The sequence below is a fragment of the Dendrobium catenatum genome, unplaced genomic scaffold, assembly GCF_001605985.2.
Source record: "Dendrobium catenatum unplaced genomic scaffold, ASM160598v2 fragScaff_scaffold_1209, whole genome shotgun sequence".
Classification (NCBI taxonomy): domain Eukaryota; kingdom Viridiplantae; phylum Streptophyta; class Magnoliopsida; order Asparagales; family Orchidaceae; genus Dendrobium; species Dendrobium catenatum.
This window is the reverse complement of record NW_021319671.1, coordinates 144,985-289,163: the sequence shown is the minus strand read 5'-3', so window position 1 is coordinate 289,163 and position 144,179 is coordinate 144,985. Positions and strand designations below refer to the sequence as shown.

General features: G+C 34.2%; 4 protein-coding genes across 11 annotated transcripts in view; 3 read left to right on the top strand and 1 right to left on the bottom strand.

The window, feature by feature from the left end:
* The first annotated feature begins 30,589 nt into the window (after positions 1-30,589).
* Positions 30,590-32,164, top strand: LOC110101550. Its single transcript, XM_020829484.2, has one exon. The coding sequence runs from the start codon at positions 30,730-30,732 to the stop codon at positions 31,909-31,911; it is 1,182 nt and encodes a 393-aa protein (XP_020685143.1). The 5' UTR covers positions 30,590-30,729; the 3' UTR covers positions 31,912-32,164.
* Positions 32,165-45,262: 13,098 nt separating this feature from the next.
* LOC110101569 (J domain-containing protein spf31) lies at positions 45,263-95,294 on the bottom strand. Its single transcript, XM_020829526.2, has 9 exons — positions 95,131-95,294; positions 83,581-83,671; positions 83,400-83,460; positions 70,719-70,796; positions 70,503-70,576; positions 61,400-61,513; positions 61,194-61,301; positions 45,622-45,660; positions 45,263-45,542 (listed from the first exon to the last, which is right to left on the bottom strand). Exons 1-9 carry the CDS (start codon positions 95,214-95,216, stop codon positions 45,456-45,458), a joined length of 738 nt encoding a protein of 245 aa, XP_020685185.1. The 5' UTR covers positions 95,217-95,294; the 3' UTR covers positions 45,263-45,455.
* Positions 95,295-102,395: 7,101 nt separating this feature from the next.
* Positions 102,396-121,998, top strand: LOC110101560. Of its 6 annotated transcripts, none has more exons than XM_020829503.2 (5): positions 102,396-102,596; positions 103,479-103,581; positions 114,819-114,969; positions 120,341-120,441; positions 121,314-121,998. In XM_020829503.2, exons 3-5 carry the CDS (start codon positions 114,872-114,874, stop codon positions 121,790-121,792), a joined length of 678 nt encoding a protein of 225 aa, XP_020685162.1. In that variant the 5' UTR covers positions 102,396-102,596; positions 103,479-103,581; positions 114,819-114,871; the 3' UTR covers positions 121,793-121,998. The 6 variants fall into 6 exon arrangements, with proteins under 6 accessions (XP_020685162.1, XP_020685160.1, XP_028554861.1 ...); XM_020829501.2 differs by lacking the exon at positions 103,479-103,581 and adding an exon at positions 102,696-102,816; XM_028699028.1 differs by lacking the exon at positions 103,479-103,581 and adding an exon at positions 102,696-102,863.
* A 6,610-nt stretch (positions 121,999-128,608) lies between these two features.
* LOC110101567 (phospholipid-transporting ATPase 2) overlaps positions 128,609-144,179 on the top strand; it is an 82,632-nt gene continuing 67,061 nt past the window's right edge. For 2 of the 3 annotated variants that reach the window (XM_028699027.1, XM_028699026.1), the window contains exons 1-3: positions 128,609-128,880; positions 130,550-130,745; positions 140,982-141,195. In XM_028699027.1, coding sequence (XP_028554860.1) covers positions 130,606-130,745; positions 140,982-141,195 — 354 coding nt within the window. In that variant the 5' untranslated portion in view covers positions 128,609-128,880; positions 130,550-130,605. Of the gene's footprint in view, positions 128,881-129,209; positions 129,408-130,549; positions 130,746-140,981; positions 141,196-144,179 lie in introns of those variants that run through there. The other variant, XM_020829521.2, reaches the window with a different exon arrangement.

Below are 144,179 nucleotides of genomic sequence, written 5' to 3'. Positions count from 1 at the left end.
GATAAATAATTAGCTATTTTAAAATAATTAGGAGGATTAAATATAATTTCAAATGGAAATAATTACTATATAACATAATAATTAATTAGTATTAGAATATTTAAATGATTAGTGAGATAATTAATAATTAAATGTAATTAAATAATGCTTTAAATTAATTAAACCATTAGTAGGAGTATTAACAAAATAATTAGTTATTTTAAAATTTTAACTAATTGATTAGATAATTATTAATATAATTAGATATCAAATACTTATTAAATTAACATATAGAAAATAAATTTAATAAATAATACTATCATCATGGACTGAGAAATTCATGACAGTAGAATGATAGGATTTACTTCTTAGCAATGCACGAAAATTCAGCACACAAATAGATAATGATAAATTAAAACCAAGATTTTTACATGAAAATCCTAAAAAGGGGGGAAACTTACAAGGCCCAACCTACTTGAAACGATTCTACTGGTGTTTAAATAGATTACAAAGGTTATCATGTCTTTTAACTCAGGGATAGTGAGAATATAATATACTGGAGAATATGTCAAACTTCATACAAGTGTTCTTGATCTTGATTAAATTATAGGTCTTAGAAAATTTGGTGGCAATAGTTAGGAAAATGTTTAACAGAGATATGACAATGATTGGAGATCAGGTGATAATCAGCAGATGGATGGTAGTCTGATAATGTTTGGAGATCCAGAGGTAGTCAATGGTCAGGCGAAAGTCGAGCGATGATTGTTGATTGGGAAGAGTTCTGACATAGACCAATAAAACAACCAAAAGCTCGATGACGATCGATAATCTGGAAGAAATTCGGTTTTGTCCAACGAAAGGGCGAAAGTCTGACGATGGTTAGTGGTTGGGAAAAGATATGGTAGTGTCCAACGAAGGTGCGGAAGTTCAGCGTAAGTCGGTGGTCAAGAAAATATCGGTGGTGTCCAACAAACTGGCAAAAGTTCGGCGAAAGGCGCCAGTCAGGAAGAGATTCGGCGGTGTCCAATGAATGGGCAGAAGTCCAACGATGATCGGTGGTTGGGAAGAGATCCGGTAGTGTCCAACAAATGGGCAAAAGCTCGGTCACAGTCGGTGGTCGAGAAGATATACTGTAGCAATGGTGCTAATTGGAGAATGCAAGTGAGCTCTCTAGCTTTCACTTCTCTTGTTCCCCCTTCATGTGAAGAATGAGGGTATATTTATAATTTTTTTGAAGTGACTTGCCAAATAAAAATGGATAACATCAAGGGTAAATTTGGAGCATTTCATCAGACGTCTCATATTAATTCCCTTAATCACAAGGCATTTGTTTAGCATTTAAGTATATTAATGGTTTCAAAATTAAGTAATCTTAGGCTAGTTGGATTCGTTTCATTGAGCTGCTCAATTCGACTATAAGCAAGTTATATTCGAATATCATTTGGTCATCCAATTAATGCTCTAAAGCTTCTAAGCAAGTTTGGGTCATTTGATTTGAGTTCATTTGGTCTTGGATTGGAGTATTGGACTAAATTTAATGTTATTATGTTCATCTTCACGAGATGTTCAATTTGACTATAAGCTTACTGAAAATAGAAATTTGATTTATCCCAAATTTAATATTGTAAGTTTTTTATTCATATTTGCATCAAGATTTGTGCCTGGTTAAGATAATTTTATTGTACATATCAACTATAATTAGTAATTAAATTATTAAATGACTAAGCTAATTTCTAATTAAATTATTTATCATTATAATTTGTCATATAATTAAAATTAATAAGCAACTTGTACTTAACATGCAGTTCAATTCATAACACATTAAATTTATTTTTTAATGAACCAAATGCCTTAAATCTTGGATTATGTTGCCAAACAATTTCATAGTATTTAACAATATTTAATTACTATTTTGCCAATCAATTTTAAGGATTTAACATTCCTATGATTTATCAGGATTTACTAAATCATACTAAAGTTGAATCCTACTTTTGCCGGATAGCCCCAAAAAGATCGGAAGAAGAAGCAACCCTCATGAATATATATATATGGCAAATATGTAACTACATAACTTCCCTCTTAGGGCATGTTTATAGGGTTTAAATAAAATTCGGTTCGTCATGGACTATCATAAATATGGTCAACCCTTTTTTTTTTTTTCTTTTGGGAGGTTGACGACTATAGGGCTGCCAAAATGGGTATTCAAGTTAGGTTTCGGTCTAAGTTAAAGTAAAGTAAATATATTGTATTTCATTCTAGTTCATTTTTTAGGTAAAGCGTTCTCTCCCAATTTGGGCAAGAACGCTTTACACCACTTGATCCTTACTTGACTGTCATCGTCGATGTCGTCACTGCCGCACGACAGTCTCCAACTTCATAGGCCATTTAATTCAATTTAAAGATCATTTATAATTTTTTTAGGTCGTCCCCCTCAAAATCTTATTCGTATACAATAAAACAATTTTTTGCATAGGCCATTTAATTCATTTTTTCCAATTTTTTATTTTCTAAGGAAAATAAATTAATCTATATCATTTAAAAAAGATAATTTTTAAATTGATATAAACTTATAAGCTATTTGGGATCAATTCAAATTTTAGCTATATGGAATTTATGAAAACTAATCTTCATTTTAGCTATATTTTTACATTTTCTAAATACTTCCTCTCATCCGTCCTCATGCCTTCCCCTACATCCTAAGCATCCTTTAAGAGTATCCATCACTCAAACCAAACATCAAAATTATTCCATAATTTCGCATATTTCTCTCGGCCAGGCAAACCAAGACTAAGACTTAGGCTTCGTTTGAGAAGACTTTCTGATTGCTTCTTAAAGCAGCTTCCTAGTACAAAAATTTTAATTTTTGTACTAGGAAGCTGCTTTAAGAAGCATAAAGAAAGCCGTCCCAAACAAAGCCTTAGTCTTGTCCCCTATCTTTTGACACCGATCTAAACTCCACAAAACATAACAATCTACTTCAAATCGTAAGTACACATCTTGAGCTAATATTCCATAAGCATTTTTAGTAATTTACCTCACCTTAAATCTATTCTTCGAAGTAATATTCTAAATTAGCCCAAACCAGCCTAACATGGATTAATCTTGGCATTCCAACCGCTATATTTCTTATCGTTAAGTGTAGAGTTTAACTTACTAAATGTTTTGGATAAGATTTGATCTTGATTTTTAAGATTTTCAAGATTGATATCTATCATATTAATATTCATTCACACTTGATAACTCGACTCATACTTGATTTTCTAATATTATTGCTACTTACAAGGGGAGTTGTTTGGTTTAGCTTCTTCAAAAGCCAAGAAGTGTTTCTAATTTAAGTTATGTCAAAGAAGATCTTTGTTATAACAAAGGATAACTCTCATTTGGACTCATATAGTGGAGTGAGACAAGAGTAGTTGATGCAATAACAACATCTCCTTCTCCACATCTAGCCCTCATTAATCTTCACATTAGGTGGTTATATCGTCTCCTTGTTAGGCAAAGTAGTATTTTTGTCCATATCTCCAATTTCGTGTGAAGTATAATTCATTTGTTATTAGTTAATGAAAGCAATCAATTGTACTTAATAGTTACTTATCAAGAACATATTCTCTTAGACTTTTAATCAAAATAGTTCAAAGAACCATCATGTTCGATGAGTTTTTCTTTTGGAAAGTTAAACGTCAAAACAAAAAATTGATGTTAGTGTGGTTAAGGTTTTGTTTGGGACGACTTTCTTACTGTTTTCTAAAGCAATTTTTTAGTACAAAATTTTTATACTAAAAAGTTGCTTTAGAAAACAAAAAGAAAGCTGTCCCAAACGAACGTAAATAGCAAGTTCTTGCCAATAAATTTCATATTATTTACCAAACTCTATTGTATGAGGTTGCTTAATTTGTCAACATGATATTCTTTATTCAGAGGTTCAGTGTGACTGTTGGATTGTTTCAGTCGATTCATTCGGGACCGGTCCAATCGGTCCATAGCGGAAGTCTTCGCCTCCTGTACGTGACGATCAAGCCGCCCAGTTCAAAGAAATTTTTTAGGAAGATTTTAGAAGAAATTTATGAGAGAAACTTGAATATAGTGACTGTTTTGAGATTTCGTTTTGAATTGTATGCATTAAATAGTTCGTTTTCCTAGAATTATGACATATTGAATTTGGATAAAATTTGATATCTCTTAGTTTCTTTGGGCTCTAGTGGCGTCTAGAGATTTGGGAGGGATATATCCTCCTCTCGAATAGATGATCAATTGTATATTGGTATTTTCCGTCCCTATCTTTGATTATTGCAATAAAAATTACTATTTTCTGATTTTTGTTGAGTTTGGAAGAGTTTTCTTGCTGTTTTTTCGAAACTGATAGGAATTACTGTAAATTTTCAAGTGTTTCCTATCAGTGACATCCTTCTATAGTTTTTTGAAATCTTGGAGGTCTTGTAGCCCATATTAAGCTAACGAAAGAAGAAAAAAGATTAATAAATCATTCATATTGCATACTACTGCGAACAAAAAAAAAATGTAAGACAATAAAGAATGAAGAGTATAACGAGAACTTTGATTGGTGTTCTTTCTTCAAGAAGATCAATGAGGAGCAGTTGCTAGCTCGACAGTATTTTGATTATTTGAAGAGTACTGCTACGACACCCAGAATAAAATCCAGAAGAGGGCTCAATTGGGCAGAAATGCATTTCTTTTTTTTTGGAAATTATTTTTATGTTCTGATAAGCTAAACTTTTTATAAGCATTTCACCAGTAACTCTAGTAGATCTGAGGACAAAGTTTTAAGAAAACTAAGGAACACATACATTTTTGAACAAAGAAGACAAGCAGAATCAAATATCAGAAAAATAATTCTGCAATGAAAATTGAAGCCTGTAAGGGGCCTCAGTATGTTTCCCGGCTATCCATATTTTTTAAGATTTTGGTGGTCTATTTATTTTTATTAATTTTTGCTTGGTTTTGTCAAATTATTTGCTAAAACTCAAGAGAAAATTTCTAAAATTTAGAAAGAAATCTAGTTTTTAGCTGAAACTCTTGAAGCCTGAATGAAAATTAGCTCTAATTCTTGAGCCATCATCAAAATTTTATAACTGAAGTTTCATCAGTTTCTAATTAAGTGGATTCTAATGAGATAAGATAATCATCTATACCTTAAAGATTAAATTTGACCTTATATGCCTCATAATACACAAAATTGACCAAATATATGCACTATAAATTCATTTAAGGAAATATGCCCAATTAAAAGTTTATTGGATGGAATTACCCAAAGTGAGGGATAGCATATTATATTCTCATATTGTTTATTGGACTAGTAAGTTATTTAAAATTGATTTAAATTCAAATTGATTATAATTTGTTCAAACTTGGGTCAAATCATCATTCGAATCATTGTAGTTCATCTTTCTTTCCATACAAAGCTCACTGGTGGAAGGCATTGACAGGATTGACGGCATATGAAGAAGAAGAGTTGTTCGTAACAAGAGCTAGTTGGGGGCAAACATCAACGAGCCCATTAGTATGTAAAGAAGTGGAGGAGTTTACGACGGTGGCTCATTGCATCAATGGGATCAATTGATAGATGAAGGAGAAGAGTTCATGACAAGAGCTCTCTATGCGAAAGTATTGACATGACCATTAGCATGTGAACAAAGAGTGGAGTTTATGATTGGAAATCCCTGGGGTATTCAACCTAATTCTTGTCGTGTGAAGAAAACTGGGCATTCATGAAGGGGGCATATTAGGGTAGACACCAACAATATCAACAGTGTGTGAAGGGGAAGATGAGTTCGTGTTGTGAGTTTGTTGAGGGCAAGCAGTAATGGGATTGTGATAGGAAATACTTGTCGATCTCAAGCATTTATATCAATAGAGACAAAATCAGCAAACAAACTCACAAAATCTGAGAAAAATTAACACAAAATAGTAGTTTTCTTGCAAGAATCAAACTGACGGTAAGAAGAATCAAAGTAAGATACAATTGATCCTCAATTCGAAAGGATGATTGATCTCTCCCAATATCTAGGTGATGAATCTAAAGCCCAAGACATCAAGAAGAAAAGCCCAATAGAACTCAATAATCAAAACATTAATCTCCCCTTCATACTTAAGGTATACAATTACAATAAAAAGGAAAAAGATCTAATAGCCCTTGTTGCCCCCTCCTTTGGCTCCAAAATTTGAATTTGAACTCTAGTGGACCCCACCCAATCCCTCTATCTCCTTCTTGCTGCCGCCCCTTCTCCAGTGCAAGTAAACCGGCCCCATCGAGGTCGGCTGGACCGGTCTAACATATTGATGATGTTAGAAGGTGATCTTTACTTGCTATGACTATCTTTGGCGAGAACAATGAACCACGAACGTATATGCTCTGGTTTGAACCAATATTTGAACTTTGGTTGGAATCAAATTTGAGCCAATTCTAATAGTTTCTTAGATTTTCGACTTCAGCTAGGAGTATGTAGATACAATAATTATCCTTCATTTAAAAAATGTTAAACATACTTCTCAAAAAATAAATAAATAATATACAGTGAGAATGTTTGGCCAATTTCCTATATTTTGAAGTATATAAAATCATTATTTTAAATTTTAATAACATTTAGCAATAAAATAATTAAAACTAAAATCAAAGTCGAGTGTCAAAATAGACAGAAATATCTAAATTGAATACTAAAATCAACCAAATTATTGAAACTGAAACTATTTCTATTGGATTGAAGTTGAAACCAAGTTTTAAAACATCACCCCAGTCAATAATTTACAAGAGAAATAAATAGACAATCTAATTCCCATAGATTTTCTATGCATTTCCATGAGGAGCCCTAAATCCTTGGTTATGACCATTAAAGTCAAAGCACTTTGTTCCTTAAGGTCAGTCACATACATAGGGGGAACATAGGGTCATTCACATTGAGAATCAATTGCATGGAGATCCAAACATGAAGTTTCATCCAAAGGGACAGACTATAAAAGTGGCATTGCACCCCACTAAGTGGAGAAATTATTTTGTGCGGACGCCGAACGCAACTTTGCGTCCGGATGTCAATCAGGTGCAGCCACATCAACGGTATCAAGCCGCGGTACCGAGCAATATCGAGCCGTGGTACCGAGCGAGGGGGTGATATGACGCACTCTGGTTGGTCTCGGAATAGCATTCGGCGTCCGCACTTAATAATTTTTCAAGTAAGTGACTTGAAATCATGGAACATATATATATAACAACATGGAAGAAGCTTGAAGAGAGTTTAATCTTTATCATTTAAAAAAGATAATTTTTAAATTGATATAAACTTATAAGCTATTTGGGATCAATTCAAGTTTTAGCTATATTGAATTTATGAAACTTTTTATCCCTCTCAATATTTCTTTTTTGAACCAACCTCTCTCATCGGACAACTTTTTTTTAGCTATATTTAATAACATTTAACAATAAAAGAATTAAAACTAAAATCAATGTCAAGTGTCAAAATAGACAAAAATATCTAAATTGAATACTAAAATCAACCAAATTATTGAAACTGAAACTATTTCTATTGGATTGAAGTTGAAACCAAGTTTTAAACATCACCCCAGTCAATAATTTACAAGAGAAATAAATAGACAATCTAATTCCCATAGATTTTCTATGCATTTCCATGAGGAGCCCTAAATCCTTGGTTATGACCATTAAAGTCAAAGCACTTTGTTCCTTAAGGTCAGTCACATACATAGGGGGAACATAGGGTCATTCACATTGAGAATCAATTGCATGGAGATCCAAACATGAAGTTTCATCCAAAGGGACAGACTATAAAAGTGGCATTGCACCCCACTAAGTGGAGAAATTATTTTGTGCGGACGCCGAACGCAACTTTGCGTCCGGATGTCAATCAGGTGCAGCCACATCAACGGTATCAAGCCGCGGTACCGAGCAATATCGAGCCGTGGTACCGAGCGAGGGGGTGATATGACGCACTCTGGTTGGTCTCGGAATAGCATTCGGCGTCCGCACTTAATAATTTTTCAAGTAAGTGACTTGAAATCATGGAACATATATATATAACAACATGGAAGAAGCTTGAAGAGAGCCATAAGGATGTTACAATCATCTTGGAAGCATCATCAGGTAACAAAAAGCTGATCAAATAAAAAAATGCCAATGCTAACTCTATTGGAGAACACAGAGCTTAAGCAAATGAGCATATTCTATCACATAAGAAGAGAGCATCAGAAGGGCCACTTATCAGAAATCAGAGAAAGAAAGTTAGGTGCTTATGAAGCAAACTTGTCTAATAGTAATTTTACAGTAAGTAATAAAGCATAATTTTTATTTTTAGAGTATTCTAATATAAGATGTGTTTAAAACTGTTGAATTTATTTTGAGATTAGTGTTGTGCATGAACGGTTTATATTGCACTAATCTTAAAACAAATTAGTGATTAATTTTAAAATCCATCCTATTACAATGTATATCATACTATTATGATTTGTTTTCTTCATAATGCAATGTTAACTATCAAAGAGATTAAGTCCAATTTGGCATTGATGGATTATTAACAATACCTCAAAGAAGTTCTCTGGTAGAGCAACAAGACAATTAAGAAAAAAGGTTTTCAATGCATCCAGCCACTGACAAGTCAAATGGTTGGAGAACAATTTGTTGTAGCAGCTTTTGTGTGATCATCAAGTTAAGAGACAAATCTTGTTCTAAGAAGAAGATCAAAAAAAACTTCTTGCAATGAAGAAGAGTCATCATGAGCTAAATCTTGTTCAAAGAAGGCCAAGGTCCATGGCTAGTGCACCGCTTAGGTTTTGTTTGGGTCGGCTTTCTTATTGCTTTCGAGTATAAAAATAAAATTTATTGAACTAGAAATTTTTGTACTAGAAAGCTGCTTTAGAAAACATTAAGAAAGCCGCACCAAACGAGATTAATTATTCTGTGCGGACGTCAAACGCCATCCAGAGGTCAACCAGAATGTGCCACGTCACTTTTTTGCTCAGTACTGGTGCTCACTATCAGGTGATGTGGCGCATTCTGGTTGGCCTCCGGACCGTCAGGTGTTTGCATAGAATAATTTATGCCCAAACGAAGCCTTAGTTAACTACTATGTTATACGGTTTGACATATCATTTAAGAGAAGTTAATCAGCCCGATGTGAATTGTCGAGCCAATGTGACTCGATAGGTGACTGGTTCAATTTGGTTTCTTATGAGGTTTAACCAAATTTTAATGAGTATAATATTTCATTTTAATCAATTAGATTTTACTTAATTCTTTAGTTAACTTTGGCAATTATATGTTCTTGCTAAAACTGATGAATCCACATGAAACGTGCTTAAATTTGAAGGACCTAAATTATATTTATTTATTTAATATTTTTTTTAACTTATTTATTCATTTAATTTTTTTTTTTTTAAAGTAGAAAACTAATGAGGCCCCATCCCTTGACATGGAGTAGCACAATAACCCCAACTAATGAAAGGCAAAATTCATGCTGTGAGTGGGAGCACTTCCAACTCCACAATTACATTTACAAAGAATTTAATATAAAGGAAGTGCATATTGACTCCATTCTATCTTCTCTTTCTTAGGTAGAACTTAAATCATATTACATCATTATTCTTAGCCCTTAAGTATATATTAAAATTTTGTTTAGAACAACTTTTTGATTTTTTCTGTGATATTAAGATCTTGTTTGGGATAGTTTTCTTACTGCTTTGTTCTTCAGACGACAATCACAGTGTCTATTTAACCATTGTTTTTTCATTGCTTTTGATTTTTTTTTTAGTTTGGTGGTAGGAAGTTGCTTTCGATATATAGCAGCATTCAAAAAAGTTAATTTCTCCATAACAGTTTTATAATCACATTTACAAAAAGCTACAACTGCTCAGAACGAACCCTACAAATAAATAGTAAAAAATAATGTGTGTTTGAAGACAACTTTCTCATGGCTATTTCAATTTTTTGTCTTTAAAAAGCTGTTTTCAAAAAGTATTTTTAAAGCTGCGTTTGAGAAAGGAGCTTTTAAAAGCAAAAAAAAGAAAAGCTTACTAAACCCTAAACAAAAAATAAGAATCCACAATCTTAGGCTTCGTTTGGGACGGCTTTTTTATTGCTTTCTAAAACGGAGTTTTAGTACAAAAATAAAAAATTTTGTACTAAAACCCCGTTTTAGAAAGCACTAAAAAAGCCGTCCCAAACGAAGCCTTAATTTTAAGAATTTATTTATCCTTTATTAAGCTTAGCATGGAAGCTTCTTTGAATTAATGTGGTATGAGTTGGGTCCATAGTTATCTCCATTGATTGCTAGTAGCCTAGTAGGGTTGGCCAATTCATGTGTTGGGTCAGATCAATCATGCTTTTCAAGATTGGGTCCAATAAAAAATTATAGATTTGTAATTAGTTATAATGATTTGTTTAAGAGTTTAATATATTCTCATAATAGTGATTTAATTATTTTATATTATCTTGGAAGAATTATCATTTTTTTATAATTTAAAATTTAATGCTATACTCTTCAAATATACTAAAAAATTATGATTTTCATACTTTTAAACATTATTAAAATTAAATACCTAATGTAGTTTCAAGAATACTTTAGCTTATCTTATCATACAATCGGATGCATGAAAATTTCATTAATGTATAGTTTAGAGTCTCTCTAAAAGATTGGATATTTCATATTCTTCATAATATTTTGAATGTTTGATAATTAACTTTTGTGGGAAAAAAAAGCCTATAAAATTAAATAATTTAAACATAATTTTAATGTCATTGATTAACATTTTCTTTAAAAAAAAATCCCATAAAAGTAATCAAACTCTAACAAGAAATAACTTTCATGCAACACATGCAAATCAAGTTGTAATTTTGAATTTAAAAATCATAAAAAATGATCAAAGTTAAAACAAAATTAAAATAATAATGATCATTATCACCTTAATTAATTAGTAATCATAAGGAAGAGTAAAACTCCAACCTCATATATATAACAATAAAAATATTAAAATTTATATATTGCATTATCTAAATTCTTATTAAGTACTCGATCACAATGAAGCATTAATGTTCTTAATCATGCTCTCCAATGCTAATTATTTATTCAATAAATAAAACTATTTTTGGTAGAAAACTCAAATGAGCATAATGGATTCACTTTATTTAGTAAATAGAATGTTAATGGAAACATTTCCTACTTTAAGGCATTCATTGTGCATAAAATATTAATATTATAGATCTTATATATATTTGCTTTAGTTCAAGCTTGCTCAAGCTTTTATAGAATCCAACAGGCCAAAAGATGAGTAGCCAAGTGAAGACAAAGAAACACTAATGATGTGTGCTTTGCTCCCCATTTTTGGTCAAGTGCTTCAAAAACCTATAGAGAGATTTTGTCTTCTAAGTTCAAATTCTATCCAAAGTGAGTAGGATCCAATTTCATGTTCTTATTTTATTTTATTTTATTATTATTTGTTTCTTTTTGAAAGAGGACCAAATGATTTATGCCTTCATTTTTTTTTCTTTAAATGTTGAGAATTAAAGGTAAATGAAATTTTTTAAAAATATTGATTATTGATTTTATAAATCAAACCAAAATTAATTTACAAATTAGCCTAAGTTTGGTTTAGGTGGTTCTATTCTTTAATGTTAAGTTGGTTTTTGGAAATTTATTTTTGATAGAATATTTATATTTTCAAATGATTTGAAATCAAATGAATGGTAGAAGTGTATTTAAAAAAAATATATTGTTTGATTATTGTTAAATAATTATGTTTTTTTATCAATAATTAAATTATTTTAAAAATTATTAAAAATCGGTTCACACGCAATTCTTATATTATTTAACACAAGCAATAATAATCTTGATTTTAGCTATTATAAGTGGCACTTCTAAAAAATAAATGGAGATAAAAAATAATATTTTTTAGGAGGTGAAAAATCTCTCTCTCTCTCTCTCTCTCTCTCTCTCTCTCTCTCTCTCTTTCTCTCATTGACACTTTCATCTCTAATTTAGTTTAATCCATAAGATTGCTTCATACTGACTTGTCGTTCTTCTTCCATTTTTTTTTGTTTTAGGCTTTGTTTGAAACAATTTTTTTATTATTTTCTAAAGCAGTCTTTTAGCGTAAAAATCTCTTGGACTAGAAATTTTTATGCTAGAAATTTGTTTTAGAAAGCTACAAAAAAATAATCCCAAAAAAAACCTTAATATTTTTCTTGTGTACAACTAGTTAATAAAACATGCAATAAATTCATTTTCTGGTTTATAAATTTAAACAAAATGCTATTCTTTTTCATAAATGGTTCAACAAATTTATCCTTTTAATGAATGACTCAATAAGTTAAAATAAATTAGCTAAACCTTAGTTTAATTTATGAGTTAAAATAATATTCCTCTTGTCTAAAACCGATTAAATAAGTTAATTAATTAATGTTTTGCTAATAAACAAACTTCAAGTGAAAGGATTCACTTTGGAAACTAATTAAGATATATAAAAATCATATTTTGCATAAATAAATACTAAATAAATTAAATTACAATACTAACTTCAGATGTATTTTTATAATAATTTTAATCTTATGGTGTGAAATGAGAAATTGCTTTGAAAGAAAATAATAATAAATAAATATAAAGAAGCAAGGAATCAATGAACTGGATTGAACTACTTTGTTGGGAATCTATTTGGTAAGCATAATGAAAATTTAATTAAATATTTAAGGTCCTAATTAAATTAATCATAATAATTAATTACTTCTTTAAGTATGGTCAACCTTATGTAATTTGATGTAATCCAATAATTTATAATAAATGAAAAGCAACATTGCATGTGGCCTCTGCATATGGTGGGGTTGGATAAATAAATGTTCTATGAATTTCAAGAGAGCAAAAAAATAGAAATGCAAGATAATTTAGGCTTCGATTGGGATAGCTTTTTACTGCTTTATAAATTAGCTTTTTAATATATTTTTTTAATTTTTAACTAGAAAACTGTTTTAGAAAACACTAATAAGAAAACTGTTTCAAATAAAGCCTTAGTTTGTATTTATTAATTAAGATAAGATAATTTTGAAAAATATTATTAGAAATTAAATAATTTTCAAAACCTTCTTAAGAAAATATTTGTTGTTTATATTTTTGAAAATTTTGTCTTGTGCTTATGAAGGAGAGTTGATGAGGAAATCCTTAAAACTAAATTATTCAAGTTGAGGATAAGTTTTCTTTAATTTTTAAGTTGGCACAATAATTTTAATTATTTATTAAAGTATACCTTTAATATCTTATAATTTTTAATTGAGAGTTTTATAAATTAGACAAAAAAATATATATTAAATTTTATTTAATTAAAATAGAATAAAGAAAGTTATGCAATTACAAAATAAATAAGATAATGATATTCAATAGAACTGTACAGTCAAAGCACATTTCTGACAAAAATTACGATTCACACTACTCAATCCACGCGTCAAATTTGTATTCGTCCCCCTGCACCGGGTCAGGTTTGTCCGCAATTGGTTGGGAGCGACTGATTACCAGACGTACGGAATATCGTTGCGGACCCGACGAATTTTACCGGCAACCGGTCGATATCAAAATAATTCTTAGATCTTCAATGACGGCAGTGACACTCGACAATATCAGGTGTATTTCTTTGAACTAATCATGCAATGTGGGACTAAAAATTTACAGTAATTCGCCCGAGACTCCTTCGAAGCTAAGCAAGCAAACAAGCCCACCGAAGAAGCACGATGGGACGCCCAAATCCTCCGGAGAGATTTATTCAGCAAAGAGGATATAAATATTAAATGCTGGTTTTTGCCCTTTTTTTTCCCTATAAAAATTAGCTGGCTTGTAGTTGACATTTGTACGAAAGTCAACTTTTAAAATCTTTACATGTAAATGGAATAAAATAATATTTAGAGTTAAAACAAAAATATCAAATTACATGTTTGATACCGCATCACAAAAATTATCTTGATCGAGCACGAATCTCGAGGCAAAAGCTAGTTGGAAACTTCAAAAATTAATTTTGGGAGCACCCAATCTCCGATTTCAGCAAGCTTATAGTCAAACTGAGCGTCTCGGAAATACGAAACAATGTTTATATTTTTTTTACACAATTTTGATTAGGAGTTAAGGATCAAAATTGTCTACTAACTCTCTAAGAAGTTTTAAAATAATATCTTACAATTTAAATGTATAATTTTAATCAATTGACTTCTTTTATTTAACAGGAATTTAAAAGATTCAATGAAACCACTAATAAGACAGACCACTGACTGACAGCCATACTTTTGTCAAATCATCAACTGATGCCATATTTCCGTCCTACCACCCCACATCGGTCCTGCACCTAATTGTCGTTTGTAATCTGGTCACCCTAAAGGACGATTCAAACAACTGTAACCTACTCAAACACTAATGGAATTATTTCAATTGGGAGTGGTCTCATGATTTTCCCTTTTCAAGATTTTCCACGTAAAAAAATCTTATGTTCTTTGTGTTGTGTGATGAATATCCGTACAACGCTGAGACATAAAATTCTAACTCAACTTCCACGTATATTCTAGTCCGTAACAAGAATTTTAGAGAAAATAATATAATATTTATTATTATTATTCAAAGTCACTGAAGGCTAAGCTAAAGCACTTTATCTCGTCAATTATCTTAAATATAAATTCTATAAAATTAAGATTTCTCTTGGAATTGCTTCCTTACTACTTAAAATAATTTTTCATATAAACATTACTAAAAAATCATTTTTAAAAACTTGCCCCAATCTAAATAAAATCACAAGTACCACGTTTTCTCTCTCGGCAAATTATTGCGTCCGGTGTCCGGATTCGTTCGGACACCAATCCGGGTACGCCACGTCAGCAAAATATATCGGGCCCCGATGTATTTGGGTGACGTGGCACATCTGGATTGGTTGCCCGGACGTCAGGTGACCGGAGGCAATAATTCTCCCTCTCTCTCTCTCTCTCTCATTGTCAACGTTAGCTTTTTCTTTCTCCTTAGGCCTCCGGGGATGGCCCACCACTACATCAGAAGCACAGAGTAGTAAGCAGCGACCCATAATTTTGCCTTCAGTTACCATGATTCAATAAAATTAGAAAAAAATAAATACAAAAGCGATGAAAGCGGGCCGGCCCACGGCCGCAATAAAGCATTTCCTGGCCCATTGATTTCATCTTTTTCTTAATAATAAACTAATTATTTTCAATAAATATCGTAGATTCGACCCCATCTCCCCGCTAGTGGTAAAAAACCGTAAGAACCATCGGATTAGATGCCTTGGAGAATAAACGGTTGAAATTCTGCCACGATGCCACCCAAGCTCCGCGGTTCGTCGGAAAGCCGGCGAATGTGACGTCCTCGCCTCACGTTTCTCCACGTGGGGAGTTTCTGTTCGTTTAATAGGAGCGCTAGGTAGCTGTCCGCTGTGGGGCTAAAACAGTTCGCAGTGATGATGACTAATAGATTCATTCCACGTGCTCTTGCCGTAGCCAAGAGTGACAGCCGGGCGGTATAATTACCGTCTTAATCGAGTAAAAAGATATGAAAGGAATCACCTTTCCATTTGCTTCTTTTAGGGAATTCCTTTATGTATGTATATAATTACACAAAAAGATATATTTATTATATGGACATCGATTTTTAAGCCAATTTCAATTTATTTAATAAATTTTATTATTATTACAGCTGCCTTAATTAAAATTTTAATTTTAATACTCAACTTTTGAAAAAAAAAAAAAAGAAACACGTTACCGATATAATCATTACTCTCATAGAAAAATAAAAGAAGAAGCCACTGAATGAGAATAATATATAATTTTTTAAAAGTTAAATAGTTATATTATAACAATAATACAAATATAATTAATTAGTTAAATAGTTATATATATATATATATAGAGAGAGAGAGGGGAAAAAAATCCTTAAAAGGAGCCCACACGTTAATTAAACATGAAAATTATAGGTCCTTAATGAACCAAAAACTCTATAAAAATATAACATTTGAAATAAAACCCATGAGTCAATGGTTCTACCTATTACAAAAAATAAGAAAAGACAAAAACACAAGAAAAACAAATAGAGGAGATCAATTGGCTCAAAAAAGAAACAAAAATAATCACAACAAGAAGAAGAGCCTCACGAACTAGTACAAGTCACCTGCAAGAAAAAAAAGACACAAGAAAGAAACAACAAAGCAAAGCAAGATACAAAACATCATTAGCCAAACATCACAACCAGCAACCTGAAAGCCACTACAGGACCACACCCAAAGCCAACAATACTAAGACGAAAATCCAAATGAGAACAAGGACAACAAACAACGCCCTATCAAGCAAGCCAAACAAAAACAAAAAAAAACCACCAATGCCAAACCAACCATCAACTAAACCTTACGACACAACCACCAATCGAACCAACACTAAACCAAAGCCATGTTAAAGTCCCCATAGGACTACACAAAACCCCAACAACACAATGACAGGAACAATCACAACCAACAAGACCCCAACCACACAGCCAATCGAAACCCAAACACTACCCAACCCCAACCAACAAACCAAAAATCCATAGCTTTACCTCCACCCAATCCAAGCCTCAACCAAAAGCCACCTCAACAAGCCAAATTGACAACCTGAGCCCCCACAATCAGAAAAGCACACAAACCACTATCATAAAGACACCCAAGAGCAGGCCAACAGAAGAAAAAAACCAAAACAAAATTATTTCTTTTTCGATTTTCTCCTATGACATTTTCCACCACCATGAGATAAAACTTTTTCAAAAATACCCACATTCAAACTATACAAATCTTAAAACTCATCCACAAGCTCATCTGTATCATCCTCAGCACCCCCACAAGCCAAAGATAAGGATTAATCCATCCAATAGGAATACAATTGTCTATCAATTTGAAAGCCAATTGAGATATCAATGCATCATTAGAAATAAGGGAAACAAGAACATCTTTTAATGGCACATTCTAATTCGGTCCCACAGCATTGGGAGATAAAGTCGGTTCCAAAGCTACCAAAGTTGAATCATTAGAAGCAATAACAAAAGCACTAGATGTGTCATTCCCAACCATCATGTTAACATCACAAAATCCCATGTTCTCCGCATCCAAATTAACATGACAAGGACTAGCCAATGTTTCATTATCAACCTTCTCAGCAACAATATGTGAAGATACAAGTTTAAGATCACCATTAGCCACCTCCTAATTGAAACCTTCACAAGCCTCATGGCCGAAACTCGCCAACTCCACTAAAGGAGAAATACATTGAGTATCATCATTGTTAATAATAGGAGCAAGTAGAGCAATACCGACCATATTATTCATAAAGCCCAAATTTTTCGAACCAGGAATAAAAACTGATACAACCACATAGATATCATGAACCAATGAATCAGACTCCATCGAATGACACACATCACTAGAAATAAAAAGACCATTTTCCAAATGACCCACAACAGCATCATCACCATTTCCATTTAAAGCTGAATCAACACAACCATTAACTTGCACATGATCAGCCACACCATTAGAATTCCTTTCAGCCACATTAACCTAGAGGGGGTTAAAGGTTGAAGGATTAAGAAGATAGGGGTATAAATGCTATAGTCAAATATAGAGTGCCCCAACGATTTTCAATGAGAACAATAAGATGGAAAATCCTCCATAACTACATATTGGATATAACCCATGTTATCAGGACCAACCCACTCCCTATCAGAAAAGTGTTTAGTAACATCTAACTCAACTAGAATACAAGCAATCGAGGGTCGAGTGCTGCTAGAAGTGGCATTATCAATTTTAAGAGGCTGGCCAAACAATAAACCAAGACCATGAAGGATTTAGGGACTAAAGTGGTGAGGTCTAATCATGTTGGGAAATGAAACTCAAATCGAAATGATGGGGGACTCAACTTCAATATCAAATATAGGAGATCATTTGAATACTTTCATAAAGCAATTGTTCACTAAGTAAGAACGATGAGAAAAAACTCTATAATAATCCAAGTCATTAACAAGCTTAATCAACACATGCTTCAGATTGAGAATAGTAACCGACAAGTCGTCGTTAAGCTATAGATTGAAGAAGAATTTTTGGATAATATCAAGAGAGAGTATACGAGAAGGAAATTTGCTAACCAAAGAGAACTCGATGAGGGCAGCAAGTGCAGTGATTTCCTCTTTCAAAATCCACAACGACGACAACCCACGGTGAGAAGAGATGGTGGCAACAATCAGGCGATGAAGGTTCAAAGGAGGTCGTTGGGCGACGAAGGCCTAATGGTGGTAATATGGCATTGAAGGTCCAACGAAAGTGGCCATGCTGTGAAGGGATGATCATGGCGATGAAGGTATGACCGTGTGATTATATAGGACAAAGGTTCAATGACGATGGTGTAGTTGGAGCTTCAAGATTCTTAAATCCATAAAGCTTTTATATATTTAGCCAAAAGACCTCTTTATCTAGTGAGAGGTTATATATTTTGAGAGAATCATGCCTTATAAATATAGAGAAATTTGGAACACTCCATATGTCGGTTCATAGTAATTGCCTTGATCATATAATGTTTGTTTAGTATTTAAGTTCCTTAATGTTATCATAATTAATCGATCTTGGGTTTGTTGGATTTGTCTCAAGGATAACATTAATTTGACTATAAAAATGCAATATTTAAAGTTCATTCGATCCATCAATTAATATTCTAAAATGTCTAACTATGCTTCAAGCCTTTGATCTAGGTTTATTGAAATTTGAATCAAAATCATTTTTGGAGTACTGATTGGGTTTGCCTCTTGGAGCAGATTAGTTTGAGTATGAGTTCATTGAAATCAAAGTCTAGATAGTCCAACATTCAATTATACAATCTTCCAATTCTAGTGTGCATCAAGATTCATGCCCGTTAAAATTGAGTTTTTATGACCAATAAATTAGCGAGCAGAATAAGAGCAAGTTGCACTATCATTCTTCTAAATCAATTAATCAATTAATAAGAAAACTATTGATCAAGCTTATGTTTATTAAAATTTTAAATATTATATAATATTTAACACTTTTTTTGCAACTTCACTCATTTTTGAATTTATATATAATTTTTAACACTTAAATTAACATTTTAGCCTATCATTCACATCTATATACACAAAGAAAATATATATTTCCCTTAAAAACAAATTGGTGTTATATATTTAAATATTAAACTTTTGATGTTGGATATATAATTACATAAGAATCATGTGATATATAAATCCCGCTAAATATTTTTAGGAGCGAAATATATAACAAAAGAAAATTAAAATGCATCATATTCAGGCTCATCAAATTTATCAGACGAATAATTAAAGGACTATGTCTGTCCGTCAAAACTCATCGAATCTCATCGGAAGTTTGTGTCGATTAATTAGAAATCTAATCAAATCATTCTGATTTCAATGACAACCTCGACTTGAACAAAATATCGACCAAGCATTAAAAAAATTCTTGCTTAGCTCGACCTTGACTCGCTATCAACCTTACAAATCATGGAGAATCAAACAAGAAGTATTAGCAAAGCAAATTCCCAGAACAAGAGATGTACATAAATTGACAGTGATGGTAGTGTATATCATGTGGATAAATTGTGAGGGCAGAGAACAGATATGGGTGGTTTGCGTAAGGGTGAAGCAATTTCTTGGTTTGGTATACATAGGGAAAGGAATGATAGAGAAGAAGGTGATATTGACATTGCTTAGCCATGCCAAGCAAGCTGATCTAAGAGCATTAGAGAGAGAAAGAGGAGATAGAAAGAGAAAATTATCTTGAAAATTTTTTTTAGTGCTTAAAACACAAAAGAATGATACACGAAAGATCCGATTCGGATATCTTAATAATAATTTTTAAAATTTTTATCAACTAAATTAGTTGTTAACTAGGTCGGGAATATCATTAAATGAGAATTGCGAAAGAAATTTATTAGTGGATAGGCCATTAACATGCAATAATATTAAGGACAATGCAAGGACGAGACTTGCAAAAGCAAAGGCATAAGCAAAGGAAGAGAGGGAGGAAAAGCGATAGAGAGAGAAAGGAAGGGAACCCAATGCCCTTTGCCTCCCCCCCTTGGCCCATTGCTTATTGAGGTAAAGTTACTTTAACCCTAATGCTTTTAATATCAATAAACTAATTGATTAAGTGGGTAGTCTCTAATCTAATTGGAGGGGGCACCATTACTTGTTTTGTCTTTTGAATGTGTGGATTAGACACATGTAGAAAGGCTCTTATACATAAAGCAAGAGTAGGGGAGCCTAAGGCCATGAATTAGTATGAAAGGAATTTAATTGCAATTTCAAATCTTGGCTAAGTGTATAGGGTTTCTTAGCTCAACCACTTTGTTTGGTTGCACCAAAAAGAGGCCGTCTTCGACCGTGGGATCTATACAAGTTACACTTTGTTTAACATATATATGTGTCGTGAAAAATACGAGCAAAAAAGAAATTATGCTAAATGAAACTTAGTTTAATGATTTTAGATTTGTGTTGTTTGATATGAAATAAAGCGGGAATTATTTATAGATTGGCCACCATACCCTTTGTCACAAATGATATTTCTAATCGTTATATGTTGGTCACAATATGTAACCGCGCTATGTATTGGTTTCATCATTTTGTAACAACATGTCATGCACTCTCTAAGTGGTTGTCACAAGAACCACCATATATTCAATAAAAAAAAAAGTACAAAAACTAATATATATATATGGTTTTTTAAAGAGAACATATTGTCGAAAAAATCTTATATATTTACATGCTTTCAGCTGGTAGTGTAGCGTATTTGTATACTTGATGATAGTATGGTTTCTAAACATTTGTGATCATATATGAGTTTAGTGATCCTCTGTGGTGCTAGATTTTGACTCAAATTGTTATGCCTCCATCCTCATCTGTATTTACGTGTGCATAAATTTTTTGAGAAATAATAAGATGATAAATGATTTCCTTTTAAAGCTGCCATGATTACCCTAACAAGCAACAAACTTTTGTGCCTTAAGTTCCTTTGTTTGTGAAATATTAGCAATAATATTTGGCTTAAGGACAAGTTATAATCTTTAGATGCATATTGAATCATATATACAATCCACGCACACACTCACACACACACACACACACACATATATAGGGTTGTCAATTCGGGTCAACGGGTCGGGTTCGGGTCGAACTCGAAACTGACCTAATGCTATATGACACGACCAGAACCCGACCGACCCGACACGAAATAGGCTGCAGAGTGCGGAGGTAGGCGCGCTGCGCATGTGGGGACTGCATCCTCGTGCCACGTGGGCGTCCCGCGTTCGCGTGGATCTCGCGCAGTCATGCGTGGGACTCACAGACTACAGAGGCGCGCATGCTCGCATGGCCGCATGGGGACTGGCGAATTGCAGGCGGAGGTGCCGAGGCCGCGCCTGGGGCTGGGGACTGTTGAGGCGCGCCGCGTGGCTAGGGCGGAGGGATCTGGTTCCGTTGGGAGTCCGAAGGTGGGCTCGTGTTGGAGTGCCGTAAGCAGGTTAGGGCCGAACCGCGGAACCGCAGAAGCGAGAAGCTGGCTAGGCTAAGCTAACGGACCCGGGTCAACTTCGGGTTGATTTCGGGTTGCCGGGTCAACCCGACCCGTTTTTACAAATGGGTCAAATATCCGAACCCGACCAGTTTGCTAGCCGGGTCGACTCGAACCAGAATTTTTCCTGGTCAGGTTTCGTGTCGGGTAAAAAAATTGACTTATATATATTTATATATAAACAATAAATTCATAGAATTTATAATCGCTCCCCGGTTGAGAAATTATTGTGCGGACACCGAATTGTCCGGAGACCAACCAGAACGCACCACATCACTTGGTACACAGCGATACCGACCAAAAGAGTGATGTGGTGTGTTCTGAATGGTCTCCGGGCATCATTCAGTGTCTCCACAGAATAATTTTTCCTGTTCTAGCCCTTGTTCAATTGGGTGTGATTTGACAATTTTTTTAATTTTCACAGTCCAATAATTCTTTAATCTTCATAATTCATCAAACCAAAATTATTTCATCTCGACTATAAATTTGATTGAATCAAAGTCTAATAGGCTACTCCAACAAGTTTTAAAATTTCAAATTTTAATTTAAGTGATTTTTAGATTTGAGATATTGGATAAAGAAATGTACTTGATTAAATAATATAAATATTTATGAAAGGTTAATATAATATTATTGTAAAGAATTTCATCATTTTATTTATTAAAAATAAATTAATTAAACTTTACATATATAGCCTAATTTGAATAGTATAGCACATTATATTATTCATTCTAACATATCACAATAAGTTGTTTATCAAACAAACTTTTACTCCCAACATTTCTATAATAATTTCAAAATTATTTTATTAAATAACAATCATCTATCATACTTTACAACAATAGTATATAGCACATCACACTTCATCAGTGCATTATTAGATGATTAGATGATGGGAAACACCAAGGCCATTTGTATATATATATATATATAGGGGCGGAATTGGCCTCTCTTTTGAGGGGAGGGGCAAAATAAGATTTTTTTTTTTGTAGTTTATTAAATGAATTCAAGCTTTCATCATGGATGTTTATTTTATAAATATTAATGAATGATTTGAATGATTATTCCCTTCTACTATATAGATATATAATGATTGGGGTTATTGCAAACAACCAATATCCTATTTTCCTCTCTGCTCCTGAGCAAGCATCAAGCAATTTTGAGGTTCATAAAAATGAATCAAAGGTTATCAAAACTTTGCTTTCAAATTTCTATTGATATGTGGCTGAAATAAGGTCTGTAAAAATAATGATGACATCAAAAATCAAAGAGAATCATAATTTGTACAAATAATTTCTCATTCAATTTTCATCGAACTACATTATCAAAAGATATTTTTCTTCTTAATATACGTCAACTCTTCTATTTTTTATTAACATTATAATATAGTTGAATTTATAATTTGGTATAATACAAGATACATTAATACATGTAAATTACCTTGTCTAACCTATTAAAACACCACGCCATAAATAAAAAAGCTTCAGCCAAGAATGCGATAAATTATGACTTCTGTAGAGTAAAAAATTATAATTTTATTTTGTAATAAATTCAAAACATAAAATTGATAGATAAAAAAGCTGAGCAAGTAACAAGAACACCTATTTTGTGATAAATTAGATGCTTCCATCACTTCAAAGGAAATCTAATAAATTTTTAATATTCCATCATAATATAAATAATATCATTAAATACAAACAAAAAATTTCTCTTTTTCTCAGGGTGGTTTGTGTGATTATATTATTTCGTTATATAAATAAAAATAAAAAAAATAAATAATATATATAATGATTATAGCTGTTCATGGATGTAAAGCTTGGCCACTTATTCTTTGGCAACTTGTCCTGAGGATAATTCCTGAATGTTACCGCATTAGAATATCAATAGCTAAAAAGTTCAAGCTGCCCCTTATTTTTGAATGATTTCTTTCCAATGAGAATTAGTTCCAAAGCATGCTGTTTGTTTTGCAATTTGATATTAAAATATTCATATTTTTGCATAAATTCTACGTGTTCTTGCCAGAATTGATGATGTTGATGATTGCCATTCAGAGTCAGTGCACGCAAAAATGATTGATAGAAACGTAAAGATCCCTTCTCTTTAGCCATATTAGCCTCTCATGGTAGGATAATTAAATATAATAATTATATGGGACGTCATAATCATTATTTAAGTATATATTTTTGATTATATAAATCATTAAGTAGTCGATATATTTGAATTATTGAAATTTAATTATTTTTATGAAATCCTATCGACCAATAAGATCGAGATAATTTACTCAATCGTTTATGGACCGTTTGATAGAAAGAACTGCTGATCCTCTCTCTATCTCTCATCATGAGAGTTAGTTTGTTTCATAGAGAATTAACTCATGAAAGAAGAAAGTGAAAGAGAAAAAGGAGAGAAACCGTACTTCGGAATTCAACATGAATCAAGATATATTTTCTTTCGATTAAAAGCTAGTGAAATTCATCTTAATTATTTTTATGAAATCGTATTGACCAATAAGAGATAATTTAATCAATCGTTTATGGACCGTTTGATAGAAATAACTATTGATCCTCTCTCTATCTCTCATCATGAGAGTTAGTTTGTTTCATAGAGAATTAACTCATGAAAGAAGAAAGTGAAAGAGAAAAAGGAGAGAAACCGTACTTCGGAATTCAACATGAATCAAGATATATTTTCTTTCGATTAAAAGCTAGTGAAATTCATCTAGTGGATTTAAGACTTATGTAATTCATGCTTTTCGTTTCGATTTCTTTTACATAATTTATGATAAGAGTTCTTGTAAGAATTAGAGAACTCATAATGCATGTTGCGAGTTCTTGTAAAAAATAGAGAACTTAATCTTAAGGAAAGTTCTTATAAAAATTTGAGAACTTGAATCTTACATGTGATTAAGTTCTAGTAAGAAATTTAAGAACTCTTTAATCTTTCATCTCATGCATGCATCAAATAAATGTCTTCTTTACACTGTAATAGCTAGCTACTATATATGCTTGCTGTAGCTTAAGATATGATTAATATTTATTATATATTTGTCCTGAATGCGTAGCTTCTGGAGAAATATGTGTTGTTTTGTCAGTATATTCCTGCACAAGCCTCAAACCAATTTTCTTTCAACAGCACAGCAGCATCTGCATGCTCTCCACTAGTTTTCTTTACAGAAGCCATTGCTTTCCATTACTTTGCCAAGCTCTAGCTGCTCCAGTCTCTGAAGGGATTCGATCATCTTAGCCGTTGATAGGCAAATCGAATCAGTAGTGTGAGCCGTACGATCGATTTGCATCTCATCTATGGATGTCTATTTAATACAAACTCTGTAGCAGTAGGTGTTTTAATGTAGAAATGAGTTAACTTCTCTGGTTATTCTACCTTTTATGTCTGCTTCTACTGTATGAAGTATGTTAGTAGTAATTACTAGCTGTAATTCTCAGTAAGGGAAAGGGTATTTAGTTACAATATTCTTCATCTATCCTTTCATGAGTGCGAAGTGGTGTGCATAATCGGCCTTCAGTTACACCAAAAGTTTGAGAGAAAGTTTCCTCATGAAAGTTCAAGGCCTCCAGGCAAATTATTACGTCCGATCACCAGATTTAGAAATAGGTTTGAACATCCACTAAAAAATTGCCAAGTGGACTGCGCTTTGACTCAAAAAAGCGCAGTCAAAAGCGCAGGTAAAGTGCAGGTATATCGCAGGTAAACTGCAGGTAAAGCGCAGTCAAAAAAGCGCAATCAAAACGCACTTAAAACGCATTCAAAGTGCAGTCAAAGCGCACAGTCAAAGTGCAGTCCACGTGGTAAGTTTTTATTGGATATCCGAACCTAATAATTTGCCATCAAGGCGCTCCTCTTATGCGTCTGATTTTGCTTTTGACTGATTTTGGTCATTCTTGCTTTCTTCAAGGATCCTATCTTTTTGCTAATTAAGTGCAGACCCTTCTCATCACCTTGACATTTTTGGGAAAACCAATGTCTCTCTAAAATATATTGAATTCTAAGGGCAGCTTTTATAAATTAGTTTTCTAATACAAAAAATTTAATTTTTATACTAACTAATTAGAAAATTAATGTAATAAGTACCAAAAAAGCCGTACCAAATGAAGTCTTAAAAACTCTACCCATTGATGATTTTTAATTCATTTCCATATTCCTTAATCAATTATTTTAGGAGTTTTTATATGAATTCTTATCTTCTTTTACTACATCCAAGAAACTCTTGAAGACCTCCTAAATATTAATTATTCTATGACAAACAAAGTGAAGGATAATGCTTAAGAAAGTACATGCCTAAAATCAATACACCCTTTCAAGATTTCAATTGAGAAACTAATTCAAAAAACAATCAATCCATAAACATAGAAAAGTTCTTGTGAGATTATGAATTGCCAACAAAAAAGCTTTTTGTTCCTCTTCAGAAGAGGAAGATCGAAGAGAATAGTACCGACTATTACTTAATACCTCCTCATACTAGAATAGTAGAAGGCCAATTTCTATATCAACAGAGACAATTGAGTTCATGAAGTACCACTTCACATTTACTCTTGAACTCATAGGTAAATTGTAAGTAAATATGCGATATAAGATTAATAATATGATGGTTTACAAAATATGTGGTCTTAGCATAAAGTTTGCTCGTTTTAACTATTTCCAAGTGAACCAAACCAAGCCTACAAGTCTCGTACAAAAATTAATAAGCACTTATTGCTTGTTGCGCATAGTTGATAAAAGAGAAGCGAAAGAAAAAAGAATACGTAGATAGAACAGATAACAATAATTGAGTTCCATTAGCAAGCTCTATGTTTTCTAACGTATGGCTCATTTGTTTGGAACAATTATTAGGTCCTCCGACCGGACGTAGAGCTACGTCCGGTCAGAGCTAAAATTGCGCCAAAAACGAGAAATACCGAGCAATACCAAACAATAACGAGGAATACCATCATGTGAAGACCCAATACCGAGTTATACCGAGCTATACCGAGCAATACCGAGTTTTTCCTAGAAAAAAACTCAGTATTTTTTTGTATAACTTGGTATTGCTCGGTATAGCTCGGTATAACTTGGTATTGGTCTTCACAGAGCGATATTCCTCGTTATTACCAAATAATACCTAGCAATATCGAACAAATACCGAGTTTTTCTACGGAATTTTAGCGCCGTTCCATTTGTTTGCCCGTTTTTACTATTTTTTTCGTCTAGCAATGGTAAAGCATAAAAAATTTATTTTTTTGATAAAACTATTTTTCTTAAACACGTTCTAAATACCGTTGCTTTTGTACCATTTTCAAAAACTTTCTGACATTAATTTCTACGTTATAAAACTCCTAATGAATTTCCTAAGTTGCATTATCACTTAAGTTTTTTTTTTTTTCTTAAAACATAAACTTAATCCTAATTCACTAATTAGATGCCTCCTAATAAATTTATCACCCAACAAATTATAATTTTTTTCTTCTCAGAAAACTTATAAGAATTTACTTTTCAATAAATTTAATGATTATATTATCTTCTCAATATATTTTTTTGTATCTATCATTTATGTGATTATGTCACTAACACGACACAGAAGAACCAAAAAATAAACGCTGTGGAGGATTTCTATCAAAAAGAGATAAAGCATAGCAACCATTAAATTATTAGTGCTAGCTGTATTCAAATGATATGAATTAAATGCGCTTTTGACACGTGGCACCATCTCCAGCACTTCAAACCCTCCATTTGGATTTCGTACCTGAAATTCACATCAGCAGACGGAAAGGGTATATTTGTAATTATCAGTTTCTTCTAACGCCGGCTGGCCTGTTAATAAACCGGTGCCGGACACATCGGAGCCATTCGTAGCGGATCAGTTCAACCTCAATCTTCTAATTAATGTTGCAAAACCCGATTATTGCACTCGTGCCCATCCGTACAATAACGGAATTGCAAATTTGTCCGTTGGGCGCAGCTCTAATTTTTTTTTTTTGGGGTGTCGTTGTCGCCGTAGAAATTTCAGTTTTATTGGTTTTTAAGATATTTACATACATATATTTATATATCTAAGAGCTAAAATTTTATCTTTATTTATATACATTTATTTAATTTTACGATGATGGTATTAGATTTGTAAATGTTTAAGAATTTGATGACTTACATATAAATTTTCCTATTATTTATATTATTTTAACTATTTTTTCAATTTTAAATTTTAATACTTTTTATGAATTTTAAAATTGTGAATATAAAAGTAATGATATACTCTCCAAATAAATTAACACAAAATAATTTTTCATTATTTTTATTTTTTTCAATTGATGATATAGATGCTTTTATTTATACCAAAATAAAAAGTAATTCATGCTTTTTTTATGAAAGATGTGTGAAATATATAATTTATTTTAATTATAAATTAATTTGAAAAATAAAGCACAATTAAAGAAGAGAATTAGCTCTATATATATTTGATTTTTTTGTTATGAAAATAGATATCAAATAAATGAGTACTATAATATAAACTATAATTTTTTATTAATTTTTCTCAAAGTAAATTAAACATTTATGGAGCTTGTAATGATTATAATATCATAAATAAAGTTTTTTCAATTATAAACATTTTTTAAAATTTTATTGCCTAATTTTGTAGCTGATAAGCCATAATAGTTTCAAAGTAATTCCAATCAAAACTCAAAATCATTCATATCAAGCTTTATAAAAAACATGCATGATTGTTAAAAAAAGCTCATTTTTCAATGGAAAACAGTGTAACAGCACTACCATTTACCTAAAGCAAATTTCTTGTCATAATCACAAAGCTCAATAAATTCTCTATCATTAATCAAGTAATTAAAAAAATAAACCCATATTTTTAAATTATTTAATATTAATTTCCAAATTAATTACGTTAATTACAAGAAATAATTAAGAAACATTTTTAAACTTGAAAAATATTAATTAAATTTTCTTTTCTATCAAAATAATTAAATAATCATAATCCCATAATATTTTAATTTTAACAAGATATTTTTTCTGACTATGATTGACTGTTAAATATTTTTTTTCTGACTATGATTGACTGTTAAACATGAGAAAATTACCACTTTATAATTTTCCAAAAAAAAAAGAAATAGGACAAAGTAAAAATTAGAAATAATTAAAAATAATTATCTACTAATTCAATAGCATACGAATATATTAAAAAAAAATCTTCAATCGGCAATATTAGATATTGTTTTCTACAGGCACACGTTAATCCAATATTATCATGAATATATATATGGAGCAAGTAAAAGCACGATATAGTATTCTTTACTTCAATAAATGATTTATATTATTTTTAAAAAATAGATAAATATCGGAAATCTAAATAAGGAACATCGCATAATTTGAAGAAAATAAAAAATAAAATAAAATATATTTTTATTTTAAAAATATGTGATGAGGATAATTTATCTTTGCCCGCTCAGTACTCGGAGAAATACAATTGGCTTCAGAATTTAGGAGACTGTAATTAGTTTGGTCGTTTCAACACGCATTCAAGCTTTGTCACTACAATTAATCTTAATCAGATAATTAAAGTTAATGATAAAATTAATGAATAATCCAGCAGAGAAGAGAAAAAGAGTTTACATTAAAACAAGCTGGCAATATAATTCGATAGAGAGAGAGGGGGTGCAAATTTTTCATATTAATAGACTAATATTTAAAAAAATAATAAAATGGGGACATAATTTAGAGCAAAATTTTATATTTCATTATGATAGGTAAATTGAAAATCATTATAATCTTATTAATCTATTTTGTATTTGTTGATAATAATAGATTACATTTTTATTCATAATAAAATCAAATACATCTTTTTAAATGGAAGAAACAAGACATTCGTCGTTGAGCCAATCATCACCCATTCACAATTGATGTTTGATAAATTTCATTGTAGAAAAATATTCTCTCCACTGTAGCGGTAGTAGCTACCAACTTGTAATGTTAATGATGAAGTAATAAGTCTGTAAACGTAAACGAGAAGAGGAGAACTAGCAAGATTGCTCACCTCAATCCAAAAATAGCAAGCCCTGAAGGTAGTGACCAAAACCCTAACACCGGATCGCTATTGGATTCTCTGAGACAACAAATTTGAGCGGATACCTGAGAAAGGATCAATTTTAGAGAGGCAAAATTACTAAATATCCCTTAGTCTAATAAGGATTTTATATTTTTTAGAGAATTGCCCCCCTATCAATATCGTGATTTCGCCCCTTATAAAGATTAATGGTTGTCTAATATGTTGGAGGCAAAACACCGAGGATTTAAGGATGATTAAAGTTATTAATGGATCAAAATTTAACTAATTATTTTTAGGGTGTTTAAAAGGATATATTAAAAATATTTATGAGCCGAAATTTTCAATAAAATATTGGTTGATTGGGTGTTTAGATTCATTGTTTGATTTAGCATTTTTATTATTGTTAAGAAAGTTTCAAAATATTTTTTTTAAAAATAAAATTTTAAATAGTTTATGAGATATTTCGATGAGTTTTGTTGGTTTTGACGACTTAAAAGGGTTGTCGATTTGGACGGTTTCAAATACAGATCGTCAAAACTGGTTGAGGTCAAAAACTTTAGATTAATCCTTTTCGTTTGTTAAGAAGTGATTTTGAAAAAACTATTTCAAACATTTTTTATTAAAAAATGAAATTTATTTTGTAATAGATGAATATTAATTATAATTTTGAAAACAAATAGAATATATTCATATCAAAATAAATTTGATAAAATAATGATCATAATGAATTTTAAAATATCGGATCAGCTTTAAAATGGGTGATCTTATAAGAAAATTTAAAGCTTATTTTCATATTATATTTAATTAAAAATCTCTATTTAATTTGTTAAAATTTAATTAAGATTTAATTAGTGTCTGTAATTTTGCACTTAAAAATCGGAGAAGTGCGCGGAGGTAAATGGGAAACCTGAAGCTGGAAAGCAAATGGAGGGCCCTGGGCGGCAAAAGGTTCGAGCCTCTACCCTCCTACAAATACCTCGCCACTCCGTCTTCTTCTTCTCATAAGCCCTTCGAAAACTTCACAAGCAAAACGAAATTCCCTGCCTCTCTCGCCTCTTCCTCCTTCCCTTTACTCAACAGTCAGAAAATCACCAAAGGCGCTTCCTTTAATGGCGGATATCACCATAGCTCTTCCTCAACCAGCCCTGCGCAACAATTTCACCTCCGGCTGCCAATTCCGGCCTCCGTTGATGCCGGAACCCAACATTTGGTTGCCGGAAGTGGCCATACATGCGCTGGAAGAAGAAAAGGAAATAATCGATATCTGGAACTTAATCCAAAATGAAAAACAGAGCACCAAAGCTCCACCCCCACCTTACATCCACCCACTCGCCCGCCGCTCTTCTAGCCTCATGAGCCAAAAAAGCTTAGAGATTTGCACTGAAAGCCTCGGATCAGAGACTGGGTCCGATGGATTCTCCTCCGGCGACGAATTTGACTTCTTCTCCTTCACCTCCTCCAAAACAGAGGAAGATACAGAGGAAGAAATTGACGAAGAAAGAGGGGAGGAAACAGAGGAAGTGAAACAGGGGAAGAAGGAACTCGCTAGTGTGAATTACCACTGCTCCATCGGCAGGCGAACTCCGGCGAGGTCATTCCCCCCACCTCTCCCCTCCATCTCCTGCCGCGATGGCCTCTGCCTCAAGATGCGCCCTCACCGCCGCGACGGCCGCCTTGTCGTCGAAGCCGTCCCCGTCCCCTCCCAAACCTACCTCCATGCCGAACGCCAAGGCGGCCGCCTCCTTTTATCCTTCATCAACTCCTCCTCTCACTCAAACCAAACTCCCTCCATTGCTCTCCCACAGAACGAAGTGGAAGAACAACAAGAAGAAGCAGAGGATGCAGAAGAAGAAGAAGTAGTGGAGGAAGAAGTGGAAGTCGTGGACAGGGGAACGATCGTGGAAGTCAAAGTCAGTGGCTTGGCAGCAGTCAAAGTCCACCGCTCCTCCCTCGTTATCAACAAATTCGTCGTCGGCTCCCCTCTCACCGCCGCCGACGTTAAAGTCAGCGCAGCAACTACAACGGCGGCCGCGGCGGCGGTGGCGGCATCGTCTATAAGCAAGCCGACTTCCACGTCAGAGGGATTCCACTATAACTATCTCCATCACCATCAGGACACCCCGTGGGGCCCGCAATCGCTGGCGGCGGCGGCGGCAACGGACGCGAAGCTTCTGTTTACTTCGAGGAGACTGAGCAGGGAAGAATTATTGCACGACATGCGGAGGTGTAGCGAACTCCGGCGGCCGCTGTTCATCTTCGAGCAGCCCCATTGCATTGCGACGTCATCTTGAGAACTTGGCTTGAATCTCTCTAATGGATTTGAATCGACTCCATCCATCCGTTCATCTTATCTTCATTGGTGATCACCACCACCGGTGTTAATGACTTTGTTAAGCTGTTAAGTGTATTGCTGGGAAGTATTAGTGTGGTATTAATTAGCGATTAGCATGCTGATTATTATTATTATTGTTATTATTGTCATTATTAAGGTTCTCTTTGCATAGAGAGCCGATGAGTACATAATAGACGACTGATATCTATCTATTTTTTTTTGTTTTATTTTTTATAAATATTTAAAATATATAAAAAATTATATATCATATAAATACTTGATGAGATCAAACAGCTAATTAACAAAAATTTAAATAAAAAAAAAACAAAGAAATTTCATATTTAATCCAAAAATTCAACAGTAAATTATTTATCCTTTCATTCAATTATTTTGAGGCCACTTTTATTTAAAACTAAAATTACTCTTAAAATATTTTATATATTTTAATAATTTAAAATATTAATTATAAATTAAAAAAATTTCAAACTTTGTGGAAAATTATTTTAATGCATTTCTGATTATTTGTGATTTTTCAAAAATTATTTGAATTCTATTTTAATATTATTTTATATTTATAAAAATTCAAGATTTATGTTTTAATATGTAATTCATATTCATTTATCAACTCCAACATAATTTGTCCCATTTTGTGGCTAAGGAAAAGTATCTTAGTGGGTTTGACAAAAGTAATGAACAAATCGTTCATCTAGAATCACATCGCTACTATCATTAACGAGTTGATTCGAATTGACTCAGCCTTGCGTTAGTCCGACTTATGTTATTTGGGACAGTTTTCTTTCTGTTTTTAATATAACTTTTTTTTTTAATAAAAAAATTTGGGTACCGATATCAATAAGAAAATTTGTTCAAAATAAAACCTTAGTGTCATTTGATTCAATTTGAAGGTGAGCCAAATCTCGTTAAAATTTTGCTACAATTGATCACAACTCGATCAAAGCAGAGCTCATCAATTTTGATCCGAGGTTCTTAGTAATTGATTATAGTTTTGTTTAGGACGACTTTCTTAATGCTTCTTAAAGCAGCTTTTTCTGCAAAAAATTAAATATTTATATTAGAAAGATGCTTTAAAAAGCTGTAAAAAAATCATCTCAAACAAAACCTATAATGACGTATTGATACGGGGTTTAGTAGCTATTAAATCTACTCATGATCTTTATTAGTATTTTCATCAATTCATTATTTTTTTTTAAATAATAATATTAAAATATTTTAATATAAATTTAATTATGATAAATTTAAAATAATTGAATATTATTTTAATTTAAAATAAATTTAATAATTTATATGCGGTGATAAATTTTTTTTTAAAGATAATTTTATTCTAATTCTTGGGTGAAGAGCAAAGAATTTTCCAATTGGCATCAAATGGATTATGCGACTTATCTTAATTTCTTTCCTCGTAAGGATGACTACGGACCGACATGTCAAGTCGCACAGAATAACGCATAGGATTTGTTACTGTGCGGTCAGATGACGTCATCCTTATATTATCTTGGTTTTTCCACCTTGGTAACGACATCAAATTGACACCACCAATCGTCAAAAGACACGTGGAATTTGTCCTTCTAAATGATCATTAGTGTAATTACTGTTTACCGATGTAACTAATTAACAATTATTTAAGTTGAGTTAGATTCGCTTGCAAGAAGGTGCAGAAGGGATAATTGTTAATTAATTATTATTAATCCAAACTTACCCTAAAAAAAATCATTATTAAAGAGAGCGACATTTTTTAATTTTTTTTTTAAATTTTACAATATATAATTTATTTATTTTTAATTAAAAATATTATGATGGAGTTGAAGCTTCTATGACATGATTCAAGATATGAGAGGAATGTTTTAAATTCTCAAAAAATCTCTAAGGGAAGAAAATGATTCATCTATAGATTTGTTGAGTAAAAAAATATTATTATTTATAAATTAATTTTAACCTTTTTATATTTTTTTGAAAATATTTTTATTTCTTTATTTTTTATATTTGATGTGTATTATAAAGAACATTATTTTTAAAATTTATAGAATATGACTCACTAATTGCATTATTAAGCTATTAACACATTCTTAAATGAATGAAACTATGTAAAATTAGGTAGAAAAATCAATCTAAATTAAACCCTATATTAAACACAAAATAGGTGAAATAAAAAAAAGGTTTTATTTGTGACAGCTTTTTTACTACTTCTAATTAAAGCAGCTTATTAGTACTAAAAAACTGCTTTAAGAAGCTGTAAGAAAGCAGTCCCAAACAAAACCTAAGAGACTAATATGAGATTTTTGTTGCATGAGAGATCCTCCATACCTAAATTCTTAATTGAGCATGAAAGGGAATAAGGCTTGAAATGAGTTCATTAAATTTTTTTTCCTAGCAATGAGGGAGGGTAGGTAGTAAGAAGAGCTTTTATCTTGAGCACATGGAGGCTATGTTTAGATACAAGTCGTTTATAGTAATATGATAAAAATATATGATGAATGGAAGAGCTGTATATGTTATTTTCGTGATTCATATCGGATCAAAAAGATATCTTACTCTGTCATATGGATACTTAGGATCATGATAATAAATTTAGTTGAAATAAAAAAGATTTGTTGAAAAAAAAAAAAGATTAATATTTTATTGAGGTCACTTAGGCTTCGTTTGGGACAACTTTTTTGCTGTTTCCTAAAGCAACTTTTTAGTACAAAAAGGAAAATTTTTATACTAAAAAGTTGCTTTGAGAAGTAATAAGAAAGCCGTCCCAAACGAAGCCTTAGTCTTTGTTTGGGAAGTTTTTTTTATTGTTTCTTAAAGCAACTTTCTTGTACAAATATTTTAATTTTTATACTAAAAAGCTGCTTTAAGAAGCATTAAGAAGACAATCCCAAATGAAACCTTAGTTCAATGTTAACTTAAGATTATATCAAACAATATAATTGTATGCAAGAATGACTATATATATATTAATTCAAATATAATTACATAAATTAAGAATAGCTTTATCTATATAAATTTTAACTAATAAATAATATAATTACATAAATTAATTTGAATATATAAAATTTAATTATAATTATAATGTTAATTTAGAAAATGATAAAAATTTATAAAAATATATAATTTTTATATTAGTGATTATAACTTATAATTTGACATTATCATAAGATGTGAAATGATAAATGGAAGCCCTAAGCCTCATGAATATAGTCATGCTCGAAGATCTTTTTTTAGACGTCATAAAAAAGCTGAATTATTATATGTCAAACCCGAATTATTATATGAATATTAGTCATGAAATATTTCTTAATTTGACACAAAAAAAATGTTCTATTGAACAGTATAAGCTAAAAAAAATCAAAATATGATCTTCTTATCCATACTTTATTATTTGTGAATCAAATTAACACAATTTATTACATCTTCATGTGTATCAAATGAAAGAATTACTTCATTAAGCTATCAAAGTGCTTTTAGATAATAGATTTTATGTAGATAAGCAATCTAATATTTATTTATTATTAGACTTCGTTTGTGATGACTTTCTTACTGCATTTTAAAGTAGTCTTTTAGTAGAAAATTTTGTAATAAAAAACTAATTTAAAAAGCAATATGAAAGCCATCCCAAACGAAGCTTTAATTAAGTCTCTAACTCAAATAAAATGGAAGATTAGTTGGCTGTAACACTCATACACTATTATTTGATTTCTGTTCAAGAAGCACTTATAAAACAACTTTTCATTAAGAGTAGACAAGCACTTTTGTTTCGGCCATACAAAGGCTCTATCAGCCTGAGTACATAATAAGACAAATATGATAATAATAACACATATTAAGTCAACTGTCCACTCTTTGTCTCCTTTTATCTAATCTCTTAGCCTTCTATATCAACTTAGAGAATGAATAAAATATCAAAAATGACTAAGTTTTTGTTTGAGACGTCTTTTTTATTGTTTCTTAAAGCAATTTTTAGATAAAAAAATATTAAAAATTGCTTTACAAATCAATAAGAAAGCCGACCCAAACGAAGTCTAAATAACTGAAACGATAAGCATTAATATTTATCATATATATGTTTTTCATATATATCATATATACTGTGACAGCTTCCAAGTTCTAATAAACTAATGTGAAAACAACTCATTATTATATGCATATAATTGTTTAAACTATCATCTCCTTGAAGAATATGAATCTTAGACCTTCCCTTTGCAAATCAATGTTGATATAAAAAGCAGCTTATAGATCATTTGAGATATATGAATAATAGATTAATGTAACAAATGGACAAAGATATCTCTGTCTGCCAACTTTATATGATTATATGGATGCCAGCAGTTTAGTTGGCGATCAATAGCTACAGAAATTATTATCAAATTCAACTGATCAAATCTCATCTGTATAAATTTGTATTTTAGCACTTAATTTACTCAAAAACATTACAAAAGAACTTATTAAATTGATTTATGATGAAGTAGAAGACTAAATGAATCGGTATTAATCTTGTTGCGTATTAGAAAATTCACAACGATAGAGAGATATAGAGTTTTGCTTCTAAGCGTTGTACGAAGATCCATCACACACACATATAAGAGAGAGAGAGAGGCGCAAGAGTCAGAAAGATATCAAAAGTTTTATGTGAGAAAAACTTATGAATAGCTTTATCTATTCATAACATGAATCAATGCATCTTATAATGATTAGACTAAAAAGACATTAATTAATCTCATTAATACAAAAAGCTTGGAACATATCTGTATCCTCCAAACCGTTCATGTTGAGCACAAGTCCAACAAGCTGGCTAAAAGTGGTCAATCTCACTGGTTCAGATTGGATTAGAACAATCAGTAGCTATATGTGGGCTTAAGTGTGCAAACGAGTTGAGTAGAACTCCAATCATGCATGCCTAACTCGATCAAAAGACGGGTTCGAGCTCAGCTCACGGCAGTGGTCCAGTGGATGCGGGTTCACGAGGTGTAAGAAGAACGACTGATGCTACCGCTTTCACATTTGAACCCGCTTCAGATTTGGCATATGCGCTTCGCTTCAGCATTATGCTATTCCGCCTTCCAAGCCCACCCATGCTGTTTCTACTACCATGCTCGAGCCAACGTCATGATCTGCCTTCTGCCTTACTCCTTCGACTTTCGTGCTCGAGCCGCTTAACGAGAAATTGAACTTAGTATCATTTGGATTGAACTCAAGCTCGATAATCCAACAAACTCAAAATTCTAATAGATTTCAAGCCCGAGCTAGAAACTCAATAATCTCGGCTATTGAGTTTGTTGACAAATCGAGTTTGAGCCAGGTTGGCTCACTTGCACCCCCACGTGCATGGGCTCTTGAAAAGCTATAATACAAATCAAATGTAATTAATGAGATATAATTGTCATATCTTATTTTTTTGATATGATTTTATTAGCTCATATTATATTATTTATGTATTTATTTTTAATATAATTTATTTATATAACATTATCTCTACTGGTCTCGACCTATTTACTTTACGGCAATAAAATCTGTCCTATTCTCTCTCTCTCTCTCTCTCGGTTCTCATAATCAATCTTACGACTAAATCCTATTACTTTTTTCATATTATTTTTTTATTTTTTATTCTTAATCATATTAATGACTTAATTAAGAGCTTTTCCATTTCCATTAATGTGAAAGCCGGCCCATAAAGCTTATTATTATAACTCATTTCTTCATTGAATAGCTTGATATATTCATGTTTTTACTCAATTAAAAAAATAAATTAAATAAAAATTTAAATCATCATATATATTAATCAAGATTAATAAATTGAATAAACTAAAAACTCATCGATGATTTTCTAATTATAATCTAATGCAAAAATTAATCTGTAATTAAATTGTTAACAATATTTAAAATGAACATTTCACTAAAATTTCTGATTTTTAAGAGCCCGTATATTTTTTTATGTCTCTTTTTAAGGCATATTAATATTTAAATTGATATGATTAAATTATATGATAAAATTTTCATTAAAATTAAAATAATTATATTTTTTCAATCAAAGTTATACGTTTAGTTTAAATGATTCAAGGTAATTTAGTTTTTTTATCACTTTTTCATTATATATGATACGGCATCGCAAAATCATCTTGATCGGGCACGAATCTCGAGGCAAAAACCTAGTTGGAAACTTCAAAAATTAATTTCGGGAGCATATGAACTCCGATTTCATACATATCATAAAATTTGTATACATTTACTTACTAAATCTATTATCATTCATGCATAAAGTAATTTCTTTTAAAAATAAATTAATATTAAAATTATTTTTATATCATTTAAAAAGTATATTACACAAATATATTTATTTATTTCTATTAATAAATCTCTTATTTAAAATGATTCAATAACTGATAATCTTGAAGGCTTATTTTCTATCAAATGATCTGAAACCTGAAAGAAGAGGAAAGAGAGACAGAGAGAGACAATAAGAAAGGCCGAGCCGTACACTGCGCGAAATCCAACAGAGAATCTAAGGGGGCAGTGGGGGAGATCGGCCCCGGAGATCCTGCTGTCTCCCGCTCCTAATAGGACTAAGATCCCTCCTGCTCTTACCTGCTTATTATTATTTTTTTTTTACTAACGATAAATATAAGATATAAATTTGATAAAAATAATATTTATTTGTTAGTTTTGTATTGAATCTGATTGTACGATTGATCGGGTTATACTATTGTCTCGGACTTCAATTTTATCGGTTAGGCTCATTGGAGGGTTGCAAGGGTCTCCGTCCTCCTTGGGTTTAGGTTCCTTCGCACTCGAGAAAAAATGTCTCATACTACAGCACAATACTGTTGAGTTGTGTACGTACCCGAGCTTCTTCAATGTATTTTCTTGTAGGATGAAGCATCGTGGGGATGTTAGATAGATTAGAGATAGAGGCAGGTGGGGTAGTTTTCTTTCTTGTTTTTCATTAAAGATTGAGGGCTCGTTTATTTCCACGGTATTTTTCCGTTTTTCTCCATTTTTAATTTCCGTTTGAAACTGAAAACGCAGGCGTGGAAGATGTTTGAATGTGTAGCAGACTTTTTTTAAAACTCCGTTTTTGTATTGTTTTGAGAAGCATTATTTATTAGCTTCTCCGTTTTAAAAATACCTTTTCTCCTATTGGCGTTTTTTATGCCGGAACGGGAAATAAACCAAACGAAGCCTGCGTCTCTCGGTGATTTTAATTAATGTGTATTTTTTGTTTGTTTAAGTAAAGGAGAACGATGCCAGAATGAATAGAGACGAGCAGAGACTGAGAGAGAAAGAGATACGTACAAAATTTCTACTAATTTTTACAGCGAATTTCTCGGTGCGGTGTGACTTTATAGTTTTTTGCCTGCTTTAGCTTTTACTATGTTAATTAAATCATGATATTCTTTTCTTTCATTGCATTAGGGGTGTCAATATTTGACACGAACCCGAACCCGACCCGTGACCCGTGACCCGAAATTGACACCCCTACATTGCATGTTCTCTTTCATGTTTGCATTCGCTGCATGTTTTAATTACAGACATAAAACTAACATATTGATAATGGCGTTCAAAGATATTTCTCAAACAGATAATTTTTTTTGTACGGTTCAATAATACAGTTAGATATGCTTTGATTTTCGTGCTACAGCACTGTCAGCTTTTATAACCACCAAAATCTTATCCCACTCTGAAGGATTCTTCCTCATCACAACCACGAACAAAGAAAGAAAAAAGGTCTCATAAATAAATAAATGAAAATAATTATTAATATTATATTTATATAGTTTATATTCATATTTTCTTGATTGATTTCTCATAAAATTATGCAATAAAATTGAATTGGATTTGATAAATAAACATAATAGTTTAAGAAAATCATTCGTCAAATCATTTGAATTTGCTGAAAGAATTTAGTATTTTGTATTCTTCGTCGTCGTTGTTGAATGAGATAAGGCCTATTTGCCAAACGACTCGACAATTGATATCGTCAATGCTATTCCTTCAATTCAAATGAGCTCGTCAAATGAAATCAATCAAATATACAAAAGCTGCTTTTGACAGCTTATGCTAAAGCTGTCCAAGACTTTGGCTTGGTTTGGGACAGCTTTCGTACTGCTGCCTAAAACGAGTTTCTAGTATAAAATTTTCTAATTTATGAAATTATTGTATTAGAAAGTTGTTTTAAAAAACAACAAAAAAACCGTCTCAAACGAGCATTTTGTCATTGTAGCTTTTTCACAAAAAATTCGCCATTTCCTTGAAGCACATTGAGGCCTAGTTTGGAACAGCTTTTTTTTTTTAAGTACTTTTTAGCATCAAAATTTTTAATTTTGATACTTAAAAAGCTTTATTAAAGTTGTCCTAAATGAAGCCTAAGATATTTGTAAAATTAAGTTTTTATTTGAAACAATTTTCGTAATGCTTTGAAAATTAATATTTAAGTACAATTTTTCTTTTTTGAAAAAAATGCTTTAAAAAATAGTAAAAACTAAAAAAGTTATCTCAAATGAAGCGGAAATCTCGAGCAAAATTTATAAATAAAGGGTTCAAAAATGAATTTAGGGCATTAAATTATATTTTCATGTAATTATGAGTCATAGCTTTGGATAACCTAAATAATTTCATGAAAATATAATTTAATGCCCTAAATAATTTATGATAGCAATTTAGTAAAATTTTAGAGCTTCTATCATGTTCTATTTCTCTCTCTCCCTTCTCTTTATCATTTCATTAGTCTTGCTCTACACTTCCATGTAAAACTCAAGTAACACTCAAAAATAAATTTAAATTCAACACATATTTATCTTTTCTTCATTAATTTGTTTTATATATAAATATAATTCTTGATTAAGTTAAAAATAATTTAATTAAATACTGAAATAATAACTATTTTAACAAATCTAGAATTTTTTTTTATGAAATTATAATTATTATTGCAACGGCTAAAAAATCATTACATTTTTATATTAAAATCAAGTATATCAATAAAAAAAGAGTTGAAAAGAGTAATAATGCCTTTAAAATGAACCTAAAAGACTATCTTTTTATAGCTTTTTAAGACTGATACATATTAATTAGTATAATTTATAGTTCTGAGTCTTCTCCTAAAAGTCATATTAAAGAAGAATTTATAATAAATATGATGAGCATGAAATTCAAGATTAAGAAATTTGATGACTTAAAATGGGTAATTCATAGCTTTGGATAACCAAAATACATTGTATTTTAATTTAATTGAGACTTATGAAAACACTCATGAAACATATTAAGAACACTAAAATTATAAATATTAGATTGCACATTATTAAGGCTTAGTTTGGGACGTCTTTCTTACTACTTTTTAAATCAATTTTTTTGTTAAAAAAATTAAAATTTTAATATTAATAAAAAGATGTTTTAAGAAGCAATAAGATAGCCGTCTCATAAAAAAAATTTATAATAAAATTTTACTTTATTAATCAATAAAAAAAGTTCATGAGGAGAGTAATAGATGGAATTCAAGATTAAAAGGAAGATTTGAATTACCTGATCTTTTCATGTTCAACTCTCTTATAATAAGCTAGGATATAAAAGAACACGAAAAACAATAAAATAAAATATTTTGTTCAACAAACAAAAATAGAGAAAATAATAGTGCCTTTGAATGGTTGAAGAATGGATGCTACAAATGCGATGAGCTTTGGATATAAGCAATAACCCACCACTGCTTAGCCCATGTGGTGGAGAACAGGCTGGGCAAAGTTCAGGTGCCGGATTCGAATCCCTTCGACGATAGTGCTAGTCTTAATCATCGGCTAGAATAAATTGATGTGGGTTGTTCAGATCGACCGATATTTTAACTGACTTTTGGACAGTATTTCCTCGTCCCAAAAAAAATAATAAGCGCAGGCAGGGTCAGCACATGCCAAGTTGCTTATGCTGTCTTCCATTGCTTGCTGGTGATGTCAGTAAGTCTGGCAGTCAAGTACTCGTCCTCTATAGCCACAATCATTTCAAATCCCCTGCAATAAATCAATGAGATTTTGTCTGATCCAAGAAGAATGAAGATGCCATTTGATCTCATTATTTTATGATTTTTTGTTTTATATTCTAAAATCTTTCTTATTAATCCATTTTAGGGCCCCCTCTCCTAAAAAAAATATAAAAAAATTCTCTTATCATATTCTTATTTATGACTATCTCTTATTCCCGCTCCAGACTCCTATTTTCTACTCGTGTTCCCTGACATCTTATACTATTCTATTTACATATTTAATATCTGAAACTTTAATATTACATACATACCACCCATAGTTTATTTTCATATCAAATATGAGTGGTAGAAATGAAATATATGAGCGGTATGAAAGAAATACAAGTGGTATATTTGATATTAAAATAATATAGGATCGTATGCATGTAATATTAAAATTTTAGGTATTATATATATAAATATGATGTAAATTTTTCCTTTTTTTATTATTCCATAGAGATATAAAATGCTTTTCCCACAATTTCCTAACTCACGCATGCAATTTTTTATATATAAAGAAATAATGGAGTTCCCACACTTTCAGTACATCAACTTTTACATTATATATATATTACATGAAAATATCCTTCTTATAAAAGCTTCCTTTCTATATTATATTCTTGATTTTCACTAATGCAGAATCTCTCTGCTCATTCTGTAAAAGTTTTTTTTATTTGAGGAAAATATATTGTTATTTAATTTTAAGTTTTTTTATTATATTATAAGTAATATTTTCTTTTTTAGAATAATAAATGCAATAATTTTTTTAAAAAAATTTCAATATTGGAGCCAACTAGAATGAAAAAAAAAATGTTAGAATTTAAAAGATAAATTTGGGCCCCTTTATAAAAACTTGCTGGCTCGCCATAATTTTCAAGAATTCGAAATTATGTGTAAATTTATAATTGAATTTGTTTTGACAATTCATTTTGTAAAATTTGATTTTTTTTTTTGGTTTGTGTGTATATTTTTTATTTAAATATAATTAATAAAAATTAATTTATATAAAATATGAGAACAAATGAATAGCATCATTTATAGTTTTATATGATCCAATTTTGAATTTGTCTTATCTAACATATAATTGTATTATATCTAATAAAATTTGATTAACCATAGAGTTCCTTCTACAATTTTGGACTTGAGAGTTTATTTGATCAATTACATTGCGCTTTTTATTAGGTCCGGACACCTGACGTAGCTCTACATCCGGACGCCAATAAAATGTCGCAACGTGCTCTTACTCTTTACAGCGCAGCCTGACGACCCGACCTGGACAAAAACCCGATATTGTTATGTATTAGTTGATTTGTACAGACTAGGGTATTGCTAGATTTTGCTCGATATTAATTGTTAATAAAAAATATCATTATGTCAAGACCAATACCTAGCAATACCGAGCAATACCTAGCAATACCCCGGCTTTGCTAGGTATTGCTCGGTATTGCTCGATATTGGTCTTGACAAAACGGTATTTCTCATTATTGCCAAGCAATACCAAGCAATACCTAGCAATACACGAACATAGCAATACCGAGTTTCCGTTCCGGGTAGGGTCGTCGGGCCACGCAGTAAAGAGCAAGAGCACGTGGCGATATTTTATTGACGTCTAGATATAGAACTATGTCAGGTGTCCGGACCTTATAAAAATTCATTACATGACCCTCTCTTGATTAAGACACAAAAGGCCCATATTTATTTCATCAGAGCAAAATTACATTAAACTTTAATAGATTTACTTCAATATGCCACATTATAATGAAAATTGAATTCATACAACATGTAAATGGCACCGTCGTGAATTTATATTCAAAAGCAATTAAAAATTATTATATTTTTATATACCATTAACATCTACAACTGTTTACTTCTAACACAAAAAACAAACAGGTTAACTTCATGATTTAATGCCTAAATCCTCCTCCCAATAAAAATTCTATCATATTTAGTACAAAAAATTTTTATACTTTAAAATTGAATTAAAATTTTATTTTAAATAACAATAAAAATACTACCCCAAATAAAACCTTAAATTTCATTTAAAATAACTTTTTTTCTGCTTTTTAAAACAAATTTTTACTATAAACTTCTAATTAAAAAAAATTATACTAAAAAATTATCTCAAACAAAATCTTAGTCAACTATAATTTACTTTAGTTCTCTATTACATAAAAATGTAAGAGAATTATATTAAGGTTTCGTTTGAGACGGCTTTCTTACAGCTTAAAGCAACTTTCTAGTACAAAGATTAATATTTTTAAATTAGAAAGCCGCTTCAAGAAGCAAGAAGAAAGCTGTCCCAAACGAAGCCTAAATATGTGAAAAGCCAAAACACTCTTATATATATTTTTAGAAAGGATTTCCTATAATTTCATAAAAGAGAAGAACATCAATTTCCTTTCTAATTCTTTGAGCGAATTTATTAGTTTAAATTACATAGCCAGACAGCTGAGAATGGGCATTATATGTCGCTTTTAGCTCAACCTGGAACATCCTGAGAAACAACCTGGAGCATCAATTCCTCTATTTTTCCAGAGCACAAAAACCATTATAGTTCCTCTAAGGATTCCAAATTTTTAAATAAAGAAACCACCTGCCTAACCTAAAACCAACTTGGTAGTTTGACCTGGACTGCCTATTTATTCCCTCTTAAATTATTATTTGAATACATACAAGCATATATGCATAACACTGCCGTTGTCATGTCCTAAGTCCTGAATGAGAAAAGTGGGGAGTTGCGTTAGGTAGTCGACAGTGAGCATAAAACTTGCCGAATAATTATGACATGAATTCTTTAATGACGAAAAAGGATTCATGTAGCCGACCTCACGTAGCGGGACAAAGGCTTGATTGATGATGTTGTTGTTGTACAAGCATATATGCATAGTATATATTAATATGAAAGATGCATATGGAGTTGACTGACAGCCATAGATTATTGTGGGAACCTGAATTTGATATCAGGAAAGATCTCTCTTTTTGTTTTATTAATCAATTATTTGAGAGTGACCAGAAAGCTTGGCCAGGCCTCCAACACAGACTAAAAGAAGCCAATGAGATAGAGCTGAGAACAGTTACTTTATCAGTAAAGGAGTGGTGAGTTTCAACCTTCACCATGGAAACAGAGAAAAAGTTTGGCTGGGCAAATCAAAACCACAAGGAATAAGTAGAGCAAGTAAATAGCTGTAGATAGAATCCTATTCATATAGGCTTCGTTTGAGACGGCTTTCTTTCTGCTTCTTAAAGCAGCTTTATAGAAAGCTATCATAAGCATGAGATATGTAATGCAGTCATTGACAGAATTGAATTGTTTTGTGCAACAAAATAGAATAATTTCATAAAAAACTGATATAAATAATTATATTCAACAAAGTTGGAGTTGAGACTATCGCTAATGATGTAGTAGATACATAGATCAATCTAAAGAAGAACATTCTGACCTGAAATATTTGAGATTTTAATGGGATTTGTTATGTGACAAACTGGTAGGTAGGCTTGTTTCAACCTCGTTTTATGGGCCTCTGCACGTATGATTTGTTTGGATCTTCTGTTTTGAGCTTTGGAGGTCGAAGCTCTCCTTTCTTTACCTGGAGTACCAGCAGAAACTTAAAGGTGAGAAATGGAGGCATCAATAAGATTAAAATGCACATCAGGTTTTTACTTCACCTTCTTTCCTCCTTTCATGAAATCTCTCCAACTAGATACCTGAGTAACAAAATGCGGAGGATTAGGAACTTCCAAGTTCATTTGTAATCTGAATATGAGGTGATAGATTCCTATATGTACTTAAATTAATGTAGAATCCCAAATCATGAAGTATCCAGTCATACATACATGTGATTTCACAGCTATTCTAAAATGTGTCGTTGACCAAATGAAAATCATTTTGAGTTTTCACGCAAACCTATAGATACTCAATCTGCAGTTTTCCAATTATAGCCATAAATTAAATTAACTAATATATTTACATTATTTTTAAGCACAAAGTTCTTGAGCAATGTGAAATTCAATGCAAACATAAAGACATACAACATCAAGCCCTTGTCCCATTACGTGGGGTCGGCTACATGAATTCATTTTCGCCGTTGTGTCCTGTGAAAAGTAAAATTCTCATTTCTAATATTTTCTAACTAAGTCTTTTTAGGTATACCTCTACCTTTCTTAACATAAGTCAAATCTAATACCTCAACTGTTCTAACCGGGTCATTGGAAGGCCTTCATTTAATGTGACAAAACCATCTAAGGCGACTCTCCCTAATCTTATCTACCACAATGCAAACATAAAGACATGTAGATGCAATTTCAAAAATACAAATACTAAGAAAGTAATCAAGTTTAATGATACTTTCAAGCTTTGATAACGAATAAATTTCAAGCATTTAAGATAACAATGTTACTTGCAGGCTCAGGATGACAATGGCCATTAAATAGTTAGGTAGCTTAAAAATTTTTGTATTTCAACTTAGGTTTCGGCTTTCAGGAGATTATGCATCAAGGGCACTTTTTCGTGTACTTATCAAAGGGATGCCACATGGATCCCGTGGGTTTAACTATAACTACATGAACCATTAAGCTGATGGGGACATCAGATTTCGACGTGTACCATTGCCGGAGACGCAGATCGACGGCTATGATCCAGAGTCTTTATTTCTGATTTATTTGCATCTTATGTTATGAGTGTATTTTCCTTTGTTTTCCTAGTTTGCCCCTGAGGGCATTGTTCCACTTATGTAGCCCTGAGGGCGTTTATGTCATTTAGTTATGTTTATTTTGGCCTCCTTATATGAGGCATCATGCATTGTAATAGCTTTAGTTTTGATGAATGAAAAGTTGACATTTCATGTTCTCTTCGTGAGTGCAAATCTCCTCGATCTCTTAGTGAGTTCGTAGGACCCTCTCTTTGTCTCCCCTACTCAATCCCATCATGCATGGCGAACCCCGAATTTGAGTGGGGGCTTGTGTTCGACGCCCACGGTAATCTCAACATCCTACAATCGTCATTCTTCGACGCGGGATTTGACCCCGACGACGACACCGTTGGAGCTTACTTGGATCGGATCCTCCCGACCCTCGTGCAAGTCATCGACAGACAAAGTCCAGACTACGAGTGGACCATCGACGGCCGACCTTCCACACCACCTCCACATCCTACGCCTTCCTCTCCATCACTACGGATTGCCGGCATCGTCTACCTCGAAGTAGTCTCATCCCTTGTGTGGTTCTTCTTCCTCCGACAACCCTAGACATAGAAGAGTGAGCTTAAGCCTCAAGGTGAGACGATCGCTTTGTTAACCGCCGGATTCTAGTTGGCTTTTCATTGTCATTACTTTTAATTAACGTCGTTATTTTATCGATCTTGCTAATTTAGTTGTAACAACTTGCCTAGACTTGGTTGAAATCTAAGATCTTTTTTGAAGTATCAATTGTGAGAAGCATCAAGCTTGTACTATCATTATTTTAACGAACTTTTATTAATTTTCTAAGACTCAATTCCTGGTTTCACATCATAAGCAGCTTCACCACTGAAAAAAATGAAGCTTTAGCAGCAGTCACCTAGCAGCATATGTGAGTTTGTAGCAGTTTAAATCGCACATATATTTGCAGCAATAAAATAGAGCTATTAGTCATTTAAACCAGTGGTAAAGGATTAATAGTTGTTTAAACTGCTGTGAAATACTAAATTTAGAAAGGAATTTAAGTACCACTAAAAAATATACATTAACAAAATCCTTTCGTCCATGCCTAAACCTACAAATCTGCCACTCACAACATAAAATCATTGTTATTATAACCCCGCATGGACAACGGGTAACTCCCACTTAGACCATGCACCATTCAAAAAATCCAAGAGGAGTTGTGACCACCAACATAGAGGCTTCAGACCTAGCATTCCCACAGCCACAACGGGCCCGAAAGTGCTGGCTCCATCAAAAACCATCATGCTATTGATACTTATGTTGGAAACAGTAAAGCATAATAGGCAAAGCCATCATTCTGGCTGGCACCAGATAATGAATATACATCACAAGTCAAACCAATGTAAACATGTGTTGAGGCTAAGGTTTTCACGAACAAGGCAATTGCTTTTGTCAGAGATTCCCAACATGGATGGAGAGAAAGTTTAATGTGGCGCCTATTATGATCATGGAGCATATGTTGCTCTTGTTGATGATGAATCACTTTGTGAATTGGGATAATTGAGCGCCCAAAATTGTTTTCAGTGTCCTTGTGCATATAATTTATACTTGTATAGATCAAGTTCAGGAAATTGTGACAAAGATGGAGACGAAATTGGATTCCGTAGGGAATATGTTAGACAAAGTTGACAGTTCTTATTTGTTTTCGGTGTTATGCTAGTTTTATTAGTTGCGCTGCTACCATTCTGAAGATTTAAAATTTAGTAAGAGATTAGATCAATAGGTCAAATTCGGGGAGGAATTGACTATTCTTGGGGAATGCGATGGATGACCATTACCATTTAGGACAGACTCACCCACAACTTTAATTGTCCCATTTGGTCTTATAAAATAGTTCCAGTTATTTCATTTTGCCTTATCATAGTCGTCAATATGATGTTTATGTTCTCCTTCTCGTTAGCTTAAAGATAATAATTGAGGTTGTAAATTCTAAACTTGTTATAAGTGTGTGCTGAAAACGATGTAACCGCATTTATGTTAAATATATATTTGAGCTCTTAAACTAGTTAATCTTTAGATGATTCATTAATTCAAAGCAATCCTCAATCAATACCTTTTACACTCATTTTCATATTCTCATGATGTCAAGAATCCATCGAATTATTCCGCATTATTTGTTAATACAAAAAAAAATCATTTATTTTTTGTCTTTACATTGTACATTTGGTCTAATCCACCCGAGCTAAATCTTTAGTACACTTGATGTGCTCCTATGACCATAGTTTCCGAAAACAAAGTCATGCTTTAATCACCCCCAAGTATGTACAAACAGTTGAGGCCTCTTATCAATACTTAAAAACTCCTTTTGTTTTTCCATTCCTAATTAGGAGGACCTTGCCAGCCTCTCAAGCCAAAGCTTAATTTCTTTGAATATAAAAATCCAACGCATACGATTATAGCAATCCTAAATACTCTGATTTTGATCCTTAATAGGGTACATATGTAACAAGTCTATTGTGTAACACAAATACACAATGATAATAAAATATAATAAGATTCACTCTGCTAGTAGCTTGCTCTCGAACTTGCAATCATTGCCACAGATTATGCTCAAGACTAATGTTGTTTAACACTATCCTAAATGAAACACCAATAAAAATAACTTTTCACCCAATGCTTCTCTTCTTGATGAATGATTTCGGTTCAGTTAAAAACTTTTGAATTTTTTAAGATTTTAACTTTATTGAATTACTTAATCTTCCTTGTTCAATATAATAACTTAACAAATCAAGATGCTCTTGTTCAACAAGAATGAGAATCTAACTAGCTATAATGCACTGATACTTTTCCTCAAAGAGGTATATGATTAAAATATATATTAAGAAAAACATATCAAATATAGATTAAAAAATCCTATTTGAATGATTTATTATCAATTTTTACACATCACACATATAGAACACGTCAAACATGTGCCCGATTAAAAAAATATATTGGACACGCAAGTCGAACACGTCTTAAATATTTAATTAAATTTTTTCAAATATAATTTCTTATAGATCAAATTTTAGAAAGGAGCAACTTTAAAATGTCATTAAGTAAAAGAAGCATAATTAGTAAATAAATTTAAAAAGAGTAAATTTGCAAAATTATTTGGCATAGTCCCAAATACACCAAATGATTTAGCAAATTCTGAATATGCCAAATCATTTGGCGTATTCATCTAAAACAGGAGAAAGAAATGGGTAGGAGAGAGATGAGGAGAGAGAAAGAGAAAAATGAGGGAGAGAATGTGGAGTGAGACGGATGGGGAGAGAGAAAGAGAGATGGGAAAGAGAGAATTTAATATTTTTTTAAATTAAAAAAAAATTTAGCTAATATTTATATAACATAAAATAAAATAATCTTTAAAAATATTATATAAAAAAGTAAAAAAATAAAAAATTATATTTAAAAAGTAATATTAAATTATACTTTTTAAATATAATTTATAATATTTTTAACTTTTTAATATAATATTTTTAAAAGATTATTTTATTTTATATCATGTAAATATTAATTATAAATATTAGTTAATTTTTTTTTAATATAAACAAAATATTTAAATCTCTCTTTCCCATCTCTCTTTCCCTCTCTCCATCCGTCTCTCACTCCACACTCTCTCCCTCATTTATCTATTTCTCTCCCCATTTATCTTCTCTCCCAATCTCTCTCCTCATCTCCCTCTCCTACCCATTTCTCTCTTCTGCTTTAGATGAATACGCCAAATGATTTGGCATATTCAGAATTTGCCAAATCATTTGACGCATTTAGGACTACGCCAAATAATTTGACGAATTTGCTCTTTTTAAATTTTTTTACTAATTATGCTCCTTTTATTTAATGACATTTTAAACTTGCTCCTTTCTAAAATTTGCCATTTCTTATATTTCAAATATTTAATTATAAAAAATTTTAAAAAACTAAATTTCGTATTTTCTCTCCACAGCTCCAAATCAATTATTCGCAATCAATACAATTTTATTTCTCTCTGGTTGGTCACGACTAGGGATTCACAACAATGTCTAATGTCATCTCAAGATCAACATTTTAAAACCATTTCAACAACGAAGTTTGACGTTCTCTTGACATTGATGCTCAACTTTGACAATTTCTACACCCACATCACGCCTTCGCATCATCTCAACATCTCATCTTTGTCCAACAACATCTCAACATCGACAACCGACACCATCTCGACATTGACCCACGACGCCGATTGCATAATATTGATGCCCAACTTTCAATAGCATTGTCGTCTACCCTTTTGATGTCAGACACGACATTCGTCTACCCTCTTGATACCTGACATACGATATCGATGTCTATCTCTCTACATCCTAATAATAATCTTATTATGCACAAATCCTAATTGAATGATTTATTGTTTCTCAATTATTCGTAATATTCTATATACTATTTTTAAGATATAAAATTAAAATCCATGTCTAATCCATATATGTATCCTATATTTTCATTGATTGATGTGACCCGTATTTGTGTAATGCATCATAGCTAATCAAACATTGAACCAGTGAGTTCTAAGGTAGCTACGGAGGAGGCTAATGTTCAAGAACATCATGAAATCAATATTTAACAAATTATCATTCTTCGTTTGTGTCACCACAATCATAAGGATATATTCATTATTTTATCATCCAATCATTTGTGTTAAATATTATGTTTGAAGGCAGAGTAACTTTATGAGATCGATGTATAAAAGTAATAAGAATGATGTTTTTTTGTGAAGGTATTATGTTTCCATTGTTACTGAGGAATTGGCTTAAGATAGAAGTTAAATAAGAGAACATAGGTAAGAAGGTGAATGTATTAACTACATTTATTAAGTTTAATCCTTTATTAGTGCCCTCTAAACCCATTTCTTTGCTTAGGGTCATAGATGATAGTGGTTGAAGCGAGGGAGAGATGTCAAGATTGCTATCTTAGACTGAGAAACTAAACAATCAGAAGATTTCTAATGCTTAGCTTATATTTCTTTTATAGAAGACTGTGTGCTGAACAGATAGATATTATCTGAGATACTGAACTTATATTTCTTTTATAAGAGAGCGTGTTTCTTTCTCTCTCTATATATATATATTGTTTTTAATAATTGACAAATGGCCTACTTAATTGTGCTCTATAATCAACTATTGACGGGTTGAAAGAATGAACGTGTATTTTCTGAAAGTTTATACACAATCATATATACGATAAAAAAAATCCTGCAACAATATAAATGTATTGTGCAGCACATTTCATAATAATAAAAAAAAATCCTGCAAAATAATAAATGTATTGTGCAGCACATTTCATAATAGCAACGGCTTAATTAGTGCCTACCCTGTAAGCTGCTAGTCTACAGTAATTATTTTAGCTGCTGCTAGGTCTGGGTTCCAAGGTAGTACTACTATTGCCGAGATTGTTTGCATCTAGATTAGAAAATAGCAGCAGTTGGTAAATTAGTTGTTAAAAGCTTTATAGTGCTTGACATCCGCAGCTATTTTCAACAGGTTTAAAACCATTGCAAAGGTTTTTTGCAGGGAGTCAAACCGTTTTCTGGACAGATAATTAATGATGCAACGCAGTAAGGAATTTTTTAAACTATATGTGCATTTGGGAAATAACTTGTATCACTCCAAATAGCAACTGCTACAACAAATCATGTACTCGATGATAGAAAGCTACATAGGAGCTGTATAAAAAAGAAAGATATAGAAATTATCATAGCCGCATAGCTTGGGACTAGGGTAAAGATGAATAATGTTGATGGGATAATGAGTTAATGCTTTGATAACACTTAAATATCAATTTTGAACATGAAATTTCAGTATTAGCAAAAAACTATCAATGTCCAAGAAAAAATATTAGATAAGGAAACAAGAATCAGCCCAAATGTAGCAGTAGAAAATGATCCGAGAAGAGAAGATCAACTGTACTTGACAACCGACTTCTGACTAATTTGCACGAGAGAAGATAAAATTGAAGCAAGGAAAGTTGAGTTTTCAAATTGGTTGACTTCCTAATCGGAATAGAAGAGAGGTGTCCCCTTGGAAGAAGAGAAGAGATTTTATTGTCACGTTCAAATCAACCTACAAATAACCTGAAGAACTCAGGGTACGTTCAGACAAAGACCTAACCATAACTTGGATAATGCTAGGCGTTTTGTGGTCTAGGGTTTCATAATACAAACCTAGGATACAACAACATGAAGCCTTTGTTCCAAGGTTTTTAGAACCGGACCGGACAACGAACCGAAGGAAGGAGGGGTTCACGGTTCGACCGGTTCGACCGGTTGAACCGGGGTCGAACCGGATGACGTAATAAATAATAATATTATTTAAAAAATAAAATAAAAATCAATTTGAAGCATAAACAAATAGCATATACTATAAGTGTCTCTTCAAATAAGTCAATAAAACATAAACAAATGCATAGCTTTTGTCATCACACAAAATGTTCATAATTTCTTATCAAGTCAAGCTTCAAAATTCAAACATAAATATCAAAAAAAACAAGGATTTTGGTGCTGTTAAAACATAAACAGTTAAACACACAACTGTTAACACATTTATAGAGGATGCGTTGGTGCTGTTAACAGGTAGCCGGAAAAAAAGAAAACTTGACAAATTTTGTAACAAAATATCACTATTAAACAAGAAAATAAATGTGAAAATAAGAAAAAAAGAAAACTTCACAGCCTACCGTCGGCTGCAAAAAAATGCGCGTGCGTGAAAAAAAAAAAAACTCACGGTGGGTAGGAAAGGCTGGAAAGGAGAACTTGAGCAAGAGAAGGAAGCCTTCAGTTCGATCGGCTAAGTCGCTCCGGCAAAACAGCCTCCCGTCCGTGAGGAGTCGCGGTTCTCTCGGCCTCTCGCTCCGCCTGGACGAAATGAAGGGTCGCGAAAATGAAGCGAGGAATAGGGTTTCACTCACGGTGTAATTTTGTATTTGTTTTTACCGATCATTCTCTCAGCCCTTGGATTAAATCGGACGGCTAATAAAATGTATATTTGAACCGGCCGGTTTTTAATAACACGCCCGGTTTTCCGGTTCGGCGGTCGAACCGCCGGTTCGACCGGTTCAATTCCGGTTCTTTGCAGAAACGGTTCTTAACTAGCCCTTAACCGGCCGGCCGGCCGGTTCGGGGTTCAACCGGTTGAACCGGCCGGTCCGGTCCGGTTTTCAAAACGTTGCTTTGTTCTACTTTGTGGGGTTGGTTACATGGATCCTTTTTGTCCATTGTGTTCGGTTAAGATTCAAATTCTCATTTAGATCTAATAAGAAGTTCATTTCTAATATTTTTTAACCAAGTCTTTTCAGGTCTACCTCTACCTTTTCTTAACATAGGTTAAATCTAATACATCTACTCTCTTAACCATGTCATCGGAAGGTCGTCATTTTATGTGACCAAACCATCTAAGGCGGCTCTCTCTAATCTTATTTGCCACTGGAGCTTCTCTAACTTTTTCACGTATATGCTCATTTTGTCTCTTGTCTATAAGAGTAAAGCCACCCATCCACCTGAGCATCCTCATCTCTACAACACTTAACTTAATATTATGCTTCTCTTTTAATGACCAACATTTTGCTCCATAAAGTATTGCAGGCTAACCACCATCTTATAGAATTTTCCCTTAAGTTTGAATGGTACTTTGCTATCACACAACAAGCCCGATGCATTCCTCCACTTTATCCATCCAACTTGAATTCAACTAATAATATCCCCATCTATTTCACCATCACTCTGAACAATAGACCCAAGACATCTAAAACGTGTACTCTTATTAATGACTTGATCACTCAAAGTCACATACCCCCAACTAGATCTATTACTACTAAAATTACACTCCATGTATTCGGTATTGTGCAAAATCAAACATACAGGTAAAAATTTGAAAATTAACTTGGGTGATGCAAGACATTTTATGGTCTAGAATTTCATGATACAATTCGAGGGTGAAATGCACAAAATCACAAATACAAGTCCAAATTCATAAATTACAATCTTAATTTAAAACAACTATTCATTCCTATATGTGAAAATCAGAAATGCAAGAAAATCACAAATACAAAGAAATACTGCATAGAAATTTGGAAACATCAAATCCACACCATTCAATTGAAAATCACGTCACTACAAAAAATATCTTATTATACCAAATTTGGCAAGATTCAATCCTGCGTGCAAACAAAAAATTAAAGAATAACAACAACAACAACAACAACAACAACAACAACAACAACAACATCAAGCATTTATCGCACTACGTGGGGTCGGCTACCAGAATCCTTTTTCTCCATTGTGTCCTATTAAAAATCAAATTCAAAAAAATTAAAGAATAAGAGTAAGAAAATATAAGAGGACATTAAATATAAGAATTGGGTTTCAATGTAGTACAAGGAGATAATTTATCACAAAAAAATTCAATTCCCGCTTGATAATTGCATTAGTACAAAGAATTATTCCGTCCAGATATTCATTCAAACAAAAAATAGAAGCCTTAATATTTTTATATGGTGTTTGACTCTTCATGAAAGATCAAAATAGTCTCCAACTATATTAAAGAGTTTTTTTAATCCCTCAATTCCTTAATGAGACTATTTTGATTCCTTTTTAAAGACTTGAGAGACCAAAATGGACCTTTAATATAATTGAGGACCATTTTAGTCCTTCATTAGAGTCAAGGGACTATTTTAGTGTTTTTTCTCAATTTCTTAGGTATCTTTAATACATACCCAATAGTGGACATAATTTTATCTCTAACAATACCATAAAAATAATATTCTTATAAAAAATTGAGTCATGCAAGTGATATATTGGATATGAGTCCTTATGGGGGAGGGGGGTATAAGGAGAGATGATTAGAATAGCTAACAAATCATGATATAAAGTTAAATAAAACTTATTGAAGAATCATGCAAGAAAATTTTAATTTTATTAAATAAATTATATGATGTGAAACAAACATGGGGTAACATGAATTGCACGTTAGATATTAATGAAAATTCAACTTTGCAATGTTAACGATAAAATCTAGCTTACTCAAGTTGGATTCAAGAAAATTCGCGGTAGATTAAGTTAACGTCATAGATTACACTTGAGAATTACAAGTCTTGCAAAAAAAATAACCAAAGAAAAGAGATAATGCCAATAGCTACTACTAAAGCCACGCGTTTAAAATTTAGACCCTTCACCTAGAGGTCCGGTAATCTCTCTTTGACGTGGAGCTAGCGGAAGAGAATAGCGAGCAAACTTAGCGATACCACCAAGACACATGTGACGCCGAGAGGACTCGTCGCCGGGGAGGAAGCAGGAGTTGGAGAAGCGGGCGAACGACCTTGGATGATCCACTCGTAATCTGAGAACTGATCGTCAATGGCGTCTACAAGAGTGGGAAGGATCCGATTCAAGTAGTCTTCCACGTTGTCGTCGAACCCAAATCCCACACGAAGAACGGCAATCGAAGAATGTGAACGTGGCCGTAGATGTTGATCTCAATTCCGTAATCAATAGCGGGATCCGCCATACATGACCATGAAATACTCCGGCGGATGAGCTTGATGGGGGAAAAAAAAAGTCTTCTCTTGGTGGAGTTCCACAACACAAGAGGGGGAAGAGATGTGGTGGCGGCTTGGAGGGGAAACGGCTTAATCCGGCGTGAGGGCTTGGGAGGTACGGCTATGGCGGAGAGCCTAGGAAAGAATTTCAGATTATTTCAGGAAATCTGAAATTATTTCAGGTTTAGGTGAATGAGAGGGAATAAATTTGATAATTTCAAATTAATTCCAAAGGGGAAAGGATGGGGCGGTAATGGGAGAGAGTTTTGGGGCTGATTTTGTGGAGATTTAGAATTAATTGGGAGAGAGAAGGCCAAGGAAGGGGGCCGGCCAAGCATAGAGAGGGAGAGAAGAATTAGAATTAAGTAGATGGGGCCCACATGATTAAACAATGATTTGAATAAAATCTGAAATACATTTCAGATTTTTGATAATAGGGAAGTTTCCAATAATAGGGCTCTTAATTAGGATTAATTTAAATTTCAAATTCAAATTGAAATCTAATTAATATGAAGGCCTAAAATTAAGGAATTATTTTAGAAAAGTAGTAAAGGACTCAAAGGAAATTTGAAATTTGAATCCTGGGCCCAAGAGGGGTCGGCGGCAAGCCTGGATGGCTGCAAGGGGGTTGGCAGCCCGGCTTCTTGGCCGGCGGTGGGTGCAGCCGGCGGGCCGTTTGCCGGCAGATGGGGAGGGTCGGCGGGATGGGGGTTTGGGGAGAGGATTGTGAGGGGAAAATCAAAGGAGAGAAGGTCACGGGTCTTGGGAAGAGGAGGGAAGAAATTCAAGCACGCAAACCACAAATCTTTCTCCTCTTAGAACTCACGAAGAGATCTAAGACGCTATCTCCTCAAGAACTCACCAACAGATCAAGAGGAGTTTGAGAACTCACAAAGAGATCAAGGAAGTAAAAATTTTCATTCATCAATAATAACCCAATACAATGCATAAGGCCTCATATAAATAGGTCGAAATGAAAAAAGAAAAAAAAAAGACACTAATGCCCTTCCAGGCTACATAAATGACTCAATGCCCACAGGGGTGATCTAGTAAAAACCAAAATACAATCATAAAATAAAATGCGCATAAATCAGAAGTAGAGGCTCTGAATCGTCGCCGTCGATCTGCGTCTCCGACGATGGTACACGTGTCGAAATCTGATGTCCCCATCATTATAATTTATGAATATTATTTTGATGATGCCACAAATGCTAAACAAGATTAATAGTTATAATATGCTTTGACTTTCTATCATGATTTGTCAAGTGTATGTTATTGGGAGATGATTGGAATAGCTTCGACCTTATGGGAATAGCTTGAAGTAATTTGTCACATACAAATAGTCAGGAAACTGTTTTGGGATTAGACCTTATCCCAAAACAAAGCTCATTGAGAGCCAAACAATTGGGATTGAAATTCCACAAAAAAAAAAAAAATCATAGAAACCTGTAGAAATTGTAATAGAGATGGCAAAAAAATTCATAGGAGACCTGCCGAAAAGAGTAGCAGAAATCTCATAATAGAAAAGGCAGAAAAAAAGTAAGGGAAGTAGGAATTATGAATGATCAGATCTTGGGGTATCAAAATGAATTTTTGGGTCGTGTCGAATATTGACATTCCTAATCAGATCAACTTATTTTGAGGTTGAAACCAAATACATGTGATGAATTTCACGTGCAATTTCATGAAGTTTTTATTCAACTAGGTTTGAGTTGATTCATACAAATGTCCTATTTGTCAAGCAATTAATGTTGGGGACTCCTGTATTTCTAGCAAGTGATTTGAGTCGGATCTTTCATTTTTTCATCAAAGAGGTCAACCCAGGTGTGTTAATAAGGTCAGTATTTTCAAATTAAACCCAAAGCAAGCTTGCTAAATGGACTAACACCTATATTTTATGATAATGATGTGGAATCATTATATTATATATATATATATACCACATTAACTAATATTTCATTTCAAAAGATAGAATATTACATCAAAGAAGTTCTCCCAAAAAATAATTACCTGAATGTTCTTCAACAAAACATAAGAAGGAAACAACTTAGAAGATATTAAAAATTACTAGCTATGCCATTGTTAATGAGAAATTTGATTTAATCTCCCTAAATTTGTTAGTATAACTGATGTAGGCAAAAGGGGGGTCAAAATTGCTTGAGTTGATGTTTGGACTTCCCTTTTGGTGAGCTGCTTATTTCTCTTCTAAATTCAACTCATTAATGTGCAATTAATGATAATTTTAGGTCATTCCCCCCCTTTTCTATTGACCCTTTGGTTCCCCCTTTGCTGCCTGTTCCTTTCCCCTCCCCTGTGTCTATTCGATTTTCCCTGCCTGGTTGATGTTCTGATTCCCCTGATTGCTGGTCGTCCATCTCATTTCCCTGGCTGCTGTCCTGGTTCCATGTGAAGCCCGTTCCTCTCCCCCTTGTCTGCCTGTTTCGGTCCCCTAGCTGCCTGTTCCGGTTGGCTGATGTTCAGGTTCCCTTTGGCTGTTGTTTCGGTTCCTTGGGCCACCTTTTTCGGTTTTTTATGTGGTTGTTAGGGTACTGTTCTGGACTGAACTTTTGGACTTTTGGCCTTCTATTTCCCATGATTTAATGGGTTTAATTAGTGGTTATGGTGGCTGTTTGGCTGGCCTTTTCTCCTATAAATATAAGGTGTTTTAGAAAATAAAAAGAGAGCTTATAATCAGATTTTTGGAATATAAAACTTGATGATTTTTCTTCTTCGAAAAGCTTGCGAGCTTGTTCCGTTCTTTCTCTCTTCTTCAAGGAAAGCTCGCGAGCTTGTCCTCTCTTTCATCTCGGCTTCTTACCTATTTCTTCCCGCCCCAAGTGACCACAGACCACCCCACCTGTACCTTTCTTCTCAAGCGATGGAATGCAAGTTTAGTTGTTTTATGTCATAAGTTTGTAAGTGACAATTTTATTTTATAAAAAGTGTATTTCTGATTCAGTGTGTATTTTCATATGTTCTTAGGAAGTCTTTTATTTTGCTTGCAAAAATTAAAATTTTTCTAATTTTTGCTTGCATCAATTTGATATCAGAGCCTAGGTTAGGAGTTTCCTAGGTTGTATGTGTTGTTTTTTTGTGTTTTTTTTTAACAAAAGACAACTTTCATATTATAAAACGATGATTACAAACTTTGACATAAAATTCCTAAACTTGCATTTCCTTAAGAAGAAAGATACAATTGGCGTCGAACTTGCGGAAAGAAGAGAGGTTAGAAGCCGTGACAAAGAGAGGACAAGCTCGCAAGCTTTCCTAGAAGGAGAGGAAGCACGGAACAAGCTCGCAGGCTTTTCCAAAGAAGAAAGAAAAACCCTCAGGTTTATGGCTCCAAAAATCTCATCATAAGCTTTCTCTGAATACAAAACATCTAATATATATATATATATATGAGAAGTGGGACAGCTAAACAGCCAAAAATACCCTCCAATTAAACCCATTAAACCAGGGAAAATGGAAGGCCAACAGTCAGTCCAGAACAGCACCCAAACAACAACATAAAAAAACCAGAAAAAGGGGGAGAGGGGGGGGGGGGGGGGGTTGGGGGTTGGAGGAACAGATAACAAAGGGGGAACCGGAACAGCAGCCAGGGAAATTGGAAAAGGCAGCCAGGGAACCGAAACAGGCAGCCAAAGGGGGAGGATCCAGCCACGAGATGGTGGAGCCAGGGAGGAAACCGAAGGACCAAGGGAAGGGGAAAGGCAGCCATGGAAAGGGAGCTAGGTGGGGAAACCAAAGAGCCTTTAGAGATGGGGGAATGAACCAACATAAATACTCCATTTATGAGCTTAAAAAGTCCTAAAGACATTCATGAGCTGATTTTTAGAAGAGGAAAAACAAACTCACCAAAATTAAAAACCAAAATATTTTGACTCCCCCTTTGTCTACATCAATTCTCCCCTGGTTAAAAGAGCTCATCTCCTGATGATGCTTGAGTATGCTCTGAATCATTTGCATCTAGCTCTTGAATTTTGGCCACGTACTTTTCAAGATTTCTTTTTGTTATTGTTTGAATTGATCTTGCAGAAATCGCTCTTCTTCATGTATTGCTCCGTACACAAGTGCATCTTCATTTGTAGCTTGTATAACTCGTCTTATATTGGATCTGTTGAACTTCCTTCTGATGGAACCCATCTGTCCATTGGAATATTTTCTTCAAGTTCTTCTGGTTTACATTCTCCAACCACTGATTCAATTTTTTTATTGTTTTCCATTTTTTCTAAACAAATAAAAGAAGACTCAACAAAACTTAAACTCACTCGATAACTTGCTCTAATACCAAATTGATGTGAGCAAAACTTAGAAAAACTCTAATTTTTGCAAGCAAAAGAAAAGACTTCCTAAGAACATAAGAAAATACACACCGAATCAGAAAATACACTTTTTATAGAATAAAATTGACACTTACAAACTTATGACATAAAAATAAACATAAAACAACTAAACTTGCATTCCATCGCTTGAGAAGAAAGATACAGGTGAAGTTGAACTTGCGGAGAGAAGAAAGAGGTATGAAGCCGAGACGAAGGAGAGGACAAGCTCGCAAGCTTTCCTAGAAGAAGAAAGGAATGGAACCAGCTCGCAAGCTCTCCAAGAAAACCAGCAGATTTTGACTTCCAAAAATCAGTCACATAACACTCTCTCTGAATACAAAACATATATATATATATATAGAGAGAGAGAGAGAGAGAGAGAGAGAGAGGAGAAGTGGGGCATCTAAACAACCCAAAATAATTTGACCCCCCCTTTGCCTACATCAATAACATGCTTTCCTCGCAAGCTAGTGAAATCAGGTATAGCATAGAATTTGACCAGAAGATGCTACAGCTACAGCAGGACAAGAACCTGCACATTTGTTCTATAACGATGCAGCTGCATAAATTGGATAAGGCTGAAGTATATGCCTATGCTACTATCTCCCTCGAATGAGTTCATAAGTTTATAGTAAAATAAAGTTAACAACAAATGTTACGAATATGCTGCTCTTACCCTGTTCTCTCTTGTTCCTTCCCATTCTTCCTCATGTTCACGCTTTCTTTTCCACATTTCCTTTGTTTCTTCTTCATCTTTCTTCAATCGCCCTTCCTCTTCTGATATCTATTCAAAATAAAATCAGAGAGTAACGGACCAATGGATTCTCCATGAGGTGATAGTACAGGAAAATACAACAAGACCGAGGTAATTTTTCAGCATACCCTCATTTGCATTTTCCTCCGACGCCACTCTTGCTCCGTTAAGATCTCACGAACTTTTAATTTCAACTGCTGCTGAAATTCTTCGGATCGCTCATACTGATGCTCATATTTTCCCTGGCAAAAATTAATTCTCAAAATTCAACTCAATTACAAAGCTTATTTCTTCCGCAGCTTCTTGAAAGCATGAGATAAAATAGTATTCCACTTTACGGGAAAAAAAAACTAAAATAATTTCTGAGAATTCAGAAGTTTAATTTAAAATATAATAAAAGGAAAGTAAATTAAAACAGTTATAATTAAAACAAGAAACCACTAACTCAAAATATAAAGGGCGAAAATTGTTCAACCTCTTAAAAGGTGTTTCCAACTTTTCTCAAGCACATGCTGCATCTCCAGAATGTTAGTATAAAAGGGGAGCACTAAATAAGTCAGTAGCAGTGCAACTTTGCTAAGTAAATTTTGATGTTAGGTAGGCTGCTATCAAAAGGAAAATAACTGCGCAGTACAGCTTTATAATAGCTGATTCAACGTGAACGAGTTGAAAATTCACCAGCAGACAACACAATACAGCATTATGACCAACCTTAAGATAATTACTAGAAAAATGTAATCATAAAATTGGAATTAATTGCACAAAACTGTCTCAAACAAACTGAAAAAAAAATTGTTTCTTAAAAGGCTTCTTCAATGTAACATCTCAATGATCAAATAGCAAGATGTAACATCTCAAAGGTAGTACAAGTCTTAAATCCTAATTGATTTGTCCTTAATTCATAGATGTGAAGTCCTTGTTGTACATCCAAATATCTAGAAAACCCGGTTCAAAATAAGGCAATCCGGTTCAAGAAAAATTATAGTATTTCAAGTCAACTCGATCTACTCTATCTCATACTCGGTGGGGCTTATCGTAGAACTAACCTCAAGCAGACACCATAATCTTAGAATGTCCTAAGTAGCTAAAGTCTGATGGTCGAAACTAGCTACTATTATCTATGAAATCAACCCTGGTGACTACTCGATGAGGGATCATTTCTCAAGATGAACCATTGATCAACTACTCGTTTATCGATCTATCAAGTCAACAACTTCTTCAAACCAAGGCAGAAGACTTCATCTAGTCGAACATTCCAATCAACTACGCAATTTTACTTATTGGTCTCTAAGATAGAAATTTTTATCATACATATCAATGGAGAAACACGGCGCGCGCCATGACGCGTTTACTTGGCACTGCAAACTAGTTCAAAATATCGCACTATTTGCTCCATATACAAGCAATAGCGCATGGTACAAGGTGCAAATAGTACGTGTCATTTTTTTAGAGTTTTAAATTTAAAATTATATTTATTTAAGTTAAGCTTATTGTCTTGAATTCTTACATTTCTTACAAAATAAATAGTCTTGAAAAAAAATGATTATAATATTTTGAATTTTTAATGGAGGTATTTATCACTTGAACTTAAGCATCACTTTGTTTTTTTTTTTATTATCATGATGGCATATCTTTCAATTTAATAGTATTTCATATTAATACAAATTTTCATTTATAATTATTTAATATTGTGTGTCATGTTTAAAATGGCATGCACCACACCGTGCGCTATGCGTTGTTGCTCTATTGAGAATTTTGCACCATGGTGTGTCATTACCTGTTGACAAGTACATTTTGTACTCAAGCCTATTTTATTGAAATCTCATAACCCTCTACATAATTCTTCTTTCTCCTTCTACTTCCTCGTTCTCTTTTTTTACTCAGTATTCACAATATATTTGAGAGTGATTCATGGACAATTCTGATTCAACATTCTCAAAGAAGCGATGACCATGAAGCATGCTAGAAACTATAAGAGTATTATGTGAAGATAAATAATATCAAAAAAGAATGTGAAGAATCTGTCAACATGGAAAATCAAGAGTATGCTTCATCAACTCGTTGAATTTGAGTAGAAGATCACTCAAATGATTCAATGAGCATTAGAGAAGATTCTGAGAACCACTTTTAAAGTGGAGTTGGCTAAGGGATCCACTAACTCCATCACAAGGAGGAGACTTTTTGAAGCCAGAACTTTAATCTCTACGCCAGTTATAATTAAACTTACTATTTAGACAATGTGGGGTAATCTTTGACTCTTCGTCATGAAAGTATAATTGAAAAGAGGTCACTCCTTGTCAATGTCTTATTGAGGGAGATTATTACTGTAACAGCTCAAACTCTTAACTATCGAGATATTGTCTACTTGGGCCTAAGAGCCTCATGGTTTTGTCCTGTTGATGTAACTTCTCAGTAGGTCACCCATCCCAGAATTGTTCTGGGATGAGCACGGTTAACTGTGAAGTTTCTTACAGAAATTTTAGCCATTACACCAAAAAGCAAATCAATGTTTAAGAGTTAGCTTTCTTTTACTTAAGGGGTTTCACAATCTTCCTCACTTAAGTAACTAATATCCTCGTCAGCATCTGTATCCCAGAATCATCCACCAGGTATATAGGACTCTAGAGGTAGACCTCAAAAAACTTAGTTAGAAAATATTAGAAATTACCTTTCTTTATTAGATGTAAATGAGAATTTAACTTTTAACAGGGCACAATGGAGAAAAAGGATTCATATAGCCGACCCTGCATAGTGGGATAAAGGCTTGATCTTGTTGTTTGATAGGAAATACTTGAGTTCGCAAGCAATCCTATCGGATTTACTTGAGTTCGCAAGCAAACCTAATCAATAATTAGTAAAACAACGAGAAAACTAAAGAACCGAGGTGAAAGAACAAACAAACGATAGCAAAATCTTATAACAATAAAAGGGAAACAAGAACAAAGCAAATATACAAGAGATCCTCAATTCGAGAGGATGATCATCTCTCCCAAATCTCTAGACAAGATTGTCTAGAGCCCAAGCCTCCAAGAAACCCTAATTGCAATCAATCAAAATATCCTCTTTTCCTAATCCCTCTCATCCTCTTTAATACAAAACTTTCCAAATCCATTTTCCCTCCCAAAGCCCTAGCCGCCCCCCTCTATTGAAATTTGAATTCATATAGATGGGTGGGACCCATCTACGTGGGCGGACAAGGAAGAGGTGGAACTAATCCGCCTCCTATAAACTTGAGCCAGCCTTTGGGCCGGCGACATAACATTATCGCCCTCCCAAAGAATCACCTTGTCCTCAAGGTGAAAACCCGGAAACTGCTGTTTCACCCTCTCGTATGGCTCCCACGTGGTCTCGTAGTCCGGAAGATTCTTCCACTGGATCAACACTTCCTTAGTTCCATCTTCTTTCTGGCGAATCCCCATCAACTCTAAGGGTTCTAGAACCACCTCTAAATCCTCAGTCAGTGTCGCCGGTAGCTCAGGGTTGGCTGTGTAGTCACCAATAGCCTTTCTCAACTGCGAGACGTGAAAAACCCGGTGTATAGTCGCTGTTAGTGGTAATTTCAGTTGATATGCTACTGCCCCAATCTTCTCCAGCACTTCATAAGGCCCAAAGTACCTTGGAGCCAGCTTTTCATTCCTCTTGTTGGTGACTGTCCTCTGTCTATATGTTCGGAGCTTCAAGAACACCATCTCCCCCACTTCAAACTGGATGTCACTTCTATGTCCATCAGCTTGTTTCTTCATAATTTGTTGGGCCCTCAACAGATGTCTCTTCAGTTCTCCTAACACTCTATCCCTCTCCTCCAAGTACTCCTCAACTGAGAAAACTGGGGTGCTGCTACTCCCAAAGTTTACCAAGTGGGGAGGATCCCTTCTGTACAACACCTTGAATGGAGTTATCTGGGAAGCAGAGTGAAAAGAGGTGTTGTCCACCACCACCAAGATCACTGTGAACCCTTCTGAACGAGGCAACCCATCTATAAAGTCCATGGAAATCTCCTCCCACACTCTTCCCGGCAAAGCTAATGAATGTAGTAATCCTCCTGGTGACATAGCCAGGTACTTATTCCTTTGGCAGATCTCACATCTGGCTACCCTCTCCTCTACATCTTTACACATCCCTTTCCAGTATAATTCCGCAGCTAGCCTCTTGTATGTCTTTTGTACACTTGAATGGCCCCCACTGTGATTCCATGAAACTCCTGGAGTAAGTTTTGGATGTGGATCGAGGTCCGGGGCATCACAAATCTCCCATGGTATAGCAGTTTGTCTCCCTCCAATGAGTATCCTGGGTGGCTACCCCCTTCTTTCAATAACTCTGGCCTGATCTTCTCCAAACCTTCATCTCTAGCACTTTCCTCTCTGATGGCCTCCCAGTCAAGCATCAGAGGAACAGATAGTGCCACGGCCTGCAGTTCCCCCATATATCTGAACAAGAAATATGCTGCCATTTTCTCCACTCCTGGCCTATATTGAATCTCAAAGTCGTACCCGAGCAACTTGAACATCCATCTTTGAAGTTCCTCTGTCACCATTCATTGTTCCAACAAATATTTCAAACTACGCTGATCTATCCTGACAACGAAATATCTCCCAAGTAGGGTCGCCACTTCTGCATTGCCAAAATGACGGCCATTAATTCTCTCTCATAGACTGACTTCAGCCTGGCTCTAGTAGTCAAAACCTGGCTGAAATAGGCAATGGGCCTACGATTCTGCATAAGCACTGCACCAAGCCCGTATCCGGAAGCATCCGTCTCCACAATGAAGGTCTGAGTGAAATCTGGCAAGGAGAGGGTCGATACCGTAGTCATCGCCTTCTTCAGCCTCTCAAATGCTGTTGTGGCCGCCTCCCCCCATAGGAACCCGTCCTTCAACTGTTTAGTAAGTGGCCATGCTATGGTGCTGAACCACTTTACAAACCATCTGCAGTAACCTGTCAGTCCTAAAAATCCCCTCAGCTCCTTTAGATTTTTCGGCACTAGCCACCTTAGCATTCCTCAATTTTAGATTGATCTGCTGTCACCCCTCTTTTGACAAAACATGGACCAAGTACTCCATACTGACTTGTGCGAAGTAGCATTTTGTTCAAGTTGGCCCTCAGTTGGTGCTCCTGCAGTACCTCTAGCACCATTTTCAAATGCTCCTAGTGCTCCTATATCCTACTGTAGACCAGGATGTCGTCAAAAAATATCAGTACAAACTGTATGAGATAAGGTTTGAAAACCTTATTCATAAGGGCCTGGAAAGTCGCATGAGCATTTATGAAGCCAAAAGGCATAACCAAAGAACTCATAATGTCCCTCATGAGTTCTAAAAGCCGTCTTGGGGACATCCTCTTTTTTCATCTGAATCTAATGGTAACCTAATTTCAAGTCTATCTTGTTGAAGATCACTATTCCACTCAATTCATCTAGCAACTCGTCAATAACTAGTATAGGAAACTTGTCAGGTACAATCTTCTTGTTGAGTGCTCGGTAGTCCACGCAAAAACGCCACCTGTCATCCTTCTTTTTCACCAATAGAACTGGACTAGAGAAGGGACTGATGTTGGGTTTGATGATTTCTGCCTCCAGCATCTCTCTAATCAACCTTTCCATTTCATCCTTCTGAAACTGAGGGTAGCGATAAGGTCATACACTGATGAGCGACACTCCCTCCTTTAACACGATGGCATACTCCTGCTCCCTCTGTGGTGGCAATCCCTGAGGTGGCTGAAACACCTCTTGGAACTGCTGAATCAATGGTTGAATGGAGAGGGGTATGTCTCCTGCCTCCTCTAATCTCACTCCCTCCAAACTGTGCAGCTCCACCAAATACCCTCCGCCCGCCAACTGAATGTCCCTGACCATCGTTTTAAGAGAAACCAGGGATTGGAAAGACCAGCATCTCCCTTAATCATCATCTTCCTTCCATCCACCACCAACTCCATCATGAGTGCTCCCCAATTCACTTTGGTGTCGCCCAAAGTTTGCAGCCATTTCATCCCCAAGATGACGTATGTACGCCCAAGCTCTAGCACGAGAAAACTTCCATCACCTGTATCCCCTGGATCATCAGTTGCACTCCTCTGCAAATCCCCTGACCTTTCTCAACCTTTCTCGTACCCATCATCACCCTGTAACAGCCAGTATCCACAAATCTCACTCCTATTTGGTCGACGACCTGGGTGAAAATGAAATTGTGAGTAGCCCCACTATAAATCAGCACCACCACCTCCCTGTCTTCTATCTCTCCCTTCACCTTCAAGGTATGATTCGTAGTGAATCCTACCACTGAGTTCAGGGAAACCTCAGCCATATCCAAGTGTAGCTTCTCCTCCATCTTCTCCTATGTATCCTCCTCACCTCCCTCCTCAATTTTCTCGTCATCACAGACGGTGAGAACCTAAAGAGTTTGGTCCTTGCACCGATGTTCTGGCGTGTACTTTTCATCGCACCTGAAGCACAACCCCTTAGCCCTCTTCTCTTGAATCTATTCCTTCGTGAGCCGCTTGAAATTTCCCCCGCTTCCTCCTCATGTCTTCTCCTTGGTGGCCTCTCGATTCCCTCCTATTGCAGGACCTTTATGTGCTAGATGAGTGGTCGTCAACCTGTAAGTGCCCCACGTGCTGCTACTCCTGGCTCCTCTCTCCAAATTACTCTGATTTTCCACCAATTGGGCCAACTTCATGGCCTCCCCCAAGTCACGGGGCATCAAAACCTTCACTGCTGCTCGGATCTCCGCCTTCAGCCCGTTCATAAAATTTTCCTCCAATACTGTATCTGAGAGTCGCTCCATCCTGCTAGCTAGGTGCTCAAATTGCTCCCTGTAGTCTGCTACCGATCCCTCCTATGTTAGAGCAAAGAACTGCTCATAGAAATCTCATCCCCGGTCGGTTTGAACTCAAGTTCCTGATAGGCATCCTCTGATCACTCCACTGATACCATGACAAGGCTTTTCCTTCTAAGCACAATTCGGCTGCGGTTAGCTTCTCCTCCGTCAGCCCATTGACAACGAAGTATCGCTCTACTTTGTAAATCCACCCATACGCATCTTCTCCTTCGAAGATGGGCATCTTCAACTTTTTCACCTTCTGGTCGCCACCGTTTCCCCGGATTCTTCCATAGTTTCCCCTCTCCCAAGTGCTAGGTGCACCCCATGTTTCCCGGTCTTCCCTTGCACTGCCATAGCCTAAACCCCCTTCAAAATCCCTCATTCTTTCTTCAAAATCAACACCTCGGTGGCCATAGTATCCCTCCTAGTGTTCTCGATATCCACATCCTCTTTCTTCCCTCTGGACAGGCTCCAGATGGGGTCTTCTTCCCTCTCCTTGCATGATTTCCACCTCATCTTCCTCCCTACGAATTTCAGAATCGTACTTTTTCCTTCCTTCCCTTTTACCACTGAAGCCGCCATTTGATTTTGAATTTCTAACATCTTCTTCATCATGTCTCGGAGATCGGCGACTTGTCCTTCCATGGAGGAAATCCTTTCCTCCACCGTCGTTTTGATTTGATTCATCTCCCCTTCAAGCCTTTCCTCCAGAGCATCCACCTTTTTGGCCGCCATCACAATTCGAAGTTTGTAAAATCACAAATTATGGATTTGGAACTCCAAAAATAGCAATCCCCCTTCATTCCGGACAAATAATCACTGCTGAAATTTGCTGAAATCAGCCCTCCACGAGTCTCATGACTTGCTCTGATACCAATTTAATAGGACATACTTGAGTTCACAAGCAATCCTATTGGATTTACTTGAGTTCGCAAGCAAATCAAATCAATAATTAGTAAAACAGCGAGAAAACAAAAGAATCGAGATGAAAGAACAAACAAACGATAGCAAAATCTTATAATAATCAAAGGGAAACAAGAACAAAACAAAGTTACAAGAGATCCTCAATTCGAGGGGAGGACCGTCTCTCCCAAATCTCTAGACAAAATTGTCTAGAGCCCAAGCCTCCAAGAAACTCTAATTGCAATCAATCAAAACATCCACTTTCCCTAATCCCTCTCATCCTCTTTAATACAAAACTTTCCTAATCCATTTTCCCTCCCAAAGCCCTAGCCGCCCCCTCTATTGAAATTTGAATTCATATAGGGCCAATCTACTTGGGCGGTCAAGGTAGAGGAGGCGTAACTAATCAGGCTCCTATAAACTTGAGTCGGCCTTTGGGCCGGCTCAACCGGTTCACTATGAACCAGCGGCATAACATTGTTGTTGTTGAATTTTTTTATCATACATTCTATAAAAATTTCCCCCTCTTAACTTTGTAATTTATAGTTGATTAAATTTGCCAATATTTAAATGATTATTCTTATATTATTTTTATTGATAAACTTATTAGATCACGCAAATAAAAAATAATATTTAATATTTTTATAATTTTTTTATTCTCAAAAATTTGTTCACATGCACGTTGTGCACAAATAATTTTGCTTGTATATATATATATATATATATATGTGTGTGTTTCTCAGTCAAATAAAGTCGGCCAACTTTGAAAATTGATTTAGATTAACATCAGGAAACTTTTTTTAGGAATGTACTCAAATAAAATAAGAAAAAGGTTGATTGGTCGAATGAAAGGTCAAAGTTAACTTAGTTCAAGATTGAGCTTAACAGTTGTAATACTACCCCCTGCAAGAGAGAAAAATGCATTCAGAAGACGACGATCAGCACTTAGCAAAGTCACTCAAACTAAACTTATTTTGAGACGTTGTAGAGGATAAAAGAATATTTGATGTTTCATGACAACAAATTCTTGTATAAAATAAAAGTTTTATAAAATATTAACTTTAGAAATATCTTAAAATTTTATACAATTAAAATTTATTTTCAGGAAAATATTATCAAGCTTGGCGCATCATTGCTCAGAATTAAGTATCACGAGTTTTTTAAATTATTATTTGAATTAGCAGGAGTTAAACCTACAGAAGTAACATAATATACAAATACTGATTAATTCTTTTGGTTAGTAAGAGTAAGCAGAAGGAAGATGGATAATGATGTGCTAAACATATAAAAGTCAAAATAGCCATTGGTGGTTAATTATTCTTTGCAGCAACGATCACTCCTTGTGCTATTATTATATAACTTCATTCTTTCAGGATATAGGAGCTAACTCTGACTAGTTATTAGATATAGAAATGTGCATAGGCCTTAACAATAATTAAATGTATGGTAAGATGAATGAGCAATTACACTAAATCAAAGAAATTAAACAATATTTTATAGTGGAAGAATTTTACCTCGTCTACCAATGCTTTTATTTTAGTGGCATTGTCTTTCTTTAATTGCTTCTTTCTTTTTGCCCTTAGCTCTTCTGCAATTGCCATCATGTGTTAATTTTGGTATCCTCCATGATAGAAACATCATTATGACCCCCAACAATAAGAAGAAGAAAAAAAAAAGGTGCGGAGCAAAAATGTAAAAAGAAGAATATACGAAATCATGTAAGACCACACCTCTTGCGTTATTTACTTGACTAAGAATGTATTCTCGTTCTTGTGGATCAAGCAATAATTGCTGGGCCTTCGCTAATGCTGCAAAAAGTAAACTCTGAGTCATAAATAACCTGGAAATATCAGCTAACACTGGACTTGAAACAGCAAAAAGGAAAAGATGCAACAGCAAAAAGGAAAAGTTGCAACAGCAACAAGGAAAAGTAGCAACAGCAAAATGGAAAAGCTTACCAAACAGACTCGAGATCAATATGCCCAAATGCTTGCACTAAAAAAACCCACTATTATGAAAACATAGTAGAAACCTCGGACAATTTAATTGATAACTGCATCAATTAAAATATGGCAACCACAACTACCAAGGATAAAGTTATCGGCAAAAAAACACAAAAACGTTGAAGTTATGACTTTTAATAGAGAGCATCTAAGGCACAAAAAAGGTTAAGATGTTAACTCAATCTGAATACTGTATGCCTCCGAAATAACAGATTAAAAATGAGACAATGTAAAAAATGATCAAAAGGGGTTTAAACTAGATTTAACAGGAGCTCCTACTCTGACTAGGTAACGATAATAAAGAATAATTTACAAAGCTAAAAAACCAATGAATAACAATGATGTTTATAGATAATGGAGGAATATCAACAAATTCTAAAACAATGGAAAGTTTAAATCTATGAAGAACACTATCACGCTTACAAATTCATGATCAGAACACAAAACTTCAAACTTGCACAGTTTTTTAATTTCTACCATCTCCTTCTACGAGAAAAGTCATCCATTCATAACAGTCAAACATCTCAGCAAACGTTCATCTTTGTCTTTTTTCTTTTGATACATTACGTTGTTAAGAGGACTGTAATTAATAGCAGAGGATTGGTTGATCATTCTTAGACAAAATAAGATTATTTAACTAATAGAGTACAATACAAAGCAATAGCAAAGCATTATTAAATGAAAAAGAACAATAAATAAATAAAACAATGACCAACGGTAGGTGAATAAATGAACAGCCAAAAGAAAAAAAAACCCCAAGCCCTCATTAAAACTGTCTAGTTAGAAGCCTGGTACATTTTAAAGAGTATTGTTATAGCTATTTTTTACCCTCCAGGTGTAAGGAATTTAAAACATTTTATCCACAAGCTCCTCTATACCAGAAATGCTAACAGAGGCAACAGAAAGAGTTTGGATCACCCATATCCCCCAACATCAAGAAGATCATAATGAGCGAAAACCCTGTGATGTATTGGATCACTAATCATATGACTAGGTACATGAACTGGGCTAAGAAGTCTATAAGGCATTGATTCCAAAGCAAGATTCAAAGTTAATTCCAAGTTTGATTACAAAGAAAATCAAAAGTAAACGGAACCAGCATCAGTGCGATAAAAATAAAATTTGATCAAATAAAAGACGCCCACAGCAAGGATTGCTATAATTAGTATCGGACGATTAGTGATGAAAGGATAGCTTAAGGTTTAGGGTTTGAAAATGTAGATGTATAATAAAATATAAAAAAATAATTTAAACACATGCAAATTCTTGATTTTGATAACTTTTTGTAGTCTAGATGAAGTTGAAAATAAGAACAAATTTAAGCAAATAATAATTTAACAATATTCTAAAGAAATAACATGAGAAATTCATAAATATGACAATCATGCAATGATTGAAAATCATGTCACCATAGAAAACCATACTTAATAAACTTCACAGAAACCAATCACATATGCAAACCAATAACAAGTTGTTCCCTCAGATGAAATAAGGGTCAAGTTTGATGATATTGGTGCTCTAGAAAATGAAAAGAGAACTTTAAATGAACTTGTCACGCTTCCTATGAGAAGGCATGAGCATTTTCCACAAGGATTTTTGCTCTTTGGCCCACCGAGAACAGGTAAAACTCTCTTGCAACTGAAGCTGGAGCAAATTGTACCAATATAACTAGATCAGCTCTTACATTGAAGTGGTTTAGCAAGACTGAGAAGCTCAACCACGATGCTCTTTTCTTTTGCATCTCGGCTGGTGCCTATCATTATTTTCATAAATGAGGTTGACAACATGGTGCATGTGGTGCTGGCTTTGAACGTTAAGCAACAAGAAGAATGTGAAATGAATTTATGGCATCTTGGGATGGTTTAAGGACCAAGGATAATCAAAGGATTCCAATCCTAGGTGCAACAAATAGATCATTTGATTTGGACGATGTTGTTATACACTGCCTTCCAAGAAGGATATATGTAGGCCTTTCGGATGCTAAAAATTGCATGAAAATCTCAAAGATATTTCTGTCCCAAGAAAACCTAGACCCTAACTTTAGATTTGATGAGTTAGCTACTGCAACAGAAAGTTATTCTGGAAGTAATTTGAATGATCTTTGCATTGCCGTTGTATACAGATCGGACCAGGAACTTCATGACAAAGAGAAATCAGGCAAATTTACTAAGCATAAATCTACATTAGCTGACACTTTTCATATTAGAAGACCAGCTTTCGGTGTGGAAGTTGATATTGTGGGAGCATCTAGTTTAAATTGTCATTCCTTGCGAAAGCAGGAGTCGTCAACAGCTTCTTCAAAGACTTGCACATTCAAAGAAGGAGATAAAGTAAAATATATAGGTATGATGCAGTCTTTTGAACTACCTTTTCCAGCTCAGAGAGGTGATTAGGCTGTGGTATTGTATGTTTTTTTTTTTTTTTAATTGGCTGATTATCTGGCTCTTTGGTCATGACATAACAAGAATCCTTTAATGATATTGTTCCTGGAAAAGCCGTCATTGCTTTGTATACAATCGTGGGTTTTGTTCCACAACATGAACAGGTTCTCTACAAATGATGATGAACAATATCTGCGTGGATCTTTGATGATGGGATTGCAACATGAATCGGAAGACTGACTTCATTATTTGTTATTTGAAAGGAATTTTTATGATCATAGATAAAAGAAGACATGAAGCAACATCAAGCTTTTATCCAACAATGTGGGGTTGGCTATATAAATCATTTTTTTTTCCATTGTGTCCTGTTCCTGTTAAGAGGAGATATGAGGCAAGTAAAAATAATTTTAAATAATAATTTCTTTCAGTGATTTGTTTTCTCATTGAACTTGAGTGTTGGTTGGATGGGAATCTTTCTGATGTAATGCAAACGGTGACTATCAAATTCCAAGGAAAGTCATCTCCTAATACTAGCATAGGGCTTTGATTACCACTTCAAAGGATTAAATTAGGTCAAAATTCATGCAATATGAATTTAAGATAACTATGAGATTTCAAATTGACATAAGCTAAACTTCTATTTGGGTGAGCATTAAATTATCATTTTGAGTGAATTTTATATGTTTATTATTTCCATAAAAAATAGTGAATACTTCTTTAAATTAAACCCACACTAGGGGTGTCAATATTTGATACGACCCGAAAACCTGACTCGAACCCGACCCAAAAATTTCGGGTTAGGATCAACCCGTTTTTGAAACAGGTCGGGTTCGGGTTCAACAAAACAACTCGTTTCAAAAAAAGGGTCGGGTTCGGGTTGACACGGAATAGGTCGGCTGCTCGCGTGCACGCGTCGCCTGCCACGTCTGCCCGAGCCGTTGCCCGCATCGCATCGAGCGCTTGACCACATGCCCGAGTCGCTTGTCACGCATGGCATCGAGCCCCTACCCTCGTTGCCTACTATCGTGCATCGCATCGAGCGCCTGCCTGCGTGCCCGAGTCGCCTGCCTGCGTTACTGCTAGTCGCCTGTTGCCGGCTTGTCGCGTCGCTGCCGCTGCAAAAGCGGGTTGAGTTCGGGTCTCTGTTTAAAATTGCGCAATAAGAGGCGCGCCTCTGCGCAATTCTGTCCAAAAGCGGCTCAAGGCACACGCAATTTCAACACTGATTGAGGCGTACGCCTCACCCTGTGTGAGGCGCGCCTCAATTGCGCAATTATGGGTGAGGCGTACGCCTCATCCAAATGGTCTTCCTTATACCCACTTACCCTTCCAAAGACCCACTTGCTCGGTACCGCTAGGTATATGCTCAGTTCAGCTAGGTATTTGCTCAGTACAGGTAGGTATTTGCTCGGTACAGCTAGGTATTTGCTCAGTACATGTAGGTACTTGCTCGGTACAGCTAGGTATATGCTCGGTACAGCTAGGTATATGCTCGGTACAGCTAGGTATATGCTCGGTACAACTAGGTATATGCTCGGTACAGCTAGGTATTTGCTCGAAACTTCAAAATTACTCTTACAGGTCGAACCCCGCCAGGGGGCAGCGCCCCCTTGGACCCTATTCATCATCTTTAATAATAGTTGTTAGTGTTAATCTACTTCTTCATATTCATGCTTATTATTTATGTTTTTGTGTTTTATTTTGCATTTGTGCTTTAGGAAATATGGTTAGGGGCAAGGAGAAGACAAATACGTCATTGCGGCGTGACCCTTCTTGAAAATATAGTGTGCAAGTTGATGTAGGAGGCGGCGATTTTCATTTAAACCTATATGCTTACAAATACATGCTAAAATCCTTAAATTTTAATTTACACAATTCTGCATCCGTGAGGCTTACGCCTCAGACCGCCTCGAGGCTTACGCCTCGCCTCACGGACGAAAACCGCCTCAAGGCTTATTTACGCAATTTTAAACCTTGGTTCGGGTTGCCCCAAATAGTGTTGGGTCAGTTTTGGGTTCAGCTTGAACCCGATCCGTGACCCGATTTTGACACCCCTAACCCACACACTATAAATTTTAATTTTGTATACGTTATTTACATGCATTACAATAATAAAAAAGTTAGGAAACCTTGTATCGTAAGATGCCTTACACCAAATATGTTGTCAAAGACTCAAAGCCTAAGATTATGTCAACATATTAACTAGAAATGGGGTTCAATATTATAATCAATTATTAGATCATCGACGGGATATGATTTTAAAAATTTTGTAAAATCAATTGGCTTAATTTCTAAGAAAAATTTAATAAAGATATAAATTGGGTTAAAGAATGAATCAACACCTTGAAAATTAATAAACTTCACTGGTATGAACTAGAGTTTAAATATAATCAAAATGATGAACATATTTATTTGAATGTGAACCAGGCAAAATATTCAGCATGGAAGGAACATTCAAGATGGAGTTTAAGATAATGAAGTTTATGGTAATCATGAACAACAAATTTATTTCTTAGATGATACAACAACCACAACATCAAGCCTTTGTCCCACTACATGGGGTCGGCTAAATAAATCTTTTTTCTCCATTGTGTCCTATTAAAAGTCAAATTTTCATTTTAATCTAATAAAGAAATATCATTTCTAATATTTTCTAACCAAGTTTTTTAGGTCTACCTCTACCTTCTTAACATAAGTCAAATCTAATACCTCTACTTTCCTAATCGGGTCAACGGAAGGCCACCATTTTTGTGACCAAACCATCTAAGGCGACTCTCTCTAATCCTATCTTCCACTAGAGCTACTCCAACCTTTTCATGTATATGTTCGTTTCGTATCCTATCTCTAAGGGTAAAGACACTTATCCACCTAAGCATCCTCATCTCTGCAACACTTAATTTAGTATTATGCTTCTCTTTTAATGGCCAACATTTGGCACCATAAAGCACTGCAGGTCTCACCAGCATCTTATAGAATTTTCCCTTAAGTTTGAGGGGAACTTTTCTATCACACAACAAGCCCGATGCATTCCTCCACTTCAACTATCCAACTTGAATTTTGCTCATAATATCCCCATCTATTTCACCATCACTCTAGACAATATATCCAAGATATATAAAACATGTACTCTTATTAATGACTTGATCGCCCAAAGTCACAATCCCCTCACTAGGACTATTACTACTAAAATTAACTTCATATATTCAGCTTCAGATCTACTCAAGCGAAAACCTTTATACTCTAAGGTTGACCTCCATAATTCAAGTTTACCTTCATCTAGGAGGGATCAAAAGAAAAAAATTGAGGTGTTTACCTCTATATAAAATAGATCATAAGATTTTTTTCTGCTAATAATATGGATATTTTGTTTTGAATAACAAATAATGTCACGTGAGCATTAAGTTAGATTTGCAAATTCACATTAACTAAACAAGCTAAGATGTTTCGGATGAGTATGGAAAACAAAGAGAATTGTTGGGCAAAAAACTTACAACAACGAAGGCTAAGATGAAAGATAATAAAGAGAAATAAATGTTTTAACCACATAATGACCAAACACTGGACGAGTTTAACTTATGAAAATATGAAAAAAATTTGTCCTGAATACATGAATAAATTCAAGGAATTGCTTATGTATTTTGAAGTAATTAAAAATCTTAAAATAGTGCTTTCATGATTTGAATCTACTTTGAGACCTAAAATCAAACGAGAAGTTACATTACATCAGTTTTCCTCAGATGAGCATATTATCCGACTTGCACTGAACCTTAAAATTTCATATGCCTATGAGAGTAACTACAGATACTCATCTTTTCATTAAAATAATTAAACTCAATATGATGCAAGGCATCTTAGGATCTAGAGTTTCCTATTACGACTATGAGATGTAATGCATAAACAATGCATACACAGAATTAAAATTTGTAGTTCACACAGACTATCAAAATAAGCAAGTATTTATCTCCTTTGATGAGAACCACATATGATAATTTAAAGAAGAAAAACAATAAATTATATATGGTTTCGGACAAATTGTATTTTTCTAGTTTTCATCAAAAGAGAGAAATATTTATTTGAATTGATAATTTAGAAACAGCAAATTTTAAGTTTGTACACGTGATTTACATGCATTACACCATAGGGTTGCATTCATCCCAATACAAAGCATCTAAAAGCAAGTATGGGATACCACATGGCATCCTTCCAATTCACATTTGTAATAAGAGTAAATATTTTTTGATAGTCAATTTCATAAGATTAAGTATATATTTTTGCTACTAATACTATCTTGTACCATTCCAAACTTGATGTAGACAAAGGGGGGGTCAACACTAGTCCAAAATAATTCATATTTTGGCTTCCCTTAAGTCTAGTAGTTCATCATATTTGAGCTAAACTTTTAGTTCATTTATGAGCTGAACTTTAGTTCATTTATTGAACTAAGGGTTAGCTCATTATGAGCTAGCCATTTTTTCTTTGGTTGTTCAACAACTTTCCAAGGGTGATTTTTTTCTAAGGTATTCATCTCTTTTCACATGACATCCTTCAATTCTTATTTTCTAAGTGCCTCAAATAGGGTTTTAATATTAGAATGAAACTAGAGTTGATATTTGTTAAGGACTTATGTGGAGGGGAAAATTGTACAAGGATGTATATTATGAGATGGGATTAGTAATAGATTGATCATTGACACCTGATAACAGCTCCAAGACTTAAGCTTGCTTGAGATTCTAGCCGAGCTTATTCATTCTTATGCAGAACTGAAGCTATATAGTGCTTAGATTTGTAAGGATTTGTGTAGTAAAAATGTCAGGATGAAAGATAAAGATTTCATGAAGCTCATCTTCCAGTTGGAAATTCTCCTCCTGAAGGTGAGATTGAATGAAAAAAAAAATTGTTTTTCATCAAAAGTGGCATCCTTTGAGATATAAAGTTTTTAAAATTGGATGATAGCACTTCTACATTTTTTAGTGGGAAAATAACCTAATAAAGGCATGTGAAGGCTCTAAGATGCAATTTACCCCTATGGTATTTGTGGATATGAATATAGGCAATGCACCTAAAAATTTTTTGAGAAATTTTTTAGAGGAAATTATTTGTCAATAAAAAATTATGTCATATAGCTAACAACAACATCATCATCATCAAGCCTTTATCCCACTATGTGGGGTTGGCTACATGAATCTTTTTTCTCCATTGTATCATGTTAAGAGCCAAATTCTCATTTAAATCTGATAAAAAAAGGTCGTTTCTAATATTTTCTAACAAAGTATTTTTGAGTCTATCTCTACTTTTTTTACCATAGGCCAAATCTAATACATCTACTGATGGGGACATCAGATCATGGAAAGTATATCAGAGATGTGGCCGACAATCTACGGCCACGATCGCGCCGATCTATTTCTGAGTCTTCATATGTATTTGTTTTATTTATTTACTTTATGTGTTTGTTTTAGTAATATTTCCCATTGTACCCTTAAGCGTTTTGTCATATGTAAGCCCTAGGGGTTATGTCGTCTTTTATTTTCCCTTTCATTGTATGAGGCTATATATAGCCCCCTTATGTTTCTTTTGAAGTTAATGAATGAATTATAATCATATTCATGCACATTGAGTTCTTGTGAGAGCTTGAGAGTCTTTGGAGAGAAATCCCTTGGAGAGAGAATCAGATCACCCACCAACCTTGGAAGCGTCCGGGTTCGTAGCTATTTTCTTCCCTATTCTCTCTTCTTCTCCCTCCCTTCCCTTCCACCACACGGCCCAACCACCCCCTTCCAAAACCACCGGCCACCCCCAAAGCTCCCCACCACCGGCCAACCCTAGGCCCCCACCCCTTCCCCTTCGGCTAACACCCCAACCTCCTCATCTTCTAACCGACCACATCACCACACACCCAAAACCTGCGACCCATCCAGCCCCAGCCGCCGGCCCCCCTTGGGATTTCCCCCATCAATGCTTGCAATTAAACCCCTTCCTAATTGGGTCTTTATATTTTAGGAAACACAATTAATTCATGATTCAAATCTATTTGAATTTAAATTTATTACCTAAAATACGAAGTTCTATTTTAGGAAAGTTTCCAAAATCAATCCTGCTTGAAAATTTTATTAAATTGGAATGAGATCCCTCATTCCTAATTTAATATTCTCAATCAAGAAGGCTTGATTTCTTTCTCCATGCTCCTCCCTCTCTCTCTCTCTGCCACCGGCCCCCTATGTCCCCACACCATAAATGCTTTCCAAAGTTAAGCCTCTTACTTGGGAAAGATTTCAAACCTCTCCCTCGCTCTTACCCGCCACCTCCCTCTCTCCAATTTCCCTTTAAAACCTTTCCAAACTTAAAGGGTTAATTAGGGAAACAATTTCCCAATTTTCTCCCCATCTTCCCTCCTTAAAATCAAAACCCCTTTTCCTCCACCTCCTCCTCTAACCTAGCCGGCTTTTCCCTACCATATTACCTCTAAAATCTGAACCACAATCTCCCCAGGTCCCCTACCTTGGCCGGGCACCCTTGCACCCCTTCCCCTACTTGGATTCTTGAAAGAAATTGCTTTCTATCAAGGGAAATCTACAAGGGCGGTAAAGGGACATCTTCTACAACACTTCAACACTACGAAATCGATGCATGGCTGATCCTGAACTTGACTCTGGCTTCGTCTACAAAGAGCAAGGCTTGGCAAATCACCGTCGTGCCTCGATGAGGGTGAACTTTTCCCCCTCTTCAATTTTTTCCTGATCTTCTTTTATTGTAGGTGGTGAATCAAGCATAAGGAATCGTGCAAAGATATATGTCAAATCTTAGTAAACGTAGGGAATGAGTTATGACTTTCTATGCATCTACTCTCATTGTTAATCTATGGATGTTATTGAAAATCCCCTAAATTTGCTCACGTTGAAGTTCTAATTGTTTTGGTGATCTTAACTATTAGCGTGTGATTTGGCCTAAGCGAAAGCACCCCTCTTTGTTTTTTACTATCGTTAAGTGGCTAACGCTATAATTCTTATTGCTCTTACTTAACAGTGTGCAAATTATTTTTATAATAATTTAAATCATACATAGTCCTACATCATCTACTCTCCTAACAAAGTCATTGGAAGGCCGTAGTTTTACATGACCAAACCATGTAAGGCAACTCTCTCTAATATTATCTGTCACTGGAGCAAATCCAACCTTTTCACGGATATGCTCATTTCGTATCCTGTCTCTAAGAGTAAATCCACTCATCCACCTAAGCATCCTCATCTCAGCAACGCTTAACTTAACATTATGCTTCTTTTTTAATGGCCAATAGGCCCAATATGATATGCCATAAAGCATTGCAGGTCTCACCACCATCTTATAATTTTTTCCCTTAAAGTTTGAGTGGTGTTTTTCTATCACACAACAAACCCGAAGCATTCCTCCACTTAAACCATCCAATTTGACTTATACTAATAATATCCCTGTATTTCACCATCACTCTGAACAATATATCCAAGATATTTAAAATGAGTACACTTATTAATGACTTGATCGCTCAAAGTTACAAACCCCTCACTAGATCTATTACTACTAAAATTATACTACATGTATTCGGTTTTAGATCTACTCAAACGAAAACCTTTATGTAAAATAGTTAATGAATTTTTTAAATTTAATCACTATTGAAAGTATTGTATTGATTAGGTAAGTAGAAGTTGGAACAACATCTCCCTAGTATCTTCTATAATTAATTCTAAAGAAGATATCTGAATCCCGATAACTTCTAGAAGATGGCTCCTTGAAGCCAACCCATTTTATTGAAAAGTATTAGAATAGGAGAATCGGTAAATGATACCCATTTTATGAATAAAAGAAGATAATGTATGATTGAAGTAATCAAGATTATTATATGTCCAAAATATTTTTATGTCATTATTGAATTAATTTTTTATCATGGCAATGAAAATGGGAAGGATAATGCCCATATCAAAATTTTATTTGAAGAGATATAAACACATCATTTGAGTGCAATCATTAATAAAAGGGACAAATTCAGTAGCTCCAAATATGTTGCGAATTTTGGAGAGTTCTCAAATATCATAATGAACTAACATAAAAGGAATAAAAGGATCTAGATTCACAATCACAAAAAATAAAATGATAATATTTTATTATTTCATAAGTCTCACAATGAAAACTTTCCATATTTGTATTCAGATAAAGGGAATGAACCATGCATTGTAAAGTTTTGAATAAAGGATGCCCTAGCCTATAATCATATTATCAAAAGTTTTGAACACGATAATCAATTTTAGACTTCAAGAAGATACAGTTCATCATTTTCTCTAACTTGCAAATCGTCTGACCTATAGTCAGTAACTCTTGAATCTAATATCCAATTTTAAGGAGAATTATCTAAGGCACTAAAAATACAAAAGTTATAAGTCATATAATTTTGGGTTAGAGAGTGTGACCCAAATTATTTCTAAAGGAGTTGAGAAATTCTCTTAGTTTGTCAATTTCTTAATAGTTGAAGCCAGATAGATTTTCCCTTTTTGGTGTCCTTTGTTTACACCATAGCTTTAAGGCTTCCGCGGAATTTTTAACGCTTTTCTTTGATGCGTAATTTCTTCTTGCAATGCTTACAAAGTATATTGCATTTGAAATAAATCTTTGGTTCTTCTTTAGGGGAAGAGTATATGGAAACAAGTCCCTTATCTTGGAGTTCGGTGGTAATCATAGCAAATGGTTTGGATATTTGAATGTAGTCCTTCTTCCTTCTTCAACCAATATAAGAGAGAATACTTCATTTAGGGATAGTAGGTTTTCTCTATCTAAGATTTCAACAAATACTAGGAATTAATGCATCATGGCAACACGCCATCTTAATATTTTGATAATAATTTAGTTCAAGCCAGTAAACCTTCATTACATTAAAGTATTCAAAAACAAGAATGTTACCTTGATTGGTTATTGAGATCTTAGTTTTGATCTTGTAGAAAAGTGTGGCATCATTTACTTTTAAGTATATTTTCTTGACAACATCCCAAATGATTTTTGTGGTAGATAGGAGCGCCACTGATTGCAAACATCATGGTATTTCATAATCACATCATGATCATAGAATTAGATTCATGCCAACGTATAAACTTTAGGTGTTTCGACTCTAGAGAAAGATCCATAAGATGATGGATTTTTTTTTTAAGGCAAATAGTTTCTTCCATTCAAACAACATGAGGCTTGTAGACCCTATATTTCTCCCTTTTTTTCACTATTCATAAAGGTTGGGTCCTTGTAAGAGAAGACAAAGAAATCAAACATAATAACAGAATGGAGAATCTTAAGAAAAAAGAGACAAAGGTTGGAGTAAGCTTAACCTTGCTCTGTCATGCATCAAATTAAAAATATGAAAAACTACTTGGAATTTCAATGCAAGGGTATGAGCCCAAAAAATCATATTCTGATTCGTTATATAGTGGGACCCATGGCTCTTCTACCTAAAGCAGATGCAAGGAGACAGAAGAGTGAGTTCCAAACTATAGGACCCTAAGGTCTTCAACATATTGCATAAATATTACACAAAAATTAGAATGAAAGACTCAACCCATTCTCTCATTCTTTTCAAAATCAAATTTATTTAAATAAAATACAAAAAATACTCCACCAAATGAAGCCTCATGCTTCTCGATTCATTAGGCTTTTAGACATCCATTTTTATTTCTAGGAAAACATATTTAACATTATTAGAGAACATATGAAAACTTAGAAGTTGACGTTTCCTCTGGTCAGCTACTAGGACATTAGAAATCATAATTCCTACAAGAATGCACCCCCATAATCACCTAATTATAAAAAAAAGCTTCCTTAGATGTGTCAAAGTGTCGTTGATGTTGCTAGAGAGTTCTCATTTTAGCTCAAAGAATATCAACATGTTCACCAATGCATTTAACTTAGTATTTTCTAAACCAGTATGCTTGACTTCAACAACAACTGCCAAAAAAGCCGTAGTAAAGATAAATCATCAAATCCATCTTCAACTCAATGCTGCAAAAAAGTATCAGAATACCTGCAAATGCCTCCTTTGCTTGAGGATGCTTGCATTTATCAGGGTGAACAAGCAAAGATATCTGCAAGTAGAATATTATTTTAATATTAGAGAGCCACTTTATTTCATTTTCAATTGTTTAATAAAAAGCTGACTAATATATATTAGAAAAAGGACATCTGATTTTACTCTGCAGGCTTACCTTTCGATACTGCTTTTTCACTTCATCAATTGATGAGTCTAAGGGTAAGTTGAGGTGCTCAAAAGGATTCAATTTGAAGCACGAAAGTATCCTGAGAGAAATAAAGATTGAGCGACTCAAGCAAGCACACAACAAAACTATGATAGCTTTGATACCTCAGAAGGCTATCTTTAGTAAAATAAGCATACCAAGATAGTTATGTTATTATAAATAAAGGCTTCATCTTTTACTAACATGGCTATCCTTGTTTGTGGCAACCAATCAGATCAACAATCAATTGTTCACATATACAAGTAAATTGTTCTAGGTTGCTGTGATTATTAAGAATATTAGGTGTTGAATATAAAGAGATACATATGAATACATCAAATGGAATCAAGAAAGGCATAAAATATCAATTTAACATCTTAGATGGGCTGCAAATGAACCGAGCGTTATATGCTACGGAGAACTTCTGATAAATTGGCATTTTCCATGATGAGTTATTGTGTAGGGTTGTGGGAAATAGACAAGAAGTGGTTCTTGATAACATGAACCTTAACCAGATGTAAATCTTGAATGCAGCTAACGTTTGGAAGTAAGTTTGCAGTTGAATGACTGTAATTAAATGACTGGCGGCAGTGAAAAGAACATAAGGTGACTATTCAGCGATAAGAAGCTAAATAACTAGGTCGGTAGCCGGCTGGTATCAATTGGAGTTTGAAGGGAAGAGTAGCGATAGCGAGCTGGTGGGGAGGAATGTTGTGGAAGACTTCAAACAGCCCAAGAAGATGTTAGAAATAGGCTGGCGAAGCTGGGATGAACAAGAGCTGATCTGATTTGTGGGCTGGTAGCATCTTGCAGCTAGTTTAGACGGCTGGATGAAGCAAATCTGGATGGATGTACCATCTGGATGAAGCAACGGATCACGGTGAAGAAGAATCTTGTGGAGCCTTGATGTTAGTGCAACAAGAGCATCATTTTTTATGCTTCTTGATCTACATCACGAAGGGGAAGGAACCTTTTGCGTAAGTGTGAACAATCCTCAAGTAAGAAGAATGGGAAGAAGAGAGAATAGAGATGGAGAAACATGAAATCTTTCATTCCATAATATTTTCTTATAATAAGAGGCTATTTATTATACTAGTGTAGACCAAATTTACAATATAGAACTAGTCTAGCTGACACAAACTTAAATAGAATATAAAAAATAAACTAGTGCTTATTACATATGTATAGACTATTTAGTTTGTACTTTATTTGGCTAAAGATATATTATTGATGTATAACAGTCTCATATTAGCAATTTTAAAACTTGAATCTGTGGTTATCCTATACTTTTTGCTTTGCTAACTTGTTGAAGGAAATAGATTTTTAAATTTGATGATAATATCAAACTCAACTCGGTACCTTTTTTAGGGGATTATTCTTTCAGTTTTGCATTGACATTTTGACCAATTGAGAACATCTTATTAATTTGGATTACTTAAACATATCAAGTCGCATAGACTTAGAACTTGTCAGCTCTTATCATTAAACTAACAAAGCAGATGCTCTCTTAGTGTGGTCATTCTTATGATTTCTTTAGTAAGATGACATTTCAACAACTTGGCTATATATGAGCATGTTAACTCCGACCTTTTGGATCCACTGGAGTCCTAGACTTGAGCTATGGCGAAACTTATGTTTTTCCATCCTGATTGGTCAAAAGTAATAGACCTAGAAAATCCTATTATTTGGCTTTCAAGGACTTGAAACTTGCATAATTGGGAATTCTCCTTGCATGGATAATTTCTTAAGTGAAGATAATCTCTTTGACTTTATATTGACCCATCGACCGATTGAGAAAGACTTTTAGATCTGGGTCGCTCAAACTCATTAAGTAGATAAACTTGGAACCTAACAGAATTTATCATTGGACTGAGGAAACCAAAGCTCTCTCACTGTTGCCATTCTTATAATTAATTAAGTAAAAAAAAAAATTGTTAGCGACTCGGTCATTTTTGTGTGTTCAGTCTTAGCCTTTAAACACGCTCAGATCCTAGACTTGACCTATAGGAAATTGTGTTTTTCAAGCTTGGTTGATTGAAGCTAGTCGATCCAAATAAATATTAAAAAAATCATGTCTTACAAGGGGAATTTCACATTGTTTTTTTTTTTAACTCCCTATCTTATAGGGAGACTCTAAAATTAAAAAAATAAAAATAAAAAATAAAAAGATCCATGGCATACGGGGACTTTTATGATAATTTGGAAATTATTTCTTAAATTATAAGAGAGTTTCAAGAAAATAAATACATACAAGCTATCATATATAAAGAAAGTGTTTCCTATCATAGGGGAGATTTTAAGTACAATAACTCTCAAGTTGGTCACTATATATAATATTTCTTCAGAAGATTTATATCCAATTTTTCCAGGAGATGTTAAATCATTCCAGCTCTTTCAAAGAAAAATTTTGAATTCTATTGGGATGATAGCTGTAAAATAAATTTCAATAGCATCAAAAACTATCTTGTGTCCCTACCAATTTTAATAGCTCTTACTCCAAAAAAGACAATTAATTCTCAACACTGCAGTATTAAACAAGTCTCACGGAGCTCTGTTAGCCCAAACTAACGGGTGAAAAGAGAATAGCTTCTATAATATTTAAATAGACGTCTAAATCTTGCAAAAATGTACTCGCTAATTGGGAATTACTGTTTATGCCTAATTTTTTTGTCCAAAAACTTAGGCATTATATGCTTCTTTATAATCTAAATTTAATCTTTAAGGTAAATCCTTTGCTATGTCTCATGAACCATACAACTTTTTCATGACATTTAGTTAGATGGACCATGATAATGCTTCAATCCTTTACATGGATGCGAACCTGACTCGGATCTAACCCGGGTTGACCCGACCCGACCCAACCCAACCCCACCCGTTAACAGTGAGACCACAAGGTGCGAGCAGACGAGCGTAGGGGCCGTGATAGCCACGAGGGCAGGGGGCATGTGCCCGAGGGCTAGGGGGTGAGGCTCGCAATGGGCAAGCTCAAGTGCGTCCGGTGTGAGCTAAGGTGCAACCGCAAGCATGGATCCAGGTCAGTCAGGTTGATTTTGGGTTTTCATGTTGACAAAAAACCTAGAATTTCAGGTTTGTTTCGAGTCGGGTTCTGGTCGAGTCAAATATTGTCACCCCTACCGAGTGTGCTATGAAAGGACAAGCTCTAGTTGATTTCTTAACAATACATGTTGTACCTATAGAGTCCCCTTTGAATAACGATTTGCCCAAAAAGCAAATTAGTTATATTTTAATAGTACATCTTATTTTTAAGTAGAGATTGAACCACAATGTATTCTCTTAAATAAAACAAGAATTGGTTTGATTTTTGTCACACAAGATAAAATTATATTACGATATTCTTACAGTTTATCATATACATGTACAAATAATGAAACAAAATATGAAGCTTTTATAAATGATTTAGTGTTAGCATTACTAATGAAAACTAAATATATAAAAATTTATGAGACAAAAATAAGTACTCATGCTCTCATTGTTCCAACGTGATAGAGAAAATGCAAAAAAAAAAGTATTAGCACGTATTAATTTCAATACAACGGAAAAATCCATGTGTATATTTTCATGCAAATGTTGAAAGTTCGTGCACGCTTGTTTTATTATGGTGGGTTTGAAGACTCCAACCACGACAGTCCTAGACAATGCTTGCTTTTAACAAGCGTGGTGGTTGGAAGGCCTAGCCCCATAAAAACCCCCAAGAGGAAGGGGGGCCAAGAGCCTATTGAAATGATTAATGAACAAAACTCATAAAAAAACAAATTGAAATAATATTTTTGAATATAAAGCAACTCAATGGAAAAATAAAATGCAAGAAAAAGAGACTATTAAACATAAAATCAAACTTAAACAAAACTCACTAAGAACTCGGAGAACTCACCAATGAGGAATTGCAAAATTTTCTTAATCCAACTAAACACTCATAATTCTAAAAAGCATGGACTAAATGAGTTTGAATGGTGATGTGATCTAATGACCCCTCAAATTTATAAAAGGAGAAATGATGGCCTTTAAAGCACAGCACATTATAATACAATGATGTAAGGACAAAAACTAAGACATCATCAAATGCATAACAAAAATCTAACTCAAAACATTCCCAACCAAATCTACAAAATGCACCTACAAGCAAACAAAATGCAATTTATAAGCCTCAACATGAAAATTTAGCATGCATTTTAAAGACAAGTATTTATTAGAAATTTTTCAAGTCTCTTACAAATGTCATAAGTTATTTTTAGCTCAAATACAACGTCTAGCAAATTCTATAAGCGCGCTGAAAGGCATACACGTCCTCTAAAAAAATATCAAATTGTCAAATTGAATATTTGCATGTCCTCTCATAAATGTGCCAATATCCAAATCTAAAAATCAAAATGTTGCACAAACTAAAAATGAAATGAATATTACCCCCGCTCCAAGAAGCATGAAAATATTTTGAATGCTTTGAAATTATGTAGAAAACTTAAAACAATTTTTAAAAGCTACTCAAATGCATCAAGCTCGCATGGTCTCAATCATGTACCAACCTATTTGGCAGAATCATAAATCTCACATTTCAAGTCAAATCCTTCACATTCTGAAAATTCGAGCTGATAAGACCGAAATCTTGAGAAATATATTTAAGAAATAAATTTCAAATAAGCCACAATTATTGAATGATCTCAACTCCTACTCTCAATGAAATTACATAAATTCATAAATGAATACTTAGCCGAGAACCTAGTAGAAATATTTTGATTCATGTTTGCATAAGACCTTCAAGTCTTTTAAACAGTGTTCATTTCAAAAAAAAAAAGAATGTAAAGTTTTGGGGCCACCTCACCCATATGATAGACTATAAGTTATATTCTTAGACAGACCCAATCCGCTACATACGAGGGTAGCATCAACAAGATTTGCAATGGGAAGAATTGTTAAATAAGCACAAATTGTGCAAACTATGACCCTATCCTCTACAAGCAAGTGTGCAGAGTTGGTAATTTTGAAACCAACAAAAGTTCAATAAAAAAACATTATGATGGCCATGAATACTACACATTATAACCACAAGAGTACACTTCAAAAAATCAAGCTCTCAATTTACAAAGATGAACTTCTTAATCTCTCTCATGAGGATAAATGTGTTGACAAAAAATATCAATTGAAAAAAATTATATTTTAAAAATGCCCCGAGGGTACAATTTAAAAAATCAAGCTCTCAATTTACAAAGATGAACTTCTTAATATCTCTCATGAGGATAAACGTGTTGACAAAAAATATCAAAATGAAAAAAATTATATTTTAAAAATGCCCCGAAATTTTAACACTAATCATTTTGCATGCAAATCTTGATACAACAACAACATCAAGCATTTGTCCCACTACGTGGGGTCGGCTACATGAATCCTTTTTCGTCATTGTGTCCTGTTAAAAGTTAAATTCTCATTTAAATCTAATAAAGAAAGATCATTTCTAATATTTTCTAATCAAGTCTTTCTAGGTCTACATCTACTTTCTTAACATAAGTCACAAATCTAATACCTCAACTTTCCTAAAAGGGCCATCGGAAGGCCTCCATTTAATGTGACCAAAAATCTATAAAAAATTATAAAAGTCAAAATGTTTAAGTAAATTGATCTTTAAAGTAAGTGCAAAACTAATCCACCTCCATAACAGTTTGTCGAGAGTATTTAAGATAATCCAAACTCACAAAGAGCCAACATTATAACAAGCATATCTCTATGATTATTCACAAAAATCTCTCGTCAGTAAAAATGTGGCATGTGTCATCTGATCAAGTATTTTCTCCATCAAATGGCACCACAAAGGAATGTTTATGCTCAAGTTGTCTAACCAGGTGTTTTATAGGAAAAATAACATCATTAAATTATGATCATAGCTAGAGCCTACAAATTTCTCAGTAGCTTAAGCTCTTGAGTGGTGAATCATATATTACTCTTGTAAGGCACAAAGCCCTACATTAGCTAAGGTCAACTTAAGATTATCCCCTTAGACAAACATCAAATCCATATCTACAACACCCCTTGAATAACATAACACATCGTTGTTGACAAGAATCATTCGGTCATGTTAGGCCAACTAACTGACTAAATAAAACATGAATCATAACAACCAAAAACAACGAAACCATAGGATCTCAATCGGATTGGTCATCATTCCCCCCACCATTAATTTTAAGCTAAGGTGGCCAATCTTTCAATCATAAAACCCAATTGTTATCATTATATGTTAAGTGTTTAACACCTACCAATTAACCTTAATTGAAAATTCTCTCGTGAATAGGAGTAATTCATTATAATGACTTGTGCCTATAGAAAAACTACAACAATATCTTAAAGTCTTAACAATATAAAGATGAAATCTCTTGGTTGTGTCATATTTGCAATCTAATTTATCCCCAAAAATAAGCTCTATTAGAAGAGTTGGGTGTGAATTCTCATAGCCTAAAATTACCTTCTCAATCATTCTACGTTAATTTTATGTATCCATCTTACTAATGCATCTACTACTCTTTATGGGATAAACCACTAAAGTATATTTCCACTACACTATTTTCATCAACCTTTATTTGTTCGTCTCTAATATAATAATATTTTAGTTTATCATTCCTAATTTTATTATTCATCTATCTAACAAACTCAATTAACATGGCTATTATTGATTTCTTTATCACCCAACAAGCATATCAATATAAGCATGGCTATTTTAATTACCATTATATCAAGGGATTATTAGGTTGAGTGTATGAGGTGTGTACTTTTCAAATGCAGTAGTTTTACATTTTCAAATATTTGGTTGAGTGAAAAACAATTAAAAAATAATTCCTTTCAGATTTTGAAATGTAATTTAGTTCATTTTTGAGAAATTTTGAATTCACCTAAATGAAGCGAATTTCAAATCCCTGCATTCTAAAGTGCTCCTCCCCGCAAAGTGTCGTCTGGGTGCATCCCAAATCTCACGCAGTCCATCATATCACTCCTCTCCATGTCGTCCTTGCTTCTCTCTGAGATCTCCCCAGTGACCAATGCTTCAATGAGTTAGTAAGGGTGTCATTCAGTGCTCCAGGGACCTAAAACAGTGCCATCCAACAGTCCAGCAACCTGCAATAGCATCGTCCAAGACTCAAGCAACTCTTTAATGGCTTCGCTCGAATTGAAAGCCTCATACTTTTTCAAATCTAATACATATATGTATATATCATTGCAAATATTGTTTTAATAGAATGATACAAACTTTTGAATTTATTTCACTTTCAACCAAAAAATAAATGATTCCATTAATTTATTTTACAAACAACCATGAGTATTTTAAGTTCTTGAGTTTGCAATGTTGTTGACCTCTTTTTTTTTGTGAATGCTCTCGAGCGTGTTTGGTTGAGTCGATTGAACCTCGTTGAACCTAATTTGAGACAAGTCGATATCGATTCGGGTCTAATTTTTTAAAATTAATGCAGTCGAGCCGCATTGAACCTGAATTGACTTGATTTGAATCAAATTAAGTTTGATTTTAGCTCAAATTCGGCCCAAATCAGCCCAATTTATTCAAATTAAAATCCAATTGACTTTTTTGGCTCAATTCAAACACTTTCCCAAATCCAGAAATCAATTTAATGGTCCGATTTCGTTGAAATTTGATTCTGCCATTGTCAAGTGCCTCGATCGCGTGCTATCCTTGTTTAGGAGGTATTTAGAAATAGCTTGATTGAGGCGGAACGAACAGAGCCCATTTTCATGCTTAAAAAAAACAGGAGATCGTCCTTGAGCGGCACGAAGCAGATTTCCCTTTTCTTTTTCCAGCTCGGTCCGCCCTAGACAAGGTGTTGGAAGACTTCTCCCTAGGAGATATTCACTCATGCGAAGACAGAGTGTTATTCTTCTCTCCACTCAAGTTTTTCCCCCCCCTCATGAGCCCCCCCCCCCCCCTCATCTCTTCTCTCTCGGCCTCTCCGTGGTAAGCACGGCTGCAAAAGTTCCCTCTCATTCTCCATCTCTCTCTCGTGTAGCTGACCCATACAGAAGCCCCGCCTCTGCCAATCCCTCTTCAGAACCCAACCTGGGGAGCCTGATCGAGCTCAGGAAGAGGCCAAAACTCCTCCACTCTTTCCTCTTTCAGGATCATGATTGCAGCCGATGCCATCCCCTCCGTCGTCCTCTAGTTCGCGAAGTTCAGGAGCAAGCCGACGCCTCCTCTTCTTCTCTAAAGCAGGTATATTTCTTCTTACTTTTCCTTTTCTTCTTCTTCTTATTTTTCTTCTTCTCCCTTTTCTTATTCTTCTACTCTTTATCCTTATTTTATTTCCTAAAAAAAAAATCAGAGATTAACCATGTCAAAATATATATATGTACCTCCAACGGGGAAGTTTTCGATCTATTCTATTTTGATCTTTTGTTTGAGGATGAGATAATGGTGGTTTGTGATTTCCTTCAACATGCTCATGCAATGATTTCCCTAATTTCTTTCACATAGACATGTATTTCGTTCTTGTTCATGATCATATTTATTCCTTAGATGCTATATGTATATTTAGTTATGATTGTATTTGCAGAAGTGTAAATTTATAAGTATGTTTCAATGCTACATATGTGCTTTTGCAATAATTGTTCATACACTTTTGTTGGGGTTTATGTCATGTTACTGCAAGTTGAATTTACTTTTATGATATGTGAAATAGATGGCATTGATCTCAATTTTCTGATTTTAGGTTCTTATTTACTTTAGTATTGTAAACTAACTATTTGATAAAATGCCCCAAAGTGGTTTTGTTTGTATGGAAGCTTTGTTTTTTTTTTTAAAGAGGTCTTCCTTTTTGGTGCCTAAAAGTTTCATCACTTATATATGCAGTGAAGGTATTGCAAATCAAATATCAATTTTTAATCGTCATTTTGGACTTCTCAAGTAGTGTCTTTAGTCATATTTGCTCGCTAATTTTGTAAATCTGATTATCATGAACACACTTCTAGATCATACAAGATCTGATTTATTTCCCTACCAGCAAATCATATTTAAGATGATTTGAATCATCGAACTTGAACTTGTTAAAATGGCTTCAATCTCTATTGCAATGAGTTTGACAATGTATCAACCACCATTACTTGCTGCTTAGCTTTGTCATGTTTACTTAATTATTGAATGATGCTTTAATGCTTTTGAGAGAAGATAAGAGTTGTTGCTAGCCAAGGAAAATCTTATGGGATGTAGACAAAATATGCATTGATTTATGTTGTTTGGAAGAGAATTTATTTTGTAATTTTGTATATGAAATTTATACTTATTCATGAGTTTCATCGCATGATAGATAATATTAAATTCCTCCCAATAAAATCATACATAATATACTCATTTATTGTTCTATTAATTTTAAGACTTTTTTCCTCAGATACTCTTCTAGTTCTTATTTGCTTTAATAAATGTCTCAACTCTCAAAAACTATGTCATCTAAAAATAAGCGTACAAGATTTTGTCTTACTCTAAAGTATTCATAAAACACTTTTAAATTTTAACCATTCAATCTTAACCCAAAAATTACATCCTCGTTCATATGATATAGTAGATCCAAATTAACATTATTAGTTTCCCCGCATTAAGATTATATGTAATATATTTTATCTTTGTTCTACTAATCCTTATCCTCTTATCTTTTACTTTTTTATCAATTCTTCTATTTTTTTACTGCAACAAAATACTCACCTTTTAAAATTGTCCTGTGTAAATAGCATATATTGAGGTAACTCATTATGAATATCCTTTATAAGCATTTACATAACCAAGATAAATATAGAATGTTTAGCATTGTTAAAATCCTATTTTGTTTATGAACTCTTTAGTCACTCCACAACAATCTATAATGTTATTCAATGCTCTAGCATGCATATCATTAATATTTTTTTAAAACATATTTAACTTGCATTTTCTCCTTAATGCATTCCAAAACTATTATCGTGGTATATGTTTATTGAGATCAAATAAAACCATTTGAAGACCATTTCATAGTTCTTTATAATTTTTAATAAATTTCCTTAACACAAAAATGCATCTATGTTATACATACCTGCTACTAAATCAAATTAACTATTCGACATGGTTTTGGTTTGTTTAAGTTCCATTACTCTCCTTCATAGCATCTATTATGACCCATATGTTTGATTCCCTATAATATTGCAATCATGAATGTCCCATTTATTGCCAAATACAATTGCCAAAAATGCACACTCTCTAAACATTTGGCACCACTAGTCTTTAATATTCATTTACAATAATACTTGGCAAAACAAAAATAATATTTCCAACTATTCTCAAGCTTTCCTGTTAAGCATTTTCTTAGAGCCAACTCAATTTCAATATTATGGGATCAATTTGTAGTATAATTAATGATTTGTTCAATGTGGCATTGTGGCCTATGAAAATATCGCTCTCTACAACTCTCATTTAATAAGTTGTTGAAACAAAATTTTCTTATTTCTTTAATATCGTTTTCTTTAACTAAGTCATATTATATTCACTTTTAGTACATCTAATTTTGATAATTTTTCTATATCTCCTCTATTTTATGTCTTCTTCATTTCCTTCTCAGTGCCCTACTTATAGCCCTCTTAGTAAAATTCTTAATAATTATTATAAATTTGGTGGTATTTATTTTCTACTGTTTTTAAAAGGCACACTTTTTGTCTTAATAATATCTTGTATCTCCTCACTCCACCACCAAGCATCTTACGTATGTACAATCTATTTTTAGGTTCTACTCAAGCTCTTATCAACAGCCTTATTAGTGCAAGTAAGCATCTTACGTCAAAAAATATATTTCTTTTGTACTTTTTCCTCGTCTTAGTTATTTTCATAACCAAAAAACAACTACAAATCCCACAGTTTCAACACTTTGCATCTTAGGCTTGTGCTTAGCAGGCAGCAAACATGCACAACAATTTCACATTTACATATAAATTACTGAGCTATTTCTAGACTATACAGCAAGAGTCTGAAAGCTTTAGGGTACACGCTGTTCTCTCATCCAAGATACAACAACTAACAGAAGATGCAATGTCAAGGTAACATCTATTATACATAATCACTAATTCCATCAAACAGCCAGATCCAGGTTTTAAAATACTTACATAGTTACATTTATGCGTCAGACAGTCAAAACCCTGAAAATGCATTTTTATCCATCAAAATTTTAGAAAAAGACGTTTAAGCTGGGATCCCTCCTATTCAGAACCTTTTTCTTCGCGTATACCTACTAATATGACCATAATTGATACTACCCATCCAACTTCTGCTACATCACATCAAACACTTCAATCCAATGATCAATCCGCCGCACATCCAGTTTAAATCAGATAAAATAGACGGAATATATCTTTTTCTAGATAAATAATGGAACCATTAATTTTGGATCTATGGTTTCTGATGCATGACGCGGTGATCGAGCAAACATATAGAGGAGCTTTCAGATAAAAAAGAAATCAGTGGTGAAGTGACGTGGGGAGGAACGGGACGTTTATTCTAACCTAGCAACCTCGTTGTCTCTCTCGACTTCACTGACCTCGGCGAAGAAGCTCTTGAGCAGCTGTTCCTCCTCCAGATCGGTAGTCATGATAAAGCAACAAGGCGAAGTCCTTACTCCGCCTGCTAAAAAAACATTAGAAATCGCCTCGCTTCGGAATTGATTCGGTGCTCTTCGGAAATTATATAAGTGCGTTAAAATTAATTTTATTATTATTATTATTATTATTATTATTATTATTATAAAGAAATATGATGCAGTATTTATTAATATTAAAAATAATTAAATAAATGTCAATTATCTGAAGAGTGTTAATTATGATCGGTGGAGATTATGGAGAACAATTAGCCTAAATAGCCCCTCTAAAAGCAGCAAGTAGCCATCCTGTCTTAGGGCATCTCCAACTGAACTCTAAATGCTTAAATGGCGTTGTTGCGGAGCTCTAGCGGAATGGTAAAAATTTCGTTATTTGCTTGCGGGTGAACAGTGGGACGCCAATATTGACTTTGCAATGTTCATCCCCGTTATTTTTTTGTTTCTACCTAACTTGCCGAATAAACGTGCGAAAAGAATAAAGAATGTTACATTTTCAAAATTGGAGTTCGATTTGATGAATCACGGCATTTTTTTTAGTTTCACGCCATTTTGAAGTGAAGAATGAGATTTTCGGTTGGAGATGATCTTAATGTTATTATTCAACACTATATTGAAGCACGAGTTTCCTTGCTACAAAATCAAAACAATGGCTCATATCCTCCAACTATTGTTAAAACCTCTTCAACTAAACCCTTCTCTCCTATCCAACCCACCCCTTTAGCCTCCTACTAAAAAATGCTTACAACTAAAATCCCAACTACCATAGAGTTTCACGTCAGTTATGTCCCTCCCCAAAAGGGCAAATTATTACGTTCGATGTCCGGATTCGTCCGGACACCAATCTAGACGTGCCATGAAACCAAAATACACCGGGATCCAGTGTATTCGGGTGATGTGGCCCGTCTGGATTGGGTGTCCGGACGTCCAGTAACCGGACGTAATAATCTCTCCCCCGAAAGATAGTTATTCACTTCTCCGACAAAAATGTTGCTTTGGGTTCGAAAAATTGGGCGCTTTCTTTAGTTGGATATTCGGCCTTTTTAAATGATGTAAAAAATAGGCTCTTTGAGGCACTATTACTCTCTTATCCCTAAATAATAGTTTTTTTTTTTTCTGTTGAAATTTTGATTGTTAGAGGACTATTATTTTTATTTCACTGTTAACGGACTATGCCATGGTATGGTATGACTATGCCATGGTATGGTATGGCGGAATAGGATCATTTGCAACTCCTCGTTAGCAGCTAATATGCCACCTCATGTTGAACCAACCCATTTAGCTCAACCTAATGTCATAACCCAACGCAAAATGGCTCACAAATAAAACAGGTCCTATCAAGTTGACTCATGACCGACCAAACTCAAGATCTAAGTTTTGGACACTTTTCAAATTTTATTTAAACTATACAAACCACAGAGCTTCTAACTTTCATGTAGGAAACAACAAAAAAACTTATCAACAAGTTTTTGTTCTATTCTTTTATCATCAAAATATATACAAAAATCACAACTTTTAATATATGACTACAGATCGAGATAAGCAATTACGTAACTGACTATGACTAAACCAACAACAAAAAAAACATCCAGAGACTCATGTAAAATCTTAAATATTCGGCTACTCAACTAGTTATTTCTCCTTCCACATACTTGAAATAGAATGTAGAGTAGGCAAGAGCTAACTTGGCTCAATTGGTCACACCCATTGATCTAAAATTTGTAATAACTCACTTATTTTGCATTTAACTGAATATAAAAGTAGTTCAAAAAGAATTCCGTGCTGAAAATAATAGTAAATGCATATAACTAAAATAAATCAAATTGTATACTAAAAGTAAATAAATAGCACCTCGCGTATTAGAGTAGAAAGTAAAAAAAAAATCCTCAGACTCTTATACCTCCCCTCAGGAATAAATATCAAAATTCAAACCCTTATAACTCATTGTGCTAGAATATCATAATATACACCCTTATAACTCCCAATACTTAGCAAATATCATACGTTCAGAAATTTAAACCATTATGACTCGAACTTCTAAAGCATCAGCGCTTTTTCCACATCAAAAATCGATAGAATCATACATTTCAAGAAAATAAACGGATATAACATTTCATTAATGTAAAAGAAGGGTAAATGAACAATTTTCATAAATTCACATAAGGCTTTACTTGTATTCAACAAAATTAACTGCTAATTATAATTTAATAATTATGCTAATATTTTAGGGATGGTTCAAAACACTATTTTGAAATTTTTTTTGTACTACAATATTATTTTTAGCTCACTGCAACAACATGTTTTTTGAACTACCGAGCAAAACTTTTTCAAAAAAATACATAAATATTCATAATGATTATCTCTGTAACATACTAAATGTTACATGATGGAATTTTTATGGTTGCATAGCTATTTCCACTTTTATTGTAGAAGTTATAAATTAAATAACAAATCCTAAAATTTTTCGTATTTTTGAAAACCAAGATAAGTGAAATGTAACCAATTTCAATCCGAACAACTTTCAAAATTGTGTGGATAATAGAAAATGAATAGAAGTCTTCCAAATCCTAGCATTATCTCTCTAGAATCATCCTCCCTCTATCACCAGATAACTTAAGGGGAAATAAATTGTTTAATGATAAAAACATTTGAAGGAAATTGATATTTTTGGTAAAATTTGAGCTTGGCACTATGACACCTGACCCTTTAGCGCTGCAACGATCACCGCTAGAAAGCAAGGCATCGCAATGACGTCCCAAGCATTGTAGCATTGAATTATTTTGGCCCAAAGGCATGGAGTTAAATGCTGCAACATGGCAATACTCCAAGGGAAAAAAATTTATAATTTTTAAATCATGCAGACAAACCCATGGGACCCACCTCAAAATAAATTTAGATACCCTTGTGCATACAAAATACTCATAGACACATGCAGAGGATAATAATAAAAAAATCATGAGGTTACTTTTACTTAGCTTAGTCATAAAAGATACAAGCATAGTTGTGCATGAATTCAATAGGTATTACACCTAACCTTCCTTCACGTGATTAGAGCAAGCCCTTATTATCATGAACTACATTACAATTCCTAAAGTACCAATCAACCCCATCACCCATGAAGTAATATAGTAGAAGAATCCTTATTAACCAATAGGCCAATTAATGTTATTCCCAACCTAAACTCCTCTTTTGATGAAATTTCAACATCACCGACCCTCCGCTAGCCATGACCCAAAACAAAATCGACATTCATCAAAATGAGGAAGATGACCCCAATGACAAGAGATATCCACTTCAAAGCCCTCAAAAACAAATTTCAAAACCTCACAATCATGATAATAGCAAATTAAAGATGTCATCCCCATATCACTAAACACCCATGCTCATCCTCTCTATGGTGGGCTGAAATATGAGAGGCTTTGATGACTTGTATAAAGTATTTAATTATAAATACCTTATCAACTCCTTCAATATTGAAAATTTATTGGTATTCTTAAATAAAAAAATAGACAATACCCATCTCTCTAACCCTTGTTTCTCCAACATCTGTAATATTTATACCAATAAATGTAGTTACAACAATTTAACTATATCCTAGAAGGATATGGATCAAATAAAATGCTTCAAATATTACTTTTATGCCAATTGCCACTGATAGTCAAATAACTCGTGGTGCAGTGAGATTCGGCTCCTCTCCTCTTTTCTCAGTATATACAGCATATACTTCTATTTATCAAGACGAAAGAAATTGCATATGCCATATCATCGAAGGCTTGGGTGAAAATGTCAACCTTCTTTAGGCTATCATTGAAGATTTTAAATGTTGTAGGTATCGTTATATAAAATCTTGAGGAAGTCCTATTCCATTGTAGTTTGCACAATTTTGTTGAAAAGTGCAAAGCAATTTTTAGTTATTTTCTTTGGAAAATTTTAAATGTTGACTTTTGAATTTTAATTTTGAAATCAAACACATCACTAAAAATGATATGCCACCTCACAAGATGGAAATAAAATTTTCTGATGGGTTTAGATTTACAATTGCGAATTATATCATAAATATCATAGATAAATTCAAGAATAAACTATATATGATCCTGAAAGGTCAAAATAATATTCAGTCAATATTTAGCTATGATAATCTAGATGGGTTATCATTAATTTCATATTCAAGGTCGTAATAACAAATGATATGTCTTCTCAAAGGAAGAAAATATTATTTCTTATTAATCATTTGAATATGACGATAACAATCGTATTTAATTTTTCAATTTTTACCAAAGTGAGTTTTTATTTATTTTTTACGGGGTCTTAAAATCTCCTACGAAGGCAAACCTTTATAATTAATTACATCCAAAGAAGTTTGGGCTTCCTACGGACACTCGTGATTAAAAATAATGATAGAAATTTAATTTTGAATTTTCTAAGAGTGATATCAAATGAATGAAGTTAGGAATCTCCAATTAAGATTGAATCAAATTTGAACAATTATTTTAGAGGCCAATGGAGAAGGACTAGGAGGCATTTTGGCATTCTTAAATAATTCAGAAATGCCTCAATATATCATATATGTTGGGCTTTACATCTTTGTTTAGAGCAGATTTTGGCTTTGACTTGTAATTTTATTATAATGTTAGGATTAAATTTTCGATATTGTATATTTATGATTTTAAATTCGCCCCACATCCTAAATCTAATTTGGGCACTAAATTGTAGTTGCCTAAACCTAGCTAAGGACATGCAATTATGGGCTTACCTTTTGTCCTGGATTGGAGAGCCGGCTAACCATTTGGGCACTTAAAAATCATGATTTCAGTCTTTATGAAATATGGGTAGGCTATTGTTCAAGTTTCTAAAATATTAGGGTCAACATCTAAAGAATGTCATAATTGGCCCCTTTGCTTATGTGGGGTAATTATGCTAAAATGCAATAAAATTTTAATTCTTTTATTAAATTTTAATGCAATGCATGCTGATTGACCTTGTAGGCATAAATGATATAAAACAGTTAAAAATTTTATAGAGATTGTTTAACATCCCCTCATACAGAGATACACCATAATAGGTCGAGTGGATTGCCACAACCCAGAGATGCCTAACAATGAAGATAAGTCATAATATGAATGCATGAGACCCTCAATGTGTCCGAGCTTATTTCTCAGAATCATTTATCTTTTTATATTGATCTAACCATTTTAATTTAGTTATGAGTATAAAAATGTTGGTCCTTAAAGAGCCTAATTGCATCGAAGCTAAAATAAAAATTGCATGCAGAGTAAGAAATCTATAAAGACTTATGGAACTCCTAATGCATGTAAAGTAAACAATCAATCATAACACATCATCAAAATATATCAAATGAATGTAAAAATGACTATATGACAAGTGTCACTTAATTACAACTCAGGGTCCTGCATAAATTAAAAGTGGTCTGACACCATTGACAATAACCCAAATTCTAGTCTTATGTAATGATGCAATTATTAGAGTGAGTTATGTTTTGTTACTTCAGCTTCTTCATTTGCGCTCCTTTGGTTGATCAGGTCTGGGTATCCAAATGAAAATAACTCATTCCCATAGGAGTAATTTTTTCTCTTTGGATTTCAAACTTACCCAAATTTAGATCTCCAAATGGAAGGAACTCATCTTGAAGAGGGACGTTTGCTTCTTCTTTGAAGTCCAAATTGGGTACCAAATACCTCACACTAAGTGATTTTCACAACCCATCAGTTTAAAACACATAAAAATTTTTAAAAGACTAAAGACAACTTGCATGTTATTCTCAACAGGTATAATAAAATTATTGAAATCACCTCAATCAGTTATACATATCACCCCAATCTTGCTAAAGTCTGTGAAACTATTTGACAACGTAACCCAAAATCAAAGACAATTTAAATTTAATTTGCATTTTAAATAATAATTACTTATTAATTAGAGTTTCAACTATCTAATTACTTATTTATTTGTTATTTTAATAATTATTAGATAATTGATATTTGAATAATTAATTATTTAGTTATTAATTAAAATAATAATCATTTATACTTCAAATTATTTTATGAATTATTTATTGGTTTCAATTTTAATTTCCATCAATAAATTACAAGTAGAAATAATATAATTCAAAAGTTGGTTAATTATCAAAGCATATAAATTAATGATTTATTTTTAAGGTACTAAGTTTATTGTACATTATTTTATTTAGAGGTGTTGTGTTATAACTATATATATTAATTATAATTACGATCTACTTTCGATAACTTAGTTTTTTTTAAATCGGGGTATTCGACTAAGAGATAATTGTTATCCTAATTATTACTTACCACTAATTAATTTAATTATATATTATTTAGATTTGATTTCAATGTTATTATCAAGTGTTTTTAAAAATCGGATCGTTCGAATGCGGCCGGTTGACAGGTCAACTGTAACTGGCATAAGATCGATCACGATTAAATCTAAAAATTACCTTTATAATCGAACAGATTGAACTGGTTAGAGACTGTTGTTCAACCGATGAACCGAACCCGATTCTTTTAAAACCAGTCAGTTAAATGACAACAAATTTTAAATATTTTATAAATATCTCTATTAATTAAAGATTAAATATTATTAATTTCATTAAATAAGTAAATAAATTTATACTTAAAATATTTAATTTAAAGTATAATAAATGTTTTATTATAAATATTTTTTTTTTGGAAAATTTGGGCTTTGCCCGTATATTAAAAAGAAATAGAAGTTACATGAGAAGACAGGCTCAAGAGAGCCTCAAAAAGTATAAAATGGAAGAAAAACCCACCTTATAACCCAAAAACTAAAAAATCAAAAAAAGGCTTTATAGCAACAGCCTATAAAATAAAATTGAATATGCAAGTATGATCCAGAAAAAACCACAGCCAGAACGAGAAGAGCTCCATTTATTATAAATATTTGCTAAGCATTTTTCATATATCCCCGCCAACACAACTCTCCTTGGCCTATTGGTTGAGAGCTTAGGCTTCTTAGTTCCAGAGTTCGAGTCAATGTGTATGCGTTGTGTGTGTGAGTTTGCCTTAATTGGCCTAAATGTCCAATAAATAAAATAATTTATACTTAAAATATTTAATTTAAAGTATAATAAATGTTTTATTATAAATATTTGCTAAGCATTTTTCATATATCCCCGCCAGTGGATGTGATGTCGTAACTTACCTAATTATCACTGAACGTGACTTCGCCTGCTTCGCATGAGTTTTGAAGAGTCGCGTGCTTCGCCTCCTCCGACGACGTTTACCTTCCCGTGGGATTGTTGCCTCACCTTCGCGTGCATCGCGGGAAGTAGAGTTTTGAAACAGTCGAACGAGGCTTCTCGGCCCCTTAAACAACGTTGCTCCTGTAAGCATCTTTCTCCCTCTTGCGCGCTTCTTCGTCCAAGTTCCGTAAATCCTTCGAACCCCAGGATTTAGTAAATCTGGAATTTACGCAAAAAAATAGGGTAAGAGCAGATTTATCTCGGCGTGAGATTTCGGGATTCTCAGATACCGTTTGGTAGGATTTACACTATATCCTGCTCAAATCCTGCATAAATCCCGTTGCCAAACAGAAGGATCTCCCGGTGGGTGCTCTGGAATTTCTATTGGAATGTTGGTATAATGTTGGCATGTTAGTACCATTTTCTTTTCCATTCAACGGAATAATTTATTTTTAATTTGCTTATTTAGATGAATTAGTGCTTTTTTTTATTTGTTTTAGAGTTTTTGGGCCAAACAATCCATCGGAAAGGTTAGAAAATGGCCAATTGATTTTTCAGTGACATCGTTTTTACAATGTATTTCCCCCATCAATAGCGCCACGACTGAAAATCTGTTGGAAGCGTTTTGGTAGCCTTTCATCAACAATCACGAGGAAAATCCATTAGTAATGACATCAATGGTTTTTTATTTTAGTTTTACAGTTCTTACTTTTTCTGATAGAATTATTATTATAATGCATTATTATACAAACATTACCTTATGATTAATGCCGTTCCGATGTTGTTTAAATCCTTCACCTTTTTCTTGTCCCCCATTTTGTGATTTCGCACATAATCTCCATTACTTCTGCCATTATGCATTCTTATACGTACGAATGAGTGCAATAAACAATAAAAACAACTTAATGTTCTAACAGCAGCATCACACACAGAAAGAATTTATAAGTTTTTTTTTTTTTTAAAAACTAAGTATTGTTTAAGTTTTAATTAAGTGGTTAACCAACAATTTTTGTTTCTATTTTAAGTACCCTTGCTACTTTACCAACCCGACGAATCCCCATTTCCCCCGCCCTATTCGCGAAAAAGACGATTGGCTTCTTGCGAAATCTGGCGATACTTGACTCCTAGGTAAGTATATTTGATATTTTTTTTAATTTGGTTGTTCAAATGATTTTTCTTTTATATCATATTTAGTTTGTGTGGATTTTTTTTTTAAGTTTAAGCTTGATTAAGTTGTTTTATATAAGGTTAAGTATGTTAAAATGTGAGATTTTTTATAGCGAAATAGGAATGAATGAATAGTGTGGTATATTTTATTTGTAATTTATGAGTAGAAGATAAGAATATGTTGTGATTGTTTTATTTCTTTCAGATAAGATTTTGGTATTTTTGGTGAAAGAAATTTTTGATGAAAGAGATATTTTTTATTATATAGTATTAGTGAAAGAATTTTTTGTTTTTGTGGAAAATATTTTTTGTGGAGAAAATAGGTGAACTTTGAGAGCTAAGACATATAATATTAGCGCATCTCAGAAATAATTTGGTGAAGAGCTATTATTTTGGAGAAAATATGTATATATTTTAAATTTCTTTGGCTAAATATATTTAAAATTTATTTTTTAAAAAATGTATTATATAAGCTTATTTAGATAAATGCTTTGGTTGTTTCATTTCTTCGAGTTAAAGATTTTAGTTTAATTATAAGTATTAGCGGTACATAGTGATGCAGTAATGTTTAGACGCAGAGCGTTGTTTGTTATTATGTATGGTGGAGAATTGTTTTTAGATGATAAAAATATTCACCAACATATGTTGGGGGGGAGTTACCAGCCATTCAAAGTGGTTGTTAAGACAAACTTAAACCAACTGAAGATTAGGGTCCTGAAAGTCCTTAAATATGATACGTCGAAGTGCACAGTGAACTTAGTTTATCGTATTTCCTCAGGGAATGAGTTTATAACATTGCCTATGGAAGATGATGAGGTATCTCAGATGGTGTTGTCACATACAATTTGATAGATACTTCTACTTTATATAGAGGTCGAAGATATTAGTGCACAAAATTTAGTTGCTAAGCAATTAACATTTCAAGTGCATGAGACATTTACTTTCGACGAGATTATAGAATGTAGTTCTACGAATTCAAGTTTCGTGTTGTAATATGCTGAGTAAGTTTTTTATTTAAATGCATATTAAATAAAGTATAATTGTTTGAAAAATTCATTATTGTTAACAAAATATCGTTTATGTGATGAAGTGAACGACGAAGAAGTTTTTGCCAAGACATACCTGGAACTTCCGATAGACCATTGGTCAATGCCGATGATGGTTATGAAACGATGAGTAGTGGATCGAGCGATCCAACTCCTAATGATGGTGATGATGACGCACAATATCATTTAAATGAAGTAAATATTGATATGAATTCTGAAATCCATAGCATGATCCAACATTATTGTTATACGAATATTGGCACTGCAAAATGCATATCTATAAATATTGAGTTTATGAAGGTATATTTAACAACTCGTGAATGGATGAAGACATAGCAAATGATAGTGAATATGCTAGTAGCCAAGTTGAGGAATAATTTTCAATTCCAATAGAGCTGATAAAATGTATGTGTTTTAATAAGAAAGAGTATCTTCAGTTTGCATTACATGGTTGACCAATTATAAATAATGTGGAGTTTGTCGTTGTAGCTTCAAATAGATAGAAAATGACATTAGTTTGTGCTCAGAATGATTGGTCAGACATATCATGTATATGACGTTTGTTTGCAGGGGGGAAATGTCTTAGAGACATATGAAAAATATCTATCATGAATAAGTGACATACCTGCACAACTCCGATTCTAGTGACAGGATACCGATAATGTAATTCTCAATTTATAAGCTACTTCATATTTCTCAGTATTAGAAGACACGGATCTCAAGCCGCTGGAGATTACAGGACAAATTGAATCAAAGTTCAGCATAAAAGTTTCGTATATAAAAGCTTGGGATGCCAAACAGAAAGTTGTGAAGATAGTGTTTGGTAGCTGGGAAGAGTTTTATTGAATTATAAATGTATTCATAGACGTCGTTTTGTTTTCGATGCTTGAAACCTTCTATAAATACAAAGGTATGAAACTCTTATATTTAAGAGATTATTTTTATCGTTTGGCTTTTTGATAAACGGTTGAACCTGTCGTCTTGTTCTTTGCCTTGACGACACATTCTTGTTAGGTAAATACCGATGCATTTTTCTTACCGCTGTGAGAATTGATGGCAACAATGGATTGCACCCTCTCGGTTTCGCGATTGTAAAATCAGAATGTGTTGATTCATGGTATGATTTCTGAGTTAAATGCATATACTAATTCTAGTTGTTCGTACCCAAATTGATTTATGTATTATATCTGACAGGCACGCTGGTTTGGTGCGTGATTGTTGCGAAATTTTTTCAAATGTTGCATATTGCCACTATCTATGACACCTAGGTGAGAATTTTAAGAAAGAAGTGCACTGAATGGGTGTTGGTGACGTAGAGTTTTCATGTTAGAAGATGTACATGATAGGGAACATTGATGATCCAATGGTCTTTGATAGGTGCATAATAGTATGATAAAGATGAAAACTGATATCACTAATGATTTGTGAAACGTAAAGTTATGTCGTTGGCTCTAACCTATGATGATAGATTTCGTTATGAAGTCATGACAACTAATGCGTCATAGTCATTTAATGGAGTTCTTAAAAGAGATAAGAGTTTGCTTGTTCAAGCGTTGGTTACAACAATTTACTATAACGTCGTGACATTACATTTGCGAAAAATAGAGATGCTAGAAGGTTCTGCAATTGATGCCACTAGTCCCTTCGCACCAAGAGTACAAGCCACACTATAAAAGATCGAGCAAGAAGCATTTAGGTTACCACAACCCATTCAAATCAATATACGTGAGTTCCAAGTGATTGACATATCATCTCGATCTTTCAGGGTTGATTTAATAGATGATAAAAATTATATTTGTAGTTATGGGAAGATAATTATATATCATATTCCATGTGCACACCTAGTTAGTTGAATTTCAATGCTAAGACAAAGTTGCCATAATTATATATCAGAATACTATATTTTAAACAATTTCAAAATGACCTATGCTGATCAATGTCATAATATTTCAGATCAATCCAGTTGGGCATAACATAATCCAACTAGTGGCATACACCCACTCATCTCCTCAAATTTTAGAAGATGTATTGGGAGACCTAGAATAAATCGTTTTAGGAACACAATGGACGAGAGAAGAGTTAGAAGCAACATACAATATAGTGCATGTGGCTCAGTAGTATATAATAAGGTAACTTGTCCTACTAGGTGAATCTAATTTTTTTTGGTAAATATAATGATTATTCCTATTAGTAGTTAGCAAATTCAATTTTTTTGTAAACTTAGGAATATTTTCTTTACATTTAAAATGCTACTTATGATGACTTTTGACTATTAATTTATAAAATTGATACATTTCAACGTATGAATTATTTGTTATATAATGAATATTAATATTATACTTAGGTAAATGCGCTTAATTTGTAGATGCCATCAAAATTTTATTTCAGTTTAATGTAGTTATTGCTTCTGATTGTAAAGATTTTTCATATATTCATTATAAGGTACTATATTGGAGGTTGTTTCACACTTGCTGATGGTGCATGAGAGGCTTATCAACTGTCCTAGGTTTATGGAGGCTTTAGTTTTTGTGGGTATAGATAGTGCGAGCCAGATGAGATGCAGATAGGACCACCACTTACAGCTCTGATTGAGAGGTGGTCGCAATAGACGAATATTTTTCATCTCCCTGTTGGTGAAATGAGTGTCACATTGCAGGATGTCTCGATGATATTGGGAATACATATTGATAGACATGCTTTTGTTGGCCACATAGTTGTAGCTGCAGACAAACTATGGTTGAGTTGGCTAGATTGCTATGATGATTTACTTAGACAACATTCAAATCCTGATCTTTTGTACCATGACCCATTCAATCCATGGATTATAGTAAAGTTCAGGATGAGTCAGGCGTATGCGCAGGCGTGTGTTCCACTGAGATGATTTAGGTGGACTTTCTGGAGGGACTCGTACATTGATTTTTTTAGATGATTTTTTGGAGGTATGTGCGGGCTTACATTTTATTCCTGCTTGGATGTTGTCTGGCTGTTTGCTATCAGATAATTGAGGCTCCGAAATTCATTTACAGTATTTGCCACTAATGGAGGACATAACGATATTTTGGACGTACTCACTTGGAGGTGCATTTTTAACTCATTTTTACATGAAGCTATCTCAAGTAATCAGACATAAACATGCCAACATAGTAGGCTGCATCCACTTGTTGCAGATATGAGCTTGGGAGCATCTACATGTTGGGAGACTTCAGCTTCATGTCCTATTTCTTATTCAATTTGACGGTTTGAGTGTTAATATAAGTTAATTTATTCTATTTATATTATAAATTTTTATTATTATTACTAAAATATTAATGTGTGAATTAGGTGAAATTAAAAACGATTACGGGAGGTATATGCAGGGAGTGTTTTGGCGTAAATGGATGAGCATGCTTACTAAAGAGTAAGATATGTTAATTACATTTATATTGATAAATTTTATTTATATTATATTCTAATATATTTAATGATACATGTAATATGTGAACTGTACACCACAGAGATTCATTAATATATTTAATGATACATGTAATATGGATGTCATCTGCGCATGAAATCTGTATCCCCATATTACCTATATCATTAAATATATTTAATGTACGGTTCCCATATTACTTGTATCATTAAATATATTAGAATATATAATCTTCACAAAATCAAACTAATATGAATAAAATTTATCAATATAAATATATTTAACATACCTGACTCTCCAGTAAGCCATCCAGCTCGTCATTGTACATCAAAACATTCCCTGTAGGCACATACCATAATCGTTTCTCATTCCACCTAATTCACACTATTAACATTTTAGTAATAGTAATAAACATTTATAATATAAATAAAACAAATTACCTTATGATAATACTTCAACCGTTGAGCTGAACAGAAAATGAGACATGAAGCAGAGGTTTCCCAACATGTAGATGCTCCCAAGCTCATATTTACAACAAGTGGATGTTATCTGCTATGTTGGCCCATTTAGGTTTGGTTGTTTCAGACAAGTCCATGTACAAATGAGTTAGAACTATACCTCTACGTGAGTACGTCTACAATATCGATCAGTGGCAAGTATTGCAAATGAATTTCGGAGCCTGAAGTATCTGGTAGCAGGTGACATTCTAGCATGACTAAAATGTAAGCCCGTACATGCCTCCAAAAAATCATCTCAGAAAGATCAATGTATGAGTCCCTCCAGTGTACACCTCAATCATCTCAGTGGAACATATATCTGTACATGCGCCTGACCCATCATGAATTTTGCTGTAATCCGTGGGTTGAATGGGTCATGATACAAAACATCAGGGTCTGGATGCTGTCCAAGTAAATCATCACATCAATCCGGCCAACTCAACCATCGTCTGCCTGCACCAACAACCGTGTGGCCAACAAAATCAAGTCCATCAATCTGTATCCCTAATATCATTGAGACATCCTGCAATGTGAACTCATTTCACCAACAGAGGGGTGAAAAGTATTCTTTAGTTGCGACCACCTCTGAACCAAAGCTGTAAGTTAGTAGTGGTACATACTCCTGTACCTCATCTGGTTCACACTGTCCAGACCCACAAAAATCAAAGCCTTTATGAAACTTAAAATAGTTGATAGGTCACTTATGTAGACATGTACCATCAACAAGTATGAAATAACCTCCAATATAATATTTTATAATGAATATATGAGAAATCTTTACAATCAGAAGCAAAACTATATTAAACCGAAACAAAATTTTGATGACATCTACAAATGAAACGCATATACTTAAGTAAAATATTAATATTCATTATATATACAAATAATTTATACGTTGAAAACTTGAAATGTATAAATTTTACAAATTAATATTCAAAGGTCATTATAAATAACATTTCAAATGTAAAGAAAATATTCTTACATTTACGAAGAAATTGAATTTGCTAACTATTAACAAGAATAATCATTATATTTAATAAATAAACATTATGCTCACTTAGTTTGACAAGTTGCCCTGTTATGTCCTACTGAGCCACATGCACTACATTGTCTGTTGCTTTTTCCTCTTCCCTCATCCATTGTGTTTCTAAAATGATTTGTTCTAGGTCTCCCAGTACGTCTTTTAAAATTTGGGGGGAGTGGGTATATGCTACTTGCTGGACCATGTTGTCTCAATTGGATCGATATTAAATGTTATGAAATTGACCAACATAGGTCATTTTATAATTGTCTAAGTTGTAATATTCTGAGACGTAATTGTAGTGACTTTGCCCTAGCATTGAAATGCAACTTACTACGTGTGCACACGGGATATAATATATAATTATCTTCCCACAACTATAAATGCAATTTTTATAATCTATTAAATTAACCCCAAAAAACCGAGATGACATATCAATCACTTGGAACTAACGCATATTGATTCGAATGGGTTGTGGTAACCTAAGTGCTTCTTGCTCGATCTTTCGTAGTGAGGCTTATACTCTTAGTGCGAAAGGACTGGTGACATCAATTGCAAATCCTTTAGAATCTTTGTTCTTCGCAAATGCAATGCCATAATATTATAGTAAATTACTGTAACCAACACTTGAACGAACAAACTCCTAGCTCTTTTAAAGACTCCATTAAATGACTCTGATGCATTAGTTGTCATGATTCCATAACGAAATATTCTATCATAAGTTAAAGGCCACGACGTAAGTTCACGCTCCACCAATCATTGTTGAATTTCAGCCTTCATCTTTATCATATATATCATGTATCTACCAAAGACCATTGAGTCATCAGTGTTACCTTTCATGTACATCTTCTGGAACAAAAACTCAACGTCTCCAGCACACATTTGGCACATTGTTTTCTTAAAGTTATCACGCAGGCGTCGTGGACAATGACGATATGAAGCATTTGAAAAAATTTCACAACAAACATGCACCAAATCATCGTGCCTGTCGGATATAATGCATAAATCAATTCGGGTACGAACAACTGGAATTAGTATATACATATGTCTCAGAAACCACACCCATGAATCAACATATTTTGATTCTACAATCGCGAAACCGAGGGGGTACAATCCATTGTTAGCATCAATTCCCACAACGATAAGAAAAGTACATCGGTATTTACCTAACAGAAATGTGCCGTCAAGGCAAAGAACAAGACAACAATAGGCCCAATCGTTTATCGAAGGGCCAAACGAGAAATATAATCTCTCAAATTTATGAGTCTTAGACCTTTGTATTTATATACGATTTCAGGCATTAAAAACACAACGATATCCATGAACAAATTTATGATTCGATAAGACTCCTCCCAGCTCCCAAACACTATCTTCACAGCTTTCCAGTTGACATCCCAAGCTTTCATATACGAAACTTTTATGTTGAACTTTGATTCAATTTGACTTATAATCTCCCGATCTATATGCCTTCTAATACTGGGAAAGACTCCTCCCAGCTACCAAACACTATCTTCACAGCTTTCCATTTGACATCCCAAGCTTTCATATACGAAACTTTTATGTTGAACTTTGATTCAATTTGACCTATAATCTCCCAATCTATATGCCTTCTAATACTGGGAAATATGAAGTAGCTTATAAATTAAAAATTGCATTGTTGGTATCCTGTCGCTAGAATCAGAGTTGCGCAGGTATGTTGGTTCTTCATGGAAGATATTTTTTATATGCCTCCGAGGTGTTTTCTCCCCTTGTATGCAAACGCCATATACATGGTATGCCTGACTTTCCATTCTAAGCATAAATCACTGTCATTTTCTGTTTGTTTGAAGCTACAACGACATACTCCACATTATTTATAATTGACTAACATTGTAATACAAACTGAAAATCCTTTTTCTTATTGAAACACATACCCTCCATCAACTCTATTGGAATTAAAAATTCTTTCTCGACTTGGTTACCAACATATTCGCTTTCATTTGCTACGTCCTCTTCCCATTCACGAGTTGTGGAATATGCCTTCACAAATTCATTGTTTATAGTTATGTCTTCTGCAGTGTCGATATTCAGTAACAATAACATTAGACAATTCTATGTATCTCAGGGTTCATATTAATATTCACTTCATATAAATGGTATTGTGCGTCATCATCACCATCATTAGGAGTTGGATCGCTCGATCCAGTCGTTTCATAACCATCATCAACATTGATCGATGGTCTCTCAGAAGTTCCTAGTACATTCCGACAAAAACTTCTTCGGCGTTCACTTTATCACATAAACGATATTTTGTTACCAATTGTGATTTTTCAGATAATTATAATTTATTTAATATGCATTTAAATGAAAATTTTTCTCAGCATATTGCAGCATGAAACTTGGATTCGTCGAACCGTCTTCTGCCACCCTATCGAAAGTAAATATCTTATTCAATTGAGATGTTAATTGATTAACAACTAAATTTTCTGCATTAATATCTTCGACCTCTACATAAAGTAGAAGTATCTCTCCAATTGCATGCAGTAACACCATCTGATATACCTCATCATCCTCCGCAAGAGCAGCTATGAACTCATTCTTTAAGGGAAGACGACAAATCAAGTTCACTGTGTACTTCGATTTATCATATTTAAGGGCTTTCAAGACCCTAATCTTCATTTGATCTAAGTTCGTTTTAACACCCACTTGCAAGGGCTGGTAACTTCCACCAACATATGCTGGTCAATATTTCTATCATCTAAAGACAATTGTCCATCATAGATAAGAATAAATGATGCTTCACATCCATACATTATTATGCCATTACATATCGCTAATACCTATGATTAAACTAACATCTTTAGCTCTAAGAAATGAAACGATCAAAATATTTATCTAAATAAGCTTAATAATACCTTATTAAAAAAATAAAATTTAAGTATATTTAGCTAAAGAAATTAAATATATATATATATATATATATATATTCTCCAAAATATTAGCTTATTCACCAAATTAGTTCTGAGATTCACTAATATTATATGTCTTAGCTCTCAAAATTCACATCTTTTCTCTACAAAAAAAATTTTCAACAAAAAGAAAAAACTCTTTCACTAGTACTATATACTCAAAAATATCTCTTTCATCAAAACTACCAAAATCTTACCTCAAAGAAATGAAACAATCACAACATATTCTCATCTTCTATTCATACATTACAAATAAAATATGCCACATCATTCATTCCTTCATATTTTGTTATTCAGAAATCTAACATTTTAACATGCCTTAACCTTATATAAAACAACTTAATCAAGCTTAAACTTAAAAAAAAAATTCACACTTAGTGGAGTCGAGGATCTCCGGATTTCGCAAGCAGCCGATTGCCTTTTTCGCTAATAGAGCAGAGGAAATGGGGAGTCGTCGGGTTGGTAAAGTAGCAAGGTTTCTTAGACTTTGGCGAGTTTAAATTTTTTTTTTCGTTAATTAATCACTTAATTAAAACTTAAACGATACTTAGTTAAAAAAACCCTTTGACTCCTTAATCCTTTATCTTTATGCATTCCTCCATTTTATGGTTCGAGAGATTACCCTGTATTTAGAAATTTAATTAAACCTAAAATTTATTTATCAAATTAAATTATAAATAATATTAATTTATGTAACTTAACATCTTTTTAATAAATTAACCATTATTATTAACAATAACACAAAAATTAAAAATAAACTGACTGCTACACACCTATTAATCGAAATTCCTCATTGTTATCCCCTTTTGTGTCCTACGCGAAGTAGGGCTGTCAAAATCGGGTCACGAGTCGGGTTCGGGTCCAACCCGAAACTGACCCAAGACTATTTGACCCGATATGAACCCGACCCGTTTTTGCAAACAGGTTGGTTTTTTGGACCCGAACCCAACCCGCTTCAGGTTCGGGTTGGGTCAACCCGAAACCGACTCACATATTTTGATTGGAAGCAAAACGACGAGAGTTCGCTCGCTGTGCTATTCGGCTTCATTTCACAGGAGGTGTGGACTGTGGAGATCGCACGAGTCGCTTATTCGGCTCCGTTGTAGTTACTTTGCTCCTTCAATGATGTTATTGGAAGTTACAACATTTTGATTGGAAGCAACGATGGGAGCTCGCTCGTTGTGAAGGTAACTTTCTCCCTTTCGTGCGCGTCTATGATTTGCTTTTTTATCTTCTCTTTTTCGTCGTTTATGTTCCGCTTTGTTCCGCCGAACGAGGTGTGGAGATTGCTCGAGCCGCTTCTTCGACTCATTTGTTACAATTCAACTTCGCTCCTACGACATTTTCATCACTTTCGTCTGCTTAGAGGCTTCTAGGGTTTGCTTTTTATCTTCTCTTTCTCGTCGTTGTTGTTCGACTTCACTCCACGGATGATGTTCCCTTCCAATCAGCGATTGGAAGTTACGTCATTTTGATCAGAAGCAATGAAGTTCGCTCGCTGTGAAGCATGACCAAATCCCGTAAATGTGCGGAACTACATTATTCCGGGTCAAAACAGAGTCATTTTCAGGTTTCCGGGTTAACCCGAACCCAACCCTGAGTTTGAAACGGGTCAAAAACCCGACCCGAACACAACACGTTTTGGGTTGACCTGAACCTGAAATTTTTGTGTCGGGTTCGAATCGGATTTTCGGATCATGTCTTGACACCCCTAACCCGAAGGATGGAAGTAGCGCTGGGCATCACGACGGGAACCGGAGGTGTGTCGGAAATCCTTGTCTTTCTCCCTCAACTGCTCTTACCCGAAACCCTCGACGAGAAAGAAAGAAGTCACGACAAGTGCTTGGTTGCGAAGGCATTGACAAATATTCTTTCCTTGGAACTGACGGGTATTCTTTCCATTCATCTAAATTACTTAAACACGCCGAACTAGTAAATCCAGTATTTAGAAAGCTGTAGACTTTATTTTTGCCCTTTTAACCATTTGGCTGTATTTACTGCAAATACTGCTTAAATTATGCTACCAAACAGCATCTTAATGAACAGTCTATTTCATCAGTTCTCGAAAAGAAAGAAAACTTTTCTATTAATAACAACATTCTTAAAAAATCTCTGGTTTAAACTATGATTATGAATGCCTCAATATGGTTTTATGGTGTATGATAATTTAATTTCTTTTTCCCGGTGTTTACTGCTTGGAAATATTTATTTTAATTGTTTATCTTACCTTTTTCTTGGCTCAAGCTACCATTAAATGTGAATGGTTCTGTTGATCAGAATAATATGATGTGGGAGTCGCTTATGGATTAGGCAAAGACTATCTGCTTTCAATGGGAGCAGTTGTAAGTAAAGCTGCTAGTGGCATTGTTTCAGTTCTTGGCAGTGCTTTTGTGGCACCTATAAAGGCCATCTTTGGCAGGTCATGCGAGTAAGTTTTTCATTCATGGTGTTCATCTAGAGATTTGAATGATCTCATTCTATTCATTTCTATGTATCCATCTATGAGCATATTTCCTCGTTTTTGCTTGCATGCATGCACGCATGCCTCTTTTTGTTCTATGAGATATAGGTATCAGATGTGCTAAATATTCTTTCATTTATTTTTGAGTTGCTTTTTTCCTCAATGATTTTCTTTTTTAATGCTTTTATCCTCTATGATTTTACTTTTTAAATTGGCACACTTTGGAGATTGAGTTATTTGCTTGACCTTTATTGGTTTATCAGCCAATTATAAAACTTATCGCATGCCTGTGTAATTTTTTGTCGAATACAAGCAGGAAATTTTTACTATTGTGCGAACAACCTTTTTAATTAACTAATGTAACATCTTCAAGATAATAAAGTTTTTTATCCTAACAAAATAGTTTGATCCTTCTAAGTTATAAGATTTCTAATGAACTAATGTTGAGTCAATATAATCCCATCTTAGGATTGAGTCAAAATAATTCAATATGATCTCTAGCATTCTAGACCTAATGATAGTGGACATCATCCTGGTTTGCAATGAAGATTCACAACGATGGAAGACTACAATGGTTTGATTATCTGTCCCCCTTCATGCATTAGACAGTGACCAATATTGGATATGGGGTGAAATCCGTGAAGACCTCTTGTATGTCCATTTAAGTAGTTGGTCTGATCAATGGCTTTTTGGACCTGCCTCATTATTTGTTTATTTATTTAAAAAATAAATAAATAAATCTTTTTTAATCCAAAAATATAAAAATATTAAAAAAAGTTACTTGTGTTGGCAATTAATTTAATCACTAATTAAAATTTAGTCCTTAATCTAGCCCTAGGCTCTATTAATTAAGACCATTAACTAGTTCATTTGAATAAAAATAATAATTCATTAGAATAATTAACTCATTTTTAGGGTGAGTAGGATCAACTGAAATTTAAATAAAGCCAAATTATAGGATTCAATAAGACGCAAATTAATATTCTTGAAAGTTTAGCAACATAGCTTGACATTAGGAACGCATTTGGGTGTTGGGAATTTTAGTAAAGTGAAATGAAAAAGTTTTGAAAAATTCAAACCAATACATGCAGATCTATATTAGCCTGCAAACTACTTGCATCACATTTCAATAGAGTTGTTAAATTTAGAAGACTAGATGCACAAAAGCTTATACTTTTTCAGCTTAGTAATTCGTTGATGTCAACTAGCTAGAAGAACAACAAAGCCTTTCTGTCTCCATCAAAATTTCTTATAGCTTGGAAAATCTCCCTAGCCTCGCCATTTAAAACACTATCTTGAACTTGCCATGTCAAAAGAATAACTCACTTTTGATGTTTCCCATGCATGCAAGGATCAAGTCTTTGTCTACTACCACCAGTGTTTGAGAGGCTCCCAGATTGTACCGTCTCTTATGTTGTTTATGCGGATGTCTCCCTATGAATGCATGAACAGAGAGTCACCAACATTTTTGAAATGAAATGCTAACATGCCTTAATATTATGAAAGCATCTGAATGCTCCGACGTTGAGTGAAAGGAAACGAAGAAGAATTACAATGCTCTAATCAATGCTTGCAAATTAATAATCAAACCATAAACCATTTGCTTTTTGCCTTAGGAATCTGTTTATGTCAAAGTCCAGGTTCATATGTCAAAAGCTTTTAGCTTACCATAGGATGCCATCCAACTCTAATTCTGGCTGAAATCGATCTCCCTGAGCAGTTGAACCCTTCAGTCATTTGACATGGTCTTTCGTAAATGTTGTGAAACTTACCCATGTTGCTTCCAATGGACGAATTTTCATGAGACTACTATCACCGAAACAAGAAATCACTTTCAAAGCCATCATTATGTTTTAAGAACACCATTAGCACTTCTTAAGGCTGCTTCCTACGGTTGTCGACATATGAGTTGAATTAATCATAGGGGAGGGAAAAAAAGATATGAACTGAGTAAGGGAACTCGTATATTATTTAGAATATTAGGTGAATTTTCATATTCCTTTTTAGAATTTTGGATGGATTCTTCTTTTTTTTCAACTCTCTTTTTAAAGACAATATGGGAAGAAAAGTTTTGAAATTTGCCTTCTAATTATGGGAATAGCATAAGAAATAACACTTAAATTATGTAAAGGTTAAATCCTTTAACTACTTTGGAGTTGTGCTTGTAGCATACTAGGACATTTATGGCGATAGGGAGAGTTTATAATCTTAGTATTGAAGAACCTCCTCCGACTCTAGTGTTATATTACAAAGTATAACAAGGCATTGATACACTACGTTAGATATTAATTGTAGAAGATTTCTCTTGTGGTGGAAGTAGAATTATTCAGATGCAAGAATTATTATCTGGTAATGGTGGGTGGTTACTTTGGTTATTCTCCTTATAAAAGGAGAGATCAAGCGATCAAGAAGGTAGTTGTTGATGTGATAGCTGATGAACATCAGGGTCAATCATTGTCGGGCATCGCACAATAAGAGGTGGTTTGCTTAGTCATCTTCTTTGTGGAAAGGTTGGTGTTAGATATCGGTAACTGTTAAAACGGAGAATATGAGAAGGAAAAGCTTGAATTTTATTAAGCAATCTATTCCCTATTTATAGATCTATACAAGGTGTATCGATAAGGAAACAAATAATTCTTATAATAACATGAATATAATTATTCCTAAATTAATGGGAGGAATTAATGCAATCCATGTAGTCTTCCCACGGATTACTGTTCACAGCCGTGGATATCTTTGGGATCGTAAGGTTGAGATTTAACAGTAACTAATAGACATTTTATATTAGCCAGTACCTAATGATGTTGATCAGAAACATCGATGGTATGCTCTATCATTCTTCATTTAGAAAAGGAGATTTAAAACTAGGAAAAACTTGCATAAGACATCAGTGTCTTACAAATTTTAGCATTGGGTGACGTCAGGCTTTAACATTGGTCGACGACAGCATTGGTCAATGATTGGAATCAATTTTACTTTATAGTAGGTATCAACATTGGTCGACAGTAATTATTAGAGTTGTGTGGTAGCGAACAATGGAAGGAATTGAGGGTGGTGAAGATGGCATCATGTTTGGTGAATGATGATGGTGTTAGTGTTGATCAATGGTGGGCTTTAACGTTGATGTGATAACTTCATTTGTGAGGTCATGTGAAAATGACATTGTAATGAGGCCCCTCCAAGAAAGTTGATGGTTCGACTTGCAACCTGATTTTTTTATGTTTGCAACTTATATTTCACAATTTTTGCTGGTTATTCCTCTCTTTTAATTGCCTTCTTTGTTTAATCTTTTTGATGTATGATGCTTCGTATATGCACACTACCCATAAAAATTTTAGCATGAGATTCTATCATTTTGATTTTAGATTTTTTTTTTGATTTTCTGATCTTTAAATTGCGATGTTTATGAATTTGATAAACTTTTGCAATTGAACCAGTGCTAAAAACATATCATGTTTTGGCATTAAGTGCTTCTTCTATAAGTTTTTCCATATAAAATTATTATCATTTGATTTGGTAAAAAGCTTATAAGTTCTGTCTTTGTAGATTCAATTATTTTTTTTTTAATTTTAGCCTTTTGAAAATTTTAGCAACTAGTTAAGGATCCTTTTTGATTTTCTGATGTTTAAATAGCATATTGAAATTAGATGTTTTTGTTTTTTTTTTTGTATTTTCCTCTTGAGGTAAGGATCCTTTTCAATAATTTTTTTAATTATAAATACCGAAGTAGTCGTTGGTCAATAATTTATGCATTATGTTGCTGTTGTGAGAAAAAAAATCCCATGTAGTGGGATAAAGGCTTGATGTTGTCGTCGTTGTGAGAAAATATGCTTATGGGCCAAAAAAGCAATTTGTTTGACATTCTTAAATATCATAGGATAGAGTACTCAATCTATGTCATCCCATAAGTCTCTAGGATTTTTAACATATGGTCTTTCACAATTCATTTAGATATATGGACAGAATAATCACTATGTCCTTTAGTCATGGGAAATCTCAAATCTTCATGGTGAATGGAGGAGCATGCTTTGATGAGGTGAAAAGCTATCTCAATCTTTTGCTATGATGTACCGACACTTCTCCTCAAAGAGGCATGCAATGTCCAACACCGTATCTGACACTACACGCGTCCGACACGAGTCAGACACACCGAAAACGTGTCCAATTAAAAAAAAAAGATTAAATACAAATTGGACACGCGTATCCGACACGCGTATCTTAAATATTTTATGAATTTTTTAAAATATCATTTCATGTATTTAAATTTTTTACTTATTTAAAATATAAAAATTAAACTTCTTATTTCTTATCTACAACACCAAATCAATCACCCTCTCAATATCGACGATAAACATACTCTTAATATTGATGCCCAATATTTATTGCATAACATCAATTCCGGACTCTTGACATCTCCTCTCTCGATGGCTGATAAACTGCATAGACGCCCGACTCTTGATATCCAAATATTAATCATTTTAAGCAGAAATTCTAGTTAAATGACATATTATTTCTAAATTATTTTTAGAAGTATACTTATTTAATTTTTATACACTATTTTTAAAATATAAAAACTATAATACCGTGTTCGTGTCTTATATTTTCAATAATTGACGTGTCCCGTGTCCATGTCGTGTCGTGTCCGTGTCGCCGTGTCCTTGTCTGTGCATCATAGATCTTTTGCCTCAACTTCCACTTTAGATTGACGTTTTAAAATCTATCTTCCAATTTTGCTCTTTCTCAAATTTTGTTGGTTCATATATTCAGTGTTCTTTTTTAATAATTAAAAAGATGAAAATATTATTTTGTTAAAATATTTCTCCTAAAAATTAGTCTGAATGACAGGTGTAATATATTAAGATCTTACCCTTAAAACAACATAAGGTTATGTGGCCCTGTGATTGAGGACCTTAACTTCTACAAAGGAGGCGAGGGTTTGAATGCAGTAGCTGCTGCGAGTAAATTCACTCAGTCTCTCAAAGAAAAAAAACTAATCCTAATAGTCAATTGGGATGTTACTTCAGTAATATATTGCATGCCACATCGATAGACGACTTCGTAGGACAAAAAATTTGGACAATATCATATTCCAAAAAGGTTGGCTATAGAGAATTAAGTGTTTAGTACATCAGATATTTATTTTTCTACATGAGGTGCATTTTTCTTTCATTTTTGAATTTGGACAGAAGTTTTTTTCCCTGCACTTAAGATCAAGGAAAAATTTGTGAAATGTTACCTTCTGAGGGGGTTCTCTCTTTCATTGTCGTAATATTATGTAAATAGATATTTTACGATCATTTAGTAGCTCTCTTATATGTATCTATTTGGCTTTGCACAGGGGCATTTGTTCAGGGACATGGGACTTGATCTGCTTCATAGAGCATATATGCATTGCTAGTCTTGTGAGACTGTTTATTGTATCCGTGCTCACCTATATAAGTAAGCATTATGTCTTTGTGTATTACAATTCAATGTTCTTAAAATGCAAATAGAAGTATGCTTGAAACATTATGACAGTCATTTTTTGAGCAATCTAGTTAATTTATAGTTCATTTGGGGTGATTGTTACTTTCTGAAAAAGTTTTAGTTGAATTTTTGTGGAGAATTGTTTTTTTCTTTTTGAAAATTGTAGGGAAAAAGATTAATGCCACAATTTGGAAATAGAAATATTGTGGAGGGTTATTCAATAACCTGTCCACCATTGTTTGATAACCTGTCTTTTGATTTTTGAAAAATTTGCATGTCTATGTTTCTACAATTTATTGACTATCGTATGTGACATATAATTCAAGTTGGATATACACCATCTCATATTATTAATGGCATAAGGAAGAAATTTCTTTTAATGAATGGAGTTTTGAGAATAAAGACTACACACAACTTAATGCAAAATGTTTAAATTATTTTTTTATGCACTTAAATCAAAAGACTATATAAGAGTCTCTACATGTACAATTGACAAGAAAATATGGGATAGACTATGCATTACATACGAAGGTATAAATAAGGTCAAACAATCTTGTTTAAAACTTACTATTGCATGATTACGAACTATTTCACATAAAATCAAATGAGACTATCTCTAATATGTACCCAAGATTTACTAAGATAGTGACATCCCTAAATGCCTTAGGTAAAGAACTATCAAATTCTGAAAAGATTAACAAAATACTTCATTGTTTGCTCTGATATCAATTGAAAGTTCAAAAGAGGCTGTTAAACCTTGCTGAATTACCCTAAGCACACTAGGGCGGTGAATTGGTTATTTAAAGTTTTAGTGAACTAAAATACTTTTTGCTTTTTCTTCACAGTTCTGCTCTTCTTTTACCTCTTGTTCAAAGTTGGCATCATCCAATGCATTGGGAGAAGTTTTTGCAAAATGACCTGGGCTGCTTGTGAGGCATACTGGACGGCATTGGAGGATATCAGCTGCTTCTTCTGGCATAAACTGAAGGACACTAAGCGAGTCTATCGAGGAAGGTTCGAGGACATGGAAGAGGAGTTCAGCAGGACTGACACTGACCCTTCAGACGATTATGAGAGCATTAGAGTCACGAATAGGCGAAAGTCGGTTAGGGACAGACGGAAAGATCGACTGAGACGATCTTTGTATCCAAAGAGCCACAGTTCATTAAAAAGGAGACAAAGAAGTGGCCTTCACCACCATGTGAGGTTGAAGACAAGTGAGGTTTCAGTCCATGTTGAGGGCTCAAGAAGGAGAAAGAAGGCAGGGCAGATCCAAGTGAGAAGCAGAGCCCATCATATTGGACCGAAATTGTTCAACAGGTAATGAAGATGATGCTTAAAATAAGGTTTTTTTTTCCCTTATCAAGTTATTGTGCTAAAATTCAGACAATTCTACAGTTCATAGTGAATAGAAGTACTTTTGTTTTACTGTTATGATGGTAAACATCAGTGTTTTAGTACCTGTATTGTTTGTTCACATAATTGTTATGAATTATCTTTCAGCTGAAATTATTTAGACTTCTTTCTTTACTTAGCATAATTGCATTAGTTTGCTGATAGTTTGGCCAAAGTTTCTTTTACTGCAAAAATATTTTAGAAAATGTTGTGCTGCCCAACTAATAGCCCAGAAAATTCTAGAATGCTTGATAATGTGATGTGATTATATATGTTCATGTAATACACATGAGCCGAGAAAATTGCACCTGGAGCACATGATGCAAAATTGTATCAGAAATAAAAAATATGTGATTAAAACATTTGATCAATCACAACAACAACAACAACAATAGCATCAAGTCTTTATTGTACTATGTAGAGTCAGCTATATGAATATTTTTTCTCTATTTATCTTATTAAGAATTAAATTCTCATTTAAATATAATAAAACAATATCATTTCTAATACTTTTTAATCCAATTTTTTGTCTTCTTCTACCTCTCTTAACATAGATTGGAGTTAATACATCTACTCTCCTAAATGAGTCATCAGAAGGCTGACGTTTTATGTGACCCAATCATCTAAAACAACTCTATCTAATTTTATTTGTCATTGGAGCTACTCCAGCCTTTTCACGTATATATGCATTTCATATTCTGTCTCTATTTATAAAGCCTCTCATCCACCTTAGCATCCACATCTCCATACACTAAATTTTATGCTTCTCTTTTAATGACCAACATTTTGCATTATAAAGTATTGTAGGTCTCACCATCATCTTAAAAAAATTTCTTTTAAGTTTGAAGAATACTTTTCCATCATATAACAAGCCCGATGTATTCCTCCATTTTAACTATTCAACTTGAATTCTACTAATAACATAACATTCCCATTTATTTCACCATTGCTTTGAACAATTGTCTCGAGATATCTAAAATGTGCACTCTTTTGAATGACTTGATCACCTAATGTCATAATCCCACTATTAGATCTAGTTACACTCAATGTATTTAGTTTTAGATCTATTCAAATGAAAATGTTTAGAGATTGACCTTTATAATTTAAGTTTTTTTTTTTCCAACTCTACCTCTTAGTCTTATCTTCAAGAAGAATATCATCAACAAAAAGCACACACACCATGGTACATCCTCTTTCAACTATTATCAATAATATCTATGATTAAAGCGAAAAGATATGAGCTTAATGTTGATCCTTGATGTAATAGAATTGAAATAAGAAAATACTTGATCAAACCACCTTGTATTTGAACACAACAACTTATGCATGCATATCCTTAATTACTTGAATACAACCATTGTTAAATCTTTTATTTTCTAGAATTCTCCAGAACATTTCTCTTGAAAATTTTCATATGCTTTCTTAAAATCAACAAATATCATATGTAGATCGTGCTTACTCTCTCTATACTTCTCCATCATACCTCTCAAAAAATTTCCATCATACCTATAAAAAAATGTATAGCTTCCATAGTAGACCTACGTGCATTAATCCAAACTAATTTTGAGAATTATTAGTATCATGTTGTAATCTATGCTCGATTATTCTCTCCTGTAATTTTAATGTATGACCCATTAACTTATATCCTCTATGATTCATAAGCTTTTATGCATGATCGTTATTCCTAAAAATAGGAACCAAAATTTTAATTGGTTGAGAATTAAATGTTTATAATCTTAAATGAAATATGTTGAATACTGGTGTGAATAAACAAATTAAAATTTTCTGGAATTTTAAATGAATTATTGAATTTTTGTAATTTTGGGATTATTTAAGTACATTAATTAAGGGGCCAAAAGTTGAGCTTTAAAATTAAATTGATTCTTAAAATTTTAGTATTTTTCTTAAATATTAAACCCTAAGATGAGTAATTAGATTATAAGTTTGCTCAATTTGAAAATTTTTATATTAAACTGTGATTTTTTTAAGTTTTAATCTAGTTTTGAACTATAGTTAATCGGAAAGTTGACTTTTTGACTTTGACTTAATTTTGGAGGTTTGACATTTTTATAAAATACTATATTTTTATTGGAATAGAATGACACTAAGTTTTATTGATTTTAATTTTTAGGGAATTACTTAGGATTATTCAAAGTTTGATTATTTTTGAAAATTTTAAAATTATTTAATTAGGGGGATTTTAGAGTTTTGATTCAAATCAATCTCAAACTCCTTAAAATCACACTCAAAGGTTAGAAATGACCTAAGGGGATGTTTCCAAGTGTTCAAGGAATTTTTGAAAATTTTAATTATTTTTAATTAAATTAATTAATTAATTATTGGTTTTCTTTAAAAATTAAATTAAACTTAGATCAAAAGTCTAATCAAAGGGCTTTAATTTATAAGTTCAAGGTTCAATTATAGGCAATTAGAGATCTTATGTAAATTTTTAGGATTTAATATGAATTAATTAAGGTTATAGGTCAAATCTAAGTATTGATTTTGGGTTCCCTAATTAGTGGACCAAATGGGCCCCAATTTCAATGAAAATTGGGCTATGACTCCACCTGAAGTCAAGGGCCAAGCCCACTAAATTTGGGCCCAAATTGATTCATCTAAGTTGGTCAACCAAACCACCTAAGGTAACTACTAAGTTATCTTAAAAAAAATCTTAGCTCACAACTTAGGGCAAGGGAGGGTGTGCAATCAGTGGTTATAAAGTCCCTATCTTAAACTTAATTAACATAAAAAATCACATATCCTAAATCTCATTGGATAGATCATTGCATCAATTTGAACTTAGGGGGTTCAACCATGAACCCTAAGCTTAAATTGACATGAAAGTGCCCTTAAAAACATCAAATAGATGGGAGAAATTTTGGGCATGTGTTTAAAACGCCCAACATTTATCTCACAAAGTTTCAAGCCTTGGAGACATATGACTAACCACAAATGCCAAAATATAATAAATGTAATTACTGGAATTGAGATAAACACGTGCAAAATTATGGCTTGGAACTATGGGGCTTTTGAAGATCTCCCTGAGATCTTTCCAATAAGCCTAAGAACTCTTAATTTGATAAAGTGGATCAGGAGATATTATTTTTTGAAGTTTCCCTCAATTTCTTGTGAAATTAAATCTAGATTTACGCAGCATCCAACATTTTACATGCGGGCGCCATTCGATTGGCCAGCCAATTATTGCGACTGGCTATGTAAATAAAGAATTAAATATAGTCATCGGATCATTTATCGAATGTTACAATTAAACGGACTTTGGAATCACGGGATATAATCCGAATTGTTGATTGAAATCAACTGTTAGGATTATATCTTCAACCTCAACCCGAAGTCATAGACGTTCTACGGCGTGATCCTATAGATCCTCTGGTGAACTCCTTCGAAATTTCACAGGAAGGATCGGGACGATGAAAGCTTCCAATTCAACGGTGAAAATCTATTGGATTGAAAGTTTACTTCACACTTACCTGGACTACCTAGCTAGGGAGCTCGGGAAACAGTGTAATAAACCCCAACTAATGGGTCTTTCTATTGAGAAGCTTCATGGAGAGATAACGAACATTTCTCCTTTAGATATCTCGGTCGAAGGATCATATGAGGTAGGAGTTCGAGCCGAGAGCAAAGAGTTTTCATTTGAGTTTGCTCATGATGATGGCTAGGGACGGCTAAGAAGCTAGTGAATGCTATATGATTACTCAGAGGGCTCTGTGAATCGATTTCAAAACACTGGGAACCAATGGGTACTTTTGGGTGAGGGAGCGCTATTCAAATTGCCCCGTGGCCATGTATGACTGGGATCAGCTGGGCATGCCTTTGGATGGCCGCCAAGTGGAAGGGTAAACCTCGGTAGTCATTTCGAGCTCAAAGGAGTTGAACACGCCTTGGGGAACGCTTCGCGACGCCGTGAAAGGGGGGGGGGGACCATCGGAGCTCATTCTCCATTCGTTCCAGCCGCAAGTTGAGTCAGTTTGAGTTGGAAAGGATGTTGAAGATCAGGCGAGCATAACCAGGGGCTCAATTAAGAGCCCAATTCAACAATGGGGCTTAGGTTGACCCAAACTTGCATGATTTGGGTCAATCTAGGTCGAGTATGGGGTTGGGTTTGGTAGGGGAAATAAGTTGAGTCATGGGACATCAAATACAAGGGAAATTCAGCTTGAAGTGGACTGTAGAGGAAATGGGCTCAGGTCAAAGTGGTTTTGACCATTTTGGGCTAGCCTAGGGGTTTAACCAAGTCAACCCAAGGGTTGGGCTGACCTGGGTAGGTGTGTTAGACGTAGGCCTAGGTTGGGAAATGACTCAACCCTTAGTGGTTTTGATCACTTTCGGCTAGCCCCAATTCCTAACCTAAGTTGACCCAAGGGCTAGGTCTTGGGTTAACTAGGGTATAAGCAAGGGGTTATAGAGAACCTAATGCAACCATTAGTTTGATCCAATTTGACTTAGAGTGGAGTTTGGCTCAAGAGAGACCTCTCTTTGGGTACTTGGGCTAAGCCAAATTGCTAACCCAAGTGAGCCCAAATACATGGGATCTCAAGGAGGCTTCCCTAGAGACATAATGGGTCATCCCATGGGTTTGAATGGATTTGAAAAAGCCTTGGTTAAGGGGTTTGAAAAGGTTTGAGGTATATGGAAGGTGTGGTCAAAATTGGTTGATTTGGTCAACCAAGTTCAAGGGTTGGGTCCATTGAATTCAAATTGATTATATGAACTCAATGGAATTGGTCTCAAGCTAAGAGAAATTCTTTTGGTTTGAAACGAGTGTTTAAATCCTTAAGGGCCACTTTGGTTAACCATGATTGACTTGGTTAACCAGGTCAAACTAAAGGGTGTGTTTGGGTTCAATGTTTTCCTGAGGACATTTAGGATTCATTGGAATATATTTTGAGGTTTGATATGGCTAGACCATGTTGAATTAAAAAAAAAAAAGCCAAAAAATTCCCTTAAAGGGTATTTTTGCCATTTTGTCCCCCTAGTCAACTATGGGCCAAGATGGGTCGAACAAAGTGTAGATTACTGATCAACATGTCATATTAGAGGTTGTGGATGTGGTTAAAGGCTTTGGGGAGAGTTCCAAGGTCAAATTCCACTGGATGACAAGTCTAATGGCATAGACGGTAAATATTTAAAGGTTTTGCATCTTTTGGAAAATCAATTCAGTTTATGGGGTTAGGAGCCTCATATTGAGCTTAAATTTGGTGGATTGATCTTAGAGACATGTCTAAACAATATGCAATTGATAGACCCTAAATCAGAGGTCATTTAATTAAGTTTCAAGGTAGCATAAAAAATCATCCAGAAAGGGTTTCAGGACCTAGGTCCTTAACCTTGAAATTTGGTTGGGAGTCTTGAATTTGGATATTTGGACTTGAACAATTGAGTTTGAAGTATCCACATCAATGATAATCAAATAAATGACTGAGATTGATTGGATATGACATGAAGGTTGATTGCAAGTTGGTTGAAAATATGACTAGAGATTGAATTGAAAAGTGGAATTGGATTTGATCATTATTAGATTGGATTTTGACTAGAACCTGTATGATTGTCAAGTGGACATGTGCCAATCATTGGGTTACCAAAAAGAAACGCACGTGGGTCCTAGTGACCTCATACATAAATGAGGTTAACATGGTGTTTTCTCTTTATTTTCATTTAATCTCTATAACTTTCTCCTGTTGATTTGTTTGGAGCCACGATCATTATTAGTAGTTATTTGGCATCACAAACCTTATTCAAACATTTATTCAAATGTGGTTTAAACTTGGTTTACACATTATAAAAATAAATGTTTGAATGCATTGGGGTAGACATCACTTGATCGGTGATGAGTTAGTTCGAATATGATGGTTCAAGCATAATTATTAGAGTTTGCATGACCAGGGAAGCCATTGGGGGACCGACATGCCATAGAGCTCATTGGGGAAGACATCATGGGACAGACATGTGCGAGGAGAAAAGGTTGCTAAGGAAGGCACTATGGTAGTAGCGTGTGACAGAGATTGCTAGGGATGGAGGCCTTTAGAGAATGCATTGAGTGTCACATCCCGGGATATGTTTGGAGCGACGATGATTATTAGGGGTTATTTGCCAAAAAGTAGGATTTAACAAACTCTGTAAATATGATTTTAATAGATCGCGATTATGTTAAATCCTCAAAAACTTTTTGGTAAGATAACTGTTAAATCCTGTTAAAGCCAATGAAACTATTTAACAAATATAACCCATAATTTAAGGCAATTTAAATTTAAAATAATAATTACTTGTTAATTAGAGTACTAATTATCTAATTACTTATTTATTTGTTATTTTAGTAAGTATTACATTATTGATAATTGAATAATTAATTATTTAGTTATTAATTAAAATAACTATCATTTATACTTCTAATTATTTTATGAATTATTTATTAGTTTCAATCTTAATTTCCATCAATAAATTACAATTATAAATAATATAATTCAAAATTTGGTTAATTATTAAAGCATATAATTAATGATTTATCGTAGTACTAATTATTTATTTAGGTGTTGTTTTAATAAATTATTTTTTAATAATTAAATTATTAATTACTAATTAGTTTATTTCACTGTTATTAAATTAATTAGCTATTTAATTATTAACTTACCTAATTAATTAATTAATTATTTCGATTTTATTTCAATGAGTTATTATTAACATATTGTGTTATATTTAAATGTTATTTACGTGTTTGTGTTTACTTTTTAGTTTTTACCTCTAGTCCGCTTCTTCTCTGCACTTCGACTAGTCTGCTCCGCAGTTCCTTGGCGTTTGACTTCGCCTGCTTCGCATGAGGTAGAGTTTTGAAGAGTCGCGTGCTTCGCCTCCTCCTCCGACGTTCCCTTCCCGTTGGATCGTTGCCTCGCCTACGCGTGCATCGCGGGAAGTAGAGTTTTGAAGCAGTCGAAAGAGGTTTCTTGGCCCCTTTAACGGCGTTGCTCCTGTCGGATGTCAGGACGGTAGCTCGCGGCACAGGTAAGCATCTTTCTGCCTCTCGCGCGCTTCTTCCTCCCAGTTCCGTAAATCCTCCGAACCCCAGGATTTAGTAAACCTGGAATTTACGCAAATAGGTTAAGGGCAGATTTATCTCGGCGTGAGATTTCGGGATTCTCAGATCCCGTTTGGTAGGATTTACACTATATCCTGCATAAATCCCGCATAAAATCCGGTTTCCAAACAGAAGGAGCTTCCGGTGGGCGCTCTGGAATTTCTCGTGGAATGTTGTCGCGCGCTTCTTCGTCCCAGTTCCGTAAATCCTTCGAACCCCAGGATTTAGTAAACCTGGAGTTTATACAAATAGGTTAAGGGCAGATTTATCTCGGCGTGAGATTTCGGGATTCTCAGATCCCGTTTGGTAGGATTTACACTATATCCTGCATAAATCCCGCATAAAATCCGGTTTCCAAACAGAAGGAGCTTCCGGTGGGCGCTCTGGAATTTCTCGTGGAATGTTGCTCGTAGAATTAATTCTTTGACGCTAATTGCTATGAGCATATGAATGAGTAAATATTCTCACTCATTTTCCATTCTTTTATTATGACCAAACCGCCTTTCTTTTTTCTTTTGTACAATTCATAGAACTTGATGGTTTATAGTGTCCAATATCTGCCATGCAAAATTTACTACTAATAATTGGGATGGCGCAATGCTATGCTAATACAACAGTTGATTTGAAGCCTTATGTTCGATTGATTCTTCTCATCCATTGCATGACAATTTATTTTTAATGGTATATTGTTTGCATGTTAGTAACATTTTCTCTTCCATTCAAAGGAATAATTTATTTTTAATTTGCTTCTTTAGATGAATTAGCGCTCATTTTTTTAAATTTGTTTTAGAGTTTTTGGGCCAAACAATCCATCGGAAAGCTTAGAAAATGGCCAATTGATTTTTCAGTGGCATCGTTTTTACAATGTTTTTCCTTTATCAATAGCGCCACGACTGAAAATCTGTTGGAAGCGTTTGGTAGCCTTTCATCAACAATCACGAGGAAAATCCATCAGTAATGACATCAATGGTTTTTTTTTTTTAGTTTTACAGTTCTTGTTTTTCTGATAGAATTTTTAGGTTAGAAATCCACCTGAAATCATATTTTGGATGACTCATCTTTCTCTCCAGATGGATTTCTCCGTTAAAAAATTAGAGATAGTATTGTATAGATATAAACATGCATTCATACATGGATATAAACATTCATGCGCATATGTGAATGCTTAAATAAAAGTTAGGTAAACTAGGAATATTGTTCACATCCATGTAATATATTTCACATGTACAATCTCATAAAATCACAAACATTTAACTATACATGGGAGGAAATTAAGCACTACAACTTGTCTATTTCCAAGATTGATGCCCTATAATAGCAGTTTATTTTTGACCAAATATTTAAGTCATATGTTCATATTGGATTCTTGCAGCAAGGATCAGGTTTGCAACAGAACTAAAAATATATGTAAATTGTATTGCAATACTATAGCAATTACTTACAGATATGCTACATTCCATTTTTAAATATCTTACAGATTATTATAGGCATCAGCAGTGTTACTATTTTACTTGTTTCTTTCCTGATTATTGTGTTGAAAGTAATAATGGTAATGTTTTGACTCTATTATAAATTCCTTTTCTTTTTCCTGATTAGATGGATCTTGATCTATTAATTGCCACCAAATAGCCTTTGGGTTGTAAAATCTTCATATGGTGCTGAAGTTAGCAATGAAACGCTTTGTATACATCAATGATGATTCCTTCCAGGATTCTTTCTGTGATAACCGGATATCCAATATGAAGTATACTATTTTGAATTTTCTCCCGAAGAATTTATTGGAGCAATTCAGGTTCATGTTTAGTTCTTTAATTTATTATAACTGCTTCATTTGTCTTTCATACTTTACTTCAATTATTTTTTTGCACCTTTGAATTTGCATTATCTTTGATTTTTTATGTTATAGAAACAAGAAACTTTAGGCAAGTCCAGAGTTTTAGTGAATGCACTTCTTGTTTATTAATGTGAGTAGCATGCTGACTTTTTTTTTGTGTTGTTGCTGAATCTTAATTGCAACCTAATGATGATTTGCACGCATCATCCTCCATTTCTAGGCTTTCTCATCTGTGTTTTTCAGGTAGTTCAAAACTGAAATGGTAAATGAGCAAAGCTACAATACAGCATCTCCTGGTTTCAACCAAAGCCCTACATGGGGTCCTGGTTGGGTACCCATTGGGTACACATGCTTTACTCGGACGGGCTTCACCCACCCACACCCACCCATGGTGACTTTCGGGATGTCATACCCACCTATACCCACCCACATTCCATGCTTTTTGAGTGCAGTTTGCCACAGATTGATGGCCTTGAGGCTTGTTTCCCTTTTGCTATGGTTGTAAACTTTTAAGAAGCATATCAGAATTTATCGTAGTCACAGCGTGGTTAAGTGCTGCACATTACGTAATGATGATTGCATTAATATAAGATATACGATGATTATTAATGCAAATTGATTTATCCCTTTATGTTGAGTACCCACCCATACCCACCAATAAGGCCATGGGCGTACCCATACCCACCCATACCCAATGGGTATGGGTGGGTACATGGGTGGGTGTGGGTATGGGTACCCAATGCAGGGCTCTGGTTTCAACTATAATATGGAAAGTAAGGGCAGCTGCTATAGAATGCAAGACATGTTTTGCACAAGACAAAACCAGAGGATACACCAAAGAATTGAAAGTCTCATATGGAAGGGTAAAAAATTGGAATCTTAGAAAATTGCAATCCAACTACAATGATTCTGGAAAAACAGGCTTGGGCTGAAATCAAACATGTACTGAATTAGGGAATTGGGAACAAGTTAAGGAATTTGATGAGTGCGAAATTAACTTGCTTGTAGTTTATGAAGCTAAACAATTGAAGGAGCCAAAACACCAGAGTAAAGATCCTTTTTTCATATACACCATTCTCATAGGCATGTTACATAAAAAAATAAACTAAAAATAGAAATAACATAACTAAAACAACATAAAAACTTAGTATGTCATCGTGTTGGGCTCAAAACTCAAATCATTCATTTCAAATGAGTACAAGTCTTCAGATGTCAAATCTGTCTGACTTGAAAAATCAACTCTGATAAATTGAGCGTTTGATATTCATCAATCGAATATGGATATAGTTACTGTGCTTAATTCAAGTTAATGCATGAAGCAACATAATGTCAATGCTAGTGATGAAGGTACCTCTGATATCCACCTTTAATAATAGGTACAATATATTAATGATAGTTTCAAAAGTAAAATGAGTAAGACTGTTTGGTAAAATGCTAGATCTGAATTCACGGAAATTTGTTTTTTTTGTTATCTTAAAAATTTCATTTTCATTTTTAGAGTAGAGTCAATCTTCATTAAATTTAAAGTTATCAATTAAGATCATTGTCAAATTTTAGGTTTCATTTTAGATTTAGATATGACTGTAGGTTAAAATTCAATTTCTAACTGAGGTTTAATTCATAGTTGATCTCATGATCAAATTAAGTTCAGACTAAAAAGTTCAGCTCTTGTTTTGATATAGGTTTGGGTTCATTTTCAGCAGTAGATTGACTTTTTATCTCTGAGGTTTCTGTTCAAATATGATTTCACGGTCAACTTTGAGTTTATATTAATTTTTAACTCCTGTGTCAATTTATGTTCGACATGATTTATGGTTTATGATAATAATTTTTTTACGGTAATTAAACCCATGTGACAATCCCAAGAGGATGATTTTAACATACCTCAATATTTAAAGAGCTGAATGGAACTTCTCGTAGTATTTTTTTACGAATTGCATCTTAATTCATTTTAAAATAATCTTAAGGTAAAGATGTTTAGAGACAAAACGGTAAACCTATTATAATATTCAAATGTACCGCATGCACTTTGTTCACTTGCAGATGCAATTTGTTCCGCACTTTGTTCACCTACTTAAACTGTCACTAAATGTCAAATGTCATTCTTTTAGTTTATATTTGGACCATATAGGTTTAATTTCACATGAAACAATTTGCTAAACTAATTATTGTCCTATAAATTTTGATTAATCACATTTAATTTTTTGGAATCAAATAAATGGCAACAGTTAAAGAAATATCAAAATCACCGTTGTACTTTGAAAAAAAATTCACCGCCATACTTTCCATTGAATGTAGGATTAGAATGCTGAACATCATGAAAGTGAGGTTGTATTAGCTTATAATCATAACCTACTTAATGTCATTTACATTGCATATTTTATTGTTTTGATAATTGTCCAATTATTTTTTTCTCACTATTAGCTGATATGATGCAATCATTGGCTCAAATACTATATGATTGATTTTTTTAGAGGAAATTCAGGATGAGATGCACTAGATCATGCAAAAGATCAAATTTCAAAATCCGATTCTTATTTCGGGAAAAAACTTTGTATTTCTGATTTAAATCATAAAACATGTAAAACTCACTCCAAAGATAGTTTGAAAGGACAGATTTCTGAAATCTTCCAAGAATTTAAGAGCAAACTAAAACCGCATAAAGATAATGGTTCATCTCGTGAAAGGAAAACTAAAGTGCAACAGACTAAAGTAATTCTCAATCTCACATGCAAAAAAATCACAAAACATGTAGATGAAATAGGAAAATGATATAAGTCACCAAAAAATTACATGCCACATAATGTTACAAGGAGGAAGCTATATACAGGAAGTTATTATCTAGGCTTGCTCCACGCTGGAAGTATTCAGATCCGTTAACATAAGTTTTTAGAGAAACATTATGCATAAATTGAATTTTTTCTTGCCTCAGGGTCCGTATTTATAGCCCAAAAAACCTATAATTGATGTTTTATGAAAATCTAGCCTAAAAACTGGTACTTGAAGAAGTTGAGATCTCTGCTGCTGTTAGCAGAGGCGAGTCGAAGGAAGCAACAGTGTGTAGTGACTAGTGAGCAGTGAATTCATTACTGTAGCAGAAATTACATATATATGTAGGTAGTGCTAGCTAATGCCTGCTTTACAAGTGCACAGTGCAGATGTAAAGGTTTGTTAGGATCTTATGGTTACAAGTATTCCACTAGTACTGCTGTATGTTATGAGTGTAGTGCTGAGCTGTCTTTGTATATGTTGGTAGTGGTGTTAACCGTTAATACACCCCTGCAAGTTGATGGTAAGTTTGAACAGTCAACTTGTTTCGTAGAATTTGAAAACGTCGAGTGGGTAGCGTTTTGGTGTGGATGTCGGCGACTTGGTCTATGGAGCTGATGAGAAGTATGCAGATCTCCTTGGTGTGAATGTGATATTGAATGAAGTGATGATCGGCTTCAATGTGTTTGGTTTTGACGTGAAAACCGGATTGTTAGCAAGGGCGATAGCGGATGTGTTGTTGCAGTGAATGTTTGTGGGTTGAGGAGTAGAAATACCGAAGTTATGTAGAAGACGGTGGAGCCATATGAGGTATGCTGTAGCTGCCGATAGAGACCTATATTCTACTTATGTAGATTAACGACAATTGTGTGTTGCTTTTTGATATTCCATGAGATCAAGGTGTTCCCCAAAAATGTACAGTAGTCAAATGTAGAATGGCGAGTGTCCGGATCCCCTACCCAGTCCACTTCGAGGAGGATAATGTGAGTGGGCCTTTTGTGATAGGAATGCCATAATGGATGGTACCTTTGATGTATTGGAGGAGCTTTTTGAGGAGAATAGAGTGTTGAGGAAGAGGTTTATGCATGTGTTGACATAGTTAGTTGACTGTAAAAGCGATGTTAGGTCGAGCGAGAGTCAGGTTTTGAAGGGAACCGATGATTTTGCGATATAAGGTGGGATCAGTCAGTTTGGAGGTTACAGATGATTGGGTAGGTGGTTTGGTGAAGTTAGGATTTGAACTGGATGTCCTTCATGTGTTCATCTGCCTGTTTTTTCATAACATGCTGTGCTCTCATTAGGTGCCTCTTCAACTCCTCTAGCACCCTATCTATTTCCTCCAAGTATTGCTCTACTGAAGAGACTGTTATGCTCCCCTGCCCAAAATGCACAAAGTGTTGGGGATCTCTGCCGTATAACACTTTGAATTGGGTCATCTGAGAAGTTGAGTGATAAGACGTGTTGTACCAATACTTTGCCCGCGGTATCCACTTGGCCCACATTCGAGGCGTTTCTGAAGCAAAACATTGCAAGTTTCCAAACTTCTATTGACTACCTATGTTTGCCCATCTATCTAAGAGTGGTAGCCAGTGCTCCTCTTGAGAACTATACCCTATAGCCTGAACAACTCCCTCCATAACTGATTGAGAAACACCTTATCTCGATTAGATATTATGGACTATGACCATGCAATCTAACCACCTCCTTGATGAATGCTTTTACTAATGTAACGGCTGTGTAGGGATGTCGTAAGGGAATGAAATGAATATATTTACTCAACCTGTCAACCACCACCATAATCACTGTGAACCCCTCAGATCGTGGTAGCCCATCTATAAAATTCATAGTTACCTCCTCCCATACTCCCATATTTTGTCTGGAAGAGCTAAGGGTTGAAGTAATCCCCCTGAAGCCATATCCATGTACTTGTTTCTATGGCATATCTCACACATAGCTACCAACTCCTCCATATCCTTATGCATCCCTTTCCAATACAATTATGTTGCGTACCTTTTGTAGGTCTTCTGCACTCCCGAATGGCCTCCAACCACGCTCCTATGAAATTCCTATAACAAATGGGGAATATGAACCGAGATTCGTGGCATCACAAACCTCCCTTGGTACAAAAGTCTCTCCAGCTCAAGGGAGTAGCCTGGGTGGTTGCTTTCATCCTTTAGTAAATAATTCCTAATCTTCATTAGCTTCTCATTATACATACTTTTTCTTTGATAGCCCACCAATCTACCATTAGTGGTACTGAAATGGCCATCTCTTGGAGCTCCCCCACACATCTTGATAAAGCATCAGACGCCTTATTCTTCAACCCTGGTTTATACTGGATCTCAAAATCATAGCCCAATAGTTTGGGCAACGACCTTTGATGCGTCTCAGTCACCATCGCTTGCTCTAACAAGTATTTCAAGCACCTTTGGTCTATCATGACGATTAAATGCCGACCCAACAAGTATGAATGCCACTTATGAATAGCTAACACAATGTTCATCAATTCTCTCTCATATTTCGACTTCAACCTAGCTCTGGTTGTCAACACCTGGCTGAAGTAAGCTATGAATCTGTGATTTTGCATGAGTACGGCCCCCAACCTATATCCTGATGCATCTATCTCCACCACAAAGATCTGATTGAGATCTGGTAGAGCTAAAACATGTACTGTGATCATGACCTTTTTTAGTCGCTTAAAGGCCTAGGTAGCCGCCTCTCCCTACAAGATTCTATCCTTCTTCAATTTCTCTGTCAAGGGCTAAGCTATGGTATTGTATCCCCTCATGAATCTTCTGTAATAACCAGTCAACCTTTGAAAGCCCCTCAACTCTATCAGATTCCTAGGTAGAGGCCACTTCTGCATCACCTCAATTTTGTTTGATCAGTAGCCACCCCCTCCTGGGATACCACATGCCCTAAGTACTCCACACTAGCCTGTGCGAAGCTGCACTTCTTTAGGTTGTCCCTCAGCTAATGCTCTTGCAGAACTCCTAAAATCACCCTCAAATTCTCCAAATGCTCCTACTCAGACCTGCTATACACTAGTATGTTGTCAAAGAATACTAATACAAACTTCGGGAGGAATGGTCGGAATACCTTGTTCATAAGGGCTAGAAAGTAGTAGGAGCATTGATGAGACCAAATGACATCACTAAGAATTCGTAGTGCCCCTCATGTATCCTGAATGCAATCTTCTGGACTTCCTCCTCTCTCATCCTGATTTGGTGGTAACCCGACTTCAAATCCATCTTGGTAAACACTACTGCTCCATGCAGCTCATCCAGTGGCTCATCAATCACTGGAATGGGGAACTTGTCCGGCACAATCTCCTTATTCAAGACTCAGTAGTCCACACAGAACCTCTAGCTTACATCCTTCTTCTTGACCAGTAAGACTAGGCTAAAAAAAGGACTCACATTTGGCCTGATGATCGCCACCTCCAATATTTCACGGATCAAATTCTCTATCTCGTCCTTCTGAATCTGGGGGTAGCGATACAACCGAACACTAATTGGAGACACCCCCTACCTCAAGGTGATGGCATGTTTCAGCTCCCTCTGTAGTGTTAGGCCCTGGGGTGGTTGAAAAACCCCCTTGAACCTTTGAATGAGTGGTTGTACTGAAAAAGGAATGCCCCCCCTTTCTCCATTATAATCCCTTCTAAGCTCTTCAGTTCTACCAAAATTTCTCCCCCCACCTCTTGTATGGTCCTAACCATAGACTTGAGAGATGCCATGGCCCTGGACAATCCTGCATCTCCTTGGATCACCATCCTTTTTCCCTCCACCACCAACTCTATCGTCAATGCTCATCAGTTGACCTTGATATCTCCCAAGATTTGCAACCACTTCATCCCCAAAATGACATCAGGGCTTCCCAAATCTAATGAAAGAAAATCCTCTCTCACATGGACCCCCCTGGAGATTCAGGGGCTGTTTGGTTGCCTGAATTAGGAGTGTAAAGTAAAATAAATACATGTATTTATTAAATTTGGTTGTTTGATTAATTTTGAGCGGAAGAAAAGAAAATCCTCAAAAGTATTAGGGGTGTATTATAGGACCTGTTTTGCGTGAATTAGAAACACGCTCATTTTGAGCGGGTTTTAAATACGCTCGACGATGCGTCGTTGCTGTTCGGTAGCGAACTTCGGCTTCATTGCTTCGAAGGAGGTGTAAGATTGCATGAGTGGCTTCTTCGGCTCCTTGCTTCTTATTAGACTTCGCTCCTTCGACGCGACGACCCTTTACCTGTCCGATCCGAAGTTGCGATGACGACGGGAGCTCGCAAGTTCGCATCATCTTCCTGTTCGGTTTCATTGCTCGCATTACCTCCCAGTTTCGCCTACATCAGTAGCAGAAACCTCGCTATCCAGAAAGCAGAGAATCATGAAAATCCTAATCTTACCTCCTCCTCTACTGAAGGAATTACCGACGTTGATACTTCCAATAAGGACAAGCCTGGTATGTCTTCACAGATGCTTGAGCAATTCTACTGGGAATGCGAGCACCGCCCAGACTACCGGCACACTCCCGCGGTGGAGCGTATTCTCGCCGATGATCCATTCTTCGAGAAGCCAGAGAACCTGACTCCAGAGAAGATCCAAGAGAACTTGAAGTGGTGGGAGGAGTTCAAAAAGAACCCTGTGGTCAAGTTCCTTAGGCGGGCGGAGGTAATAGCTGATAAGATCAACGAGATGGAGCTCAAGGAAAACGAGCATCCTTACCGGTGGGAAGATCGCAAGCTCTGGAAGGCTTTGCCGCATGTGCCGGGGCCGAATGGCCGGCCAATGCCAAGGAAGTCTATCAAGACGAAGAGGGAATCTGATGACAAGTTCTGGGATTTTGCAAGGCAGTTCTTCTTTGGCTTGTGGGGTTTCAGACAGATTAGTAATGGCATATCTTAAAACTTAAAATTTTTAATTAACTGTTCATTTGTTTATGGTGCAGCTGACATTACACCAAACAGGGAAGAAGAAAGAGGAAAGATTCTGATAGGTGCTATAAATGAAAACTGCAGATGAAATAATTGTCTCATTTGTGGATTATCACATAGTAAAATTTCCTCTATTTTTTGTTGTATATAATTCTAATTATTTATTATACTCAAAAGTATCATCATTAGTGTTGTATTATCTATTTTTGAGATAGGAAGAATTAATACTAAATGCATCAAGATGAGTTTCAAAGCTTTGAATTTCAACTGAGATTATTGCTGTGAAATTTAGGATAATTTTATACTCAGCACAATTCCCTACACATTCCTCTACCATCTCCATCTTTCCAGTGCCCATCATCACCCCATATCCGCTTGTGTCCATCAATTTCACCCCCAATCGGTCTACGACCAGATTGGAGGTAAAATTTTGGGTAGCCCCACTGTCGATTAGCATCACCACCTCCCTGTCTGCTATCTCTCTATTCACTTTCATGGTGTGATTCGGGGTGAACCCCACCACTGAGTTTATTGAGACTTCTGCCATGTCCAGATGTAGCTTCTCGTCTTCCTCTACCACTGCCCCACTCTCACCTCTCTCAATTTCCTCGTCATCACGCCTCCCTCCTCCAATCTTCTCCTTTGGGGCCTCACGTATGACCCCCTTGGGAGTTAAGAAGGTGGTGGTCATCCTGTATGACCCCCTTTAACTGCTGCCTCTAGCCCCCCTCTCTAGATGCTTTTGGTCCTCGACCAACTGTGAAAGTTCCATGGCCTCCCTCAAGTCACGTGTCTCATCACTCTAACAACTGCTGGGATCTCTAGCTTGAGCCCCTTCATGAAGTTCCCCTCAAGCACAGTCTCAGAAAATTGGTCCAGCCTGCTAGTTAGGTACTCAATTCTGTCACGGTACCCTGCCACAGTCCCCTCTTACGTTAGGGCAAAGAACTGCACATAGAAGTCCCCTCCAATTTTTGTTCGGAAACGTTATAGTAAGCAATCCTTGAACTCCCTCCAACTCCGAATGGGTTTCCTCATGTTCCTCTACTGATACCATGCCAATGCTTTCCCTTCCAAACACCGACTAGCTGCCGTCAAGTTCTCCTCCTCCGTCAACGCATTGACAGTGAAGTACCTCTCTATCTTGTAGATACACCCATGTGTGTCATTTCCCTCAAAGATGGGCATCTTCAGCTTCCTTACCCTTGTATTATTTTCGTTTTCCCTGAATCCTCCTTAGCCTCCCATTCCCCGAAAAGGAGGTGCTCCCCGAGTGTCACGATCTTCCCTTCTGCGCTCAAATCTAAATCCTTCTTTCAAAATCCCCCCTCCCCCTTTCAAAATCAACACACCGATGTTCATAATCCTCCCCTCTTCTTGCAAATTCAACACCCATTTGCTCATACCTGATACTCATCTCCTTCCTAGAAATCAGCTTTAGCGGAGGCATCCCATCTCCTCCCTCCAAAATCTCAACATCTTAATTCTCCCCTAAACGGATTAGGATTTCCATCACTTCCTTGGCCGCAGGTGGCTTCCTTCGCTTCAGATGTCGCCGTATTCGGTTTGGCTTCAAGCAACTTCTTTAGCATGTCTTCTACAACGACCAACTTTCCATCTATTTTTTCATGGATAGATGCAAATTGGTTTTTAAATCTGAAAATTTTTCCTCAAAATAAGATTTTAGTTGACCTAATTCTCCCTCCAAAACTTCCACTTTCATTCCGGGCATTGGTACCCTTAGTTCGACGTGCTCTGACACCAATTTGTTATGACACAGGTGCAGAAATTTAAATTCCAGCAAGCACATATCAGATTTGTAGGAGAACACCTTGATGGCAACCACAAGAAAAGCTTTGAAATTGCTGAAATAATCATGAAAGAGGACAATATTCAATGGATCTTCAATTCGAGAGGAAGATCCTTCTCTCCAACTTTCTAGTTGAAGACTAGAGCCCACACAAACCTAGGTGAAACACAAATTCTGCATAAAATATCACATAACCTAACCGTAGAGCGAAAAGAACTACTTAAAGCAAAAACACCAATACAATTTTTTAAACAGCCATTGATTTTGAATTTTACTCCACAAAGCTTTCATTAATTAAATTCCGAATCCCCTCTTAACCCTACTGGCCCCACCGGGCTGTCCGCCCCTTTGTTGGGCGGCAGGTTTATTCTGCCCGGAATAAGCCTGAATCGGTCCAGGTTGGATCGGTTCAACATGAGCCAGTCTAACAATTTCACAAAAGATCTTGCTGTCCTAGAAGAACAAGTCTGATGCCTGAAACCCTTGTTTGGACAGCTCTCCCGTTTTTACCCCCTCCCCATCTTCTTGCTTTCCTTATAGTTTGAGTGATCTTGTATGGATTTATGTTAATTTCTCTAAATGTCATTAACTCTTAATGATTTATCATCTTGTCAGATATTTTGAATCGTGATTTTATCTTATTATCTCTGATTTCTATTGGCTTTGTTTTGTCCTCTCAGTCGGTTCATGAATCAGTACTTTTTGTTGATTGCATGCCTACAACTATGGCCACTTATAACTCCCGTGAATCCTGCAAGTACATGGGGTCCGCTTATCTTTATATTTGCTGTCTCTGCGACGAAAGAAGCCTGGGATGACTACAATAGGTATCTTTCTGACAAGAAAGCCAATGAGAGGAAAGTGTGGGTTGTAAAGGAGGGCACACGAAAGCAGGTATGACTTCTTTCAATCTTTAAGACAAGGCGATGTAATATATGCTGATTTTGACTAGAATGAATGCCATTATGTAGATGCTAATATGTTTTAAGGTGAGCTTGTGAATGCTGATTAATTTTTTTTTCATTTATAATAATGTTTGGACGTTTAATTCTTTGAGGTACGATTTATTTTTTATTATTCTTTTGGAAAAATTTGGAATAATGATGCATTTTATATTTTCATTCAACTTATTGTTATATTTTTATATCTTAAACTAATAAATATTACCGATGATTTTTTTTATTAGGATTTATTATACCAATTGAGTATTTAAGGAATGTTAGTTTTTGTAGTGGAAAAAAGTACCTCAATGGTAGCTGCATATTGTGGAAATGAAGTTACTAAGTAGTAGGTTTGGGAAAGACTGGATAACATTAAACTAAAGGTTAGCCATTAGTATAGTGGTTGAGGAAAACAAGTTTGATGTTCATCATCTTTTGCCATATTCCAACTATTTTGAGCTGTTTTTATATTCTTCATGCTTTTCTGATGAGTGTTTGTTTATCGAGATGTTAACCCCATTTTTTGTGAAATTTTTTACACAATTTTTAACTATATAAACTTTAATCTTTCCCTTCTCCTTCTTAATCCAACTACATGAACAATATGTATATCTTTTATAGTGCATCTTCTACCTTCCTTTGACTATCTATGCTCAAATGAGTTATTTCTATTTTTTGTTGTCTTATCTTTAATATGTGCTACTCTCATAATTTTTCTAACATAAGAATTTCTTGATTCATCTCTCTTAGTTTTCACTACTCATAAATTTGAATATTCTCATTTTTTCACAATTAAGTTCACGACTTATTTTATGGCCTAACACTTGAATTGGCCTAATTATAATTTCATAATATTTTCCTTTAAATCTTCATATTCTTCTATTACCTTATCATACTTTTATGGCAATTCTTCATTTTAGCCTCTTGTCTAAATTCTAAAAGTTCACTTTTTTTTTGTCCCCTCCCTTCTTTAATAATATTTTCTTTTAACCAGTAACTTCACCCAACTACTAAATCTTGTATGTTATATGCTTATTCTTTGTTCAACTATTCATAAGTTTAATATATTTTCAATAGTTTTCTACTTATTCTAATATTTCATTTATTTTAACTGAAGTTTTGCTGACGAATTATCTCGTATGAAATTGGTGTATCCTCAAATATTCCACTTCTAAGGCCTCTTTTTAGAATCATTGTAACCATAACATAAGGTAGAGAGTCAATACTGATTTTTACTATAATCTTATAATGATTGGAAACTCATTGACCACTTTATACTTTTTAAATTTCTCTATGCTTACACTTAAATGTCTTTAATATCTTTAATATACGCAATTTTCACTTACGAGCTAATGCATTCTTTTTATATCAACATATCCTTTTCAAGTAAAAAATTCATGTGGTATTTTTTTCGGTCTTTGTACCTTATATTCATTTCCCATCACAGAAATGACTTTCATATTTGAATCTTTCTAGCATAGAATCAACTTGAGTATGAAATGCCAATGTGATTTTTCAAAGCCACCTCTCCTATAATCATAAAAATCGTGAACCTCACTCAAATTAATTGAAAAAAAATAAAAAGAAATAAAAAGAGAAATCATGAACCTTTTTTCAATTCTTAAATATTGATTATTGGCCCTAAAATGTCTTTTTCTCAATCATGTTGGCCTCCTCTTAGTTTTTAATATCTTATTGAAATGTTTTGTTAACTTAATTATTTTATTATGTTTCTAAGCACTTATATATATATCTTTAATGCATTTTTTAGGGCTAATTCAGATTGATATTTAAGATTTATTCTTTAACGCTCTTATTTATCAATTTATAAAAAAATTATTTTCATTGAACTTTATTATTATTAATTCTTATTTAGATCCTATTATATTTGCTTAATTTTGAGGAGGGGGGGTGGTGGTAGTCTTTGAGTATGCCCAAAATTGCCCCTGGTCGATTTATGTGGGGACTGGGGACATTTTAGACTTAGAGTTTGTAAAAGGTCAAAATTACTCTATCGACTTTGAATTTAGGAGCCAAAAATTGTCATAGCAATTAAAATCAAGTTTTTTTTTTCATCGCATGATCACAACAACTTCAAATGAGTGGATGAGCTAGAGATTAAGGGAAATTTAGGGAATTCACGTGTTTTGTAATTCTTTAATCCTTATGTAATCTCTAATTTATTTACCGTCGCCATAGGTGAAAGGAAAAAATTGAGAAGTGTTGACGAATTGAAAATAAAAAAATCGAAGAGATGTATCTATTCACAGAATTTCTTACGATGCAGCCTACAATCCGACCCCACTTCAAATGATTTATACCAAACGAGAAAATGCTTTGTTTCAATAACTGTTGTTTAGCGATCTTCTCAATAAAAAGGGCAGAGGAGAAAGTGACGGACTTACACTCAATTTATTTGAAAATCCCGCTCTCTACCTCCTCCCCCATAAAGCCCACAGCTGTTCGCTCCTTCTGTTCACGAATACCAACACCTCCGTTCGAAACCCAATTGGTTTCACGTTTAACCTGCACACCCCATGCGATCGGCCTACCACCGCTTGAACACGCCTGACTTCCCTCTTTGCGCGCTCTGCTTTATGAGCCCGATCTCATAGCCGCTCCGAGCCCTTCGTGTTCTTCCACACTTCCACCAAACCTGATTGCGAACCAACCCCTGTTCGCAAACCTTCCACATGCTCTTGTTTGATCCCATTCAGCAACGCCCACGCCTCCCTCCACGTCGCCTGCACACGCTCGAGCTAGAACTTTTACCCGTTTGACCTCCTCACTCCCCGTCTACAGGCCATCCACACCGATCGTCAGCCACATGCCAGGTATCTCTCACTTCCTCCTTCCTTGTACCCGTCTCTTCCATTCGCAAGTAAATCCCGCATCCGAATCTAGCCGGCCACCTAACCTCTCAACTAGACACCCAGT

Coding starts and splice junctions, on each gene's coding strand:
- LOC110101550 (XM_020829484.2), top strand. CDS start 30,730: ATGGCGGATATCACCATAGCTCTTCCTCAACCAGCCCTGCGCAACAAT.
- LOC110101569 (XM_020829526.2), bottom strand. CDS start 95,216: ATGACTACCGATCTGGAGGAGGAACAGCTGCTCAAGAGCTTCTTCGCC. Junction 70,797..83,399: donor AGCAAAGGAGGCATTTGCAG/GTATTCTGATAC, acceptor TACTTTTTGCAG/CATTAGCGAAGGCCCAGCAA. Junction 61,302..61,399: donor GGAGGAAAATGCAAATGAGG/GTATGCTGAAAA, acceptor TATTTTGAATAG/ATATCAGAAGAGGAAGGGCG.
- LOC110101560 (XM_020829502.2), top strand. CDS start 114,872: ATGGGAGCAGTTGTAAGTAAAGCTGCTAGTGGCATTGTTTCAGTTCTT. Junction 114,970..120,340: donor ATCTTTGGCAGGTCATGCGA/GTAAGTTTTTCA, acceptor GGCTTTGCACAG/GGGCATTTGTTCAGGGACAT. Junction 120,442..121,313: donor ATCCGTGCTCACCTATATAA/GTAAGCATTATG, acceptor TTTTCTTCACAG/TTCTGCTCTTCTTTTACCTC.